Source organism: Artemia franciscana, chromosome 16, assembly GCF_032884065.1.
Source record: "Artemia franciscana chromosome 16, ASM3288406v1, whole genome shotgun sequence".
Taxonomy (NCBI): Eukaryota; Metazoa; Arthropoda; class Branchiopoda; order Anostraca; family Artemiidae; genus Artemia; species Artemia franciscana.
In genome coordinates this window covers 21446459-21555503 of record NC_088878.1, presented here as the reverse complement: position 1 = coordinate 21555503, position 109045 = coordinate 21446459, and the positions used below count along the sequence as shown (strand labels likewise).

General features: G+C 34.9%; 4 protein-coding genes across 6 annotated transcripts; 1 reads left to right on the top strand and 3 right to left on the bottom strand.

The window, feature by feature from the left end:
* The first annotated feature begins 11339 nt into the window (after positions 1-11339).
* LOC136037212 (SH2 domain-containing protein 3A-like) lies at positions 11340-39253 on the top strand. 3 transcript variants are annotated; one of them, XM_065719802.1, is made up of 8 exons: positions 11340-11429; positions 21230-21280; positions 23312-23497; positions 29066-29351; positions 31073-31413; positions 35338-35573; positions 37209-37380; positions 38491-39253. In XM_065719802.1, the coding sequence occupies exons 1-8, from the start codon at positions 11427-11429 to the stop codon at positions 38932-38934; spliced, it is 1719 nt and encodes a 572-aa protein (XP_065575874.1). In that variant the 5' UTR covers positions 11340-11426; the 3' UTR covers positions 38935-39253. The 3 variants fall into 3 exon arrangements, with proteins under 3 accessions (XP_065575874.1, XP_065575872.1, XP_065575871.1); XM_065719800.1 differs by lacking the exon at positions 11340-11429 and adding an exon at positions 16175-16283 and having other exon boundaries at positions 31076-31413; XM_065719799.1 differs by lacking the exon at positions 11340-11429 and adding an exon at positions 16175-16283.
* A 4518-nt stretch (positions 39254-43771) lies between these two features.
* Positions 43772-71541, bottom strand: LOC136037211 (ileal sodium/bile acid cotransporter-like). Its single transcript, XM_065719798.1, has 4 exons — positions 70972-71541; positions 57665-57836; positions 44802-45019; positions 43772-44320 (listed from the first exon to the last, which is right to left on the bottom strand). Exons 1-4 carry the CDS (start codon positions 71512-71514, stop codon positions 43841-43843), a joined length of 1413 nt encoding a protein of 470 aa, XP_065575870.1. The 5' UTR covers positions 71515-71541; the 3' UTR covers positions 43772-43840.
* A 1492-nt stretch (positions 71542-73033) lies between these two features.
* On the bottom strand, positions 73034-73639 carry LOC136036782 (craniofacial development protein 2-like). The gene has a single exon (XM_065719110.1). It carries the CDS (start codon positions 73637-73639, stop codon positions 73034-73036), a length of 606 nt encoding a protein of 201 aa, XP_065575182.1.
* A 1596-nt stretch (positions 73640-75235) lies between these two features.
* On the bottom strand, positions 75236-105319 carry LOC136037210 (leucine carboxyl methyltransferase 1-like). The gene is made up of 5 exons (XM_065719797.1): positions 105065-105319; positions 94351-94534; positions 92380-92621; positions 83554-83663; positions 75236-75516 (listed from the first exon to the last, which is right to left on the bottom strand). Exons 1-5 carry the CDS (start codon positions 105266-105268, stop codon positions 75297-75299), a joined length of 960 nt encoding a protein of 319 aa, XP_065575869.1. The 5' UTR covers positions 105269-105319; the 3' UTR covers positions 75236-75296.
* Positions 105320-109045: the final 3726 nt, after the last annotated feature.

Here is a 109045-nt window from a genome sequence, read left to right as displayed (position 1 = left end):
TTAGATTTTTAGATTTTTTAGTTTTTTTATTAGTTTTTAGTTTTTTTTCTTTTTAGTTTTTTTGTCCCGGTCGTCATTTATATCCCCCTGTTTCCCCCGGTGTCCCCGTTGTAGTTGTGTCCCTGTGTCCCGGTCGTCATTTATATTCCCTGTGTCCCGGTCGTCATTTGTATCCCGGTGTACCGGTCTGTATATACATTCGTTTTTTAGTTTTGTTTTTCTCCTTTATTTTTTTCCTTTTTTTTTCTTTTTTAGTTTATTTAGATTTTTAGATTTTTTAGTTTTTTTAGTTTTTTTAGTTTTTTTAGTTTTTTAGCTTTTTTACTTTTTTTATTAGTTTTTAGTTTTTTTGTAGTTTTTGCCTTTTTTTAGTTTTTTCAGTTTTTTTTTTAGTTTTTTATTGGTTTTTACCTTTATTTTAGCTTATTTTTCAGTTTTTTCCTTTTTTTAGTTTTTTTTAGTTTTTAGTTTTTTTAGTTTTTTACTTTTTTTAGTTTTTTTAGTTTTTTTAGTTTTTTAGCTTTTTTATTTTTTTTATTAGTTTTTAGTTTTTTTGTAGTTTTTGCCTTTTTTTTAGTTTTTTTAGTTTTTTAGCTTTTTTATTAGTTTTTAGTTTTTTTTGTAGTTTTTGCCTTTTTTTAGTTCTTTTAGTTTTTTAGCTTTTTTATTTTTTTTATTAGTTTTTAGTTTTTTTTGTAGTCTTTGCCTTTTTTTAGTTTTTTCAGTTTTGACGTCACCTGATCCAGTTTTTTCAGGTGACGTCACCTGATCCACGATCCACAGATCCACAGACAACTTATTTTTATATATATAGATAGTTTTTTTTTTTTACTTATGTCCTGGTCTTCTTTTAGTTTTTACCTTTTTTAGTTTTTTTTAGTTTTTTAGATGAAAATTTTTTTTAGTTTTTTCCTTTTTTTCTTTTTAGTTTTTTATTGGTTTTTACCTTTATTTTAGCTTATTTTTCAGTTTTTTCCTTTTTTTTATTTTTTTTTTATTTTTTATTTTTTTTTAGTTTTTTACCTTTTTTTAGTTTTTTTAGTTTTTTTAGTTTTTTAGCTTTTTTACTTTTTTTATTAGTTTTTAGTTTTTTTTTTGTAGTTTTTGCCTTTTTTTAGTTTTTTCAGTTTTTTTTTTAGTTTTTTATTGGTTTTTACCTTTATTTTAGCTTATTTTTCAGTTTTTTCCTTTTTTTTTAGTTTTTTTTAGTTTTTAGTTTTTTTAGTTTTTTATCTTTTTTTAGTTTTTTTAGTTTTTTTAGTTTTTTAGCTTTTTATTTTTTTTATTAGTTTTTAGTTTTTTTTGTAGTTTTTGCCTTTTTTTAGTTTTTTTAGTTTTTTAGCTTTTTTATTAGTTTTTAGTTTTTTTTGTAGTTTTTGCCTTTTTTTAGTTTTTTTAGTTTTTTAGCTTTTTTATTTTTTTTATTAGTTTTTAGTTTTTTTTGTAGTTTTTGCCTTTTTTTAGTTTTTTCAGTTTTGACGTCACCTGATCCAGTTTTTTCAGGTGACGTCACCTGACCCATCCACAGACAGACAACTTATTTTTATATATATAGATAGATATATATATATATATATATATATATATATATATATATATATATATATATATATATATACATATATATATATATATATATATATACATATATATATATATATATATATATATATATATATATATATATATATATATATATATATATGTTTTTAACTACGTAAAACTTGCGAATATACAACATTCTTTGCTGTCCCATTGTCTGTGCATATAAATAGATTTTCAGGTTTACCGACTCTTGAACATGCAACATATAATGGTCCATGGGAAAACAATCCGTATTCAGATCTATACCTCATGATTCTAATGATTGCCCTTGAGCTTTGTTGATGGTGATTGCTAATCGACCATTCCCTGAGTCGCCATCGTCATTTATATATCCCCCTGTGCACCCCGGCGTCCCCTTTGTAGTTAAGTCCCTGTGTCCCGGTCGTCATTTATATTCCCTGTGTCCCGGTCGTCATTTGTGTCCCGGTGTTCCAGTCTGTGATTTCTCTTTGAGTGTCCCGGGCGTCATTTATATTCCTTGTGTCCCGGTCGTCATTTATATCCCCCTGTGCCCCCCGGCGTCCCCATTGTAGTTGTGTCCCTGTGTCCCGGTCGTCATTTATATTCCCTGTGTCCCGGTCGTCATTTGTATCCCGGTGTCCCGGTCTGTATATACATTCGTTTTTTAGTTTTGTTTTTCTCCTTTATTTTTTCCTTTTTTCTTTTTTTTTCTTTTTTAGTTTATTTAGATTTTTAGATTTTTTAGTTTTTTTATTAGTTTTTAGTTTTTTTTGTAGTTTTTACCATTTTTTTAGTTTTTTTAGTTTTTTTTTTTTACTTATGTCCTGGTCGTCATTTATACTCCCTGTGTCCCGGTCGTCATTTGTGTCTCGGTGCTTTGTTGATTGCTAATTTATATTATATTTATATTTATATTTTTTATATTTATTAATATTTTTTTAGTTTTCTTTTTCTCTTATTTTTCAGTTTTTTCCTTTTTTTTTTTTTTTCTTTTTTAGTTTTTAGTTTTTGTTTTTTTTTACCTTTTTTTTAGTTTTTTTAGTTTTTTTAGTTTTTTAGCTTTTTTAGTTTTTTTATTAGTTTTTAGTTTTTTTTTTAGTTTTTGCCTTTTTTTAGTTTTTTCAGTTTTTTTTAGTTTTTAGTTTTTTAACCTTTTTTTAGTTTTTTTTAGTTTTTTAGCTTTTTTAGTTTTTTTCTTTTTAGTTTTTTTTTGTAGTTTTTACCTTTTTTAGTTTTTTTTCTTCTTTTGTATTAGTGTGAAATAATTCAGACGTCATATGCGGACAAACACGACGTCACTCGACAGACTGACAGACAGACATAACCCACAAACAACTTATCTATATATATAAAAATAAGTTGTCTGTTGTGTGGATCTGTGGATCAGGTGACGTCACACTAAATTATTTCACACTAATACAAAAGAAGAAAAAAACTAAAAAAGGTAAAAACTACAAAAAAAACTAAAAAGAAAAAAAACTAAAAAAGCTAAAAAACTAAAAAAAACTAAAAAAAGGTAAAAATCTAATAACTAAAAAAATAAAAATAAGTTGTCTGTGTGTGGATCTGTGGATCTGTGGATCAGGTGACGTCACACTAAATTATTTCACACTAATACAAAAGAAGAAAAAAACTAAAAAAGGTAAAAACTACAAAAAAAACTAAAAAGAAAAAAAACTAAAAAAGCTAAAAAACTAAAAAAAACTAAAAAAAGGTAAAAATCTAATAACTAAAAAAAAACTGAAAAAAATAAAAAAAGGCAAAAACTACAAAAAAAAATAAAAACTAATAAAAAAACTAAAAAAGCTAAAAAACTAAAAAAACTAAAAAAAACTAAAAAAAGGTAAAAAACTAAAAAAACTAAAAACTAAAAAAGAAAAAAAACTAAAAAAAAGGAAAAAACTGAAAAATAAAAGAGAAAAAGAAAACTAAAAAAATATGAATAAATATATATAAAAATAAGTTGTTTGTGGGTTATGTCTGTCTGTCTGTCTGTCGAGTGACGTCGTGTTTGTCCGCATATGACGTCTGAATTATTTCACACTAATACAAAAGAAGAAAAAAAACTAAAAAAGGTAAAAACTACAAAAAAAACTAAAAAGAAAAAAAACTAAAAAAAGCTAAAAAACTAAAAAAAAACTAAAAAAGGTTAAAAAACTAAAAACTAAAAAAAACTAAAAAACTAAAAAAAGGCAAAAACTAAAAAAAAACTAAAAACTAATAAAAAAACTAAAAAAGCTAAAAAACTAAAAAAACTAAAAAAACTAAAAAAAGGTAAAAAACAAAAAAAAACTAAAAACTAAAAAAGAAAAAACTAAAAAAAAGGAAAAAACTGAAAAATAAGAGAAAAAGAAAACTAAAAAAATATCAATAAATATAAAAAATATAAATATAAATATAATATAAATTAGCAATCAACAAAGCACCGAGACACAAATGACGACCGGGACACAGGGAGTATAAATGACGACCAGGACATAAGTAAAAAAAAAAACTAAAAAAACTAAAAAAATGGTAAAAACTACAAAAAAACTAAAAACTAATAAAAAAACTAAAAAATCTAAAAATCTAAATAAACTAAAAAAGAAAAAAAAGAAAAAAGGAAAAAAATAAAGGAGAAAAACAAAACTAAAAAACGAATGTATATACGGGACACCGGGATACAAATGACGACCGGGACACAGGGAATATAAATGACGACCGGGACACAGGGACACAACTACAATGGGGACGCCGGGGGGCACAGGGGGATATAAATGACGACCGGGACACCGGGACACAAGGAATATAAATGACGCCCGGGACACTCAAAGAGAAATCACAGACTGGAACACCGGGACACAAATGACGACCGGGACACAGGGAACATAAATGACGACCGGGACACAGGGAATATAAATGACGACCGGGATACAGGGACATAACTACAAAGGGGACGCCGGGGTGCACAGGGGGATATATAAATGACGATGGCGACTCAGGGAATGGTCGATTAGCAATCACCATCAACAAAGCTCAAGGGCAATCATTAGAATCATGAGGTATAGATCTGAATACGGATTGTTTTCCCATGGACCATTATATGTTGCATGTTCAAGAGTCGGTAAACCTGAAAATCTATTTATATGCACAGACAATGGGACAGCAAAGAATGTTGTATATTCGCAAGTTTTACGTAGTTAAAAACATATATATATATATATATATATATATATATATATATATATATATATATATATATATATATATATATATATATATATATATATATATATATATATATATCTATCTATATTCACAGGTGGGACATAGGGACACAACTACAATGGCGCGTAACTAATATGGCGCGTAACGACTTACGCGCGCGGGGGGGCTTGGGGGGGGCGCGAAGCGCCCCCACCAACTAGGTGTTGGGGTGGCGCGAAGCGCCACCCCAACAGCTAGTTTTTATATATATTTATTCATATTTTTTTAGTTTTCTTTTTCTCTTTTATTTTTCAGTTTTTTCCTTTTTTTTAGTTTTTTTCTTTTTTAGTTTTTAGTTTTTTTTAGTTTTTTACCTTTTTTTAGTTTTTTTTAGTTTTTTTAGTTTTTTAGCTTTTTTAGTTTTTTTATTAGTTTTTATTTTTTTTGTAGTTTTTGCCTTTTTTTTATTTTTTTCAGTTTTTTTTTAGTTATTAGATTTTTACCTTTTTTTAGTTTTTTTTTAGTTTTTTAGCTTTTTTAGTTTTTTTTTCTTTTTAGTTTTTTTTGTAGTTTTTACCTTTTTTAGTTTTTTTCTTCTTTTGTATTAGTGTGAAATAATTTAGTGTGACGTCACCTGATCCACAGATCCACACACAGACAACTTATTTTTATATATATAGATTTATTATCAGAGCTCGCGAAATGTGGCTGCCTTGAATGAATGCTAGTTTATCTAATTTTATCCATTTAATCTAATTTTTGTCTAATTAATTTAAGAAAACTTTCTGAAAAAAAAATTGTCAAAGAAAAGTAAAGCCAAAACAAACAGAAATTAAATAAAAAATCTTAGCAAACAAACATACAACAAGCAATAATACAAATGTATAAATTAGAAGAAATTACAATTAAAGAATAAATGAAACCCAAAACGAACAGAAATTAAATAAACAATCATAGCAAACAAACATACAATAGGTACTAATATAAATGAATAAATAAATATTAAAACGAGTGAAACCTAGATTGAATTTGCAGATCAAGCTTAAAACGAACAAAAAATCACTACAAACAAGAGTTTGGGTTTTGCCTCCTTCCCTTCTGTCACTGTAAAAGTCTAAAATTTACTGCGTCATTGGCGCTTTACTTAAAACAAATTATAATAAAAATATTTTCTTTTGCAGTTATTACAACATTTAAATTTTGAAGCAGTGATCTTTAGGTAATTAAAATAATTATATATCAAATATTCGGTTTAATTTTATTAGTTCTTTCCAAGACTATTGAAGACAAATATAGTTTCACCATTAACAAGATTTTGGATTTTGCCCCTTTCCTTAAATGTAAAATGCTGAAGTCTACTCCGTCATTGGCGCTTCACTGAAAACAAATTATATTTATATTACAAATATTTTCTTTTGCAATTATTAAAGCATTGAAAATGGAAATAAAAGTTACAGCGAAATAAAAGCTTGAAATGTTTATCTTTCAACAATTGATATCATTATATACCAAATATTCAGTTTGATTGTATTTGTACTTTCCAAGACTGTTCAAGACACATATAGTTTTCAGTAAAACGCCAATGACGCAATAGGTTTTAGACTTTTACAATGAAAGAAAAAGATGAAACTCAAACTCTAGTTTGTAGAGATTTTTGTTCTTAATAGTTGAAATTACTAAAAACACTTTAGCGTAAAGAGCAGGTATTTAGGAGGAGATGAACCCCTCATATGCTTAATAATTTCCGTTCGTTTTGTTTTAATGCTGCTCCTTACTTTCAGTTGAAAAAACTTTTTCATATTTATCTTTTCATTGTCATTTGTTTTAAATAATATTAGAAAATCCTGCGCTCCCTTCATGGAAATTCTCTCCTCCCATGACAAATTCCTCCATGTAAGGATCCTCCCATGTAACCCCCTACCCTCAACCCCCTCCCTATCCAAGAAAAAAATTCCCCTGAAAACGTCTGTACACTTCCTAATAAACATTACTATATGTAAACACTGGTCAAAGTTTGTAACTTGTAGCCCCTCCGCTGGGGACTGTGAGGGAGTAAGTCGTCCCCACAGACATAGTTATTAGATTTTTCGACTATGCTGAACAAAAGGGCAGACTTTCTGCTCAATTCTGAATCTCAGAATTTTGACCCGTTGACTTTGGGAAAAAATGAGCTAGGGAGGGGTTGTAGGTGCCCTCCAATATTTTTGGTCACTTAAAAAGGGCACTAGAACTTTTAATTTCTAGATCCCTCTCGCATTTTAAGACCACTGGGTCGATACGATCACCCCTGGGGGAAAAAAACAACAAATAAACACACACCCGTGATCGGTCTTCTGGCAAAAAATGCGAAATTCCACATTTTTATACATAGGAGCTTGAAAATTCTACAGTAGGGTTCTCTGATACACTGAATGCGATGGTGTGATTTTCGTTAAGATTCTATGACTTTTAGGGGGTGTTTCACCCTATTTTCCAAAATAAGGCAAATTTTCTCAGGCTCGTAACTTTTGATAAGTAAGACTAAATTTGATGAAACCTATATATTTTAAATCAGCGTAAAAATCGGATTCTTTTGATGTATCTATTAGTATCAAAATTCCATTTTTTAAAGTTTCGTTTACTATTGAGCCGGATCGCTCCTTACTACAGTTCGTTACCACGAACTGTTTGATCAATTTTTTTTAACATCAAACTTTCATCAAAGTACCAAAGAATCAAAGTGAAGAAAGCAGCTAATTAAACAATGTATCAAAGTAAAAAAAAAAGTATCAAAGTAACACTAAGCAAGTTCCGTAACTCAGAGTCATTTCTCCGGGGCTGGGGGGAGGTTTCAAACCAGGAAGCATATTTATTTGGCCTTTGACCCAGTTTGAACAGAATGGGTATATAAAAGTTTCGACCAAATACCCTTTAGGAAAGTGGGGCATGAGCTAATTGCCCATTGATCACTAGTGAAAAAAACAACAACTAATAGTTTCAATTTCCAGTCAAATGAGCCCCCTCCAAAATTAATACGACTACTCATTCTACAAAAAACTTGTATTCTAATAATAGGTAACTTACATAAGCTACAATCTTTTGCCGTACTTCAACAAAGTTCAACCAGGAGTCCTGGTTGAAAACTAGGACTGCTTTAAAAAGTTTTTGAAAACATTTTTAGTTTTAATGTTTGAATTTCAATGTAAGTTTATATATATATGTATATACATATATATATATATATATATATATATATATATATATATATATATATATATATATGTATATGTATATATATATATATATATATATATATATATATATATATATATATATATATATATATATATATATATATATATATATAAGTTATGTTTATTTGATATGGAAGGGCAATGTGGCCTTCCGCAGTGTGGCCTTCTTCGCTGTTTACCTTTTCCTTTTCATAATAACATTTGCTTAGATTTGCCTATAATAAAATTTTCAAGTACAAGTCAAAGTCCCATTGCTCTGCTAGTAGTTTTGCAATAAGTAAACTTTCAAGCTACATCTATTTTTGTCTTCCTGGACTTGGCCATTGAAAGTTAATGGGATTCAAAAAGTATTTAATGTTAAAGCTCTGATTTATAGGATTGGTCAGGGCCAATCTAAGGTCCACCCCTAAACAAAGTTCTTTGTACAGAAGTGGTAATTTTGTTTTAGTTTAGTTTCAGATTTAATAGATGCACGTTCCACGACCCAGGGGGGTTGGAAAACAATTCGTGAGAAATACCCTAATTAGTACATCAATAGGTGGCGTTTACCCTACAAGGAGATAGCTAGAGATATTAGTGGTGACACAGGTGGCTGCACCGTTGGCCTAGAGTTTGGCCCTTTTGATCTTTCGATCACGTTTCCATATCAAATAGCTGGTAGCCTCAAGGTATCCAGTTAAAACACTGGTGGCAGTGACTAAAGGAGCTATCAGGAGCACTTGCAGTAAAAGAATCCATGTTTTCCAAAGAGATGATTAAATTTAGCCTACATAGTAGCCTATTGTGATTACATATAAAAAAAATGCAGGGAAAAGACGGAATCTGTTAAAATGTTATGAAAGTCTTTTCGAATAGCCAGAATGTTAAGAATAGAATGTTAGAATAGCTATAGAGCAGAAAGAGGAGGATGATAGAATAGACGGAGAAAGAAAGAGAGACAAAATTGCCAGACAAAAAGGAGGAGGCTGAAAGAATAGCTAGAGAACGAATTTAGGAGGAAGAAAGAAAAGAAAGAGAATAAAGAGAAAAGATATCCGAAAGAGAGCACCGCAAATACATGGAAAAAATACAGACAGAAAATATAAAGAAGATAGCTAGAGACATTAGTTGTGACACAGATGGTGGCACCCTTGGCCCAGAGTTTGGTTCTTTTGATCGTTCGATCACGTTATCATATCAAATTGCTTGTAGCCTCAAGATATCCAGTCAAAACAATTGCCTTATAACCAAAAAGGTGGAAACGTAAATAAAATATTTCCCAAAAGATGCGTAGCCCGTACAATCCTTTGGGTAAAGACCAAAAATTATGAAGAATTGCTCATTCTGCATAGAAGGATTCAAAAACAAATCTTTGAAGAAAGGAAAGTATATGATAAATAATTGAGCTCAGGAAGGGGTTTATAACCCCTTCCTTTTTGGTTTATAACGAAAAAGGTGGAAACATGAATAAAATATTTCCCAAAAGATGCGTAGCCCGTACAATCCTTTGGGTAAAGACCAAAAATTATGAAGAATTGCTCATTCTGCATAGAAGGATTCAAAAACAAATCTTTGAAGAAAGGAAAGTATATGATAAATAATTGAGCTCAGGACACAGATATCTTGAACAAGAGTGTCTTTAGTTTCTTAAAAGACTTTTCGGTAATTCGAGCCCAATTTTTTCCCTTCCTCCTTATATCAGTCTGAAGCTAAAATCACAAGGATACAGTTATCGGACTAATGGTCCAAAAATACCAGAAGAAAGGAATTTTGGAGTTTTAGTGCTCGCTTTATTAGCTGAAAGTGACTGGAACTGGAAGCTCTTTCTTGCCTTTTTGGCCCAGGGTGCTATTGTGGCTAAACGTAAGGAGAATTGAAACACAACATAGATACTTTTAAGAGAAAAAATTGTAATACAAAAAAATATACTGCAAAAAATCCCCTCCTATTGAGGAAACGTTATTTTTTAATAGGAAATATTAGTTTTCTAATATTGGAGTGGAGTGGAGCTTGATGGGGATAATAGCCTTTATCTTATTTAGAAAATATTCCGTCTTTTATTCAAAAGCAAATAAATCTAAACTACCCCCATTTCCCGGAGCATTGTCAGCCAAAGGTAAAACTTCAGGGGTGGGGGATCACTGTCTCACTCTAATGGATTATCACATATATTAGAAAAAATTCAATATAAGATTCAAATTTGGGCCCTTGTTTATATCACTTGGAAGAGTCTTTAAACAAAAATGGAATATAGCAGCAATAACGAGCATGGAACTAAGGACTAAAGCCAATAACCAAGTCTAACCATGTGTTAGAAATCTGTAACAAAGCATATAGTAAAGTAGAAACTAAAATCGGACATAAATTTATTTTTATGTCCAATACATAAACACGCACGCAATTGGATAAAAATATCATTAAAAACCACAGGAAAAGACTTACCCGATTTTATAAAATATTACTACAAACAGCACACTAGCATGACGGTTGCAACACTAGGTGCATACTAAGCAGGTCAACTTTTAAGGAACAGTTTCCGAAAATTGGAAAAAAATGAGTTTTTTTTTTTTCGTTTCCTCTAGTAATATTATGTATCTTCGGTCCACAGCTTAGATATACAATACAGTTCTGAAAACTCATATCTTGCCCATAAGAAGCTTTTGGTACAGAGCTCTGAACTTGGCGCCTCCTAGATCGTACTACAACACCATAGGCGGGAACGCAATTTTGTTTTATTTGTCCAATTGCTCCGATCTTTTAGATTCAGACTGCCAGTTTCCTGTCTACAGCCGGTAGCATCGCTACGGCACACTGTGTCCCAAAAATAAATCGAGTTTTCATAACTGTATTGTATATCTAAGCTGTGCTTTGGTCTTCCGAAACCATACCTCTTCCAAATTTCAGATTGTGTTTGGGGTTGAAAACTATGGTAATAAGTAACCCCAAAATGAGATACATTATTGATGTAAATTCAGTAGTATTTATGTACCTAGCTTAAGTACTGTTTAATAATCCCTTGATTCGATCGACAACCACAAACAATTTTCAAGCTAGGTTTCTCTCTCTCCCCCTCTCTCTCAATCTTTCTTTTTTCTCTCTCTCTCTCCCTCTCTCTTCTCTCTCTCTCTCTCTCTCTCTCTCTCTCTCTCTCTCTCTCTCTCTCTCTCTCTCTCTCTCTCTCTCTCTGCATCTTTGATTCGCCCTCTCTCGATTTGTCAGAAAGTATATTTCTTTGTACATACGTGTAGCCCCTTAAAAGCTCTTCTATATGCCTATGCGATTAATGAATCTCTAATAACGTTTATAGATATTTAAACAAAAGTATCGACCTAATAGAAAAGTCCCCCCTTGGTCTCACTGGAACAGAGCATGCTCGTCAAGCCAAGATTCTTCTCCTCTTGTGGAAAGGAGAAAGAGAGCAGTCTGTTAAAGAAGCTGTGCGAAAATGCCTGATAAAGGATAATGGTAAGATTATGAAGTGGGGCTGTACCGTCCAAAGGAAATTTAGCATTTAATTAGTAACTTCTTCACAAAAAATTAGAGACTAAGATTCATTTCTAAGCTCAGCAAGTCAAGCGCGAGTATGATCCAAATTCAAATAATAAGAATCGTTATATACATTTTTAGAAGATGTATTTTTCAATTTTTCTATTTAATTTTTTTCTATCAAACAGCATACAAGCTCAAATCTCATGTGCTTCCCTTTTAAGGCGAATTTGATTGCAGAATAGTGTGTCAGGATTAGGCTCATTGATTTTGTGATTCTCAGCACAGCAAGAAAATGTATACACCGGCTATCCGGCTATACCTGACAAAGCATAAAATTAATTAATTATGTTATTCTTGCTTCAAAAAGGGACATATGAACAATATGATATTTAATGTATCTTACTCCTTTGGCTAAATTAAATGTAAAATTCTAGGTGTATACTTACACGAATGTTTAATGCTATACTTTTGCCTTAATTTTCTTTGCTAAATAATATACCAAATAGAGATAGCTTGGTTTTTGCATATGCTATAAGCTTATAATGAGTAGTTTTAAAATTAATACATTTTACAGACTCAGAATTAGAGTGAAATAAACAATGTTCGTAAAACAATTCGTTAACCAATAATACTTTACGAAATAAACAACAAGATTCGTAATGAAAATGCCTTGAGAATGATATTCATTTCTGAAATACTATGCCTATCGAATATTAACTAGATCTACGTTGCGTGGGTAACGTTAGGTGTTGCGGTAGCGTCTGTTCGGCTTCGCCGAGCAAAGTATTAAAAGAGCAACACTTTAGTTTTGTTTCCTCGCTTCGATTAAACGCTGAAGTTGTTAATCTGTAAGGGTCTTAAAGTAAATTAGATAAAAAAAGTTTTTTTTTTAACTGAAAGTAAGGAGCGACATTAAAAGTTAAAACGAACAGAAATTACTCCGTATATGAAAGGGGCTGTTCCCTCCTCAACGCCCCGCTCTTTACGCTAAAGTTCGACTCTCTCTCTCAACTCTACTTTTCAAAAAATTGAACAACTTTAGCGTAAAGAGCGGGGCGTTGAGGAGGGAGCAACCCCTTTCATATACGGAGTAATTTCTGTTCGTTTTAACTTTTAATGTCGCTCCTTACTTTCAGTTAAAAAAACTTGTTTTTTTATTTAATTTCCGAACGTTTTTGAATTAATGCATTTTTTTATTTTGGCTCACCGCACATGAATAATTAAAACGAAATTTGCATATTATTTTTTTTTTGCTAAATGTCTTTCTCGTAGTTTTGAATGGTTGATTTTGACAAAAAAGAGGTGGGGGAGGAGGCCTAGTTACCCTCAAATTTTTGGTTACTTAAAAATGCAACTAGACATTTTTTATTTTTTGTACGAACGTTTTTGTTAGTAATACACATACGTACTATAGGAATTAACTTACGTAACGAACTTCTATATTTGTGTATTTTTATTACGTATATGAGGGGGTTGGCCCCATCGTCAATGCCTCGCTCTTTAAAGTAAAGCTTGAATTTTATCCCAGATCTTTAAGACTGACCCCTCAATCCCAAACACCGTAGAATAAATGGTTGTAATTACTAAAAATACTTTAGCGTAAAGAGCAAGGTATTGTGGAGGAGACGAACCTCCTTATATACGTAATTTTTTAAGTTCGTTTTAGGTTTTGCTACTCATTACTTCCAGATGATTTTTTTTATTTATTTATTTTCACATTGTTTTTTTTTTTGTAACTAATGCTAGAAAATCCTGCGCCACCTTCATGGGAATTCTCTTCCTTCATGATAAATTCCTCTTTGGTAAGATCCTCCCTCGTAACCCCTTGACCAACTCCCACCCCAAGGCGAAAAAGCCCCCCTGAAAACGTCTGTACACTTTATAATAACCATTACCATATGTAAACAATGGTCAAAGTTTGTAACTTGCGGCCCTTCCCCCGGGTACTTTGGGGGATATAGTATTCCCCAAAGACATAGTTATTAGGTTTTCGATTAAGCTGAACAGAATTGCTATCTCAAAATTTTGATCCGGTGACTTTGGGGAAAAATGTGCATGGGAGGGGGCCTAGGTGCCCTCCAATTTTTTCGGTCACTTAAAAAGGGCACTAGAACTTTTAATTTCCGTTAGGATGAGCCCTCTCGCAACGTTCTAGGACCACTGGGTCGATACGATCACCCCTGGGAAAAAAAAAACAAAGAAATAAACACGCATCCGTGATCAGTCTTCTGGCAAAAAATACAAAATTCCACATTTTTGTAGATAGAGGCTTGAAACTTCTACATTAGGGTTCTATTATACGCTGAATCTGATGGTGTGATTTTCGTTGAAATTCTATGACTTTTAGGGGGTTTATTTTCTAAAATATGATAAATTTTCTCAGGCTCGTATTTTTTGATAGGTAAAACTAAACTTGATTAACTTATATATTTAAAATCAGAATTAAAATGTGATTCTTTTGATGTAACTATTGGTGTCAAATATCCGTTTTTTAGAGTTTGGTTACTATTGAGCTGGGTCGCTCCTTTCTACAGTTCGTTACCGCGAACTGTTTGACAAGTCCCCTACATGTCTTACCACAAAAGTTGCGAATCCCTCATTGCCGAAGATGATTATGAGCTAACAGCCGACTGTTGCGTAAGACTCCCCTATATGTCTCACGATTGGTATCAGCCTAGTTTTGGTTTCAGTGTGTACCTTACTACTAAAGTTGTCAACCCCTTTAAATTTCCCAAGTGCGAATAACCGAATGATTAACTCAGCTGAAATCACGAATAGAAATGGGTAGAAACAATAGATGACAGCACTTTCGGACACATGGGAAATGGCACTTTTTTGTTTCTGTATATTTTTCTATTTTTCACTCAAAGGAGATATATTGGCTGTGGGACCGGGTAACTGTCGCATATATTTAACACTTACAGATTTTAGTCCATCTTCAATTTGAAACTGGTGCCTACCTACTTGCCTGCTAGAACGGAGCTTTCCACTTGAAAGCAGAAACAGTTTGATGATTAGAAAGCAAGAAAGAAAATTTAATCTGTTAGTGAAGAGTCCACAAACCTTTGTTAAAATGACAGTTCTTGAGTCAGGCTTACAACATTCTGGAAATCACAGGGCAACTATCCAATCACAACTATTGTGACTATCTTTAAGATTATTGAGCAACCAACAGCCAGCATTCCGGTGATATGCTGGCGAAAAAGGAAGCAATGTCATTCGAGTGAAACGTCATGAACTCTTAACCAAATGACGATAACGACGCACGCCCACATGCGGCAGTGCTAAATCAAGAAACAGTTCAAAACAGATCCAAATGTCCCCTACAGCCCTGACCTCACCCATCAGACTCTGGTTTGTTGACCTCGCTCATTAGAGCCTGACCCCTTAAAGAGGTCATACGGAGAAATATTTTTGATGTAATGAAAAAGATTAAAATCAGATGCAGAAGTGGCATCGAGATCTAACCAAAGAATTTCACACCAGAGGTTTGCACAAAGTACAACAAAGACAGGATAAGTGTCTAAATTTTTGGGGACTGTGTTGAAAAGTAGCTAAAGTTTTAAATTGATTAAATAAATTATTTTTGAGCTATAGCGATTCATAAAGTAACTTATTGAAAGCTCATCGTACATAGTACAAAGTATGCGGTATGGGACCTTATGATTGTGGGAATGAGATAATTTGGATAATTATGCTTTATTTCGAAAACCAAATCTTTTTCTTAAAGCATTCCTTGACAAAGGTTCAATTTTGACTTTAAGAGCTATAATTTAGGGATTAGTAAGCCCTCTTCACTTTTAGAGCACCTCCTGCCATTTTATTAAAAACGAACAAAAATTTTATAGAGAAACTCTTTTTCAGATAAAAGTAAATAGACGACATTATAACTCCAACTGAAAAGGAACTATTCTGTACATGACTTTTGATATTCACTTCCCCCTTCTTTACGGTAAAGTTTGACTTTGTGTCCAAAATCCTTGGGGATTGACTACTAAATCTCTAGGGTCGCTGAACCGGAATAAGAAGTATTTTAAAGGCAAGTTTTATTGTCTCTATTTTTCTAACTTGATGGTTTTTTTTATTATTTATTTATTCTGACGGCTGTCCTTGCTGAGTGGATTAGTGCGCTGGATTTAGGATCCTTTGTCAGAAAGGACGAAGGTTCGAATCCTAGCATTTCCAATTATTTGGTGACTCTGTAAGCTCAGCCAGAGTCGATTCAGCTCTAAATGGGTACCTGGAGAAATCTCAGGAAGGTTGTGCGAAAGAACAGGATGGTTTGCCCCCAACCCCCCATTGCACTTCCTGACTGAAGGTCCAAGAAACGGAGACCAGTAGTGCCAGCAGGGACCCTAAAGTCCAGAGCTGTATTCCTTACTTTTTTTTATTTAATCTATTCGAAAGATTCAGGCAATCGATTAACTATTCCGAAAGGATTTTATGAGTAGCCAATATAATGACTTCAGATAAATAGTCTTCCAATAGAAACCCATTTTCATTACCTATTATTACCTAATTATAATTCAAAATAACTGTTTCTTCGAAAGAATGATACAAATACATACATACATATATATATATATATATATATATATATATATATATATATATATATATATATATATATATATATATATATATATATATGATCATTCGCAATTCTTATCACAATACGTCATTTTATACGTAACGAAAGAAAAAAAATATAGCTTGTCATAATCTAATCTTTGTATTAATATTCAGAAGTTTTAAAAGCCTCAGATAAGCATTGTTCTTTTTTCTAAAAGGAATTATTAAATGTGGTTACGTTTCCGAAGTAGCAAAAAGGTAAAGGCTACTTTAATTTGCATTAGTATCTAAACTTTGTATAGTGCAAGACTTTTAATGTTCGTCTTTAACAATAAAGGACCTGTAAAATCTTTAGTAGGCCTTGGGGATATAATTAAGTCGTGGAACGTCATCTAATGGTCTAATACTCATTTTCTGAAAGTATAAAATAACATATAGAGCAGAATAGTTAAGAGAAAGGGTGTATTTAGCCCATACGTATCCCCAGAATTGTCCAGGCTACTTTTTTATATATTATCTTTATGATTTATCTTTATTGTATGGGCGGGACTGGAAGCATCTGAGCCCCAACACCCTGAAATTTAATTCCTGCCCATATGCGTGGTATGCAGTATCCCACGTCACCCTGACCTTAAGGATTCTTCTTGACAATCCTACAGTGCAGCAGAATAAGGCCCTTGTTACTGCTGAATCGACGTTCTAGTACCAATTAAGAACCAAATAATGAATATAAGGCATCCTGAAAAGTTGATGACAGCGAAAATTTCGATTGGCACTGAGTTGGGCTAAACAACCAGTTTAGCCCAATTCAGCTGAGTTGGCCTCATCACAAATATAAATACAAAATAAAATCCTGAAAAGGTAATAAGGTGAAAAAAGACTAAATATGTTACTAATGCATACTGGTCGGAAACATAGAAGTACAAGTCTGCTGTCTACAGGTCTTTTCCCTTTTTACCCGAGACAAGCCCAAGGGACTTTGAGAAAATTCTTGCATTAATATCTTCGGTTTGAATTTTGAACCCGCCTGTTACAAAAAACTTTCTAAAGTTTTGGCCAAATTTGCCCAATGACAGAGCTTCATTTGTATGAAGCTCTGTGGTAAGCCTGTTTCATGGCAATGATATCCCACGGCAAACTTCACAAGGTTTTAACAGACCTAAGCGACGTATTTCTGAACTTAATTCGAGCAAATGAAGGGGAAGTAATGTCTTTGCAAAAGTAGTACTTTTGTTCCAAAAGGTCATGTCTTTCGTATAATTCAACAGCCTATACAGTACGTATCGTAACTACAGTTCGATATGTTCTATTGCGCGATTCTGTAATAGTAGGTGCTGTATATTCTATTTGCTATAGTGCAGGTACTTCACATCTACACATTTACAGCTGGATTTTTCAGAGATTGTATCATCCAAAGGATCCACATTTCTTCTCTTTTGATTGCGATGAGTACCTTTAAAATCCATCTTTATTTAACGTTAAATGTAGAACAGAGAAACAAAGAAACCCCGACATTAAACATTTAACCATGGTGATGGAAATGTTTTTCTATTGTACTTTAAAGTGTATCCCATCAAAAGTAGTGCAACAGATTTGACCAGGTTTTGAAAGAGCATTAAATCGTCTTTAATCACATCATCTCGGTTTCCATGAAACTGAATGCTCGTTTAACTCAACCCCGTTCAACTTTACCCATTTAACTTAACCCTCATTCAAATCAACCCGCGTTTAATCTATACTTCATAAAACTCATATCATCTTATGCTCAAACCACGTTTGGCTGAACTTCCGCTTAACTCAAACCCTATTCAACTCAAGCCCATTCCACTCAGACTTCCCTGTAACTCATCCATTATTCAACTTATCTCCCACGCTGTTTAACCCTCATTTAGCTCATCCCCAAAGCAGCTTAAACCCCCTGAAATTCAGCCATCGTTTGATTCAATCCTATTGGATTCAATCCCCATGTAACTCAACCCCATTTAACTCCACCCCCTTTCAAATCAACCCCGTTCAGCTCAGTTATGCCCATATTAACAATGTAGCTAGAAAATGTAACTCAGACGGTGTTGTCGGAAGTAATAAAAGTTGCCTTGAATGAAATGGTCTTTATTCATTGGTTAATTTTGATGTGGCAGTTCTTACTTTAATGCTATTTTAATGTAATACTATTCCCTAAAAACAAAAATATCTAAAATACATCCGTGTGTTTTACACATTTGAGATTAGCAAAACTCCATCTCCCGGGCCCAAGCACACTAAAATTTCATGGTTCCTGCAATCTAGTGCACCCTCATATAAAATTTTAAGACTTTTGAAATTGATATCTCAAAATTCTGATCGAATGTCTTGGAATGAGGGTAGCAAAACAAGGTGATGGTAAAGGGTTGGGAGACTATTTTACCTCCAATCAATTATAAATCCTTAAAAGGGGACTCAAAGTTTCGATTTCCAATCAAATATGCCCCTCAGAAGTTTTTACGACCACCGTTCCATACGAAGTGGTCTGGGGAAAAGAAAAAATAATACACAGAAGCCACCTCACCGTGTAATAAGGCAGTGGTACTGTGCTGACTATAGTTCGAAAAACATTTTATCTTGATTTAGTTTTCGTCTCCCCCATATTGCTGATACAAGCGTGTAAGTAAGGAGCGAATCGGTTTAATAGTAGCCGAAACTCTAAAAAACGGAATTTTGATAACAATAGATAGGAATTTTGATAACAATAGATCAAAAGAACTCAATTTTTCTGATTTTAAATATATAAAGGTCATCAATTTTACCGATGCTCACCAAAGTTACGAGCCTAAGAAAATTGTCTGATTTTCGGAAAAAGGGAGACTCCCCCTCCAAATTCAAGCAATCTTAAAGAAAATCGCAACCATTATATTTAGCATATCAGCGAACCCTGCAAGCGTAATCATGCTTCTAGAAGAGAATACGAAATTTAACATTTTCAATGATAGGGGCGTGAAATTTTTACTCCAGAGTTTTCAGGCACGCTGCCCTTAACAATGTAATTTCATCATCTACCTTTTTGATGTCGTTTCTTGCTTTTGACGGATAGTATTAAATTTAATGAACTTTAAATTATGTGGAATCATGAAAGAAATGTATTCCTTTGGTCTTTTTGTTGGTATAATTTTTTCTCGTAGAGTTTCTGTTGCTTTTGGCACAGATCACCAGTAACTCTTTTATTTGCAGAAAACAGGGAAGATTGTTGGAACTCTAATACTACATATGAATAAGTCTTGTCTCAATACGGAATAATACGCTCTTCTTTCTGTTGATGTTTATTTGATATAAAAAGAGCCATTTGCTTAGTGTCCGACATTTCTCAAAAGTTTATTTAAAAACGTAAAATTCTATATGTACAATATTTGTGAAATATTGCTTTAATAGTCTTAATAGGTATTTTCTTCATGAATTATAAATTGAATCTAATGAGTGCTTTTCCATAGCCTTCGGCTCTTTCCCCTGGGAATATTAGCATTAAGGGCATTCATTCCTGTCCATTTTAATAAAAATTTGAACCTTCAGTTTTGCATCATTTTGCCACAATCAGACTCTGGGTCAAAATGGCAAAGAAATGCTAGCTACCCTTAAGACACTCTCAGCTCCCAAAAAGCATATTAGATTCGAATGGAGTAGCCCTTGTGATTGTAATTTAGGAGGATAAGGCAAGAAACGGTGATGGGGCAATGAATTGTTCCAGTACTACAGTTACTGTCAATTATTCAGTTTCACATTTGCCCATATGCTGATTTTTCCCCTAACATCTATCGATAAACACTTGGTGTCAGGAGTATGTTTTTGCATAACTTATTCGTTTGCAGAAAAAAAAGCCAATTGAAATTTTAAGTTCAAAAATATAAAAAGTCATTGATTACTTTTTTACCTGTTTCTCATTAGCAGCTACTTGAAACTTTGTATACAGCCTATGCTATGGCCTTTGGGAGGTTGGGGATAAAATGCTATTAATCTGAAAGTGTCTCTAAAAATCAACTAAATAAATATTTACTGATGCAGTTTATTTACTAGAATTTCACTGAATCCCTGATCATTGCACTGTACGAAAACACACAATGCTGCGTTCGGACCCACGAAGGCAATACAATGTATTTCAGTATCATGTCTGGTGTCAAACAGGGATTTGTCCTCTCCCCCCTGCTTTTTTTCATTGTTGTCGATTAAGTGCTCCGAGATTGTACACGATTTGGGATCCAAATATGTGATAATAAACGACTAGCACATCTTGATTTCGGCGATGACATCACCATGGTTGAGGCAAATAAGGACAGGCTCCAGGAGATTCTCGATGTCATACGGGGGAAAGCAAGTCTTTTGGGACTGAATATTAGTTTGGACAAGACGAAAAGCATGGCAATGAGCGACTCACCACTTGGAGTGAATTGCGGAGACAATTCAGTAGAGCAGGTTGTGGAACTCAGATACCTCGGAAATAAAGTCGAATGAACTGGATCAAGCGAAAAGGATTAATCGACTAAAGCAAGTTTTGCGATCGAAAAAGTATTCCGTGAAACTCAAATTGAGGCTGTCCTCTCTTCCCTCATCTATAGCTGTGAATGCTGGAAACTGAACCAACAGCAAGAAAAGAGGATTCTCGCTTTCGAGAACAACTGCCTTCGCAGGATACTGAACATTAACTGGAGGGAACACATAACTAGCCAGACAGTTCGCTCTATCATGCATCAGCCCCGGTAACATATGTCATACACCAACGAAGATGGCGCTACTTGGGACACGTCTCCGTCTGGTGGAAGATAGACTCCTCAGAACGGTACTCGGGTGGCAACCAGAGGGAACCCAAAGAAGAGGAAAGCCAAAAATGTACTTTGTCGTACGTACTAGGGGGAACTGAAGTTTGTCAATTTGACAGTCAAGCCCCAATGGGAAGAGGTCTGGGCAGCAGATATCTGAAATAAGTTGAAACCTGACAAAACCTAATACAACTTTAGCTTTTTCCCGAGAAGGGCTAAAAATGAAATCAATGGGCTTTGAAACAGTTAAAGTGAAACAATTACTGTGAAAATGTGAAAATCATATTGGAAATATAGTATAATACACACCTAGTTTATTTTTCCAAAAAAATCACACCTAATTCGAGAGTGGGACACGAATTGTTTGGACTTGAGGACAGCCTCAACTTTTTTCTAGTTTAATTGCTCTTTTTTACTTTTTAGGTGAAGGAGAGAAACAAAGAACTGCAATTACTTGCCTGGGAACTGAAAGCTGTAAGTCCTTAAGTTCGATCAAGTTTATTTTCCTCATACTTGTAGATTTTTGAAATATCTATAGGTACGAATTTTGTCAAGTTTTCTTGTTTTGCTTATGTAAGAAAGTTGAAAAGTAAATGGTTTAGTTACTATTCCTAAATAAGCGTTTCTTCAGCAAGAAGTTGAATGATTTACAATACGGCTTGTCCCCGATAAGCAAACCTAATTATAGATTAGGACTTGACAATGTGTAGTTAAAAAGTTGAAAGCATAAACTACAGGTATTACCTCATACCCAAAACCAGGACTGCCATTTTACTTACAGCGAAATTCACTCTCTTACAAAAAGTAGGCCTACTGCTAGAGAAAAAAAAAGCTAGACTTCAGAAATTGTTCGAGTTTGTTGTGCTAAACTGATAAAGAAGCGCTAAGCAAGGCAAATCAATCACTACGATTATTCTTGTTAAACCATTAGAGGATGTAAATAAAAATTTTAGAGAAGAGCCGTGTTGTTTCAGGACGAGGAAAGGATGTGACCAAATTTTCACTCTTAGATTAATGACTGCTCAAGCATCTCAATTATTAAGTTTCTTTAGTCGTCAGTTTTACATATTTTGAACAGGCATTTGAATCAACGAATAGACGAACTTTAGTGAAGGATCCATTATAGTATGGGGGCCTGGTGTTTCCCACTGAAAAACCCCACCGACAAATTCCCTGCCCTGGAATATTCCGCCCAGGAAAAATCTCCCCGAAAGAGTATCCAAAGCAAAATAATTATCCCCAGCAAAACGTCCCCTCCCGTCAAATTTCTCTGTGTACATTCCCCTCGGGAAATCCCCCCCCCCCCTGTGAAAAATTCTCACAGCGGAAAAATAAGAAATCGAGCAGATACAAAAAGGTACGACAAATGCCAATATCGAATAAAATAAGAAATATTGGAAAATATAGGCAGAACATGTGGCTTAGAATATCCCATGGTATTTTATATTTACATTTTTATTTATCTCAATTCCTTTTTCGTGTTTTGGGGAGTTGAATTACCATAGCAAGGTATCATAAAGGTTATAGAAAACAATTTAAAAATAGGAAATTAGCCGCAACTGTTGAAGGGTTTCCTTGTCATGGACGTGTACAGAAATAACAGGCATGGACTAAGAAGTACCAGTAATTACTTCCCTTGGACTTGGTCTGGTGCCGACCTGAGGTGTCACTAACCAAGATGTTTTTGAGGGGGCAGTGGATATTGATGGCTGGGTGTTTTTACCAGCTTACTTGGACAAAACTGTTATTTGAATTACTTCGTTTCTCTTTGCTTTTACCTACGAAAGTGATCTCCTTTCCCTGATTTTACGTCATACATTTCCCGTTACCCTGATAAAAAATATACGAGCCAGTATTTTACCGACTCAAATTTTATCCAACTGCCTGAAAACATTGCTTTTAAAGTTTTGAATTAAATGCATGTCATGATTACCCACAAAAAAGCTCTGTTTTGTTTTTCACAAAAAAAGCTGGACGTCACAAGCCATTAAAGCTCAATTTATTTCTTCTTTTAGTATATCTCCCTAAATAAAAGTATCTCTCCATTTTAATAGATAGATAGTAATATAGCGAAGAAGATTTTCATACAAACTCATTATAATAATGGTTAAATCATGCTAATAAAGTTAAAGGAAAATTTACTTTTCACTTCTCAGACTGTGTATTATCGATACTTCAAATAAATATCACATCTGTATTATAATTTCAAATATACGAGTGCTTTCATAATTGAAAAGGAGGATAATGGTGATCCTCAGTTCTGTATGCATCTTTTTAATATAGTATCTAAAAATAATGCAGTCCCTAAATTAATTTATATTTGCAAATAAATTTCCAAGAAATTATTTTGCAATCGTTTTCATCTTTATGTCCGTTTTCATCTGCGAGATGAAAATAGAAAATGTTTAAAACCTATTAAGATTCAACTATATGATTGCGAAATATAAAGAACTACTTCCATAATTGTCAAAAACATTTTTAAGATGCGTTAATTTTGAACTTCAGTTGCCAAAGGATGATCCCAGATCATGGCCATGGTTTCACGGAAGCTTACCACGGCCCGTAGCAGAAGAACTGCTAAAAAATGACGGAGACTTCTTAGTGAGAGTAACAGGTACATCTTCAGTAGATCCGCATTTTGTCGTGAGCTGTCGATGGAAAAGTCAGAATCTCCATTACATTGTGAGGAAGGTAAGCATAATGTTCTTTCAATTGGTTTATTTTTCAATTTTTTGAATAGTTTCTTAGACGATGCTCTATTTTCATTTACAGTAAAAATAAATATAAGAAAATGGGAGAATAAGAGACATCTTGCTTTATCCCGCCACGTGGTATAATAATTGAATTACTTAATTGGACTATACTTAGATGCTCAAATATTAGGAAAAAATTACTATTACAAAAATCATTTTTTGTCATGTGCAGCGTGCTGTAGTGATTGTCATCCAGTGGACAGAAAAGAAACGAACAGGACAAAAGCAGATATTTTAGCCAGGACTTCCGCTACGCTGTCTTCAGTCCTAAAACTGCATTTTTGAAAGTAAACTCCAACACAGCAGAAGAAACACTGAATCAAACAAACAATGGCCAAGCCAGAATAAATGAAAGACTATTTAAAAATTAGATTGGGGAAGAACTCTCTGCTTAGTGCCCAACATAGCTTGCCTACTGACTTGATTTTTTCTTCAGTTCGTTTTTTAAAGAGAAATTATGTTTCTTTAAAAACTTTTCAAGTTTTTCACTTGTCCTTGTCCTACCTTTTTTAATTTTCTCTATACATTATATTCTCAATAAGTTTAATGGGGTAACCATTACAGAATAGGACATCTTTAACATAATTTAATTCATAGGCTACATGACAATGTAAATAGATACTTAGAACTCGATCGACTAAAGGGATTACAACCCCCTCTTTTTACAGTTTGACAAGAAATTTACATAACGATCGTTGTGGGTGGATTTCCCTTAGATAGAAAATTCAGTATTAGAATCTGAGAAAGGGAGCTTCCCTAAATCTTCCAGCTTTAATATAAATTGGAGATTTGAGTCAAAAGCGTTCAAATGCACCAAAAAAAATTGCTTAGAGAATCATGCCCATGTTCCCAAACAGACAAGACAACGTCAACAAAACAGAAACGAAAAATTATTTCAAGGGAAAGCTGCAGATGCGCAGATGTCGTTACGATTCAAATAGTTTGTTTAGTTTTAATATTATGATCCAAGTAACGTCTCATCTAAAGAAGATCTTATCTAAACACCATGAGTCGCGACGAAACAGATAGAACTTCAAATATTTTAAAAAGGGTATAATAGCCAATTTTTATGGAACATCAATAAAAAAAAAGGTTTAAGCAACATTCTGGAACCTCTATACTCTAATCCCTTCCTGTGTACATGTGTCTCTACTTTTTTTTAAATGATATGCCAAAGGTTTTATTATAGATAAATAAAGGTATATTTATTAAAATAAAAGTGTAGACATATTTCCTGGAAAGGGAATGAAGCTGGACAAGTCAAACATGGATATTCAATGACATTTGCTAGATGTCCACAGGCCAAGCTACCTTCTTGTACTTTACTCGTTTCAGGACTCAAGCATCTCAGCTTTCCCTGGCGTCCAGTGGCTTCGTCATTGTAGTAAGCCAAGAGGCTCGGTCGTTCGTGAGTGGTTCAATCAATTTGAGCCAGGACCTTTCCCATCTTCGGCCATACTTCTTGAAGCCACCGACTGGGTCTAGGTCAGCCTAGATGCAGGTGATTTACGTTTTCTTCTGCCCCCCATGTCGCTTTTTCCATCCCGGAATTGGTGTACATCTGAGGGATTTATTGACGGAGGTCTGGTGTGGGCGGCAAATTGTATGGCCGAACCGTTGGAGTCCTCTTTGTTTAATTAAAGTGGTCAAATCAAACCGCTAATGGTAGATTTTACGAAGTTCGTCATTGCTGACTCGATCATGGAGTTTAATGCCAATGGTTCTCCTTAGACATGAATGGTCAAATTCGTTGAGGGCTTGAATGTCGGATGTGAGCCCACGTCTCACAGCCGTATAGTAAGTTAGACCGAACAAGGGCCTGATATATCCTTGTTCTTGTCTTCAAATGAACATTTTTCTGGTTCCATAGAGAATTTAGCTGGGTGAAGACTCCAGTCGCTGAAGCAATTTTCGACTGAATTTCTGATGTACATCCTCCTATTGGCTCTATCAAAGATTGGGTCTATTAAGTATTTGAGTTCATCAATCTCGTCTATTGGTGACTGTCCTAGTAAAATTGGGGGGGGGGCGTCTTGAGCTGATATACCAGACACCATGACTTTTGTCTTCGAGGAGCTTATCTTCGGGCCGAACAGAAAGGATTCTTCAGCTACCTTCGATAGCATGGATTGGGCTTCTGAACGAGATCCAGCTAATATGAACATATCGTCGGCGAGATCCAGATAGGTGATCACAAAGTTGGGTCTTACTTCAACGCCTGAGAAGATCACCATTGCTCTGGTCATAATCCAGTCGATTACGAAATTCAATAAGACGGGAGACAATATACATCCCTGTCGGACACCAAACTCAATTTGGAATATCGAAGAGAGCTCCCCATGATCTGAATTTGGGCTCGAGTTTGTAGTTTGCTTGGATAAGTCTAACTATCTTGCTTGGTACTCCATCCTCTGTCACGGCCTTCCAGATTCCATCCCTTAGAACAGAATCAAAAGCTGTAATAAAATCTATGAACCGACACTGTCGGTTCCTGGTGTTTTGCCCTGTGTTCAAGGGTTTGTCTTAAGATGAATAGTTGGTCGATTGTTCCCATGCCTGGGGGAAATTCTGCTTGATTGGGCCTTGTCTTTACGTGGTGCTGAATACGAAAACGACTTTGTAGGATTATGGCAAATATTTTGGCAGCAGTGCAGATGAGAGAGATCTGGCCAAATTAAATTACTAAAAAAGGAAAGTAAACGAACATAAGAAAAACAATTTAAATACATAAATTGTACATAATTTGCATAATTTGCAAATACATAATTTGAATACAGGGCAACCTAGAACAGTCAACTCATCAAATTTATGTTTGGGATAAAAGAAACTTCTCTGCCCCTTAGTGAAAGCAGGAAGATTAGAAATATCTTCTACATAATTAGGACATGAGGACCCTTCTCATGAGTTGTATAATCTACATTTTGTTAAATTATTACCATGACCGTCTCTTTTATAAAGAAGAAGATTTTCAAAACGAGCGTTTGTCAGCTGATTGAACCATTTTTAGGTGGAATTTGCAATTTGGTATCGATTTTTGTGAATCTAAGAGCAAATAGTATAGCCTAATTGATATCATGCAGCCTAATTGAAATTTAGGTGATAAATTATTTTTAGAACAAAAAAAATTAAGATCCAAAGTTTCTTATGAATTTCATTGAGTCATTTGCAGTCATGGGCCTCTGTACTTGCCTCAGCAACCTCGACAATTGGGCAGTCCCTGGTTTCGGACATCTATTTTGTAAAAAATATGATAAAAAAAAAGATAGAATAAAATAAAAACTAAAATTTACTATTATTTGGGAGTAAAATCATATTAGTCATTTTTTCTACATTTAAACATAAGAAATGATACCGTAACAACCTTGCATATTTGAATAGCTGTGTTCTTCCACATTCCTTATATCATAAACACGTTATTCTTCATTTATTAATAAAAGTATCGAAAAAAGTAAAAAAGAGGTTTGTAACACTTTGACAGTTTTGATTAACTAAACACTGGATCACAATAGTGGAACATTCAGTCGCTTTCACTGTCATGAAAATTGTTTGCAACAGAATTTGCTGGTAAATTTAGCCCCTCTCTTTCAGACTTGAATTCAGGTGGCCGTGCCTGTTCCTAAGCCCCCCCCCCTAAACAAAAGTCCTGGACACGGCTCTGAGGGTTACGTATTGATTTCTACCTCCACCGTCTCTCCCCTAGAGCTAATTCTGTATTTTTCTGAAGATTCTTTCAGAACAACTGCTGAAACACAAGGGGAGTTAAACTAGAATAAGAATTTTTTTAGACACTGTAGTCAGTAACAAACCATTCGCTAGAAATTGAAAAGCAGGCTAAATCTTAAAAAAAGGCACTGGAACTTTTGATTTCCGATTGACTGAGCCCCCTCTAAAGCTTATTCGACCATCCCTTCCACATGAAGTGCCTCTAAAAAAAAAAGAAATATGAACACAAATTAATACATTGAACCTTTATGGGCCTTCACTATAGGTAATGCAGTACCATTGCGCCTGACTTAAGCAGAAGAGTAGGAATTTCAATTTCCCTTCTAATGAAAATCCGGAATTATTCAAGGGGATATAAGGGGAATTTTCCGCAGGGGAGGCGGGAATATTTTGTGAGAGAAATTTTCCACGAGGAAGGGGAAAATTTTGTGGGGGTATTTTCTAGGGGGGGGGGTAAACGCCGGCTACCGGGGAAAAGACGGCATGAATACAAGATTTCTCTGAGATGTGAAATTCAAAATAAGGATGATGATATTGATTCTGCTTTGGCCCCTAACATTGTTGAAAATCCACATTATGTAGTTTTTTTTGATAAGGTTACTTTAATGTGAAGCAAATGGCTTCCTTACATTCTTTAAGGAATGCAATTGAAATAAAAAAAAATCAATAAATAGATACCTTGCTTTAAGTAGAGATACTGGAGAAGTTCCTATAAACCCAATTTACAATAAATTAAAATTAAAGGGGATCAAATAATATTTTTCTTTAGTTTAAATTAAGATCATCTGACTACACTTTTAATGAAAATTAGGTCAATAGACAAGCTAATTAAATCACTAAACAGAGAATCCTTGCCCAATCTAATTGGTGAATAGTCTTTTATTTATTCCGGCTTGGTTTTTTGGTTTGTTTGGTTCAGAGTTCATTTGCTCAGTTAAGAGTTAATCAAAAAGTTTATTTTTCCTTCTTTCTTTTTAGCACTAATTACAGCTGGGCGAAAGTCCCTGACGATATATCTGCCTTTATCTTTTTCACTTCTTTTTTTTCCGCTGGCTGGCTGACATTACCCTCATTTTTTCTCGGTTATTTAATTTTATTATTATTTTTTCTTGTTTGTCATATGTTGATCCTGCTTATAGCAGTCTTTTTAGCAATTCACACAACTAATGTAATTTTATTTCAGCTAATATTTCACCATTTTAAAATTATAATTACCTTCACTATTATACACTTTATGGTTCTGATTACAAGAGACCTCAGTAAGGCAGATGGCCTTTAAAACTGGGGGAACACAGCTACACACAAAACAAAATCATATTCAATCCTTTTTCTGCCAGCCTCTTCACGCTTTTTTGCTCTGAAAATCGCAAGGCGTCGTAAAATATGTCTATAATATATGTAGGAACCCGGTAAAATACGGAAAATTTGGGGAAAATAGGTAATACGTAAATTACGTAAAATACATAAACTACGTAAACTAGGTAAAATACCAATTTTACGGGGGTCCTTGAAATTACGCTAAAATACGTATAAAGTACCCAATATTACCGTGACCAATTTTACCAGTTATAACACTAATAAGTTGTAATAAAGATATCTACAATTCTAGAGTAATTTGTCATGTATATATTAAGGAGAAATCAATTAAAATTTTGAAGATTCTAGAATATGTTCTTATTAAACTTGTGTATTTTCAGCAATATCTTTCTCGTATGTTACCTCAAATACAGAAGACACTAAATGTTCTTAAATGGCGTGTTGTCGTAAAATCTCTTTTATTCAGGTACTGTTTTATCCTGGCACCATTAACGAAGTTACAAAATACTGTTTAGAGGAAGAATGTTTTGACACAGTATCGGACTTAATCACTGCTTATAAAACTGCATCAAAACCTCTATCTGCGATCAGTCAAGCAGTTATAGCAAGGCCTATTGGCAGAGCTACAGCATTGACAAGGGCAGCTGAAAAAAATCGTAAAAAGAAGAAAAAGAAACATGCGACAACAATTGCCAAAAATAATCACTCAGATTATTCAGAACTCTTAGATCTCCCAGAAGAAGATTCACAAGGTAAGACCACATTTAAATTGCATAAGAAGTTCTTTAACTTATTCTGCCATTTACAGGAAAGACCCTACATTCCTTATTCCAAATTATTTATTCCTTACAAATTCCTCCATTCCAAATTTCTTACAGAAAATACTGAAGAATCAATAGAGAAAGATTTGGTTAAATAATAACTTTGTGAAATTCCGTCATCTTTTTTCCTGCTTCTTCCCCGTAAAATAAGTTGTATGAATCCATGCTCCCTCCTACAAACAAAATCGTCTACACTTTCCTGGTAGCAGTACTAGCTAAAAATCCGAAATCTAGCTCAGCCTTTAGGATTCAGACTAAAGTTGGACCTTTGGTACCCAGGTCGGATTTTAACCTTGAGTAGCAACATACCAGGTTTTTTTTACCCAGAAGCTTCTAGCGTTGATATAGCAGCACCCTGGGAAGCCAGCAAGTGAAATAGATGGTGTTATAATTTTTGCCTCTACATAAGATAAGTCAATGATGGGTACTTTTTGGTAAAAATAAATTTTAATTTTTATAACTTTATATTTTTTATTTCTGAGGGGAGGGCAGGGGGAGTAATGCACAAACACAATTTTCTCCCTGTTCTCTTTGATCTCTACTTTTGAATTCTGTTTTCCTAACTTAATACCTTTGACAATTAATGACCCAACTCTTGCCCTGTACGCGTACTGGTACTATCGTCCCATCTATATACCTCAATTGATTTTTGGGAGCACTGAAATTAGTAATTGGCAACTCTGTTTTATACATAGTTAAATTTCAATTTAATTGATTTAGTTAAATTAAATTTAAGTAACTTTATTTTACTTTTAGTTTATTTAAATTTCATTTTTTTAAATTATAATTTAAAAAAAAAACTTTGGACACCAAAGTTTCTTGGGTACCAAATCTTGTGAGCTGCTGACCAGCCTTTATATCTAAAGAAGCCCGCCCTTGGTACTGAAACACTAAATACTGCTTTACTACGTTATTTTGGTTTTTGTATCTCACACATACTAAAACTGTATCATCATAGAATGTTCATGAAAAACAGCTAAAAATATTGAAAGTCGAACAAAAGAATATTGAGCCAAAATAATCATATTTTATTTAATTATCTCGGTTTCGTAAAATTTTTAGCGCTCATCCAGTACTTACGTTTTGCATTAGCTGATTGTATTTGAGGTTTGGGAAAATATTATATGGCAGCAGTGCTACCAACTGATTAAATATTGGCAGCGTTGCGAGTAAACCATTTTTTGTCTGGTAAGAGAAGTTTATTGCTAATTCTGATTGATTTCCTCTTTTCTATCCATTAGAAATAGGAAATATATTTTCTCGCCAGTATATTTAGCTTGCCAAGAAATTTTCTGTGGAAAACAGTAAACTCTGAAAAAGAATGTCTTCTTGCTCTAGGAAGCTGCATTGATTCAAAAGATTGTTTAGGGGATTTAATCTTAATTTTTTTAAACTGTTAGCCAAATTGGCAAATTCATCTCTGTTTAAGATACCATTTGAGTCAGAAATACCGTTCACCGGTGCTGAGTGTGAGTAACCACCGGTTACCAACAACAAAATGTAGAAGCTACGCTACTAAGAAAACACTAGCACTTTAAAGGAGGTAAAATCTATCATTTTTTTATGCTTCATAATCGGGTTTGGTGGTAAGTCCAGTGTATTTATTAGTTTTAAACATTTTAGCACAACTCGTTTTCTGTCGTTTTTTTTAGAAGATTCTGAAGTTAGTGACAGTGACAGTGAGATACTATCCGAAAGCTTAGAGGATTTGGTGAACAATCTTGTGGGAACAGATAAAGATAGTCTAAGAACCAGCAGTCAATCTGGTGAAGCCGACTTGAGTACATCACTAGAAGACAAGGATAGTCTTATAGCGCCAGGAATCCAATATGAAAGCAATGCTAATGTGTCTACACCGCAAGAGGAAAACCCTAGAATTGATGATTTGCCACCAAAAAGCCGAGTGGTACATAAGTCAGGATCTGCCCGAGATTTAAATATTCATTCAGAAAATATGAACCTATCTTATGACGAGAATCCAACCGTAAATAAAGTAAGATATTTCGCTAATTTTAGAATACTTTTATCGAAAATAGTTCGGTTTTATATATTCAATAATTTGTTAACTCTTATAAACATAACAACAATAGTAACAAAACTGATTTTCTCTCGTGTTTTAAAACACATTGCGACACAGACATTTAGTTGAATAGAGTATTACCACCCTGAAGGCTCTCTTGAAAATGAATCCTTTGCTGCTGGCTAAGTGCCATTCGGATTCAAAATCGGTCATAGGCTCTTTCTAATTACAATGCCCAGTTTTGAAATTTGATCGAATGCTTATGAATAATTTCCAATTTTTAATTCTTTTGGAGGACAGGGGGTGAGGTGTGGTTTCGGAATAGGGTATTTCTAAAAAGCTTTATCTTTGGGGCAGGGTTGCCACCACGGTTAGTTCCTAAAGTGCTACAATATCCCACATTTGTGTGCTACAGAGCAATATTTGGTGCTAGAGTCGAAAATTGACCGTAATAGTACTAACATAGTTCAAAAATGTCACTTTCGTGCTACAGGTGGCGACCCTGAAGCACGTGCTACAATGCTACACGTAATGAAATTGTTCTGAAATAACACAGTCTTGCTACAATTGGTTCCCTGCTGTAGTGTCCCCGTTCCTGACCTAGTTTCTCCTTGCGTACTTGATTTGATAATTAATAAGTCCACTGATAGCAAGGAGACTTGATTGTAGTTTGACCTCTCAATAGGTTTGTAACAGCTCTGAAATTAAATTTTCTTGAATTTTGCGTTTGTTTCACTTTAAATATTTTGTTTCTCTTATTCTATGTTGTTGGAGGAGTAAAATTGAAAATTCGTTGAGGTGATTCAGTAAATCTCCAATTACCTCTAGAAATTATACATTTTTTGCAGCTATGAAATTGACTTTTCCTAAGCTTGTACTTCTTTAACTATATCTAATAAGGAAATTGAGAATTGGAGACCGATTTTGATCCTTCCATTGTTTCTGAAATTATTAGAAAAAAGTTGTTCACAAACGTCTATATATTTTCCTACAGGCTAACGGTTTGCTGAGTGAGACCCAATTCGGATTCCACAAAGGGCACTTGACGACAAAAGCTCAGCGACAACTTATGGAATCAATTAACAGTGGTATAGACAGAGGTGAAACACCACTATCTGTATTTATAGATATTCGCAAAGCATTAGATACAGTTGATTTTCAAACAATACTAAGGTGTCGTTAGGTGTCCGTGGAAAGTGCTTAAAGTAGTTTGAAAGTTATTTTGAAAGGGAAATCCCTCAAAGTAGTGTTGAATGATTTGCTCTCAGCAGCATTTCCAGTGACATGTGGAGTACCACAAGGGTCAGTGTTAAGTCCGCTGCTCTACCTCATCTATGTTGATCTCATGCGTCTTTATTTGAAATTAAATAAAAAAAAAAAGTTTTTTTAACTGAAAGTAAGGAGCGAGATCAGATCTTAAAACAAACAAAAATTACTCCGTATATGAAAGGGACTGTTCCCTCCTCAACGCCCCGCTCTTTACGCAAAAGCTTGACTCTTTCTCTCAACTCTACTTTTTAAAACAGTAAAATAATTTAGCGTAAAGAGCGGGACGTTGAGTAGGGAACAGCCCCTTTCATATACGGAGTAATTTCTGTTCGTTTTAGTTTTGTTCTCGCTCCTTACTTTCAGTTAAAAAAAAATTTTTTATTTAATTTCTGAACGTTTTCGAAATAATGCACGTTCTGATTTTGGCTCACCACACATGAATAATTAAAACAAAATTTGCATATTTATTTTTTTGGCTAAATGGCTTTCTCATAGTTTTGATCCAACGATTTTGAGAAAAAAGGAGCGGGGAAGGAGGCCCAGCTGCCCTCCAATTTTTTGGCTACTTATAAAGGCAACTAGAACTTTTAGTTTTTTGCGAGCGTTTTCATTAGTAAAGAATATACGTAACTTACGTAACCAACTTCTATATTCGTATGTTTTTATTGCGTATATGAGGGGGTTCATCCCTCGTCGATACCTCGCTCTTTAAACTAAAGCTTAAATTTTGTCCCAATTCCTTAAGAATGACCCCTGAATCACAAATGCCGTAGAATAAATAGTTGAAATTAATAAAATTACTTTAACGTAAAGAGCAAGATATTAGGAGGAGGTGAATCCCTCATATGCGTAATAATTTATGTTCGCTTTAAGTTTTAAGGGTTCTCCTTACTTTCAGTTAAAAAAATTTCATATTTAGTTTTTCATTGCTCTTTGAAAAAATCCAAAAAAATCCTTTGCCCCCACCATGGAAATTTTTTTCCCCCGTGACCAATTCCTCCATGGAAAGTTCCCCCCACATAGCCCCGTTCCCTGATTCCCTCCCTCCGGCCAAAAACAATCCCCCTGAAAGCGTCTGTACACTTCCCAGTAATCATTACTATGTGTAAACACTGGTCAAAGTTTGTAACTTACAGCCCCTCCCACTGGGACTGTGAGGGAGTAAGGCGTCCCCAAAAACATATTTTTTAGGTTTTTCGACTATGTTGAATAAAATGGCTATCTCAGAATTCTGATCCGGTGACTTTGAGAAAAAATGAGCTTGGGAGGGGGCCTAGATGTCCTGCAATTGTTTTGGTCATTTAAAAAGGGCACTAGAACTTTTAACTTCCGTTAGAATGAGTCCTCATACGACACTCTAGGACCACTGGATCGATATGAGCGACTCACCACTTGGAGTGAAGTACGGAGACAATTCAGTAGAGCAGGTTGTGGACCTCAGATACCTTGGAAATACAGTCGAATGAACTGGATCAAGCGAAAAGGAGTTGCAGTCTGGGATTGGACAAGCCAGTGAAGCTTTTAATCGACTAAAGCCAGTTTCACGATCGAAAAAGTATTCCCTGAAACTGAAATTGAGGCTGTTCTCTCCTCCCTCATCTATAGCTGTGAATGCTGGAAACTGAACCAACAGCAAGAAAAGAGGATTCTCGCTTTCGAGAACAACTGTCTTCGCAGGATACTGAACTTTAATTGGAGGGAACACATAACTAGCCAGACAGTTCGCTCTATCATGCATCAGCCCCTGGTAACAGATATATTCATACAGGTTATACTTTTTTTGGGGTTTATTTATAATAGTGTTAATTAAATAGTTGAGGTTTAAGTAAATAGTCGAGATAGTAGGTAATAAGTTACGTGGACTTTCGCACGACCACAAATTCTCATAGGTTTTCTCCAGCGCGAAAGTGTTGTTCTATTTATTTATTTGTTTGTGAATTTGCAATAATAAACTTACATAAACTTGAGCACGGTGCTTGTACATACGCTGTAATTATTTTATTGTAATTATGTATATTTTTATACATTATAAGAATAATGCTATATATTTAATAGTGTTAACATTATCAGAGTATGAATCTTACTGGAATCATATATTTTGTTTATACAGGCATAAATAATGTCGTAGATCATTTATTCATCAAGCAAAACTTGGTTTATATAAGATATTATTTACTAGGAGGAAAAATATCCGCACAAGAAATGGATTGAGCTACCGTGAATTTTGTTGTCTTGTGGCCCTTAACACACTATAAAAAATATTCAGAACGACCAATTTAGTTTTAATGGATAATAGAACTAAAAAAGTTATACATATTGAATTACATTCAGTATTGATCATTCTTGATATTACTTGTATTAATATAAATGATATGCAGTTATTTAAATATTTTTGGAAAGAACGTAAGTATTCTTAAACGCATAGCAATTAAGTATTTTTAGATATTAGTAGTTTTGTCCGTGAAAATAACAATCTCAAGCAGAATTAATATTTTATCTTCCACATTTTAGAGCAGTCCAAACGAGGTCTTCCTTCTGCAAGTGCTTACATGATGTGACGTTCTGTTTGTTATTGGCTTCTGTTTCTTCCACTTCCATGATTTTTATAGCTGGTTATTTATTTTTCAGGAAAACGAATTAATTGAAAACGTTTTAACTGAAGCTGAATTCGACTCCATGTTACTTGAAGATGTCTTCCAGTACATTGAGAACCTTAATCCTCGTTTTATTGCTCTTAACCTAACTTTGGTTGACTTCGGTGAGTTTGGATTACTTGAAGAGAGTAAAGAATCTCCTGTATTTGATGGTTTCGAATTGATCCTTCTGCCACAAGGCGGGAAGTATCGACGACATTTAATGTCTAGGTAACTATGAAATTAGCATAAGAATTTAGAAAAACAGGCCTTTATGATGCAAGTGAAAGCAATTCTAAACATTATAAAAGGAAGCTCCACCGGACAACACCAGCACTGTTTCGACGAGGGCTAGTGGTAATGACTCTCTGCCTTTCAGAACGTCACAGTTTATTGAACATCTGCCAAAAATGCTTAAACTATGTAAAATATCAATTAGAACTGGGCAGTATTAAAAAAGCCACACACCCTCAGTTCCCCCAAGATAGTTTCGAGTGTTATCTCCCAGCAAGGAAATAAACCAAAATGGTGTGTAACAGAACGGCAAACTCTATTGTTAGGTTAAAATGCTAAGGGCATCAAAGTGAAAAATCCCTCCCCCTCCCAATCCAGCTTAGTTCTGTTCATACACGAAAATCGCGATTTTCGACAATCTTTCCTTTGGTTGTTACAAAATTATTAAGATTTTTCTTGTTCCGTAAATTCTATTCTTTGTTACCACACTAAATCTTGAAAAGAATCGAGCAGAAACTTTTCTTATTTACAAACAAGCCCTTCCAAATTGTTGAAACACCCAATTTATCATCATCTGACTGTTCATCAATGCAATAATCAATAGGAAGTTGAAACTGTTATGTTGAATAGGGCTATTGAACAAATTTAAGCTAGTGAAAACGTGTAAAAAATAAGTAATTCATGTGATGTTTTTTGAATCACAAGAAATTAAAAATTCCGTAGTATATCAATAGTCAACTAAAAGGATAAATATAACAGAATAACATAGGTAATTGTTCTTTCAAAAAAGATTTAAGTAAGTTGATTAACTAATGATTTGAAATGTTTAACTTTGAATAATTTTGATGATATCCATCTAAACACATAGTTAAATTTATGGGAGTGGCTGTTGTTTACTATAGCAATCATTGCATTTTTTTTCAATCATTTTCTACTGATTTGTATTGTTTTGTATGGGGCTAACGACGCTTCTTGACTACAAAAGTCTTTGTAGTCAAGGACTTATTAGGACTACAAAAATCGGACTACAATGAACTACAAAAATCCTAGTTCGACGAGGTAAAAGAGGGGCAAAGCAGAACGGGAAGAGGAAACTATATGTACGCCAGAGAATAAGGATAACATTAATTATTTATGATTTTAACACAACTGATTTTATTTTTAATAAATTTTAATTTTAGTATTAATATTTTCCAGTAGCTTTGTATAATATTAAATATTTTAATTTTGATTATTTTAAATTGAATTTACTTTTTTTTAACTATAGGTGACTTTTCGTAACTCATATGATAAGAAGTTTCAGATATAGAACTGTCGGCTCTGCAGCGTGTTGCCACAGCTGGGTCCAAGCTCTGGGCTCAGTATTACCAAGTAGAGATCAAACCCACTGTGAAACCACAGAACTTCGGCCGATTTTTCATACACGTTTCTTATTTTCAAACTTGGCACCTGCTAAGTTGCACCTACATAACTGCATATGAAGGTGTTTTTATTTGAAATTTTGTTCCTAGGTTCTCCTAATTTTGAAATTTGTATATGGCTTTGAAAGTTCTTACTTAACCAAATTGAATAATTATATTCCCTTTTTGGCATTCTTGTCACAATAAACACACTCTTATTTTACTCTTTTAGGTTCCAGCTTCTTAGCTCCTTTGTTGCTAGCACGATCAGCTTATGTTCAACCGATGAAGATAAGTTTGTATTTCTAAGGACATGGATTCTGGTGGCTATGGATCTAAAAACATACATTGGAAACATATTTTCATTTCATGCTGTTCTCCAAGGCTTATGTTCATTAAAACCTGTAAGTTTTTTTCGTACTTTTCTTCCTTGATTTTCTTTAATTTTAGTTTCTAAGGAAATCCCGCAGACTCAAGAATCTTATTATTTGTAGACTTTGGCATAATTTAGCTATAAAAGTAAAATACTTTTTCTTCTAGTCCATCAAAATGTAGGATAACGAGGAGGGGAACATTTGTTTTCAGAATCTAGTGGGGGAATTATGTTGATTTGTCAAACTCTAAAAGAAAATGCAAAATAGGTATTATTTTTTTGATAATACCAAATTAATAGATTTTTCAAAATATAGGGAAGAGGGGGCAATTGTGCCCCCCCCCCCTTGGCTTGATACGCCTGTTTGTGGTAAAGACTGTTCAATTGGCTCTCTCTCACTAGTCTATGCCCACTGAATTGACATTATCATCCGTTGGGAAAAAAGAGACACTTCAGTGCAATACGTACAGAATGGGGTTTTTCTTGCCCCTCCAGTTAAATTTAAAGCTTTAGAAGAGGGTTCTTTACAATGGATATTCTAACGGTGAATTTTGATTATAACAGAACATCATTCATAGGGTACCAAAATTACCTCTTGCGATTACAAACACTATTCAGTTGAATTTAATTTAAGTTTGATATTCCAAAAATGGCGTTGACACTTGTCATTTAAAACCTTTTAATTACAAATTTGTTAAATTTTGGCTACTATTGTCTGTTCTTTACTCTTTGCTAGATTGCAACTGCAACCATGGTGACATCCTTTGGTTATTGATTTAATCCTTTTTAGCAGTGCTACGAAATTCAGTGTGACAAAATGAATTTTGTGTTCGATTCTTTTTCTTATCTATATGAGAATAAATTTAAGAATACTTTTTGTGAAGGATTTAAGGTCTAATGCTCACAATAAATTGTTAAGAATGCGTAAAATTACATAGAAGAGAAGTTAAGAAATTATACTAATCGCCTAATTTCATAGACCTGGTTAACCCTTTAACGGTTATTCTAATTAGAACTAATAATTAACTTCAAAAGCTGCTTATTTTTTTGAATATTTGACCAAGTTTTATCATGTCTATATTAAAAGATATTTTTATTTCTAATGTAAAACAACCCTAACATAATTCATATTTTCTTTCAGAACGTCAACTTTAAGAGCATGTGGGAAATGCTGCGAAGACGTGAAACTAATTTAGCCCTCAACTTTGAAACATTACTTATTCCAATATTTAAACGCCTAGAACAAGGAAATGAACCTATCCCACCAAACGCATCTATACCAGATGTTACTCAGATAGTGTCAATAATAGCGCTGGAAGAGACATCTAGTGATAGTTCCAAAAATTTAACCGCTATTTATGAACAAGTTTATGAAGCTAGGTCATGGCAACTGAAAATAGGAATATTTCGACAAAATGTGAATGCGATTATTGGTAGCTTTAAGCCTGACTATAAAGTAGCAAGGTTTTTTGAAACTGAAACTCTTTTACTGTTTTTGAAGCATGTTTATTACCTTGAGAAGAAACAGTGTGAGGCTGATAGTTCTACAAAAACATCAGGAACAGAGCGTGAAACGGAACTTTAATTATTTCTATAAAATAAATCCACTTAGTAACTTATACTGAGGAATAGCTAGTACTGCCACGGTGTTTTCATAATTTAATTCATAATTTAATTGGTGCGCTAGATTTAGGATCCTTTGCCCGAGAGGCCGATGGTTTGAATCCTAGCGTACCCAATTATTCGGTTTTTGGACCTGTTCTTAGTGACCTTTTAAGTGACAGCCCTGAAACAAAGCGCCCGAAGACTGTTGATGGTGAAACATTTGTGACTGATATTTTTGAGAAATTAAGTCTGTTGAATAAATAACGTGAAGAATCAAATAAAATTCTTTTTGGATTCAATGTGAAGATATTTGCCTTTTTTACTTTCATTGAGGCATGTCAAAGAAATATTTCCTACAAAATGTTTTACCAGTTTTACTGGCAAAGAAAATATGAGATAACTAATGCTGCTGTACTTCTCAATACGTATCGTTTGAAAATAATGATCTCTGATTTTAAGAAGTGATTTTCTGATTTAAAAAAATTGACTTTCCCTCATTGGTAACGCAGCTAAGACTGAAGGACAGGCCTCGGTTTACCAATAGGCTCACTAGACCCAGACTAAGGGGTGGAAAATGTCAGGGGGGACAATAAATTATCACTGAGTGACTGTTTTCTCATCAAAGCTGAACAGATGTGATTTACATTAAAAGTGTCCAGTGCACTCCGCCACCGCACTGCCTATCCACATGAAAGTGAAAACAATACCTGAATTCCAGGGCCACTTAAAAACTTTCAGATTGCTCCCAAGAATGCCAGCTGAGAGTTCGGTATCACCTTTCTCTTTCATTACTTTTGGCTCATCAGTTGCTTTCTGTTCAGTGCTTCCACTATCCCTGAATTTTCGGCGGGATTTCCCCAAAAATCTTGCTAAAACGGAGCGGCAATAATGGTTGGGCCTAGATGTGTCAAAGCTTTAAATCCGGCCCTGCTAGTAGATATACCTGACATTTGTATACAGTACCAAGATGAACTCTAGGAAGTGCAAAATGTCAGTTAAAAATTTACTAAATTAGATCCTAATATAAAATTAAATAAAAAAAAAGTTTTTTTAAATGAAAGTAAGGAGCAACATTAAAACTTAAAACGAACAGAAATTACTCCGTATATGAAAGGGGCTTTTCCTCCTCAACGGCCCGCTCTTTACGCTAAAGTTTCTTACTGTTTTAAAAATAGAGTTAAGAGAAATTGTCAAATCAAAGAGAAAAGCCAAGATCAAAAGATGCATTAATTCGAAAACGTCCAGAAATTAAATTAAAAAAACAAGTTTTTTTAAATGAAAGTAAGGAGCAACATTAAAACTTAAAACGAACAGAAATTACTCCGTATATGAAAGGGGCTTTTCCTCCTCAACGGCCCGCTCTTTACGCTAAAGTTTCTTACTGTTTTAAAAATAGAGTTAAGAGAAATTGTCAAACTTTAGCGTAAAGAGCGGGCCGTTGAGGAGGAAAAGCCCCTTTCATATACGGAGTAATTTCTGTTCGTTTTAAGTTTTAATGTTGCTCCTTACTTTCATTTAAAAAAACTTGTTTTTTTAATTTAATTTCTGGACGTTTTCGAATTAATGCATCTTTTGATCTTGGCTCTCCGCACATAAATAATTAAAGCGAATTTTGCATATTAATTAATTGCAATTAATCGGAAAATTTTGAGAAAGAGGAGCGAGGGAGGAGGCCTAGTTGCCCTCCAATTTTTTGATTACTTAAAAAAGCAACTAGAACTTTTAATTTTTTACAAAAGTTTTCATTGGTAAAAAAATATACGTAACTTACGAATTAATTTACGTAACGAACTTCTATATTCGTATGTTTTTATTGCGTGTATGAGGGGGTTCAACCCTCGTCGATACCTCGCTCTTTACTCTAAAGCTTAAATTTTGTCCCAATTCCTTAAGGATGACCTCTGAATCACAAAGGTCGTAGAATAAATAGTTGAAATTACTAAAAATACTTTAGCGTAAAGAGTGATATATAACGATGAGGTGAACCCCTCATATGTGTAATAATCTTTGTTCGTTTTAAGTTTTAATGCTGCTCAAAAACTTTTATATTTATTTTTTTATTGTTTGTTTTTTTCAAACAATGCTAGAAAACCCTGCGCCCCTTCATTGAAGTTCTCTTCCCCCATGACAAGTTTCTCCATGGAAATATCCTCCCATGTAATCCCCCCCTCGAATTTCCCCGTAAACAAAAAAAAAACTGAAAACGTCTGTACACTTCCCAGTAACCATTACTATATGTAAACACAGGTCGAAGTTTGTAGCTTGCAGCCCCTCCCACGGGACTGCTGGGGAGTAAGTCGTCCCTAAAGACATAGTTATTAGGTTTTTCGACTAAGGTGAATAAAATGGCTATCTTAGAATTTTGATCCGGTGACTTTTGGGAAAAATGAGCGTGGGAGGGGGCCTAAGTGCCCTCCAATTTTTTGGGTCACTAAAAAGGACACTAGAACTTTTCATTTCCGTCAGAAAAAGCCCTCTCGCAACATTCTAGGACCACTGGGTCGATACGATCACCGCTGGGAAAAAAAAACAAACAAAAAAACAAATAAACACGCATCCGTGATCTGTCTTCTGGCAAAAAATGTGAAATTCCACATTTTTGTAGATAGGAGCTTGGAACTTCTACAATAAGGTTCTCTAAGGGGGTGTTTTCCCCTATTTTCTGAAATGATGCAAATTTTCTCAGGCTCGTGACTTTTGATGGGTATAATTGATCTTGATGAAACTTGTATATTTAAAATCAGCATTAAAATGCGATTATTTTGATGTAACTATTGGTATCAAAATTCCATTTTTTAGAGTTTCGGTTACTATTGAGCCGGTTCGATCCTTACTGAAGTTCGTTACCACGAACTGTTTGATCTATGTCGCAGACATGACGCATCTCTTTTAGAATCTCTTTTTAAGGCAAGCCTAGTTTTTACCTTCATTATTGCTGGTTAAGTAATGAAAACGATCAATGTATTTCAGGATGATGTTTCATTCAAATAGTCAATATTTCTACATTTCAGTTCTCTATTACATATTATGAAACTCAGCTTATTTAGCTATTTTCCATTTTCCTCTCTCATGGATGATGTATTCTTTGGAAGGCGTTTAAATCCCAGGTTAATTGCCTTTTCAGCTTTTTTTAGGTGGATACACCTAAAATTATGAATAAAAAAATGTATGTGTCACAAGGAGGGGGTTCAGGATTCTATAAATGCCTAGGTGGGGTATGACCCAGAATTGGTTGGAAGTCACTGCTCTAGACTCTACCTAGGCTAGCCAAAAAGATGTTAAATGCAGGAAGAAAACAAAGCTTACTATTTCTGTCAAACTCAAATCAAGAACAAAAACAAAATGAAACAAAAATACACCGAGTCTTGCCTCCCGCGCGGAGGTTTGCGAACTCTGACTTAAAGGCAATGAATGGCTTTTCAAATTCAAGCATAAAACTTACCCTCAGCTTTAGCAAGCAAGGTTTATGCCTTTATGAGTGAAAGGCTGCCTGCATCTCTCAGACACCAACTAATTGGATTCTTTCCAGACGTTTCGTAATAATATCTAGGCCCAGATTTGAAATTGAGATTAAACAAAAATAAAGTTAAGTTAAAAAAAGTCATTTATTTGAGAAACAGGGCCAAGGGCCCAAAAAGATCCTTGAATGAAAATTACACTGAATTCCATGGTTTACTTTTATCCTCAGTGCCTCAAAAATGAAGGAACGAGCAAAATAGAGAAATTGGCATGTTGTACAATTTCAAAGACAGTCCTATGCAATGACAAAATTTAACAATGGACAATGATACACGATTTAAGATTCAAAGTAAAACCAACAAAATAACATTAGGATTGACAAGGGAATAACCTCATATCCAAATCCTGGCTTCTTGACTCCGTTTCTAAGATCTCACTACATTGTGTGGCCATATTAGTGATATTTTTGTGCATTTTTGGCTTACTAATTTTGAACTAACAGGGATGCCATATTCCCATCAAGCCAGCGAAGAATCGACCGATATATGTTTCCTATTCGGATGTAGCCTCTATCGTGGTGTGAACCTAGTATTTTATTCCTTGACCAAGGACGTTTTCAGGGTGGAGTATGTACAAAAAAAAAACAACTTTAAAGGACACATCAAAAATTTGTTCGTATGTATTTTTGTTACATTTTTTACAAGTCAGGCATAAATTTCGAGATGGAAGGGGGGAGGGTTAAAACCCTATAGAACATCCCTTAGATACGGCATTGTCCGTAGCACATAGCAGAGTCTCTCTTTTTTTCTGTTTGATTGCATTTTCTCACAATACTCATGCGAGGCCAGATTTGTGGTTCCGAAGGGTATAGCCCACCTCCGGATCTCAGTGTTTGATTTCAACACGCAAGAGAGCAAATAATAAGGATAGTCAGATGAAGAGGAGACAATTTTCGTAAACAAAATCTATTCTCTGTTATGAAGATGTGAGTAAAATTACTAATGAGATAGCTGAAACAAATCTTCAGATATATTTCATCGAACTCTGAATGAAAAGCTGAACCTGTCTCCCGTATAAAGTTATATGCGCGTAAAGCCCGTTTACAACGAGATTTTACTAATACCAAGATTTAACCGAGCTAATTTTTTTGTAAATGATGAAAGTAAATATAATATTACCGAAGAAAATCTAATCTAAAAAGCACTTATCTTTGGTTGGTCGATGGCTTTTTTTTTCTTTTGGGCGATTTCTTAATATAGTAAGTTGTATCATTTAATTACAAGCTTTATTCCCACTTAAACTAAGGTTTAGCTTCTCACTATAGAAGAAATAAAAGATTTCAGCTAGACCGTAAACTATTTCGTGGTATAATATCATTTAATTTTTAAGAATATAAACAAATACAAAATTAACTAGCGTTTACAAGCTTACGGAAACATTTCAGGAGGTGATATGTCACCAGGAAGAGGCATCCCTCCTGGAATTCCTACTGGTCCGCTGAGGAAAGCTGCTTTTAGAGGAAGTCGCAGATTTTCTTCAGGTTTATCTAGCCTTATCTTATTCCTAGCCCTTTTCCTGTCACAGCAGTCTCTAATTCTTTTAAGGGCAAAATAAAAACCATAAGCAAAGTACAGAGTAAATCCAGTCATAAATAAGGCCGATATTGCAGGCATAGCAGCCATGTCTGAGTATGGGGAAGGTAGGGAAGCTTTCAAGACAAGGTAGCCTATGCTTCCATTTTGTAAAGCTGTTTCCAGAGAGATGGCGATGACTTGCTGCTTATCAAGACGCATTATCCATGCAAAGAATGCTCCAAAGATAAAGCCTGCCCATGCAAGAAATAATCCACCTAATGCTATTTGCCATGTCCAGATCTTGAATAGGTACATACCGTTTAAAAGTCCACCCTAAAAGAGAAATATGATATTAATTATTATTTGTAATTTCCTTCTTTCCCTTTTTTCGAAAAGACATTCCAAATATTATTGAAATTTAAAATTCAAGAATGAGGCAACTTTACGGACGAAAACTATCCTCTGGAAATAACTAAGAAATACATTCTGCGCTTCCTTAAAATTTATGGTACAGCCCATATTCAAACCGTAGTCTATAGAACTCGGGGCTATGCTTAAGGCTTTAAAAGTAAAAGTCTTTAACTGTCGAAATGTAGCTAGATTTAAAATCGACTTCGAGAGGTGAGGGGAGACCATTCAAGTTATCTGTCAAACATGTCATGGTCATTATTATTCTAATTAGTTAAATATTTAAGTCAACTCTAAGCGTTTCATACTCACCCAAAACTTAGATTTGTGCTTAACTGAGAATTTCGAGTACTTTCCCGGGTGCTATAAAAACCTACCCAATAAAAAGAAAATCTTCTAAACATACCGATATTACAAAAACAATAATCACAAATGAGGTTGGCTTGACAAGTTTTTTCGCTGCGAAGTCCGCCCAACTTCTTTTGTACCTCCTTGTTAGAAGACCAATTCCCAAAGGAATGGTAAGAGCCACCACTGAAATGACTAGATTTAAGTAGGGGATACGTACTCCATTCTCCAATTCCATGGCCGGTGTAACAAGATACACCCACAATGGCATCATACCTTGAAAGATAAAAAAGAGTTAAATAGAAATATAGTATTTTGTGAATAATAGAATAAATAAAATACTAATTGCACTTTATGCTAATTGCAGGTATGAAACATTTATCGATCTTACAGCAGTGGGTTTAAAGCTAAGGTATACAAAAGCTTTTACAATATTAGTCAAATAAAGAAAGATCGCAAATTCAGGAGCTGATTATAAAAAAAACACAGTATAGTCAAATTCAGCTTATCAATAAGCTCACTGACGAAAATTTCAACCAACAGCAAAACAAAGAAGAAGATTGTGTCTTAACTTCGAGAGAGCGTTATTTTTTTTATTACTCTGTAGGTAACTGTACCAAAATAATATTAGAAGAAAACTGACAGAGGAGTGATTCAAACGTATGTCTATTTTGAGCTAAAGTTCCACTTTTGGAAACGAAAGCATGTGATAAAAGGGCCTATAGCAAGACAATTAAATTTTCCCAAACATCCTCATAAAGTATCATAAAGTCTCACATATCGCTGGGCTTACCCCCTTTTTGTGCCTCTAATTCTTAAGAATGCAACAACCCTATGAATATGAATTGTTTACATGCACTTCCGTTTCAAAGAATCATCTAACAATGGCCAAAATTCAAATCATAAAGAAATATAGCGGTTTAAGGAGGACAAATGATTGAGGGGAGGTAAAGGATCAAATCGATCAAGCTAATTGTAAATTTAATCGGTCATTTATGGACAAACCATGCGTTTGGTCTCTGTAACCAAGTTTGTTGATTTTTCTATTTTACCCGTACGAGGTCAAGCCTACGAGGTCGAGGCCGAGGTATGAGGTCGATCGTTCCACTAAAAAACAAAATATGAACATTTCTTCTGGAAAATCTAATCATGCATTCTCCAGAGTCTGTTTCGTAACGAGGCTCACGTAGGAAAAGTACAAAGGAGCCTACTTGAGGAGGAAATGGTGTTTTTCAATTGGGCAAGAAAATTACTAATGAAGAATAGACGCATTATGGAAAAGAAGCTTTTAAAGAGGCCTAAAAAAATCACATCCCTCTAAGCCACTAAGCCCATTTATTTACAATCCGTTTGAAAGCCGTTTATTTTTAGATACAGTGGTAAGCAAGTCGAGACTCAGTTAATGTACAAAAAGAACGTTTTCTTCGTTAATATACGAAGGTACATTAATGTTTTCTAATTTTCTGCGAAAAATTATGCCTCAGGAAATATTGTATACAGTAGGAAATAAAAGATTTCAGCTATGATATCCACAAATTATAGGAAGCAACTTAATTATGGTAAAATTTCAACCAAAAAAAAAGAAATTCTATTTTAGTAGTAAAATGATTATTATACTATGCGTAAAAAACATAGAAAACCGACTGTTTAACAAGGCGACTTTTTTGTCCCACCAGTGCTGATAACGGCAACAAATAAAATAAAATTTTACACCTCAGAAATACCCCCTATTATTTCTCGAAATCAAGTAATAGTAAGCCATTATTCAAGCTCCAGAAATCTAGTTATTTTTGTCTAAAGTACAGAGAATTTCAAGTCACGATGCAAATTTTCGAACTTTGTCAATTTTGCCACGGCTATAAAGACAGTTTCACTGTATCCGTCTACAGAATTATAATAAAATATTATCCATTTTAAAACTAAAAAAAGAGCCTTCAATTGGATAGGGCTCATTTTGCAGAAGTAATACAAATTTAAGCGAGTTCAACCCAACCAATAAATCCTTTATTTATTTTTTACTTTAAAATATCTAATGCGCTTTATGCGTCTACTGCACAAAATCTCATGCTGTCTTGTGCTTTCAGTAAAATACTGGTTCCAAATAATCCTATAAATGTATAGAAATATCAGAAGTCGTGCATATTTCAACTATTCTTATAGCTGCAAGTTGCACAGACAAGGACGCAATAATTTTTGTTCGTATCAATGTAAATTTAACTCTTTACTTTCATCAGAAAGCATTTTTATAGCCAAAATATTAAGCACATATCAGCGACTATTAAGAGAAAATAACGAGCTTTGACCAACAATTACCTAACAAGTATTTCAACGTTGGTTTCCCCATATTTCCGAGTTGGGCCGCAGCTGTGCCTTTATTTCCTGATCAATAAAATGGATTTTAGAAAAAAATTGCTATCTCACTGGAGGGTGGTCATTTACAATAGTCTAGGAGAGGGAGGGGGGTTCATCTATTCCCCGTAGTGCAAGCATAAATGTAGTTTTAACCCTAAAAGTTGGGTACAACCTAATCTTTTCCCGGGAAGTACAGGAATAAGATTACTTTGAAAGCACCAAGGACAATGAAAACAAATCTGAGTGCTTGAATTGGTTAAGTGGAAGCCTTAACAACCAAATATGTTTTAAAAATAGAAAAAATTGGGAGTTAATTTTTGAGGATGAAGTAGATCTCTATATGCAGTTTATGCAGTTTTTGATAGTAGAGGAAACCAAGTTAGAAAAAAAGCCTCTTGTGGGAAAACTCAGCAAAAAAATAAGTGTAATTAAGTTAGTACGATAATGAAAGTGAATACTTTTCAATAGCCTTATGAACAAAGATATCAAATCCCATTGTCTTTGATCAGTTTTATTGCACTCAGTGACATGAAAGAATCATCACACATGTTTCACCAGGGTACTTGCAGTTGAATACTGGCATTACAAAGTAGTAACATAAGGTCAGAGACTAATTGTAAAAAAAAACTAATTGCCTACTTCTCAAAAATTCCCTTTTTAAGAACTGATGCACACTGCAGCTGTGTTTGACCTCAGGTGGATAGGTGCTGCAGTAAGTTGTTAGTATTAGTAGTAGTGATTTCTGTAATATAAATTATCAAAAATATCGACATTAGTAGCAAATTTAGTTTATAGCTGGCTTGGCCAACTGTTTTGGTTGAGTCGGGGAAGACCATATGAAGATGAAACTTCCGGGGTATCATGAAGGGGATGTTCCACTGAAAAGGCAACATTTACATGCTACTATTGTCATTAATACTACTGCTACTACTGTTAATTCTACTACTACTGCTACTACTGTTACTTCTACTACTACTGCTACTACTAGCTTTATAAACCAAATATGTCTTAAAAGTAGAACAAATTGGGAATTAATTTTTGAATAAGTTCTCTATATGCAGTTTAAGCAGTTTTTCATAGTAGCGGAAGTCAAATTAGAAAAAAAGCCTCTTGTGAGAAAACTCAGCAAAAAAACAAATTTAAAGGTTAAAAATGTTAAAAGCCAAAAACGTTAAAAACGTTAAAAATGTCAAAAAAGTTAAAAGTATATGGCACCAAATAGTTTCAAAAGGTTTTGCTTACCTTTGAATTTATACGTGTCTTTAGTAATCCGCAGTTAGTTTAATTTCCTAAATTTTATGTACGAAAAGTGTTGTCAAAGTTAATTAATTACTCTTACTTATTTAGTTTTACGATTCAACATTACAACGTCGAAGGAAAATGCGATACCGTACTAAATACTGCATAGTTTTGAAAAAAGGATATTTTAGAAAATCACGGTTCCGAGACAAGACCGGACCACAGAAAAGATAAGGTTGAATTACAAAGATTGGAGAATTCGGAAAAATTTATATACGAAATTTTTTTTGTCTTATTTTCTCCATGCTAACCCAACTTTAGATGTGAAGATGTTAAAAGGAATTATCCGTGGGAAATTTTCAACGGAGTTGGAATTCTCTGAGAGATTTTTACGTGGGGGGAACTTCAACGGGACAAACTCTCCATGGGGGAATTCTCACCAGAAGAAATTCTCCATGGGGATCTATAGGAGAAACTTTCCATTAGGGGAGGGAGATTTCCGGGAAAAGTTTTCCACATATGGGGGTGGGGTTCTGCCATAAAAACTATATTTTTTTCAAATGAAAGCCTGCTATTGAGTATTTTTCAGACGGTAACGTCCGCAAGAAAGTTTCTGAAAGAAATTTGAAGCGAGGATGGAAAAGTCCGGGGGTCATTAACCTAGGGGAAGGATTTTACGTAGGAGGAAATTTTCATGGAAGAATTTCCGTGGATTGGGGGAATCTCCACAGAGGGGTGGGTTGAATTTCCTAGGATTGTTTCGAAAATGATCCGAAACTAAAAAAAAACAAGGTTTTTCTAGTGGAAGTAAGGAGCAACATTAAAATTTAAAACGAACAGAAAGTATTCCTTATATAAAGGAGGTTTCCCCCTCCTCAAAACCCAGCTCTTCAATCGTAAGTGCCTACCTTTTGCGCCAATTCTTTGAGAACGCCTACTGAAACACAACGGTCATTTGGTTGGAATCAGAACCTTTCATAAAAGCATTAAAAACTTTAACGCGAAGAGAGAAAGGGTTACTGAGGAGGGGGTAGACCCCACATAAATGGAGTAATTACTATTTGTTTTAACTTCTAGCGTTAATCTTTACTTTTATTAGAAACACAATTGTTTTTAATTTAATTATGGCAAGAACCGTACGAATGTCAGTTTTGATTTCTCCTTCTTTTATTTTGACCAACGGAGCTGAATCACGACTTTCAAATTTTTGTGTTTGATTTCAGGACAAGATTTGATTTCAGGACTGAGGATTTGCAGGATTGTAAGTTCATTAGTTTTCAAGCTTTACAAAAACAGAAAAGTTTTTATTTTCAAAAACATGGCAAGGTACAATTTTTTTTTCTGATAAGTGCACGTTTCCTTCATTAATGATAGATTCTTGCACACATTCTTGTTTGTTTTGTGATGATGATATTTTGAAAATTAACTATAGTTAATGACAGTAACCAAAGCATTTTCGTGATAGATTCAAGATTCTTATTCCACATAAAACAAACAAACACAAATAATTAAATAGAGCCAACAGGGAGCTGAGCTCGAAAAGGGAGCTGGTAACGATTCACGATGTTGACTTTCCCAAATTGTAACATATTTACTATAGAAACTGCTGAATGGTAAATCAGTAGACTAATATCAAATGAGTTAAAAACCTATAGTAAGAATTCAATCCCTTCTTTCAGTTAACCCATCACAAAATCATAGCCTTTATAGGATTTCTAATAATCTGGGAGGTGATCGACAATGTCGACATTAGTTTTACTTCCTTCATTTGATTACTTTCGAACGGAGGTGCAGAAGCTGATGTTGGAGCTCGAATAGAAAAGGCATGGGGTGTCTTCATAAGCAGGAAGAAGTCACTTTGGAATTGACATGAAATTGGCATCAAATCAAAGATTAACGTCTACAAGACAACTGTTCGATCGATCCTGCTGTACACCTGTGAAACTTGGCCTTTAAAGGCCGAAGAAACACGTTCACTAGAAGTATTCAACCACCGCTGCATGAGACACATACTACGGGTCAGCCGATGGTCTCATATCTCAAACGCTGAGGTTCGAAGGCGTTTTGCCCAGAAGGCACCCCTCTCGGTAATCACAAAACAACGACGACTGATATTCCTGGAACAAACACTACAACTGCCAGCTTGAACCATGTCTTGCGACGTCTTCACCTGTGATCCCCTTCCAACTTGGAAACAGAGACCAGGCAGCCAAAGAAAGAATCTCTGGCTGACATTCAAGAATGACCTGGATCCATGGAGTGGCTTCCGCCGACACGGACGTCGTTAGGATAAGGGCTGGATGAAGATTGCAGAAGAGGCTGCTACTGACTGATCGTATCGGACTACGTCAGTCATCCCATAGTCCATTGGAGCCGGGCAGGATGGATCATCATCTGGTCCCCGCCGAAAGTAAAAAAGTAAAGTAATTTGATTACTTTGCGAATACTTCCTATTCGAATAGTCATGCTCATTGTCGCATGCCTTCTAACTGCATTTTCGTTTCATATCAATTTCGTTTTGTAATTGTTTGTGATACTTGCTGCCACAAGTCTTCTAACCGAATATTTCCTTGTGTATTATTTTGTTTGTGATCCGCTGTTGATTCTTATCCAAACACTGGTTTTGTTGTGCAGTATTTTCGTTTGAGATTCGGTGTGATTCTCACTGTCACTTGGTTTTTACCCAAAAACTCCGTTGTGAAATTTTGTTATGCATAATTTTCTTTTGCGATTCGATGTGACTCTTTTTTTGTATCCCTTCTAACCACATATTTCTTTTAACTGGATATTTCTTTGTTCTTCACTTTAAGATTTGACTCGTTGTAACTGTTGGTATTTTATTTTTAGCTAAGTTTCTTGTATAACTCTGCCTGCATCATAGACACTAAAACCGATACAACTACTAGTGAACAAAGTACGATGTCTGTATGCTCTTGAAATGTGCTTATAAAATGACACCACCCAGGAGATTTTCTTTTCCAAAATTAAGGTTATTAACGAATTTTCTGAGAGTCGTCATCTATATAGCTCTTTTTTTAGGCTAAAAAATCCTAGGATGCCAATTTTCACCCCAAAAAATATGAAGTTGTTTTCGAAACAAAATACATATGTACATAGTACAGGGAGCACGGCTGCTTTGCCACCAGACCTTGACACGCTACGCGGCAGGCTTCTATGCACGGATTCTCACTGTCGCAAGCCTTTTAACCGCAGACAATGTGAGCCTCTTCTTAATGCCATGACGTCACCATAGGTTCGAAACAACCACCTTAGAAAAAACACGAATTTTGCCTTAAAGTTATGACCTATTTAGATCGTTTTTGTGGCTAGAAATGTCAATGTGTCAGTTTCAAGAGTAGTATCCCCTCCATTCTTATCCTTACTTTTAAACGCATCCCTATCCCACCATTCCATGACACCCATATCCCGTCGTTCCGACGAAAACCATCAGGTGCATGTTATCTAATAGGGAATATTTTCTAAGAGATGCAAGTGCTTGTTATGTCATAGCTGGTTACTTAATAGTTTCTTTGATTCTTTAAAAAACTATGAGGGGTACCATCAAACAAGAATTTCTTTGGTTGTTCTATCAAAGGGAATGATTTCAAAGTGATGAAGGTGCAATTTACGTCATAGGATTGTTTCCTAAACGATGCATGTGTTATTTACTATATAGTTTCATTGATTCTTCAAAATTTTTTAGGGCTTCCTCATTCCAGGATTTCTTTGGTTGGTACGTTGTAGGATATGTTTGTTACATAATAGGACTTGTTAGAGTCCGTTAGTGAATTGGAGAAGTCCCGGTTGTAAATAAAAATTGATCTGGGTCCAATATTTACATGCGAGGGTAAAAATATGCAAAGCTTATATTGCGGTGAAAATATATTGTTTGTCTAAAAGCGGTTGTGAGAGTGTCAGGATTAAAAATGAATGGATTGGAGAATAAATCATAGAAAATCTAGTTACTTTGGAAAAACGTTTGATTCTAGATAATATTTTTCTAAAGTTATTTCTTAAAAGGAAAAGATTTCCCCAAAGAATACTTAACGCGATATAACGAGAAATGAGTCTCCATCTTTGGACTATTGTATGAAACTTTTATGCGGTCATCCAGATGCATTTACTCAATTTATAGATACATTAATCAAAACAAAACAAAATTATATTGTGGTTTCGCTTTTAACCACTAACTAGACGGCTATTTTGCAAGGCAAAAACGAATAAGTCGAAAATCTTGTCTAAACAAGTTTTGTGACGTCACTCGATTGCTCCTCCTCCTAGAAGACATTCATTTTCCCTAGTCAGTTTCTTTGTTGAAGTGAGACAGTCAACATTGAAAATATTTTATGTATGTCCATTATGTTTGTATACATTTAGCAGCTGGTCATCCTGTGAGCATTGTACTATTATTGATGACTACAATGAAAAATGTAGATTAAAAAATCCATGTAAATTGCATTGAGGATACGCAGTGTATATTAAAAGACTGTAATTCCTTCTTGAAGAGATTTGTGACTCTCATACATGAGGTTTCCTATGCTCTAATTGTCACTATGAGAAATGGAATTAACGGGAAAATATTTACCCTGGTATGATTACAAAAACCCTAAACATAAATCCATGAGACTGGTAACTTTGCGGTTTCAAATTGCTTTGGGAGGAAGAACCTGGTCTACGTTTCAATTGCTGGAATAATAAGAGAGCCTGGTTTTTATGAAATAGCTGTGAAGATACTGGCTACTATGGTTTTGGACCTACTGACTTTATTTGGCTGTTACAGAAAGTGATTCTTCATATGAGAATTGCGTGTGTGACATTGCTTAAAATAAACAAATTCAAACAAATGAAATTTTATAATATGAATTAGAACAATATTATTGACTTTACGAAAAAATATAATGAAAATGAAGCTACACTATATTGAAGAAAATGTAACCCCGACTATGCGGGCCAAGATAAATAAAATTTGCTTCCCGATGATCATCCGCCACTTATCGTTTCCGATGGTTACCAATACGTGGAAGAAGAAATCTAAAAGACAAAGAGTTTTGCACATACAAGTTTTATTAATAAACAAATTTACAGACATTTTCAAAGCATTTCACTCTTAGGGTACTGAAATTTATATTATACAGGTAGGAAAGAGTATTTTCATCTAGAAAGTAGTTCAATCGAGAATTGTCGCCATAAATGCTAAGAAATTCACTGTAAGTACATCTGTGACTCCGGAAAATAAAATATATTAGCGCATGAAAACAACAGCGTTTTTGCAGGTGATTGGCTACAATTAACAAGGATAAGAGTATTGTTAACGCTTTGAATATGATCTTGGAAATCTGAGAGTATGCAATAATATTTGATTTGGACATGTAGGAATCCAAATTGAATGCATTGATCATTTGATTTATGTTCATCGTGCCAAGTCTAATAGAACACTGCCATCAGGGGTAACGTCCCAAAAGACTAAAATTTGATTTAGTGAGGGTAACACAATACTCACCTTCAATGACTCGGCAAAGGTACACTCTATACGTACTGCGCCCGTTTGGACAATAGTCATATCTTGAGTACCGGGCAAATTCAATACAGTGATACCATGAGTTTTCACAAACAATTCTTTGGTTATATCATTTTCAAATAATTATGAATATCCATCTAGGGATTCCATTGTCAATTCATATAGGGTCATGTAGGACTTATCAAAGGATAAATTATAGAATGGAATTCCATTTACTTTGCACACAAGAGACGAAAGTCCAAACTTTTCAAATTTATTTGGAGACTTTGTCCATGTTCCAACGGCACAAGCAGTTTTTACAAAAGCCAAAGCAAGTTTTGAAGGAATTTCACCATTAATAAATAGAGAGTCGATGTAGGTACATGTACCTGTATCAATATGTCGTGGATTCGTGATTGTATGAGGAACAAGCAACTTTATATTATTTCCACTAGCTCTTAATTTTTCAATTGCTAAAGCAACAGAACTCACTATCAGTTGTTTTCGTACATGAACTATTGCCGAGATGGAGAGACTGCCTCATCGGGTGCAGTGCGAACTACTTTTCGCAAAAAAATTGGACGGAGCAAGTTGTAGCTTTATAATAATCTTGATATTGGGGGGGGGGAGGGAGCAACCATCGAGGTATATTAAATATTTCATGATTTATCTTCCCAACCAAGTGTAAATCTTTAGTTCTCGCATCTCTAAGTATACTGGTAGTGTAGGTGTCAGTTTTACATTCATATACAATAGCCATACCTCTCATTTTCTTATATTACATTGGAGTCATCAACATGATTTGTATATAACTTGCATACTTTGAAAAAATCTTGCTTGTGCTCACCAATGTCCCATTTATGTACACACTGATTTGTCTAAACAAATTGTATAGTACACTATTTTCATAGGATAAACCCTTGGATTTGTTAGATTTTTTTATAATGACATGCAAATCTATAAATGTGGAAGTCAAATCTATGATATAAGTTTCACTGGATTAAATTTGAAAATATACGTTTCAGAGGACGGTTTTTGTGGATAAAGTTGTTCATAGTAACCATGTTTTCCACTCACATCAAAATTTTCCACATTGAAAAGATTTAGAGATGCGTTGACTAAAGGATGAGATTTTGGTTTCTTTGTCTTCTTTGACAAGAACGATGTTTTGTGGTTCCAAACTAAGTTGAGACTGATGAGTGATGTGGTGTTTCTTGCCGTTTTTAAACCTTTTCCCCTTTGTTGTGATTTTATTCGCTCTCCAAAGGATCTTCCACCAGACCTAAGATTTCGTGAAACACTTTCTTTAGAATCCTTCCCATACCCCTCATAGTATAGTGTACAGGACGCAAAATCTGCGGCAGCCGGTGTATTTTAGCAAGCAGCAGAGCAAAGTGAGACAGCTTAGCAAACCAATTGCCGAGACCGTCATGGGACATTGAAGAATGACCCCTGTAATAGTCGATTCCATAGCCCAATTGTCGTAATCCAAGAGTAAAAACATAACAATCAATATCAGGACTAACAATGGTAATTTTCTGTTAGCCATCCCACTGAATAGGTCAAAATGACATGCCATTACAGCCAAACCTTTTGCTACTGCTAAGGGATCGCCCAATTTGCTTCTTAATGTTAACTGACAGAGTTCCAAATACGAAGCGTTGACTGGAATATATTGAAGGTACTTTACATTGTAATGGTGAATGTGTTCATTAGTGGTTTTTGGTTCAAGAACACGCAGGGGGGGGGGGAACATTGGTATTACCAGCTTTCGGTGTCTCGACAAAGGATGCGTAAAGAAATATACAATTGTCAGATGAGAAGCCGGGGGGATAGTGTGCAAAATACCGCGTTCCATACCACTAAAGCATCCGACACTTTTACCCATGATTTTATTCCATTTAAAACCAAGAACATCTATCAGATTATCGTTTAGATACATCATCTCATTATCGATTGGAGAGCTAATGTACATTCTCATCTGTTCCATTGAATACTTGAATGTGAATCCACCACTTTTATGAGCAGAGTTTTACTATTTATAGCACAACACAAATCAGTCATACTACGATATTCTTTGTATTTTAAGGTCAGATGCGGGTATATATCAGAGTTAAGTGATTTTATCCATTCCTCTTCCTGACCATACGCCGGCCAATCGTTTGGTCTTACTTATGTAACATATGTACGATACTTTCTCATGGTATTTTATATATTTTTAAGATTACAATCAACAAGGGCAACTTCATACCTTTCCTTAAGTTTAATGGCTGGGAAGAGTCTTGTCTGAAAATCACTTTTTTTTTAAATCATCACAGAGTGGGTCAGAGACATTGAATATGAATATCAAGCACCAGCATCTCTTAGAAACATTCCCTATTACATAACATGCACCTGCTGGCTGTCGTTAGAATGACGGGATATGGTTGTCATGAAGTGGTGGGATAGGGGTGCGTTTAAAAGCAGGGATAGGGGTGTCATGAAAACCATGGAGGGGATACTACTTTCAAGAAAAACAAATTATGTAGTTGATTTCGATGCCGGGCCACAGTATGGCTACGTAGCAAGTTTGTATGTATTAATTCACTTCGTCACTCGTCTTATAACCGCAGACAATGTAAGTATCTTTTTGATGTCGTGACATCACCATTGGTTCAGTGCAACCAACCTGTGAAAAATACAAATTCATCTTTAAAGCTCTGAATTTTTGATCATTTGTGCAGCCAGAAGCGTCAATATATCAGTTTTAAGAAAAAAATATTTAGTCGATTTTGAGGCCGGATCCGGGCGGTCGGCATGTGGCAGGCTTGTATATATTGATTCTCGTTATAATTAGCAACCTCCAAATGAACCATCTTTGTTTGCTACTTTTTCCTCGAGAAAATGAAGAGCTCCCAAGGGAATACATATAATGTTGAAGGGTCCCAATGATTTATAATCACCAGTTGTGTAGTTTATGGCATCTTTGTAGGTTTGAACTGGATTTTGCGCAACATTTGGTTGGCACCGAATATTGTGATGGTGTTTTTCTTCTAAAGTAATGTTTCTTTCTTCTTCACTTTCATCTTTTACTGCCGCTTACCCTCTAACCACATATTTCTTTTTTTTACGCTGTGGCATATCTTTTAACTGCATATTTTTTGTTCTTCATTTTTGTTTTTGACTCGTTCTTATTCGTGCTGCCGTTTATCTTCTAACCAGATGTTTTTTTTCTTCAATTTTGTTTTTGAGTCGTTGTAATTGCCGCTAACGTAAGTATTATAACTGTAAATCATTACTGATCCTTACTTTAGACATTACTTTTAGACATTTTTAAATACCCTTTACCTTACCTGCTCGGATTGGTCTTGTCCTATTTTATGGTCTAGGTTCTTCATTTGTCCTCCGGGCATTGTGAAACTCCTTAAAACGCCTTTTGTAAATAGACTAATTAAACTTGGTATTATATATGTAGCAATGTTCCTTTTGTAATATTGCATACGTCATAGATATTCATAGATATAAAAACCCAACGTTTCCTCCTGGGGGAGGGGGAGAGGGAATGATATAATTTATTCTCTAGAAATGTCCCCATAATATGACGGCACTCACGAGAGATTTTTTCCAAAATTAAGGCTCTTATAGAATTTTCTCAAACTCGTTGCCTGTTTAGATAGTTTTTTTTTTATGCTAGAAAATCCCAGGATGCCCATTTTCTCAAAAAAAACATGGAGCCATTTTTGGGAAAAAAAATACACAATTACTGCTCTTTTAAATAGAATAATAAAAAAATTATTGCTCGTTAAATCACATAATGTAATATATAAAAAAAAGAAAAGAAAGTCGAAGCTTACCAATCGCAGCTATTGATGAGACAAACGTCATAGTTATGCTTAAATTTACATCACCGTCAAACAAAATAGTCCAAAAATTGGAAGAAGAGCCACCTGGCGAGCAGCCAATGATAAAAAGTCCTAGTCGTAATAAATTACTGTCATAGAATGCATAGCCAAGGCCAAGTGAAATCTAAAAGAAGAATGTGAGTTATAAAAACGAGTTAAATATATTAAATTTTATAAGACTATTTAGGTACATTTCGTAATCATAGGTAAGGTATTAGTATTACATCATAAACTGTTTACCTAAGTCAGCCAGAAGACAATTCTTGGATGCTACTAAAACTATTCAAACCACATGTGTTCATATTAAGTAAGACACAACAATCGAAGGCTTTTCATTTAAAACGCCAGAATAATATTTATTGCGTCAAATACAACTGCGTCGTTACTACCGTCCTGTATTATGCTTGGAATAACAGTTCATCATCTACACCCTCCTGTTTGAATGATTGTGCAGTTTTATGAACTGAATTTAAAAAATATATTTGAATTCTCCTTCACTCGCAATTGGTAAGCAACAATTCTTTCAGCGTCTTGGTTGGGTTGAAACAGGTAGACAAAAGCAGACAAGGCACAATCATCCTAGTGTTTTCAAATGTGATAAGTTCTTTCTTTTTTTCATTTCTTTTTTTTTGTTCTTTTTGTAGTGCTACATGGAAAACTCAAATGTATAGGAAGCAAAAACAAGTGGTTTTCTGTCAGTGTCTTAGTGGATATACTGATACAGTAATAAGTAATGCTGAAGGATAAAAGGATACACTGAGTAATACTGAAATAATAAGTAAAAGTGAACAGTAAAAGAATAAAAGGATATAAGAAGGACAAAAAAGGATATACTGAATAGTAATAATGATAAGGTTAAGATAGCTTGTATCTAGTCTGTTAAAAATATTGGGTGAAATAATGTGAGGTTCCCTCACTTGGCCGACTGTAGATTCGCTATTAATTTGAAGTTTGGACGACTTGGGGCTAGATTTCAGTAAGAGAAGTTTGTTTTCCCTTTGCTTTCGTTTTCTTAACCATCGTTAAAGTTAGTTTAGTAGCCTTATTCAGTTTTGTGGTAATATGTGTCTTTTTCTGAATTAATCTTTCCTGATTATAAATAAGAAAAAAAGGTTGTTCCAACTGAAGGTACAGAACAACAATTAAAACCTAAAATGAACACAAAGTATTACGTGTATGACGGGGACTGCCCCTCCTCAACCCCCTGCTCTTTACGCTAAAGTTGTATCGTGCTTTAAAAACACTTCGCATTTAAATTCAACTGCTCTTCCGTTTGAGCAGTCATTCTTAAAGAATTGGTACAACAAGTCAAACTTCAGCGTAAGGAACGAGGGGTTGAGGAGGGGTAGCCACCCTCATATACGGAATAATTTTGTCCGTTTTGAGTATTGATGTTGCTCCATACTTTCTGCTGATATTTTTGATAAAATTTATGGTTCTTTTCCAAATCATGGCATGATGGCCGTGCCTAACCAAAATAGGATATGGGGTACCGGCCTCGGAAGTCCTCGATTTCTTACTGTATAACTGTATATATCATTACCTGTAAATTAATTGGTAATGTCCCGCTTTTTCAGTATTTCAGCTTAAAAACTAAAGTGTTGGATTTTAACTAAGACTTTGGATGACATTTGAAGATTTGGTCAAAAATGTCGATGAACAGTAGTTTTGGTAAATAAGTTCTCAAAATATTTTTATTACAGAGTTTTCGCGTGGACTGAGAGATTCGTTGTTTTTTTTTCATACAAGTGAAAATTCTGCTTGACTTTTCTATCTTCTACCACACTGAAGCCATCATGGCCTCTAAAATAGGGCTCTGTGATGTTGAAATAAATTGTAGACGATGTTTAGGTTTTAAATACAACGATTAAAAATTACTGAAATCAAAGCTCCTAATTAAAAAGGGTCTAATTAAAATCTAATAAGTTTTCACATACTTCTCTCTTTTTTACTCTTACCCATTTTTTAGGTGTGGTGTATAGTGGATTAAAATATGACTTGCATATTCCAATGATATACATAAAATGAAGAAGAGGTTCGATAGATGATACTGCAAAATTGAAAAAGAAATACTAGCAGAATTGTGTAAAAGAATGGGAAAACGAAAAAAAAAACCTAATGAAGAACTAGGACGGTGCTATGTGTAATTAGGGTGTGTATAATGGATTCAAAATAAGATTTGCAGATTCGAATGATACACATAAAATAAGAAGAAGAGGTTCGATAGATGACACTGCGAAAAGGAAAAAGAAATACTAACAGAATTATGTAAAAGAATGGGAAAACGAGAAAGAAACAAACAAAACTTAGGAAAGATTAGGACGGTGCTCGGTATACTCGGTCCCACTGCCATACTGAATAGGAAAGATAGCTCTGAGAAAACATTCCGAGTCTGAGAAGCACAAGAAGAACCTGGAAGCTTCAAATTCAGCTCCCAAGCCAGTACGTGTATATTAAGACGGTGCTCGGTATACTCGGTCCCGCTGCCATACTGAATAGGAAAGATAGCTCTGAGAAAACATTCCGAGTCTGAGAAGCACAAGAAGAACCTGGAAGCTTCAAATTCAGCTCCCAAGCCAGTGCGTGTATATTAAGACGGTGTCTGACATTCCGAGTCTGAGAAGCACAAGAAGAACCTGGAAGCTTCAAATTCAGCTCCCAAGCCAGTACGTGTATATTAAGACGGTGCTCGGTATACTCGGTCCCGCTGCCATACTGAATAGGAAAGATAGCTCTGAGAAAACATTTCGAGTCTGAGAAGCACAAGAAGAACCTGGAAGCTTCAAATTCAGCTTCCAAGCCAGTACGTGTATATTAAGACGGTGCTCGGTATACTCGGTCCCGCTGCCATACTGAATAGGAAAGATAGCTCTGAGAAAACATTCCGAGTCTGAGAAGCACAAGAAGAACCTGGAAGCTTCAAATTCAGCTCCCAAGCCAGTACTTCAGTTTCTGGGGTGTGCATCAAATGATGCAGTACAAGCGACAGAGGGGAAAATTGCAAAACTTTTATTGAAAACAACTTGCCATTTGCGGTGGTTGATCAGTTTGTTCCATTCCTAAAACAAATGCCTCGTAAGAATGTTACAGATCTAGTAAAATTGATAAGGGAGAAATTGACAAACCTAGTACGCCACCAAAATCTTGAAATATTACAAGAACGTGCTGGTGGAGTATATGCAAGCAAAGTCTTTTTCAATAATAATTGACAAGACGAGTGAAGTTGCAACTGCCAAACAGTTGACCATCTTTGATATTCTCTAACAAGAATCTGGAAACAAAGGTGGATTTAATCATTATGGTTTCTGCACCGACACTGCATGTGTCATGATAGGGGCCCATGACCCTATTTCTTCACTTAAAAGGAAGATACCCCATGAATTACTATTTTAAACTGAAGTTGTCATCAGATCCGTCCTGTGCCACTTTATGCATGTAAAAAGCTTCCAAAATATGGAAGATTTAATTGGAGAGTTTCAGGATTTATGCAATATAAACCGGCTGAAAATCCTTGCACCTGGACAAGCAAGATGGTTTTCTGTTCACGCGTGTATAGGCGAATTCTTACGTTATGGGAACCCCTGAAGCTTTATTTCAGGAATTTGGAATTTGAGGACACTACGCATAGAAATGAGTTTGTTTTGAATAAATTACAAGATCCGCTTGTTAAAGCAGTGGAGTTATTGACGGACTACATTCTTGGGGAATTAACAGAGTTTAACACGACATTCCAAGCATAAACTCACTATTCTATCTTATGAAAGAATAGACGGTGAAACTTGTAAACAGTGAGACTTTTTCGCGAAATTTAACGACTGCCAAGTATTTAAAAAAAAGGGAATGATAGTTGATCTCGAAAATAGCTCGAAGTACCCCCATCTGAAAAGTATTTATCTTGGTCTAGATAAAATAGAAGATATTACCGTGTTTATCAGTGACGCACAAATTACCGATCAGCCAGACGACAAAAAGGAGGAACTAAAAGCTGAGACTGAAAAAAAAAACTATTTGCAAAGCTCATGAGTTTTATACACATAAAAAATGATGGGAAATAAAAAAACGATTCAGTTTTGACGATGAAATATATAAGGTATTAAGTTTTGCTCAGCCCTAAAATGCTCGGTCACTAGACCCACCCAACCTAATACCTAAGATGTACTCGTTGTCAGGGCGGTCAAGAAGTACCATTGACAAAGAGTGACGGGAACTATAAGAGTGTCAGTGACAATGTGACTCTGACAGCCCTGGATTGCTGGAAATCGGCTTTTGAGTGCGAGAAACCACTTGGGAAACAAACAGCTTCTAAGCTTAGTAAATTTGTGCAATACTTCTTCTCCTTGCCATTTTCGAACGTACCTTCTGAACTGTTTAGACTTTTCAAGGAAGTTAAGGCAGACGCAAAGAATAGATTGGCAGCAGTAACTCTGGCTTCCACGATTCAATCAAAAATTGAAACGAAACGAGCTGGAGTTACAGCAGACACACTGACAGTTGACCAATGCCTTGAAAGAGGCAAAAGGAGTTGTAGTGTTACCACTAGAGCTGAGTTACAGCGTAATCGAATCGGAATGTGTGGAGAAAAAGCTGTGTGACAAAAACTAGCTAGCTGCATTAGTTTTCGCCATTTGTGTTACGGTTGTTAATTGTTACCCTCCCTTCCCTACCTAACAACCTTTCTAAATGCTACCAAATCTATTAACATTTTTTCAACATTTGTTCTATGAGAAATTTTCTTTGTTGCATGTTTAAAATGTCAAGAATTAAAAGCCTTTGCCTAAAAAAAAAAACACATCTAAGTTTCCTTAATTACTATATTTTTGAAAACTATCGCGCTAGAGTGATCCTTTTAAAAGGAGAAATTAGAAATACTTGCTCTTATAAGCAATGAAACGTTGGACCTTAAGAAATTCATGCCCCGCCCATCTACTATTCCTTATGTATATTTTGACACCAGAACCTAAAAAGCAGCCATTATTCATTTATATATCCATATAAATGTAAAACTTTATGCTTTGTCCCATTTCTTTTTCAAAATAAGGCTTCTATTGTTTTGTTTTTTTTTTAGCAAAGATCGTAAATGTCTTTTAGAAAGGGACATTTTCAGACAAGTTTTCGAAAATTCTGTTAGCCTCAATATTAGTCTGATTAATGTATATACAATGATAGTTGACCAGCCCATTAAAAAGAGGTGTTGCAGCGTCCGCCAGTAAAGCTGAGTTACAGCATTATCAAAATGGAATGTGTTCAGAAAAACCATGAGATAAAACAAATCAGTTGCATTCATTTTTGCCATCTATGTCATGGCTAATCTCCTTCGCATGTAGTCTTTCCTTTTAATTTCTCAGAGCAAAATGTTTAAGCCCTTCGTATCTGTTGTATTCTTCTCCTGGTGTTTACCAAATTAGCAAAACGACGAAGAGAGGGTGAAGCTTTGTTTGGCTTTCCGCCAGTCTTTGGAGTACAATTTTACCGTTTTCATTGATTGATTTTAAACAATTTTTTAGGGTTTTAAACAACATTAGGAGAGGATGGCAGGTATTCCTTCCTTGATTTGCTATGTGAGATGAAGTGTAAGTGTTTGTCAATTGCGTAAATTGTTATGTTCTTCTGTGGTTATACGTAAATTAATGAGCTAATAATTATTTTTACTTTATTGTTCGTTAATAACTGAATGAAGATGGCATTACAAAAAAGCGTAGTGCTGTAACTAAAAATCAATGGTTGAAGACCTGGTCCCAGGAATTCGTTTGGATTTTTCTATTAACATCCCAGACTCAGGCTAATGTTATGTGAAGCCTGAAAGGGTGGGCGAAAGAAATATTAAATGAAACAAAATTTCTTAAGTTAAAATAGCTTTAAAATGCCAAGGAAATACAACTGCTTATAATCTCAACATTGAGGTCATTTTATTAATCTTCAAAATTATAGTTGCTTTCGAAGTTCCCTTAGAAACTTTGATAAAAATCAATCGACAAAAGCCTGCTTTCTTTCCAAGTCATATCTTGCTCATGTAGATCTGCTCTCTAAACTTTGAGAATGTTGTACTTTACTCACAAATTGCTCCAAAAACAAAGCGTAAAATGGAAAACAGTTCTACCGAAAATTCTTCCAGATTTCAAAACTAATCTACCAGAAAATTGCCGATATTACAGACTTATTGAAAAAAGTGGAAACGCTGGTTACTTGCACAATTGTGCATTGGTGAACTGAGCACAGAGAATCGATGAATGCAATAAAAATGTGCATATCTATCCTCATTACTCAGATACAAGAGGCATATTCAAGTTATGTAAATTTTTTTATGTGCACACACAACAGTCATAAAATGCTATAATTACATCACCTGTGGAAATTACAAAAAATGCAATTTTATTATGACAGCCGAGCTGATGGGAGATATGACGGCAAGTTACTTCGTGATATTTCTCTTAACTCTGGCCTGTTTTACATCAATTACTGCATTGTTAATTCCGGGGCCCCTCATATTTGGATTTATGAAGAAAGGGGCCCATGCCTGTAACTTTCTTTGATATGTCAGTTTGATGAGTTGAGGAAAGAAGCGAGCGTACTGTATATTTAGCAATATATTAATTACCGATATAATATAATTATCGATGTCTGTCTCGAAAAAGTATTTCGATGAGCGTATTGACGACTTGAAGCAATTGATTGAAATTATTCGTAGGGAGAATGCAGCGTTAAAAAAAAGAAAACACTGACTTGAAATCTGCACTTGTTGCAGTTAAAGACCAGTGTTTAAGAACCAAATTGTACGCCAAGTGCAAGAATCTTCTTATCCATGGGATACCCAACAAGGAAAATGAAAAAATTGAAGAAACTGTTAATGATTTTTTATCAGAAATGTCGATACGGAACTACAGGGATATTAAGTTTACGACCATCTATAGACTTAGAAGTAAGGCTAAACGTCCCATCAGACAAAACTCGCGCCCGGCATCGGACCCTATTCTTGTATCTGTTTTAAATCTTCGACATAAGGATAATATTATGGCTAGTGTTGGTAATCTAAGAAATACGGGAAAAAGAGTCAGTATTGACCTTCCATTCGAATTGGCTAAACGTCGGAAAGAGCTTCTGAGTACGGCTTATAATTTAAGAAATTGTAAAGCTCCCTCCGATAAAGTGTTTCACACCAAGGTGGTTCAAAGGGGGACTAGATTATGGCTAGAATCCAAAAAGACTCCTAGTTCCAACTGGATCAAGGTTGATGACGCATGCTACGACCCGTTTACCCTAGTTTCCCCCTCGGCCAATACTGATGATGATTCTGACGCATGATCATTAGCGAGTGCTCGCTTCCACTCTATATATTATATATCAAAAAAATGTGCTGTTCTTTATTGTTGTTTGTCTAATTGTATTTTTCCCTTTTATTTTTCATTCTTTTCCCTCAGTGTTTACACCTTCCTGTGCTATTTTACTTGTCATTTTTTTTTTGTTTCAGATCAAAATAATCAAGTTCGTGTCTTAGCCTTTTTACTTGGGAATGTTAAGCAGTTGACGTCACTGGTGTTCACGCGACTACAGCATGACTCTCGATCACCTGTATCGGTAAGTAATTATGGTTAATTTTGATTCTCCGTTGGGGATTAACGCCAACATAACATTAGAGAGATTAAATGATGAAATTATTGAAGAGATTATTAAGAGATTAATTAATGAAATTAAGAGAGTTAATTTTAATGAAATTATAAATAATCCGGTTGGTAAAGCCCCCAATACGAGTTTCGATGAAAATTTTGTGAATATTATTGATAGCGTGTTTGTGGAGGAGCTGAGATTTTGGGGCTCTGGAGCTCGGTGGGGCGATGTTTTCCCTGTTGTGCATCGTAACATTCAGGGCCTACATTCTTCATTCGACGATATTCAATTATTATGTAGGGATTCGTGCCCAGCAATTATAGGTCTCTGTGAAACATTTTTGAATGAGAATAATCAGGTACGGTTATATGTCGATTTTTCTTAACCGTAAGATGGGCAAAAAAGGTGGACTCGGATTTTACATCCAAAATAATTTTCAGGCTGTACTAAGACATGATTTATGCATAAATAATGAAAAAATATTTGTGTCACTTTTTATTGAAATCCCAATTAACGCTAAGAAAAGGGTAATAATTGGCGAAGTATATCGTTCTCCAAGCGGATCTGTGACTGAATTTCTTGAAACATTAGATGACGTTCTTAGGAAAGTTCTTGTTGAAAAATATGAAGTTATATTGATGGGTGACTTTAACCTTGACCTTACGAAATCGTCGTCTAAACAGGCTTCTAATCTCTTGTCTTTACTAATTTCGTACGGATTGGCTCCTTGTATAAACATACCGACAAGGATTTCAAACCAGTCAGCAACATTAATTGACAATATTTTTTCATCGGTACACTCCATTAGGAATGAAGTACTGCTTTCTGACATTTCCGACCATTTGCCAGTTTCAGCCCTGTTTCAAGTCCTCCAAAATCCACAAAGATTAGTCCCCCAGGATAAACCGAGATTTTGCTGCTCACCAGTGGAGCTGGATAGACTGAAAGAAGATCTTGGTAAATATAAATGGGACTTTTCTCTACCAGAAAAAATTATTTTAGGCAATTATAATGACATATTTGGCCGGTTTTATGACACTGTTAAGGAAAAATTCACGTCTTATTGTCTAAAAGCTCCTTTAAAAAATCCTCGATCAAAAAGATCAACACCTGTAGCCCCATGGTTAACATCTGGAGTCCTAAAATCAATAAAAAGGAAGCAGAACCTTTGGAAGGAGTACAAAAAAGACCAAATAAGGCCAAGTTAGAAGCATTTAAGTTGTACCGTAATTTTCTGAAATCAATTATTCGCAGAGCTAAAACAGTATATTTTACAAAAAGATTTGTTGATTGCGGTAAAAATATAAAAAAGACGTGGGACGTGATTAAGGAAGTTAGTCGGCCGTCCATGAAACCAGAAGGTCTCCCTAAGTCTCTCATTGTAGAAGATCAACTTGTAACAGAAAAAGGCCAAATTCGACATCATATGAATAGATTCTTTGCGGATATAGGGGAAAAAACTGCTAATAGCGTTTCTTATTCCTCTGTGTCACAGTCTTGGAAGCAGTTCTTAGGTCCCTCGTGCTTGAAATCAATGGTTCTTGGGGAGGTTACGGTGCAGGAAATTAGAAATATTGTTCTGTCTTTAAAAAATTCTTCAGCAGGTTTCGACCAAATTTCTGCTAAAGTAATTAAACATATTCTTCCATCGATTATCATCCCAATTTACCACTTGATTAATAGGTCATTTGAACTAGGAGTATTTCCCCAACGTCTTAAACTTGCTCGTGTTATAGCTCTCTTTAAAGGAGGTGACAGAAAGGATCCTGGGAACTACAGACCGATCTCTCTTCTGTCAGTGTTCTCTAAGATATTTGAAAGAGCAATGCTCAAACGTCTGGTGAGATTTCTTGAAGCTAAATTTTTTTTCCATCAGCATCAGTTTGGGTTTTCGCGCAAAGTATTCTACAGAACATGCTTGTAATAGACTTCTTCAGTTTATACGACGATCTTTAGACTCTAATCTTATTCCTGCAGCCATTTTTCTTGATGTAAAGAAAGCTTTTGACAGCCTTACACATAAGATTCTCATTGGTAAACTTTGTCATTTTGGTGTCCGTGGGGAAGCATTGTCTTGGTTCTCGTCATACCTAACTGACAGATCTATCGCCACAGAAGTTACAGACGAAAAAGTTCCAATTGAATACGGAGTACCCCAAGGTTCTATTCTTGGGCCAACCCTCTTCCTCATATATGTGAACGATCTCTACCGACTTTTTAACACCCCGATTAACAATGTTTGCTGTGGGTTGTGTCACAAATCTTACTCTCAGAGTACGTTGGTGTTCACACCTAATAGTCAAGAAGAATTAATAGCATTTGCAGATGACACTACTTTAGGTGCTGCAGCTCCGGATAAATCATCCCTTATTCTAAAGCTTCAAGCAATGACTGAGAAAATACTCTTTTGGTTTGACATAAATCAACTAACTTTAAATGTAAAAAAGTCCTACCTTCTTATTTTTTCTCGTAAAGGTGTGAGCTGCCCCACAATTACTGAGCTTCATACACCTCTTCATAAGCAAGAGGCTCCATAAGTCGTCCCCCGGATCGATATGTGCGATTCCTGGGAGTTCTTTTGGATGAAAATTTATCATTTAAGCGGCATGTTCAAATAATAAGAGTGAAAATTTCCCGTGGACTTGGGATCATCCGAAAATTAAAGCGTTTATTCCCTTTCCCTATCCTCCGTCTTTTATACTTTTCTCTGATTTACCCTTATATATGTTACTGTTCGTCTGTGTGGATGTCCACATTTCCCTCGGTACTTGCTCCTATTCACAATCTTTATGAGAAAGCGGCAAGAATTCTCCAGTCGGCTACACACACTCCTCTTGACCTCCTCAAAATTAAAGATATTTATGTTTTATCTCTATCTTCGTTGGCATATCAATATTTCCAGGGAGATCTCCCATGTTGTTTTTCGGGACTGCTTAAACTAGTAGGGGAAGTAAATTTATATATCGTTCGTAACCGGGAGGATGTGATGATTCCAGCTAGTCCCTCGGTTCGTTCAGACTTCGGCCTGGCTGTGACTGTGGGACGTGCTTGGAACTTGGTTCCCGCTGAGATCCGGCAGTCACGAACACTTGGCTCCTTTAAGAGACAGATGAAAAGTTTCTTATTAAAGGCTTCTTATTAAATGTTTCTTATGGTTTATTTATTATTTTTTTTCCTTTTTTTGGGTTGTTGTTTTGTTGGTGTTGTATCCTCGATGACGCGAGAATTTTAATTTGTATTTTATTATCGGGTGATGTGAGGGTTGCTGTTTCGTGGGGACTACCGGTGAGTTGATTTCTTTTCCTTACATATTTATATTTAGATGTTGTTTAGTATGTTTATGACAAGTTTTTATGATTCTTTATTTTTTGTATGCCGTTTCCCAAATAACGGGCCATTGACCCCTTTGGGATATTGTTTTTGTTATTGTTATTTTATGAAAATAAATAGAACTTGAACTTGAACTTTAAAATTTTCAATCAATTTAGTGATGTTCCCTCAGAATAAGATGCCCAGCATTACAGCTGTAGTCATTTTGAGATATTTTTCCTTTTGGGCCAACTAAATATTAATAATCTATGGTTTATAAACTTTTCACTTATTTTCTGTGTTTTACAAATAGGGGAAAAGATTACCCCCTATTGCTCCAGGAAATTTAAATTAGCTACAACTGCGGATTTTCCCGTAAGAAATGAGCCTTGCATAGATCATTGTACATATTTTAACTACGAAGTCTAATATTACTGTTTTTGGGCACTATTATCAGCATTTCAGGCGATATTATCAGCATCGAAGCAGTGTTTTTCAAAAATTAAGCAGCTAAGAAAGCGGGATCAGCAGTGTTTTTCAAAAACACTGATAGTATCTCCATAAGGGAGATACTATAATATATAGAGCTATTATAGTATCCATAAGATACTATAATAGCAGTGTTTTTCCAAAATTACAAAAACCGTATTCTACGGATTTTGTGATTCAGGGGTAATTCTTAATGGATTGGGACAAAATTTACGCTTTGGTGTAAAGAGCGAGGTACTGACGAGGGGGTGAATCCCCTCATATATGTAATAGAAACATCAGAATACAACAGTTCGTTACGTAGGCTAATTTATAAGTTTGTATATCTTTTACTAATAAAAACATTCGTAAAAAATTAAAAGTTCTATTTGCCTTTTTAAGTAATCAAAAAATCGGAGGGCAACTAAGCTTCCTCCCCCGCTCTTTTTTTTCTCAAAATCATTCGATCAAAGCTATGAGAAAGCCATTTAGCCAAAAAAAAATATACAAATTTCGTTTTAATTATTCTTCTGCGGAGAGCCAAAATCAGAACATGCATTGATTCAAAAATGTTCAGAAATTAAATAAAAAAACATTTTTTTTTAAACTGAAAGGAAGGAGCGATATTAAAACTTAAAACGAACAGAAATTACTTCGTATATGAAAGGGGCTGCTTCCTCATCAACGCCCCGCTCTTTACGCTAAATTTTTTTTACTGTTTTAAAAAGAAGAGTTGAGAGAAAGTGTCAAACTTTAGCGTAAAGAGCGGGGCGTTGATGAGGAAGCAGCCCCTTTCATATACGAAGTAATTTCTGTTCGTTTTAAGTTTTAATGTCGCTCTTTACTTTCAGTTAAAAAGAATTTGATTTTTATTAATAAACACAAGGATTCATGAAGCCAATATACAGAATTTAAAGGTCAGTACTCCTCTGGCACGTACGCAGGGGGGGAGGCCTTTGGGCCCCCCCCACATTTTGGGAAATGTTTAATTTCCCCATGTTTTCTTGGGATTTCTGGCAAAAGTAGGACATTTATTAAGGATCTAGATACATATGTGAAGCCTTTTTTGGGAGATTTTACAACATGCAATTATCCGGTCAAGTCACTGCTCAATTATTAACCCATTTTCTGTCTAACTTTTTACCCTCTTTGAAGTAATTAGCAATTGTACTGTTACTATTTTTTTTTGTAAGGAGAGTTTGCTTTCCACAACAAAATAGAATTATCCTTGATATTAGGGCGTTTATCCCCCCTTTTCAGGACAAAGTACAGCTTTTAATGGATCAATTTTGGAAACTATCATTTTTCATTAAAATCTACGTTTTTGCAATAGAAGAACTACCCCCCACAGCACCCATATTGCACTGTTAACCCTAAAATTTCCCTTTCAGTGGGAAATAATAGATTAATCACTGGTTCTAAATCGCTATGAACATAACCTGAGCCTAAAACGTACTTTTCAGGCTTCAGTCTTCTTCCCCCCATCCACTACAATACTACAGATTAAAGCTAATTTGTATTTTCTGATATACGTGCTTTTTGCATTACTAAATAAAAAAGTGCTACTTTATATCTGCAGTTTCTCAGGTTTTGCCCCCCCCCCGAAAAAAATCCTGCGTACGTGCCTGGTACTCCTTTTAATTTATTCAGCTACGATTACTATCAAAGCTTCCCATTGGACTTGACTAGTACCGACACGAGTCTACCTAAATTCGGGCCTATGAACTTTTTATTTTGGACCGCTGATATAAACCTGTGAAGATTAGAAGAATGTAAACCTAAATTTATATATCATAGTTGATCCATAGTTGTGTCCATGTATTTTGTCGAAGAATTTCTCGCTGATACTAAGATATAATAAGAAATAAACTGAATCTTACCAATGGCATAAACAGGAATTGGCAGATAAAGCCAACAGCAGGTCCCAAAGGGCGGATTAAATTTGATTTGACAATCTTCAGCTCAAGCCCACAACCCATAAATGTGGTTGCGATGAAAATTAAAAGAGCTAGAATAGATGTAAATGCAACATCTATTGTAACACTTTTTCTCACCACAGTTATCAGCAAAGACTCTTTTGCTAAGACCAGGGAATCTTCATTTAGCAAGATAAACTCTGTATCTGATATACCTATCACACTCGTTGCAACTTTAACTAATTTAGAATATTCGTATTTAACATCATTGTGGTCGTACTCAATTGTTTCATTTAAAACCTTGAACACGATTGGATTACTACTACTTATGTTTAAAGTGAACTTCGACGGGACAGGCAGCAATCCAGTGTCGTTAACTGAAACAGATATATTAACAAATGACTCGGATTCATCATAAAAATTGTCATTCAAGTTTGAAACATTTATCAAGTATTGACAGTGGACCAATCGGATGTACCACACAAGTATAAATGAAACCTTTGTCATGTTAGTGAGATTTAAAACTAATTCTGCATCTCTAAATCAAATTATTTTTCTTCTTATCTTCTTTTGTTTACTATTAAAGTCTTAAGATTAAAGCAAGTACCTGAATATCTTATCTCTTGTTTAGGAACATCAGTACTTGCTCCTAATGTTCAGAGAAATACTTCTTATCATGGGTCTTTACGCACCTCAACAACATAAAGCTTATATTACATTTAAAACCCGGGAAAAATAATTCACAGATTGATTTTTCGCACCCGATTTAAAACAGCCAAATATAAGCCTACTTTAACTGAAACATTGTTGCAAAGACGAATTTTTACCCCCACTAAAAATACTTTCACCCTCATTAAACAGGTCTTGATTTTCCAAAAAGTTGGAAAACCCCTAACCGGAGAAATGCAGTCCACCATCCTAAAGAGCAAAGAAGGTCGGATTTTATCCGTTTGATAGTACTGATGTCTCCTGTATCTTATTTTGCTTCTTCTTTTTTCCCCCAACCGCCCATGAGTCACTGGATAGTCGTAGAGAGACGATTGAGGGCTCTTTGAAAAATTTCCGTTTACAGTTAGTGCCTGTTTTGTAAATTGAGATCAATAGCGCCAGTTCAAAGCGCTTTTACAACCTTCCGCCACGCCAAATACCAGACTTGTTCTTTTAGTGAACTCATTCTTCCTACTTTTAGAGTCAGAATCACATCTCAGAACTCACAGCATATGCTCTCGATCATCTCGCGGTCCCTGGCACGAGTATGAACAGGCGTTTAGTGTGGCTGACTACTTTGTTTGCAAGATATATGCGAGTAAAACTGACAGAACCCTTTAAACAAGATTTTTTCTAAGTGACAAGTTCAAAGTTCGAACTAGGTACTTAGGAAAAAGTTTGAACCTCAAAACTGGTTGGATATAAAATGTATTGCTCAATACAGGATGGAAGTTAGTAGTGAATCATAGTGCAAATTGTCCTCCATTTGATTTGAAGCTGCTGGGCTTTTGTATTGGAAAAAAAAATTCGTTGCTTTACCTTATACTCTTTTGTTCAACATCTTTAGGTAGCAAGAACAAAGTCGTGATGTGCCCAGGTCCTCTAATAGGTTTTAGAATCACCTGTGCAGTCAGGGTCGAATCGTATACAGACGTGGTCGATTAAACAAGAGATCAATAAGTAGATTTGGGAGGATTTCAAGGCGGTTTCTTTACACTAGCTTGGGAATTACAGCGTATAATTTTGCCTAGTATAGATGCCAGAATGCCTTAAAAAAGATGAAGATAAGCAAAAACAAAACTGAAACAAAACTTTCTTTTTTTTTTATCTATTTTTCCCTATTTCTGAAAAACTGAAATAGTGCCGAGGTTAAGTCTTTCGAGGTCCTACATCAGTCTTTAGGAGAGGAGGCGGGGAATAACTCTTATTCAAGCTTCTAGTTTGAGGGCTAGGATAGACTTCACTAGTGCATGGTCGGACCCAATTTTGGAGCCAATGTCAGCGCCTCTAAAAGCTCTACGATTCAGCAACGCCTGAACTAGAGCTTCTGCAACGCCCATGTTTTAAAATATCTTAGAATGAAGTCAATATCAGACCGTGTTCTTTCACCTCTGGATCTCCAGGCATTCCTGTGCAATAGTTTTGAACGAACAGAGTATTGACTATTACTAGGTTGCGCAGTTGAGCAAACTCCTTTGAGTCTTCTCCCTGGCTCAAATCTATTATTGAATCCAAATTTGCTTACAGGTCCTCCCCTTTTAGCTTCATGGCTGTCGATGTAGGCGTTGAAAACGCCTACAACGATCAGAAGGTCACACCTTGGTATGGATGCAAATACATCTGTTGGCTTATCAAAGAGCTCGTCTATTACGAATTCTCCAGTGATTGTCGTGGGAGCATATGCGACAATAATAGTGATGTTGAATAAGTGGCTCTTAAAACAGGTTACACCCAATCTCGAGGAGATGGTTTGCCATTCCAGGAGCCTGATTTGGACTCTGCTATATTGTAGCAGTCTTACACAAAGTTGACCAACACCATCGTCTGAACCAGGTACTAAAAAAGTGAAAGAGATTCTGTCCATCAGGAGTAAAGACAAGTTCATTTGTGACGGTTTCGTATACTTTCTTTTCTGACAGGCCATATGTCGTAGCGTTTGGATTCTCCAGCAATAAATGTTGTTTCCGATCACTTCATTGAGCAAACATTCTAGCATCCTCTAATGAGGGATTGTTGGCGTTCAAATAGAGGGTTGGCTTGCTGACCGTTCACCGAACTCAACCTCCGGTGCATCGCTTGGAACGGATGACGTAAATGTAAGACTTCCATTAGTATTGTCATCCATGTTAATATGGTTCACGGGAATATGTTTTCCCGTGTACCTTCTGGTCCCCAATCCCAGACGGTACCTCTTCTGCGAGTTAGGTAGCATCTGTCAAAGGATAGGTTGACAGAGTGGCTGTCACCCTTCTGCCACGCAGCCATAATTCTCACCCAGGGGCTGTTAAGGGCTGGATCACCTGTGGCTCACGCTCGCCAGCTGGACACCAGGGATCCACCAGTGAGCTTCCACACCGAACGGACACGGAAGCACGACTCCCAACTTAATTTAATGTTTGTTTATAGTTTATTGTGTACTCTGTAAAATTTGTTTTTAACTAGCCTGTAAGCAACTAGCCTAAGCAACTAGCCTAGCAACTTTGCTAAAAAGTAGCTTTTCTTCGTTACCACTTGAAGAAAAATATGCTATTAAAAACTTAAGGCCGGGCCATACCCCCTTTACTTTTTACTGCGCGGTGTTCGGTACCTCTTATGAAATAATTTCACTAAACAAGTTTCCAGACAACAGGCTTGTGTTTTTTAAAAAGTTTCCTGGGGACATTCCCCGAAAATTCTCTTCTACTGAGGGGTTTCCCAGACCCCCCTAGACATGGACCCCCTCTTAATCCCCCGCCACCCAATTGAAATACAGAAATTACCCCCCTATTTGAAGCCAAACTATTCTAAAAACCCTCCAGAATTATTCAGATTTTTACATAATGATTAAATTGAATTTAAAGAACCATAAAAAAAGATATTGTTTTCCTTTCAACATCCAAAACATAAACTTAACTTGGGAAAGTACTATATTAAGATTAAAATATTTTGTGAGAAAAAAGCATCACTAGAATGCAGTCATAAATTAATAAAAGTATTAATACCTAACATTTGCTGCCAAAGATAAAAGATTAATAAAAGTGTAAAAAAGGCATTATATAACAAACGCAAAGTTAAAAAACTATTACGTTTTTGGATTAAGCTAGGAAAACAAAGACTTTTTAAACGACTGCGAGCAAACCTATTAGATAAGACAGTCGTTTATGTAGACTATAAAAATAAAATAAAATATGCGTATCTGCCTGAATAAACAAGGGCAATTGTGGTACCGGTTGGTAAGATACCATTTCCAAAAAACCGGCACTGGCATTACACCCCTTGTTCTGTCATTCCAATGACTATATTACATCAAGGAGCAAAGAGGCTTTCTAAAGCAAACACTTAGGCATAGTCAAGATCAGAGTGAGTTTCATACCAGGAGAACCGGGGGGGGGGGTCAAAAACACCAACAACAGTATTTTTAACCCATAATTTTCAGAAAACTAACTTTTATCCGAAGGATTTAACTCCATACCCCTCCTCATATGAGCATATATGACGCATATATGAGCAGTATAAAGACCATAAAACGAACAATTAAATGTTTAAAACATATAACGGAGTCTATTCAGAAACGGAGAAAGAATAAAATGGAAACCAAAACATTACATTGGTGTACAGAACTGAACTAAATTTTCCAGTCCGATATTTTTGGGATCTTTCCAAGCAATTGTAATGCAATAATGCTCAAGCAATTGAGTCAGGAGTTCAATTTCATCAAAAAACTCGATATTTTCCATTTCTCGGCGTTCAGAAGCGGCGAATAAATGGTACACCTCATTCATTGTCCATACATTGGCTTTATCCCATCCAGCTTCTTCAAACCTAAAAATATTTCAATTTAAATCTAGATATCAGCCTAGTGGTGTGTCCCTCTACTAATAATTGTTCAAAAAATAATATAGAACTAAGATTAGTGCAGTATTTGATACTGTAAAAGGTAAAATTCTCAGAAATGTGAGCAGTGATTAATAAATAATTCACCATTAGGCGTAATTCTAGTTAAGACATACGTATTAAGGACAAGTGAAAATTTTCGAAAACTTAATTGTCCCTACGTAAAAACGATGCCATTTATTCCGTGTATAAGCTACCGATACAAAAAAAAGTTGGAGTAAAGAGGTGATTCAATATAGTCGTTACTTCTTATTCTTTTCCAGTAATTGTGCAACTCGTACCAACAGGGTTACTCCTATGTTATTTTTGCGACCAAAATCCATCCATTTGAGTTTTGGCTAGTGACTACCACTTAACCACAAAATAACCACAATTCCGAAAAATGGCTGGATGAGTCACGCGGTGATGAAAAAGAAATCACTATTGCAGAGTAAATAAGCTCACCTCGGAGTCTTCACTGCTTCATAGCCCAAGTTTGGGTTGTAATAATTGTGATTTTTTCATAATTCGAATTCGTCAGTTTATAACACAAAGTAAATTTTGGACTCGAATAGAGGTCAGGTTCATAAAGAGGATTAACTTTACTGCCTTATTTATACATTTAGCGACAAGAAGAAGAACCAAATAGACCGAGTTCAACCCGTCATTTCTTGTGAATTTTGTAAAATTTGTTTTAGAGATGATGCTATTATCGTAATATTTTTGACATAAGGGAAGTTAATTAGTGTTTAGCTATTGAATGTGCACGTTCAGTCTGAGTAAGATTCCCAGTTACAAGACTTCTTGCAGTTTTTTTTTTTATTAAACTTCAGGTTATACCATGTATTAAGAAGTTGGAGGGGGCAATAGCATTGCTAATGCTTGGACTCCACTCCTAATGTGAAATAGTATCGATTACGACTTGTAAGCTATTTCCTTATAGCCTAAAGAAAACTTTCCTGGCAAAAACCTCACCCATGGATCTCCCCGAGCCGATGTTACTCAATAGCCACCTCAGACTGCCACACATGGCGCTGGGTTGGGGAGGGGATACCCTATATCTACAGCCAAATGGGAATTTCTGTCTATACTAAAAAACCGGCTTAATCTATAAAGCTGTACTTCGGAGATATCTCCACTTAATAAGATATAACTGTCTCAATTTAGGAGATTGATCCTTCCACAACAGAGTCCCAACTAAAACTCTCATAACCTGGGCCTAGGCTAGGAAAAATGTATGGACCCAATAAATCTGGAAAGACCTATTATTTCTTCAGAAGTACAAAATGAACTGAAAAAAGAACAAAAACTCTTGCTAACCTCTAAGATAGCTGTGACCTTTGTCATTCTGAACAAGCCAGGGCCCGTCACGATACGCGGTAAATAGCTGACTTTACTAAATGAATCGGCCAATTACAAAATCATCCAAAAGACAGGAAAAGCTGTCTGGACTAACGGATGACTCAAAGTCTGGGTGTGAATTCTTTTCAACTTAATTAACTAGCTTATTCAAACAAAGAAGTCAAAAGGTTCTCGCGGAAAAAAGGAACAAGGAAAGAAATGGTCTTAAATAGCATTTATCAACATTTTTAAAAACATTATGTCATGCATCTTTGGGTCCAGGGGCCCAACATGATGATTCTAAGTTTTTATCTTCAATTGGTATTTTTGTTTAAGCTGCTATTTTACTTAGGGATGGAACAAGGAATCTTACTATTATAGTTAATCGTAGCTAGAGTCTGCTTTAAAGCTTAAAAACAAATACCTTTACTTACAGCTGTCAAGAAATCTGAAAACATCATAAATCTGTTCTTCATTAAATTTAAACTGATTTATTTTCAAATTTTTAATAAATAGTTTAGTTTTTCTTGGACAAAGCTTGTACCATAAATTCTTAGTATTTTTGTTAGTTTTATGGCTGTTTAACCTTTAGTTTTCTAAAATTTCTATATATTTTCATGTGGGACAGTATTTCATAAACAACGGTATCTTTTGTATTGAACTTCTCATAGATACTGAGAATAAAATGCCCCTAGGACTTGACAAAATTCCAAATTTTTTAAGGAAAAATTGAAAAGAGGCTCGAAGTAATTAGTCTTCAATTTTTTCAATTTAATTTTTTGAATAGATCCTGAGGTATATAGATATATTTGAGACACTAATATCTTCCACGTTATCCATTCTGGATAAATGACCGCAAATATCCCCCACGATTTAACGAAATTAAAGACATGATTTTATTATTTCTGTTTCCTTCTTTTGGACACATGCGTTCCCCATTCATTGCATTTCCCGTTCATCCTAAGTCTTGAATTGTAAATTTCTTCTTTAATATTGCCTAAATGTAAGTTGAAATTTCCTGAATGTACCTTATTTGTTATAGTTATTGTTATTTATTGTTATCGTTGTATAACCTTACTTGTTATTGTTGTCAGATATTAACAAATAAGACTGCGACTACTCGAGACAGTGACTGCAATTATTTTGACTATGATTACTTTTACTTACGATTACCTTCAGGAATTCCTGAGGGGAGTATTGAACAAAATCAAAGCACACTAGGGGTAAAATCAAAACTCAAAATTTTCGACTATTTTTAGAAATGTCGAGAGGGATTTTAAACAAAATCAAAACACACTATTTGCACACTGGTTGTCAAAAGGGAGCATCAGCAACATCTCAGGGATAGGTTAGTGTATTAAGCCAAAATTTCAAGACATGCTTAGGAGGATATTCAAAAAGTGGTCAGAGTATAGTAGCCCCCTCCCCCATTTCCCATATTTAGATGTCTCCTTCCCAGCACTAGTCGGAATTTTGAAAAAATATTTATTCAAAATAGTCAAAAGTCTACTGACTATACTTCTGTAGATACCACTGCCTTCGACGCACGGATTGTAAATTAGGCAATTTGCCCATTGTTAAAAAACAAGATTTATAATTACGAAAAGGGGAAGATTTGATAGTGGGTTTGTCCAAAAAAGCTAAGGGTGTCAAGGTGAAACTTCGATAAATGTTAGGGGATGCAAAACTAAATCAAAAGACACTACGTATACACTGCGGCTGCAAGCGCGACTGGTTACGACTCCAATTGTGACTACTTTCGACTGCGACAACTTACAACTGCATCCAACTGCTACTACATCTCCATTTTCATCACTATTTTCAGGGAATGTTGAGCAAAATCAAAACACACTATGTGCACGCCAACTGTTAGAAGGGCGCATTAACAATATTTCAGGAATGACTGAGGGAATTAAGTTTAAACTTGCAGGACATGTTCAAAAGGGCACATCTGGACGTATCTATGTTAATCTCAGGAACGGCTACGGGTACTAGGTTGAACTTCCATGAAATGCCAGGGGGATGTTAAATAAAATCAAAAGATACAATACGCACCCAAATTTTCAAAACAGCACATCTGCAATATCTCAAGAAGCGTAAAGGGCATTAAGTTGAAACTTTCGGAAAACATTAAGGAAAATATTGAACTTAATCAATATACAACTATGTGCACCCCGTTGCTCAATAGGGCGTAGGTGCAATATATCAGAATCGGCTAACAGTATTAGTTAAGACTTTCAGGGGATGCTGAACTAGATCAAAAGATACTATGTCTTCCATCTATATAAAATAGTGTGTGAAATAGGTAGAATATCTTAGGAGCAGATAGGGTATTAAGCTGAAACTTTCAGGGATTATTGAGGTGGATGTTACTCCATTAAAAGACAAAATGTGCCTCTTGGTTATCCAAAGATCGTATCTACAATATCTCAGGAACAGCTAATGGCATTTATTTGAAAATTTCAGAGAATGTTAAGGAGGATGTTGAAATAGATCAAAAGACACTAATTAGAACTAATAAATTAGAACTGAATATTTTAACTCTTAAGCCCAAAACGTGAAAACTGAGAGATATTCAGTATATTAACCAATAAAAAATTCTAGCAATAAAAAACGAACAGAAATTAACTTCTAACTTTGACTAGGATATACTTTAAAATGTATTTATTCATTTATATCAGTATCAGTTATCTTTATGTTTGATACGACCATTGATTTCTGTTCGTTTTTAATTTGAATTGCTATAGGGCTTCATGTCTACTGTTCTCAAGTTTATTATGACTCTTTACTTTTGCTTGAAAAATGAAAAAAAAAATTAAACCAAAAAGATCCGACGTCTAGTTATTAAGAATTGGTCGACGCGAACCTTGGTTACATGTATTAACGTGCGATAGATGGAGACCATCGGCAAAACTTCATGTGAAAGCAAAAAAGGCATAGCTAGATCTTTATTCCCTAAAAACAGGATTTTAGGAATCATCTAAACATTGACCGAATTTCACAAATTATGGCCGTGAGCGCCTATAATCGCAGCTAACAGCACACAGAAGGCAATCTCCAACGCTTATTTTTTAGGCATATCTGAGCCGTTAGGAGACCAGTATTACCTTATCAATGAAGAAAAAGTAAGAAAAAAACAAGAAAACACGTTAGTGCGTCGTAAAGTGGACTTCGACTTTCACAAGATTAGGTCGTGTTTGATAGCCACAACAATCTTGTCATTTTTGGCACTATTTCATAGTTTAGGGAGTATTCGTAGATTAATTTCCTATATAGATACAAGATAAAATAGAAAAAGCATTGCAATACGGAGGCAGGTAAACACCCACCGGGCATCGGTGGCGATCCACCGGTAGCGACCGGAACCGTAGCGATTAAGTAAGTAATAAAAAAACGAACTTAAGCCCCATTAACAACAACTGCTTTGAACAACTAAAGGCCAATTCACAATGAAATTTTACTAGCACCGGAGTTTAGCTAGGGCTAATCTAAAGCAATCAGAACTTTCTGATTGGTTTAAATTAGCGCTAGCTGAATCTCAGTATTAGTAAAATGTAATTGTGAATGGGGCATTAGAAAACCTTTCCTGGTTATAGGAAAGAAAAAGTCCGAGGAGCTCGTCAAAACACAAACTGTTTCTAATCTATCACAGATCAATAAGTCAAAGGGAGCATCCTTGTGACAATACAAAGCTAAAAGCATGGCAAAAAAAAGTATTTTACCCCATATATTGAGATAGTAGCTAATACCAGCGGTCATTCAATTACTAAAGAATATTTTTAGTCTGTACCGTTCCTGTTTGGTACAGCTTCTTTTTTTTTATTAAACAGAACTATCCAGAGTTCTTTTCAAGTTCATTTTTTTTTATTAACGAATGATGCAGTACAACAGTACTTAAAGCCATGCATCGTTAAACGTGACTTCGTCGACCAATACCGAATGAGCTTTTGAAAATTTCAACTAATTTTCAAAGCACTGTTTCAAATTTCAAGAGATTCTAGAAACACAATGAACCAAATCGGTAACACATTAATGGTAACTATTAAATAAATATTAGAAGAACCTTAAACCTGCAAACATTCATAGCTCGGTGATCTTTTAGACAAACAAATTTATTAGACCCATTATTTTCCAAAATGCTGACAGAAATTGAGAATTAATACAATACCAATGATGTAGTAGGCTTACAGTTGGTGAACTACACTAGTTTGACCATATCATGTCTTGATAACATTTGAGGGAATGATCCAAACTAAATTATTTTCATGAGTACCTCGAAAAGCATTTTTATATGTCATACAAATCGAGAGTTCGTAACATTTTTACGATCGATATTTTATAGGTGTGAAGGGTCTAAAATAAAGCTTTCCATTGGTCTTCAAGATCACGTGGTTTACCACCATCAGATTATTTTCTTACTATTTGAAAAAAAAAAAGGTAAAGGATACGGCATTAGACTTTACAGTCCGTACCGGCGGTGCCGATCTCCGTTTCTTGGCCCTTCAGCCAGGAAGTGCAATGGGGGGTTGGGGGCCAGCCATCCTGTGCTTTCGCACACCCTTCCTGTTTACCTTCCCCAGATTTCTCCAGGTACCCATTTAGAGCTGGGTCAACTCTGGCTAAGCTTACAGAGTCACGCCACTGACCCCCGTCCCAAACTGAAGAATTGGGTACACTGGGATTCGAACCCGCGTCCTCTCAGACAAGGGATCCCGAATCCAGCGCACCAACTCACTCGGCCAGGACGGCTAAAAGAGTAAAATGATGAATAGGCTAAAAGATGATACTCAACTCAGGCTAACGATGAATCAAAATTTACAGAAAACTTTGCAATTTGAATTGATGCTTGTCAATAGAATCATCGAGAATATTCGAATGATGTTAAATAGTTTGAAAAATACTGAAAGAAAAGTAAAGAACAACAGTATTATTTTCAATTTTCTTCTGCATGGTCCACCTCAGCTAAGAAATTACCAATATAACTTTCGAGCTAAGCGAAGAAACTAAATCTATAGTCCCATTTGGGGCAATCCCTTTCCCCAAAATATAAAATCTGTAGTCACTATTCCACCTCTCCTCCCAACAATTTGAAAGTTCCAGTTCGATCCCATTGGTTGTTCAGAGACGCTAGAGATATGCTATTTTGAGAACCTGTACACATCTGTATTTTATTTTCTCTGCTACCTCCTAAGTGTCGAATTTCGAGGTCCACTTGGCTCATAAACGCTCCCTGAAAACTCCAAATTAACTCCCTAAGTTGTTCTCAAGATATTGCAGGTATTCTATTTTGATAACTCTCTTTCAAATCACCTCACTACTTCACTCTGAATATATTTTAAGTTCCACTAGGGCTAATACTGTAAAAACTTTTAAGCAAATTGGAGACAAAATTCTCTTTGACCTCAATCGCTCAAGCCGTTCCTGAAATATTTTGGTTACAATCCTTTGATAACTTTAGAAAACATAGCGTCTTTCGATTTACCTCACTACAAAATCGCGAATAAGTTCTCAGTCCAAAACAAATATATAGGGCAAAGAGGTTCAGACGGATCGGGGACAAATTTTTTTAAACAAATCCACTCCCCCAGTACAAAATTCGACAACTCTCCACCGTCCAACACTCCCTGAAAGAGTCTCCAAAACCATTCCATAGACATTCAGATACACTATTTTGATAACACGGATACATACAACGTCTTTCAATTTATATAACCATCTTCTCAAAGTCAAATTTCGAGGTTTGCTTGGTCCCCATTAAAGATTTAAAAGTTCAACTCTATCCCCGAGTCATTCTTTAAAGAGTGCTGTTCAGGTAACCAAGAGGAAAACGTCCGCCTCTACTAAAACCTATCTGTGAAGTATTATTAAGTTACATAATTCAGGGCCAGTGTCACTAGGGCTGCAGAGGGTCATATTGACCCTGAAAACATATTTATTAGGCTTCTCGCCAATTCTGAACGAAATGGCTATCTCAAATTTTGATTCAATATTATGGGCGTCACGGAAGTTATCGCAGTAAAAAAAAGGGACTAGAAGGGAGGCTGGTCACCCTCCAACTATCTTCAGCCCGTAGAAAGGCCACTTGAAATTGTAGTTTCTGCGATCTAGGCTTACATAGAAGTGGTCACAAAATGAAATGATAATATACGGGAGGCACATGGTTCTTGATGTCACACAAAAATTTACATAGAGCACGGCTGACTTGACTTTCTCAACCAAAAGTACAATAAACATTTAACTCATTAAAATAATTAACAAAAACGAAATTGGTACAAAGGAGAAAGAGAGGTAAATCGTACGTCTCCTTTAGTAATAAAAGGAAAAAAAACTACGCTTCATTAACTCTCACGGAGCACAGAGGAAGAAAGAAAGAAAGAAAGAAAGGAAGAAAGAAAGAAAAATAGAAAGAGAAGAATAAAAACAAAGAAAACATTGACTCATGGAGATAGGGAATGGATTTACTTTACACAACGAAAAAACTAACTTTAAAAGATTCAGTATCGGTTTTTTTTTATAACAATTAACATCTTGCAGCAGAGCTCTTTGATGACTATAAATAAAACTCTGCTAGATAGCATCATTAAATTTGAGAGTTCTAGATTAACTTAGATAAGACAATCGAGAGGAAAATAGAACGAAATTTACCTTCTTTCGTGGGTTTCTTTTGTCATGCATACTTCTACTCCAGCAAGTGGACATCCCCTTACCTCTAAATTTTCAAGCATAATTTGGCCGAATCGATCGCCCATATTAATCTAAGAAAAAAGAAGATTAAAATATAGTCAGATTTCTAATAAGACAACAGCTATTATATTAAGTCATTGTTGTCTTTGTTCGAAAATTGTTCGTTCAATATATCATTTTAAACGTTGATATAAAAGTTAGCTGCGACTATAATGCAACTACTGAAGACCCATATTTTCTTCAACGATTAGTTTACATAGGAAACGACTTCCCAGCCGAGTTTATTCCAAGAAAGTTATTTTGACACCTCTCTACGATTGTTTGCAATCCTTTTCTAAAAAAAAAAAAACAATTATGACTGACAAAAATAGCTGCATATGATCCGAGCAAACAGTTTCTAAGACCATATTTAATATAGAAAATGACGAATTCTTTCCCTATTTTAATCTTTTTGTTTTTCAGTGGTCAATAGATTTTATTAGCATTTGCTTTAGGGTTAATGGTTCTTTCTTTCTTTTTATGTTATTTATTATAATAGTTTTTTAAGTGTGTATCTTAAAAACAATTAGAATTTTATTACCACAAAGGTGATTTCAAATCTGAATATTTCGAGTCCAATTCAGAGCTTAAATCCTTTTTCACCAAATATACAGCAAAAAAGGATTTTTATAAAACAGGTTTGAAAGAGAAAGGGGAAATAGAGAGAGACAGAGAGAGGTAGAGGGGATAGAGACATAGATGAGACAGATGAATACGAATATATATTCACGAAATTAGTTTTTTGAAGTTTAGTATGAATGAAATGATTGATTGAGCTATTGTAAGCCTCTCGCATACTATTTTGAAGATTTAAGGTAAAATTATTGTAAAAATCGAGTTTTCTTTAATTGGAGAATTAAAAGACTTGCCTTTTATCCATTCATAGCATATTGGCATAAAGTCAAATTTTCTTACTTCTATCATCTGGGTCTCAACAAATATTATAGCTTGACAAAAAAAAGAACTTTATTTTTTAACAAATAAACATTGCATTTGCTTCTTAATTATTCCGTTATGAAGAGATTTATTTATAACAGAACAAGATGAACGCAAATTTAAAGATGCAACCTGCAATAAGAAAAGGGGAAGAAAACTTTTTCTTTGGTCATTCAACATAGAATTAACAACATAGAATTCTTGGGCATGAACTGATTAATTTGAACATGGTAAATCTATATAATAAAAAATGAAAACCATATTTGAACAGAATAAATCTAAACAATAAAAAAAATTAAAACCTATATTTGAACATAATAAATACAAATAATAAAAAATCAAAACCTATATTTAAACATAATAAATCTAAATAATATAAAATCAAAACCTATATTTGAACATAATAAATCTAAATAATATAAAATATATAATCAAAACCTACATTTGAACATAATAAATCTAAATAATAACAAATTAAAACCTATATTTAAACGTAATAAATATAAATAATATAAAATCAAAACCTATATTTGAACATAATAAATCTCAATAATGTAAAATCAAAACCTATAATTGAACATAATAAATCTAAATAATAAAAAAATCAAAACCTATATTTAAACATAATAAATCTAAATAATAAAAAATCTAAACTTATAATTGAACATAATAAATCTAAATTATAAAAAATCAAAACCTATATTTGAATAGAATAAATCTAAATAATGAAAAATTAAAACCTATATTTGAACATAATAATTCTACATAATATAAAATCAAAACCTATATATGAACATAATAAATAAAAATATTAAAAATTAAAACCTATATTTGAACATAATAAATCTAAATAGTGAAAAATTAAAACATATATTTGAACATAATAAATGTAAATAATAAAAATCAAATCCTATATTTGAACATAATAAACGTAAATAATATAAAATCAAAACCTATATTTTATTATAACAAATCTAAATAATGAAAAGTCAAAACCTATATTTTCACATAATAAATCTAAATAATGAAAAGTGAAAACCTATATTTGAACGTAATAAATTTAAAAAATGAACAATTAAAACCTTTCAGGAAAAATCTGAGCAACAATCTATTATACACCCTAATTAGCATGTACATGCAGCCAAACTCTCTTCATCAGAATAATTTCAATGCGAGAACACTTTGGTTACAGGGCGAGTTGAAACCCAAAACTAGGCAGTTAAAAACAAACATTTTCTGAATTTTTCGGTAATGCCTAAGCCTCCTCCTATGTCAAAGTATGATACTTTATTTATAGTCAAATTGAATTAAAACTTACTGGTGGTATAATATAAACCAGCAAAGTAGCGTTAAATTCTTAACTTGCTACAACATAATCAGCCTGCTATCCTATTAAAAATTCAGACCCAAAACAATGCAAAATTTTTAAGAAATTATTTTAAAAGTTAAAATTTAACTCGTTAGGCCCGTGGTTTGCCAGATCAAGTGTTGAGAGGATATTTAAATATCATTTTGTGAGCCTCAACGTCAGTTGACTATCTCAAAGGCTGGACCATCTGCCTCCTATGGGAAGCAAATTCTCCTATGGGATTACTTGTTATTGAAACTATTGAGAATTTATGATCAAACAGTTCGTGGTAACGAACTGTAGTAAGGAGCGATCCGGCTCAATAGTAACCAAAACTCTAAAAAATTGAATTTTGATATCAATAGCTACATCAAAAGAATCGCATTTTAATGCTGATTTTGAATATATAAGTTTCATCAAGTTTAGTCTTAGCCATCAAAATTTACGAGCCTGAGAAAATTTAGGAAAATAGGGGGAAACACCCCCTAAAAGTCGTAGGATCTTGACGAAAATGAAACCATCAGATTCAGCGTATCAGAGAACCCTACTGTAGAAGTTTCAAGCTCCTATCTACAAAAATGTGGAATTTTGCATTTTTTGCCCGAAGACAAATCACGGGTGCGTGTTTATTTGTTTGTTTGTTTTTTTTTTTTTTTTTTTTTTTCCCAGGGGTCATCGTATCGACCAAGTGGTCCTAGAATGTCGCAAGAGGGCTCATTCTAACGGAAATGAAAAGTTCTAGTGCCCTTTTTAAGTGACCAAAAAAATTGGAGGGCATCTAGGCCCCCTCCCACGCTCATTTTTTTCCCAAAGTCAACGGATCAAAATTTTGAGATAGCCATTTTGTTTAGCATAGTCGAAAATCATAATAACTATGTTTTTGGGGATGACTTACTCCCCCACAGTCCCTGGGGGAGGGGTTGCAAGTTACAAACTTCAACCAGTCTTTACATATAATAATGGTTATTGGAAAGTGTACAGACGTTTTCAGGGGGATTTTTTTGGTTTTGGGGGTAGGGTTGAGGGAGGGGGCTATGTGGGAGGATCTTTCCTTGGAGAAATATGCCATGGGGGAAAAAATTCAATGAAAAGGGCGCAGGACGAATCTGGTCACGTTAGAAAAAAAACGTCAAATTAAGAGCTTAATATACAATGCTGGGTGTTCGGAGCCTCTCTATTATGGAGTATAATTTGAAAATAACACAACTATACGAGCGATAAAACATATATACCACAACCATAACTACTGCTAAGAGATAACACAACTATAAAGCGAAAACAGGTGAAAACTAACGGGAAAATAAACGAACTAAGAGGTGGAAGGGGCCCAGAGAAAAACTATAATCCTTTTTCAATTTTGAGCCTAACTTCCGCAAAGGAGTAATAATGTCAGAAGCCCCGAAATACCGAATTATTTTCTTTTCAAACAGTTCGTGGTAAGGAACTGTAGTAAGGGGCGACCCGGCTCAATAGTAAACGAAACTCTAAAAAACGGAATTTTGATACTAAAAGATACATCAAAAGATTCGAATTTTTACGCTGATTCTAAATATTAAGTTTCAATCAATTTAGTCTTTGTCATCAAAAGTTACGAGCCTGAGAAAATTTGCCCTATTTTGGAAAAAAGGGGGAAACATCCATTAAAAGTCATAGAATCTTAACGAAAATCACACTATCGCATTCGGTATATCAGAGAACTCTATAGCAAAAATTTCAAGCTCCAATCTAAAAAATGTGGAATTTTGTATTTTTTGCCAGAAGACAAATCACGGGTGCGTGTTTATTTATTTGTTTGTTTGTTTTTTTTGTTTTTTCCCAGGGGTCATCTTATCGACCAAGTGGTCCTAGGATGTCGCGAGAGGGCTCATTCTAACGGAAAGGAAAAGTTCTAGTGCCCTTTTTAAGTGACCGAAAAAATGGAGGGCAAATAGGCCCCCTCCCATGCTCATTTTTTTCCAAAAGTCAACAGATTAAAATTTTAAGATAGCCATTTTGTTCAGCATAGTCGAAAACCATAATAACTATGTCTTTGGGAATGACTTACTCCCCCACAATCCCTGAGGGAGGGGCTGCAAGTTACAAACTTTGACCAGTGTTTACATATAGTAATGGTTATTGGGAAGTGTACAGACGTTTTCATGGGGATTTTTTGGTTTGGGGGGTGGGGTTGATGGGAGAGGGCTTTGTGGGAGGATCTTTCCTTTGAGGAATATGTCACGGGGGAAGAAAAATTCAATGAAAAGGGCGCAGGATTTTCTAGCATTACTATAAAAAAAAAAAACAGTGAAAAAATAAACATGAAAACGTTTTTTCAAATGAAAGTAAGGAATAGCATTGAAATTTAAAACGAACAGAGATTATTACGCATATGAGGGGTTCTAAAAATACTTTAGAATAAAGAGCGAGGTATTTAGGAGGAGATAGATACCTCGCTCTTGATGCTAAAATATTTTTAGTGATTTCAACTATTTATTCTACGGCCTTTTTGATTCAGGGGTCATTCTTAAAGAATTGGGACAAAACTTACGATTTAGTGTAAAGAGCGAGGTATTAACGAGGGTACAAACCCCCTCGTACACATAATAAAAATATAAGAATATAAAAGTTTGTTACGTAAGTTAATTCTTAAGTTACGTATATTTTTTACTAATAAAAACGTTCGTTGAATATTAAAAGTTCTAGTAGCCTTTTTAAGTAACCGAAAAATTGGAGGGCAGCAAGGCCTCCTTCCCCACCCCTTATTTCTCAAAATCGTCTGATCAAAACTAAGAGAAAGCCATTTAGCCAAAAAAAATTAATATACTAATTTCATTTCAATAATTTATGTGCGGAGAGCCAAAATCAAACATGCATTAATTCAAAAACGTTCAGAAATTAAATAAAAAAAAACTAGTTTTTTTAACTGAAAGTAAGGAGCGACATTAAAACTTAAAACGAACAGAAATTACTCCGTATATGAAATGGGTTGTCCCCTCCGCAGTCCCACGCTCTTTACGCTAAAGTTTTTCATTGTTTTAAAAAGTAGAATTGTGGCAAAGAGTCAAACTTTAGCGTAAAGAGCGTGGGACTGCGGAGGGGACAACCCATTTCATATACGGAGTAATTTCTGTTCGTTTTAAGTTTTAATGTCGCTCCTTACTTTCAGTTAAAAAAACTAGTTTTTTTTTTATTTAATTTGATTGAAAAGACAATTAAATTCTGTTGGCAAAGTTTTCAATAAAAGCGGGTTGGACCACAGAAAATTCGAAGAGCTGTCAAACTGATCAAATGACATTTCTTTTCGGCTGGTTTTGGGCATTTTCCTAGCAGGTATATCAATCAATCAATCAGTTTATTTCTGACCCATCAACAAAACAAAGGAGGAACAAAAAGAGAAAATAAACAACAACGAAAAAGAGATATTACAATCATCAAACACAAACATAACTACATACTATACGAAGAGGGAAGACCAGTGGTGGTTGAGTTTTCTAGCGGAGGATTTGAAATCTTCCATTCTTTTATCAATAATATTTGCAGGCAGAATCAATTTAAGTTTTTGTAACAGGGGCGAATTACTGGTCCAAGGAGGCAGATGCAGCAGATACTTGGCGAACTTAAAGTCGATTTGGTTAATATTTTTTCGTTTGAAGCAGAACAAAGTGCAAATGGGGGATATAGCAAAAAGATAAAACACAGTTAGACTGTTATAAAGTTTGGAAAGGTGAAACCGACTAAGATTTATGATATTAGATGAAAGAGAAGCATGTGCGATCCGAATCTTTTTAGCGAAGTTTTGAATTACAAGCATAATGGTTTCTTTAATACTTCTTCCAATGGGCATACTAAGATAAACAAAGCTATCATAAAGTGAAATAGATGTTTCAGAAAGTTTAAGTTGTTTGTGAGAATTACTCTCAAGATTGAAAGCGATTGCTATGGTTTTATCGACATAAAAATTCAGACCGATTTGCTAGTATTGATGCTGGAGTTTTTGGAAAAGTTCTCTTGCTTCCCAAAAAGGCGCAACTTAGATTCAAAATATCATCAGTGTAGGTAAATAAAAAAACATCGATTCCACCATAAATACACGTGCACTCGACAGAGTATCGAGCAGCAGAAACTGAGTTGTCAAAAAGAGCAGGGGAAATATTAGAATATTAGAAGATTCTAAGGGCAACCCTTTCCTGAATTTTAAAAAGAAAATTCTGCTCTGTTTGATAGAAAAAAAATTATGCTTCCTAATGATATGTGGTTTCCCTAAAACTAGATATGCTTATCTACAGCACAAAACGAGAGAAGTTACAAGGTTTTCTAAGTTTTCAGGAAAAGTAGATGTTGGTTTTTTGTTTTCTGCCGTTTATTCAGACCGCTTATCCAAGCTCCACATGTTATAGCAAGACCACCCAATCAATTATAAATAGTTTGGTCACACAAACTAATAAAGTTTACAATGGACATGATAGGCTGATTATTTATGGTATTGTATCCCCTTAATATTCTGAGAATGATAAATGTTTCCGTTATCCCATGAAGGCATCGTGATTTTACAGAATAATATGTTGGGTATAGTGAAAAATACATTAAGAAGTTTGGAAACGCTGTCTTATATATATATATATATATATATATATATATATATATATATATATATATATATATATATATATATATATATATATATATATATATATACAACACCTAGACCTATACACCAACACCTATACACCACCACCAACACCTATATATACACACACACCAACACCTAGTTGGAGGGGGCGCTTCGCCCCCCCCCCAAGCCCCCCGCGCGCGTAAGTCGTTACGGGCCATATTAGTTACGCGCCATTGTAGTTGTGTCCCTGTATCCCACCTGTGAATATAGATATATATATATATATATATATATATATATATATATATATATATATATATATATATATATATATATATATATATATATATGTTTTTAACTACGTAAAACTTGCGAATATATAATATTCTTCGCTGTCCCATTGTCTGTGCATATAAATAGATTGTCAGGTTTACCGACTCTTGAACATGCAACATATAATTGTCCATGGGAAAACAATCCGTATACCGCAATTTTCTAATGATTGCCCTTGGGCTTTGTTGATAGTAATTGCTAATCGAATATTCCCTGTGTCCCCGTCGTCATTTATATATCCCCCATGTGCCCTTCGGCGTCCCCGTTGTAGTGGTGTCCCTCTGTCCCGTGTCGTCATTTATATTCCCTGTGTCCCGGTCGTCATTTGTGTCCCGGTGTCTCGGTCTGTAATTTCTCTTTGAGGGTCCCGGTCGTCATTTATATTCCCTGTGTCCCGCTTGTCATTTGTGTCCCGGTGTCCCAGTCTGTAATTTCTCTTTGAGTGTCCCTGTCGTCATTTATATTCCTTGTGTCCCGGTGTTCCGGTCTGTAACATACGACAATAGATCAATTGTATTGTAACTTTGTTCACGATCCAATTCTACACATGTAGAAATAGAAGCAGTACGATTAGGTGAAGGCATTCCCAAATGCTTGAGAAGTTTGTTTGCAATAGATAAGCACAAATCGTAAATCATAACTGATGTGCAATTATAAATTTCTATTGTAAAGTCCAAGGTCATATCTGACCTTTCTAGCCGTATTCGGTGGAGTATATTCTCGGCCATTTGCGATTTGTACTTTTCCCATAACTCTATAGGAAATGAAGGAGAGGAACTTTTGCCGGAAGACACGGGCCGTAATGTCATCTCTATGAACCGGCGATTGTCCAGGATGTAAAAGCTGCTGTATCTAATCCCAAAATGGATTATATGTAAATGTAATAAATGACGAATCATTAATCTATAGGCATAATATTTCATTGCGCAGCATTTCTTATCCATTTCTTTGTTAGTGGCTGGATTTATTAATTTAATATTAAAGTGACAGCCATCGGCTCCATCCCAAAAAATGATAGGATATTGTAGGGCATCGTAGCATCGATGAGTTTAAGCAATTCATTGTTTCGCCTATAAAGAATATTATCTCGAGGTAAGAACTGATCACCGACCATAACGATTGCCACTTCGTTGATAGTTGTGTATCAGTAGACATCAATTCGATTGCTGTTTTGAATAGAAGCGCTAAATTATTATTTTTGTGGAAAAGATGTTGCAACTGGGAACCGATAGTCCTTTCAACGTCGTTTTTTTTATTTCGTCACTATGAAATACATATCGCCGAACCTTTGTTTTTTAACTAAAATTTGGTAGACATTGATGACCTTATCCAAGTCAAAATCCCAAACCCAATCATCATCACTATCATTTTCAGTTTTGATACGTTTTGACTCTCGCTGTCCAGGTTGATTTTCATCTAACTGCGCGGTTTTGCGTTCTTTGGCCGCAAGCCTTTTGGCATTAACTCTTACAAAACACTATGGTACCAAACCTCTTATGTTAATACGTTTACACCAATGCAAAGAGCAGTGTTTACTTACTTGTTCATAGTTTAGAAATATACATGTTTCAAACATTCCTGCCAAAAATTTCAGCAAAGGAAGAGATTCGGCAGGTTTTAAATAGACTAGAACACATTCAGCGATGAAAAGTGTTGGCAGTGAGCTGGAAAGTTTGCACCCAGCCATCTCTCTTGAGACTTGATCCACTTGTCGCAGATCGGCAGCTACTAGATGATATAAACCTGAATGGAGCGATTTGCCATCTGAACATATTTCATCATCTAAAGATAAAATTATGTCTATGGGCATTTAAGAACTCAGAACAGGAAAAATACAAATAACAATTAACAAGTCATATACAGGAGAGTTTTTTGGAACTACCCATATGCATTCCAAAATCCAGAGGTGGATGCATCATTGTAAGACTCCGAATTTAACAGAAAAATATTGATAGTTGAGGCAAGTTTACTTGTGCTAGTGCATATAGAATTACCAACTCTTAAACCAACAGCAATGCTCAAGATCAGTGTAAGCAAAAAAGGGGGGGGGGCAATATTGGCACAGCATCTGTCCTAATCAGAAAATTTCGCCTGAGGGTGAGTCTTTTTCCTGCTTTGTTTAGAAAGTCTCTTTCATATTTCTAAATAAACTGATATTCTGGAAAATGTTTTAAACTTGAAAGCTGCTTTCATTAGAAGATGCAATTTCTAATCAAACAGATATCCTGGAAAATGTTTTAAACTTGAAAGCTACTTTCATTTGAAGACACAGTTTCTAAATAAACTAATATTCTGGAAAATGTATTAAGCTTGAAAGCTGCTTTCATTTGAAGATACAATTTCTAATCAAACTGATATTCTGGAAAATGTTTTAAAACTGAAAGCTGCTTTCATTTGAAGATACAATTTCTAATCAAACAGATATTCTGGAAAATGTATTAAACTTGAAAGCTGCTTTCACTTGAAGATACAATTTCTAATCAAACTGATATTCTGGAAAATGTTTTAAAACTGAAAGCTGCTTTCATTTGAAGATACAATTTCTAATCCAACAGATATTCTGGAAAATGGTTTAAACTTGAAAGCTACTTTCATTTGAAAGCTACAATTTCTAATCAAACAGATGTACTGGAAAATGTTTTAAACTTGAAAGCTATTTTCATTTGAAGATACAATGTCTAATCAAACAGATATTCTGAAAAACATTTGAAACTTAAAAGCTGGTTTCATTTGAAGATACAAAGCATGGCTCAGCTAGAATTTGTTGCACAGGACAAGTAATACTGTACATGATGTTCTTTGCATTCCAGTGCCATAACTGTTATGTTCCACAAGTTATTTCCATCAAAGGTTATATTGTATAAGGTAAAGGTAAAGGATACGGCATTAGACTTTACAGTCCGTACCGGCGGTGCTGATCTCCGTTTCTTGGCCCTTCAGCCAGGAAGTGCAATGGGGGGTTGGGGGCCAGCCATACTGTGCTTTCGCACACCCTTACTGTTTACCTTCCCCAGATTTCTCCAGGTACCCATTTAGAGCTCTATATATATGTTTTAAAAGGATATATGTTTTTAAAACATATATATATGTTTTAAAATATATGTCTTCTCTATATATGTTTTAAAAGGTATTTTGTTAGTACCAATAACACATTGCCATGGTTAAAGAGTTATATTGTATGGTTTCTCTATATATGTTTTAAAAGGTATTTTGTTAGTACCAATAACACATTGTCATGGTTAAAGAGTTTAGTTTATCAAGATATTTCCTAGAAATCATGAAGATTGCATGATATTAGGAATGAAAACAGTTTTGCATCATAGTTCTTGAAATTTTTAACCTTACCTGAGAGAGACTAGAATGACAAGCATAGCCATCTGCAATATATGATTGAGTAGTCAATTAAGCTACAAGGCCTGCAGTACAAGCACAAAAGTTTAACAATATATAAAGCTCAAGTGGATTTATACAAGACACTAAATATTTGAATACGTAAATAAAAATGAGGTACCTGAGGCCACAAGCGGTGACATTAACATTGGACACTTCTTAAGCACTGAAATCTTTTTCCTTACAATGTCAATAAAATCAACTTCAACATAGCTTTTTGGTTCCCATCCTTCACTCTTCAGCCTCCAAAAAAGTGTGTCAAAGCCACAGCCAATACTGACAATTTGGCATTCCTTTTCAAATTTCTGAAATGGTTTAAAAAAAAATTAAATAAAATCAAAAAGACAGATAAGGGACCTATCTTAGTTGTGGGATCACATGAAATTTATAAAGTACCAATATGATTCACCCATTTTTTTAACAAAAAAATAGCAAGCCCAAGAATTTTAAAATTCTATCCATGAACCACATATTGTGATAACAGATGAAAGATACAGTTTTGTAGACATGACCACAAACAAGGTCTGAACAGAATTTACCTCATTTTCATGCCAAACTCTTCCAGTGTCAACAGATTTTATGGATGAATTCATCTTTATCCCCTGTGTATGATATGAAGATATGTTTGGGTTATTTGATTGGAGATCACAAGTTTTACAGCCATTTTTAAAAGTCAGAAGTGATTGAAGGCAGACAGTCCCTCACACGCCCTTTTTATCCACCATCCCCAAAAAGACATCTTATAAGAATTTTGAGATACCTAGCCATTTTGTTCAAAATAGTTAAAAGGACTGATAACTACACCTTTGAAGGCAATATGACCCCTCACAACCCTAGGAGTAAATTCTGCAAGTTGCCCATTGCTTATGTAAAGGTTTTATTATTAGGAAAGGGGGACATGTTTCATACTATGTCTCCAAAATGCTAAGGGTATAAAGTTGAAACTTTCAGGGCATGATGAGGGCAATGTTGAAATAATTAAAATACACTATGTGCATACTACTACTCCTACTATTATGAGTACTACCATTAGTAATACTACTACTGCCATGACCAGTACAACTACTAACGCTATGACTAGTACTATTACAACTACCACTACAACAACTATTACTATGACGTCTACTACAAAGATACCCAGATACCTGGCAATCTCAACCTTATTGCATTAATGTGTAATTTGTAACACAAATTTTCATCAAGAGGAATTCCAAGGAGTCAGACATAACAACTTTTAGATCTAAGGAGAGTAACAAATGATATATATACCAAAAAATCTGAAGAGATTCTGGAAAAAAACTTGGACTTGAAAATAGATAGGGTCAAATAGTTCACATTAAAATGCAAAGAAAAACTCTACAACAAAGCAAAAATATTTTTCTCCAGTAAAGCAGGACAAAAGACTCCCTTCCTAAAATTTTGTCTTAGCTAGTCATTAGGAAAACAAAATGTGCTATATCACTAAGTTTTTATGGCACTTGGTATTAACCAAGTGACATATAGCAGTCGCCAATTCTGTTGGTCTGTCTGTCGGTCCCGGTTTTGCTACTTTAGGCACTTCCAGGTAAGCTAGGACGATGAAATTTGGCGAGCGTATCAGGGACCGGACCAGATTAAATTAGAAATAGCCGTTTTCCCGATTTGACCATCTGAGGGGGAGTAGGGGCCCGGTTAATTCGCAAAAAATAGAAAAAATGAAGTATTTTTAACTTATCAGCGGGTGATTGGATCTTAATTAAATTTGATGTTTGGAATGATATTGTGTCTCAGAGCTCTTATTTTAAATCCCGACCGGATTTGATGACATTGGGGGGAGTTGGAGGGGGAAAACCTAAAGTCCCGGTTTTGCTACTTTAGGCACTTCCAGGTAAGCTAGGACGACGAAATTTGGCAAGCGTATCAGGGACCGGACCAGATTAAATTCGAAATAGTCGTTTTCCCGATTTGACCATCTGGGGGGGGGGGTAGGGGCCGGTTAATTCGGAAAAAATAAAAAAATGAAGTATTTTTAACTTATGAGCGGGTGATTGGATCTTAATGAAATTTGATATTTGGAATGATATTGTGTCTCAGAGCTCTTATTTTAAATCCCGACTGGGTCTGATGACATTGGGGGGAGTTGGAGGGGGGAAACCTAAAATCTTGGAAAACACTTAGAGTAGAGGGATCGGGATGAAACTTGATGGGAAAAATAAGCGCAAGTCCCAGATACATGATTGACATAATCGGAACTGATTTGCTCTCTTTGGGGTAGTTGGGGGGGGAGTAATTCTTAAAAATTAAAAAAATGAGGTATTTTCAACTTACGAACGGGTGATGGGATCTCAATGAAATTTGATGTTTAGAAGGATATCGTGTCTTAGAGCTCTTATTTTAAATCCCGACCGGATCTGGTGATGGGGGCGGGGAGTTGGGAGGGGGAAACCTAAAACTTGGAAAACACTTAGAGTGGAGGGATCGGGATGAAACGTGATGGGAAAAATAAACACAAGTCCTAGATAGATGATTGACATAAACGGAACGGATCTGCTCTCTTTTGGGTAGTTGGGGGGGGGGGGGGGGTATTTCTGAAAAAATAAAAAAATGAGGTATTTTTAACTTACGAACGGGTGATCGGATCTCAATGAAATTTGATATTTAGAAGGATATCGTGGCTCAGAGCTCTTATTTTAAAACCGACCGGATCTGGTGAAATTGGGGGGGGGGAGGGAGAAACCTAAAAATTGGAAAACACTTAGAGTGGAGGGATCGGGATGAAACTTGGTGGAAAAAAAACACGAGTCCTAGATACATGATTGACATAAACAGAACGGATCCGCTCTCTTTGGGGTAGTTGGGGGGGGGGTTAATTCTGAAAAATTAGAAAAAATGAGGTATTTTTAACTTACGAACGGGTGATTGGATCTCCACGAAATTTGATTTTTAGAAGGATATCATGTCTCAAAGCTCTTATTTTAAATCCTGACTGGATCTGGTGACATTGGGGGAAGTTTGGGGTGGGGAGACCTAAAATGATGGGAAACGCTTAGATTGGAGGGATTGGGATGAAACTTGGCTGGAAAAATAAGCAGAAGTCTTGCATACGTGATTTACATAATTGGAACGTATCCGCTCAATTGCGGGGGGGGGGTTAATTCTGAAAAATAAGAAAAATGACGTATTTTTAACTTACGAAGGAGTGATCGGATCTTCATGAAACTTCATATTTAGAAGGACCTCGTAACTCCGATATCTTATTTTAAATCTCAACCGGATAAAGCGTAATTGGGGGGGGCAGTTGAGGGGACCGGAAATCTTAGATTATATGTAGAGCGGTGAGATCAGGATGAAACTGGATGGGAAGAATAGAAACCTGTCTAAGATACGTGACTGACATAACTGGACCGGATCTGCTCTCTTTGGTGGAATTGGGGGGGGGGGGGGGGTAATTTTGAAAATTGAGGTATTTGTAACTTACGAAAGGGTGACCAGATCTTAATGAAATTTGATATTTAGAAGGATCTTGTGCTTTAAAGTTCTAATTTCAAATTCCGACCAGATCCTGTGACATTCGGGGGAGTTGGAGGGGGGGAACCGGAATTCTTGGAAAACATGAAAATTGGAGTATTTATATCTTACGAATAGATGATCGGATCGTAATGAAATTTGATTTTTAGAAGGAATTCATGTCTCAGAGCTCTTATTTCAAATCCCGACCAGATCTTTTGACCTTGTGGGGATTTGGAGGGGGAAATCTTGGAAAAACACTTGGAGTGTAGGAATTGGGATGAAGCTTGGTGGATAGAATAAACAAATGTCCTTGATACGTGATTGACAGAATCGTACTGGATTCGCTCTCTTTGGGGGATTTTGGGGGAGGGGTTTAGTGATTTGGCGAGTTCGGTGCTTCTGGACGTGCTAGGGCGATGAAAATTGGTAGGCGTGTCAGGAAGCTGCACAATTTGACTTGATAAAGTCGTTTTCCCAGATTCGACCATCTGGGGGGGCAAAAAGGAGAGGAAAAATTAGAAATAATTAGGTGTTTATAACTTACGAGTGGGTGATCGGATCTTAATGAATTTTGATATTTAGAAGGACTTTGTGACTCAGAGCTCTTATTTTAAATCTTGACCAGAATTAAGCCTCTTATTTTCCTTTTTAAATCAATCTATTGATTCATAGAATTTTGTTAGAGCTCATACCATATGATCTCTTGGCTCTTCTCGCCTCGTCACAAGTGCCATATGAGCTCTTAGCTCTTGTTTTTAAAGAAAAAGAAAAAAGACTGCCTGCAAATAATCTTTACTATGCCTTTGTTGCAAATGATGAGATAAACAATTAAAAGACTGGAAGTTGCCCTATGTTACCACAATATTCAAAATGGGTGGCAATACTAAAGCCACAACTACATACCCATCAGCCTAACCTTGATTGTGGTAAAAACCACTGAGTTGATTATGAATGCTGAACTCCTGACTCATCTCCTTACTGTCTCTGGACCAACACAGCTTTCAGCCAGGTAGATCAGTAGAGACCAGGTTTGCCATGTAGGTTACATTTTTAAGATTTTTATTGCATTTTAAGAATAACTTAAATACATTTTAAGAATGAGGATAGTTTTTATGTTACAGTCCTAAAAAATTTACATTTTAGTTACTTTTTCAATTTATGTTACAGTTATGTTAAGCTTTTGAATAATGAACAAGTTGCCCAACTTCTGAGAAATCTATTTATTTTCCATGAAAAACTTCTGTTGTTCCTGGCATAATTGCACTAACATGAGCATCAACATTCTTTCACAAGGTGATTGTTGAATATTATCACACAATTAGGAGTTATTAGTTATTAGGATGAGAAAATACCCGTTTTGCTTACTCACATAAAAAGTTAGGGTAACATTTTCTTTTGTGAGATTATCTTCTACAATGAAGTAAGAAAGTAAACAGATTTTGCACTATTTTGTCTACAGTCAACAACTGGTACAAGTAGAATCTTGTTCAGTCAAATGTTGTATTAAAATTATGTAGAAAAGAAGCAAGCCGAAGTCAGGAAAAAAAAATACAGTAAAAGCATAGGTAAATAATAATAGAAGCTATTTTCTTTCCAATTAATTTTTAAACATATGATTATAAGATGATAAATGTATTGTTCTTTGGGTAAAAACCCCACACACTTCTAAATCATTAGACATAATATCATGTTATAAGCAAAACTTATTGTGGTACCTGTCCATTATTCAGAAAATACTCAAGTTGATTCAATTTACAGGTACATCTGTTAAAACAACAGATGTTTGGGAGATAGATAGGATACATATAACTTGGGCTGTATATTTGCAAATTAGGGGAAGTTGGGGGTTAAGTGAAGCAGGCCTGAATACAAAATGTCACCTAACCAAAATACCAACTAAATTTTTAATTAAAATATAGCTCCAGTGTAGCTTCCCGCTAAGCCGAAGCTAATTTTCTCCAAGTACCAACAGGAATAAACTGGACATTGCATAGTATTGCAAATCAAATTTTTGGTGTTTTCTGAACCATGAGCAAGTACCCTTGTTTTTTATAAGGGATTACAAACAGATGATAGTCACAAAATAAGAGCTAATTTTTGGTATAACTAAGGCTATGCCCAAGCATTGAGGAGGAGGGAAGATTAGTTAAGCTGTAATTTCCAATTTTATTCTAGGCTATTTCCAGCATCATGGTCACTTTTTTAACACTGTAGCCCTCCTTCCCTTCTGAGGTCCAGCATACAACTGTATAAATACATTTCATTGTTATATTGAATGACATTCTTTCTTGTTAATATGAGTTTCTACTATTTCAAATCCAATGAAATTTAGCTTTATTTGAGTAATAACAATAAAATTGTGAATATAAATATTATTAGAAAAGTCAATAGAAATTATATTAGAAAGATTGATAGACTCAATCAGTAAACTTTTTCTGACTGAAAACTGTGCATGACAGAAGAGTGATTCCTGATCCAAGTTATTGGGAAATCACAGATACCCTTGTAATGAAATCAAGATGGCAGAAAGAGTCAACTCTCCAGTTAGCCATGTTCTGAAATTGATTATGTCTGCTTTGCTGTATGAGTATTTAATATGTGGTGACTTATATCTGGATAAAAAGTAAGTTATAAATTAAGTCCAGAGACAATATCTCTTTGTCCTGTTTATCTAGGTTTTGCAAAAAAAAAGTATTAATTACTTTTTTTCTCCAAGGTATTCTAAATTACATCCAAACCAATGACAGACATAAATCAAGCTTAGGCACACCTTAGTAGAACTTGATCAGATGAACCCATTGTATTATATGCACATGATTGTTTCATTCTTCTACATTCTCTGTGGTTCTGCTTACAAAAGGTGAATATAGATCAATTTAATCATTTATTTTCTTGGGTGAAAGCAAAGTGTCATTCAAAATTCCTTGATAGAAAAGATCAAATTCCACCCAAATCAACTCAATTTTTTTGAATGCCTGGCTTTTTATACTATAAAAGCAAAAAAGCATTCCTATTCATTAAAACTTAGAAAGGAGGAGTTGGTTTTCAAATTTTTGATTAAGGTACAAAAAAGGTGCCTAATAGAAACTGGAGGGGTAAATTTTAACAAGATTACATAAAAAGATATTTTTCAAAATATACGGGCAAAAACTGCCCCCTCCCCCTTCCAAGTACTGCTCTTGATATCCAAATAAAGGCACCCTGCCTTTAAAAGGACCTTTCCTATCAAAAGTTACAAGAAAGTTATGTTTTTAAGAGTTTGAACATTATAAATTATAGGCTTTCAATAAGGAACTACACCATTACTATATATTACACTACACTATATGTGAAGGCTTTCAACAAGGTCCCACGGAACCAGCCCAGACTTAAAATTTCCACAGTAGGTATTCATGTAAATGTGATTACCTGGTTCATGGATTTTGAGACTGGTCAGAGTCAGTAGGTTCAACTCTTTCCAGCAAATGGCAACAAGATTTTCTCTGAGCCATGTGTTGTTGCAAGCAGAGTCCCCCAAGGCACAGTTTTAGGTTGTATCCTATTTATTGTATATGGTGAACAAAACAGAAAATCATATCAATCTGTTTGCCAAAAATTCTAAGGTATTTGGGCCTGCAAATCAACAAAAGTCTACTGAGTGACCTTCACAAGATCCAAACATCTGCACAGGATTGGCTGCTTGAATATAACACATTGCAGTGCAGTATCCTTACCCTGGAGAGCAACAATCCCTGTCACCAATTTACCATGTTCAATCCTAATTCACTGTCAGACTCAGTACTAAAGGCAAATCCTAAAGATAGAGATCCACTAATCAATGAACAATTAAAGTTCTATAGGAACTGTCAACAAGTAATTTCGAAAGCAACTTCAAGCCTTAGTCTCCTCAAACAGTGCTTAAATAGCTACTCCTGTAGCTATTTATGCCAACATGCTATAGTTGGACCTGTTTTAGATTTTGGAACTTGTCTTGCCTCCCTTTCTTTTAAGAAGGGTCCTAGGCTAATTGGAGAAGTTCAGAGGCATGAAAAAAACTGTATAGCTGGCCTACAAGATCTTTCACACAAAAAGAGACTGGTATACATGCAGCTGCCAACCCTCATCTTTAGACACTGCCATGGAGACATGATGCTAACCTAAAAGTGCAACCAACAACAAAATGACCCCCTCTACTAACAATTCAGGTCACAGGCTGATCAAACATCCTTTTAATACAGACTCTAATCTGAAGATATGAGTTTATCCACAATTGCATCTTTCAAGTCCAGACTTGACAATAAATCAAACAAAAATTTATGGAATTATGACCCATTGAACCATCTACTGATATTAACCCCACCTAAATTTTGGCATCATTGAAATGGAGTACAATACATCCAATTTGGACCTTAATTTTGCACCAAAGTGCAAATTAAGGTCATACAAATCAGTTTGTCAGAGAGAAAAAGTGAACAACATAATTCAAAAGGCATTTCTAGACTATGCTTAAGAATGTGGATCCATTTCTGAATGTAGCATTACCTTAAGTCAACTAATTTCTAAGACAGTAAAATTCTATCATCCTGAAATCTTAGAAAATAAACAGACTGAGTGAATTTGAAGTTTTTTACATTACATAGCTAGGCAGAAGGTAAATTTGACAAAAAATGCATCTAATCTTCCTCAATCCTAATATGCTGATTGCTATCTTTGCAAATTTTACTTTGAGCCATTTAAGGAACTCTTAAAGGTAAACTCTATTAAAACCTAGCTATTATGAATTTTAAAAACCACCTTAAAACGTAATACCTATTTATCTCATTCCTCAACGTATTTTACTTTACTCTATACTCTTCATTCTAATGGATAAATATACAGACCAGTCTTTGTATTCAACTTTATTTTTCACTGCTATACTTTACAATTTTCAAGACTGGACATGCTACTGTTTTTTCTTTATTATTTCACTATGAATGCTAATAATTTGATAATATGAAGAAAAGTCATGCTATTTAAGCAATATGAATACTTATAGTGGGCAGTATGTTTATGCATTAGGGGGAAGAAATTTTGTTAAGCAAAGTAATGCACTTTTATTGGTAAATAGTGAGCAGTCCACATCTCTAACCTACAAATAAAGTGAAAATGCCAACTGATGCCTTTTTTATGCTCTTCTGGAGTATAATAATTTCTGTTGATGCAAATTCAATTTTATATATAGCCCATATTATACATTCCCTGTGTGTTTTTTGATTCTTGACCATCTTTTTGAGTTTGTAAAGGGCTTAAAATTGAATTTGTACCAAAAGCAATTATTACATTCAGACAAAATAAAAAAACAGCATCAAGTGGTATGTTCACTTTATTTGTATGTTGGACTCTCAATATTTACTGTTTTATTATGTTTAACAAGTATTTGTGATTTTTTCAAAAAATTTATCAGGGTTTTTGGTAACCATTTCCTACTAACCAATGAACAAGGTGTCTCTTTAAGGACTCAAAATAAAATTTAAAAATGAGGCAAATAAAATGGGCTATTTGTGAAGGGCATAAATATATGAATAGGTTCATAAGACAAAAGTAATGAAAAGTATTGAAAAAAAAACTGATATTTACAAGAAACTTTTATAGACAGCCAAGGGCAATATCAAGCTTTATTAGCAAGTGAGTGGAGATAGAATAGAACTATAATGGTAGGATAGTGGCAATTATGTAGTCAAAGGAAAGAGCATTTAATGAGTTGACAAAAGATTTATTTTGTTGTTTTATTGAATTTCTACCTCATGACCTAAATTTACCTATTGCTCTAACTTGTAAAAGGTTAGTGCCATTTGAAGGAAAAGGGAGTGGAGGTAGCTAGTTACTTCAAAGACCTTCTGTGACATCACTGACACTCTGGACTCATTCCTGTAAGTTTTACTAACTGGTAAAATTCTAGTTCTGCAACTTTTTGGTATCTTGAAAAGGGGTTAGGTTAGGAAAATGAAACTTTCAGTAATGGGTCTATAGATTAAGTATGCTCTGGGAAGGTATTTTGAAGTACCCATCTCTATTTTTTCTCTCTCTAGAGGGCCCTGACCTTTGATAGCATTTAAAATTGTTGTGTTACAAAAGTGAAACCATGAAAAATAGCCAAGATCTTCTGCTTAAACAAAGTTGCCTACAACAAAACTGTTTTCAGTTTTGAAACTTTGTTCAAACCCAATTTATGAGGTTTCAAAGATCTGCAAATATATTTGCTAGGTTTAGGAAAACCCATCAATATGGCTTAAAATCTACTCAAATAGCATAAAAGGAATTGTATTTTAAGAACTAAAACCAGAGAAAAAAACTGACACCTGAAAAATATGGTAAGATGTTGTTTTGTCAAAATTTGAATAGGCATAGACCCATGAAGTAGACAAGTTTCTAAGACTTAGAAATCAGAAGAGGGTTACCATGGAAGCTTGACAATACCTTCCCTGAGCATGTTTTGGTAAAATTCTAGTTTAGTGACTTCTTGCTATCTCAGAAAGGGGTTATGTTAGGAAAATGAAACTTTCATGGATGGGTCTACAGGCTAAGTATATCCCAAGAAGGTATTTTAAAGTACCCACCTCTACTCCTTCTTCCTCTAGAGGGCCCTGAAACTTGCCTACATGACAGGTCTATACCTATTGATATTTTGACAAAACAACATTTTACCTTCATTTTCAGTTACAAGTTGCTTTTTCTCTGCTTTTAGTTCTGAAAATGCAATTCCTGTTATTTGAGTATAATTTTCAACCATATCAATGTTTTTTTTTCAAAATTTAGAAAATGTATTTGTATATCTTTAAAACCTTATAAATTGGGATTGAGAAAAGTTGTGAAGCTGAAAACAATTTTGTTGTACTTTATTCAAGCAGATGATCTATTTTGCAAGGTTTCACTTTTAGGCTATAACACACATATTTTTAAAGATCATCAAAGGTCAGGACCCTTTAGAGGGAGAGGGATAAGGTAGGTACTTCAAAATACCTTTCCAGGACATAATTTAGCCTGTAGACCCATCCCTGAAAGTTTCATTTTTCCTAACCTAACTCCTTTCCAAGATAGCAAGAAGTTGCTAAACTAGAAATTTACCTATGTTTTAGGCCCTGGATTTATTACTGAAAGTTTCATTTTCCTAACTTGACCCCTTTCCAAGGTAGCAAAAAGTCATTAAACTAGAATTTTACCTATGTTTTTGGCCCTGGATTTATCACTGAAAGTTTCATTTTCCTAACTTGACACCTTTCCAAGGTAGCAAAAAGTGGCTAAACTAGAATTTTACCTATTACCCTAATTCAGCTCCTTTTTAAGACAGAAAGAAGCCTTTCATCCCAGAGTTCTACACCTAATTTCACCTTCACAAACTGCTTTGCAGCAAGGTACACTGCTCTGACTCTTGCATAGTAGCCTCGATTTATCTCTGGACTTTTACGGCTAACTTTTCCTTTGATAAAATATTGAAGAAAATCATCTTTCCAATAGCCAAGGTTCACAGCACAGGCTTTACATATTGTAGCATCGTCATTTGTTGCTTGTATTGCCAAATCTTTCACAGACATTTCCAATATTGAAAAGTCATGCGACAAGATTTTAAAATGTGCTTTCTTTTAGTCATAACTACCCTGCCAACAACAACAGACACAACCTGCGTAGACGGAAATACGAACAACAACTACGGAATATGGTAGTTGACTACAGTTGACATGACTAATGTCAAACAGTCAACTGAATACAGGGTTTGAACGGACTTGAAATATACAGGACCAGTATTAGACTGAAAACGTTCCTTCACTCTGTGAAAAAAACAACTTTTTCAAGCTAATCCACTGTTCAAACTAATATGAGAATCACAGTAATTAGTTTGACCTGGGTAATTGTAAAGTTTTTTTTGTTGACTTGAGGATTGTTGTTAGCTGACTAATTGACTACTGTGCATCATTTTAAATGTTTATATTAACAGCACATTAAAGTTGTCTTAGATACAACCCCTCTCAGTAACTGACTGAACATCTGACAAAACATCAGTTTTGAAAGAAACTTTCCAACAAATTCTGAGAAAAAAAGGGTAGCATCAAAGACTAAAATGAGCAGAAGTAAAGTCATAGCAAAAGTAAAACCTAAGATTGCTTGAAATCATTATCAATATTTTGCATCAGTTAGAGTTTTGTTAAGATTTAACCAGACAATAAATAGCTTAAGAGACATAACGTGATGCTACAAATACTAACCAGAGATTATATCAGCCAGAATTTTGATAAGCTAGAATTTAAATTTTACCTTGGACTTCGATCTAGGGTATGCTTGCGTGATTTTCTGGTCATGGCAAGTTATCGATTTTCTTTGTTATTTAGTGGTCATGAACGTTGGATAGCGCCGCATTTGTGCGTTAAAGCGCGTCTCCATTTGGTAGATTCTGTAAATATGCCAGAATGCCGACCTGCAATCATATTTGATCTCCGTTTCCCGTCATTTGGCTTAATATTTAAAGAAGAAATCCGTGGAATTAATTTTTTTTTTCTTTTAGTATTTACCAGAAGATTCGAAATACATTCTTAAGAAAATCATTTTTTTGGTAAGATTTAAAAGTTCAGGAGAAAAGATAAAAGCAAATTATTGAATATGGATTTTAGACACTTTAAAGTTGTCCAATTCAATCGCCGCAGAGTTAAAAAGGACAAACTAGAGTTGTAGTGTGGAAGGAGATAAAATAACGTTAGTTTGGAAAGATTTAAAGAATATATTTTGCAAGAAGAGGAAAGTGGACAATAATGGATCAATCTGGGGCTCCAGTCAAAATTCCCAATGACTTCCAAAATACACCAGGATTAACAACAGTGCCTGTAGCTAACCAGTATAGGCAAATGTTTACACCAATCCAACTTCTAATAGCCCTAATAAAATGTGCTTGCCCCAGTGTTTCAACTTATGTACCAATGGTATCAATGCAAAATAGATATAGCCAACAACTAGATCAGGAGCATCCACCCTTACCAAGAAGCGGAGAAGCATATAGTGAACAGGAAATAGACGTGTTTGATCGTGTTAACCCCTATATTGCAGAAAGTATGAATACTGAAGTAGACAACAAAAATAGCTACAGATATGGAGTGTCAAAAACCTCTAATGAAAAAGCATAATTTACTGAATAATGGTGGACTCTCTTCCCAAGTTCCAAAAGATGAAAGAAAAGGATAAATATAAAGCCAAACTAGGGGCAGTGGGTATCAACAAAATTAAATATCAATGAGGATTTGAGATACCAGAAGAAGAACTTTTCAAGATTGGAATGGTCATTTAAGTAAAGGAGGAAGAGGAAATAAAAAGATTCCCAGAAGATTTCACACTCTCAAAAGTGCATGAAAGAACTATTAGAGGAAAACAAGTTTGAGTTCAAAGTTTTTGCTGAAAGAAGGAAAATGGATATTTTTATGAAAAATGAGGAGACAGCTGAGAAAATCTGGAAGCAAAGCCAAATGTGTAGTTTGGTAATAGAGGCCAAGAGAAGAAGTGGGACAGTAAGAGGGATAATAAAGAAACTACCCCTTGAAGTTTCAGAGGATGATATTTTAGATAGTTTAGATGTCCCAATTGCAATAATTAGGACCAAAAGGCAAAAAAAGATTTAACAGAGAGACTAGGAATATAGAAGACAGTCTAGCAATATTGATAACATGTGAAAATAATTTCCTTCCTCCAGTGGTCTGGATGGGGGGGAGGAGGAGGTGGATTGTACACATATAAGGGAAAGTTGCTACAATGTCCTAAGTGCCAAAGATATGGACATGTAAAGAGATATTGTTCAGCTGAAGAAGAAATTTGGCTACAATGTGCTGGAAAGCATGCATCTGGACTGTGTCAAATGAAGAGCAACAATCTGCAAAATAAAATATGATAATACAAATGCATCAATTGTTATGGTAACCACCCATCAATTTCAATTCAATGTAGTGTCAGACAAAGGAATTCTGAAATTCTAAAAGTTGCAGAAAGACATGAATGAGTTTTAGAAAAGCTGAAATAGTTTATAGGTTGTATGCTGAAGTCACTAACAAACATGCATATAAAGAACAAACAAAAATCATTGTGTCTTTTTGGGATAAATAAAATAGTCAGATGCAGCAAACGATAGTGAGTAATACAATTAATAAGATTGTTATTAGTCTAGAGTTTTCACCAGAAACTTTAAGCATAGAGAGCTTGCCTATCAGGAAAAAAAGTAGGTAAACTGTGTAAGTAATATAGAAAATAGGGGCTCTGGAGTACCTAACTCATCCATTCAATTTATATCATTTTCAGTCCATTTTACATTATTTTATGATCAATTATTAGACGGGTAATAGTAATTAGACAGGATTATGCCTCAATGTATGTACGAATGTATCAACTTAATGCCCATCATAAATAGAATATTACATTGATGGAGTATAAAGAAAGAAAAGGAAAAGAAACAAATAAATTCTGACAAATACATAAGAGAACAGAACAAAGAAGAACTGACAGGAAAAAAAAGAAAAAGAAAAAAAATACAAATAAGGGCAATTATATGTAAGACCAGACACATTACCAACGAACAAAGGTACTTTCACCAATGATCTTCCTCCGATATCTCTCGTTTCTTTTCTGCACTGTGGACTGTGGAGCAGCAACTCCATACAACGAAGAGAGAGGTGCTTTCACCAATAATCTGCCTCCCATATCTCTCGTTTCTTTGCCGCACCGTGGACACTGGACCACTCCATACCCCGAGGTTTTTTAACCTTAATTAACAAATATTTTGCATACTTGTAGAAACACCTCTGTATATTCCTAATATTTGAAGCGGTAAGAAGAGACCAAAATGATGCAAAGGTCAGTAGATGTGGAACAGCAAGTGGATTATAAACGCTAGCTAAGATACGACAGTTAGTAAACCGTACGCATTCCTAGATTTTCTGGCAAAAAAATCTTTCAAAAATTGACTCGTCAATTTTTGGCGTGGCTCGTCAATTTTGAAACATTGAACTATGTTGCAACATTGAACTGTGACAATAAATAAGCAAAACGAATTAATTGAGTTTTACAACGATTGTCTCCGCTGTAATTCAAAAGTAACAATGTGTTCCCACTAAACGTCCAAAAGATCACAAGTTTTTAAATTGTTTCTGCCAATATTCATCAGGTGACTATTTGCAGGTATCGCCCCTACGTTTCTTTTTTAAATTTTGCACCCGCTACAATAAAAAAATTTACAACTGTCTTTTTTCTTCGAAACTGAATTCCCCATTTTGGTAAATTATATATATTTATATATACTGCTGTGTAGTTTGAAAACCCTTTATTTTCCACTTGGTTACAAA

What these genes read in the sequence shown, in the direction of transcription:
- LOC136036782 (XM_065719110.1), bottom strand. Translation starts at nt 73,639, where the DNA reads ATGGCCTGTCAGAAAAGAAAGTATACGAAACCGTCACAAATGAACTTG.
- LOC136037212 (XM_065719799.1), top strand. Translation starts at nt 16,254, where the DNA reads ATGTGGTTACGTTTCCGAAGTAGCAAAAAG. An exon ending in TTGCCTGGGAACTGAAAGCT is followed by an intron (nt 21,281 to 23,311) that starts GTAAGTCCTTAA and finishes TTTGAACTTCAG; the next exon opens with TTGCCAAAGGATGATCCCAG. An exon ending in AGAATCCAACCGTAAATAAA is followed by an intron (nt 31,414 to 35,337) that starts GTAAGATATTTC and finishes TTTATTTTTCAG; the next exon opens with GAAAACGAATTAATTGAAAA.
- LOC136037211 (XM_065719798.1), bottom strand. Translation starts at nt 71,514, where the DNA reads ATGACAAAGGTTTCATTTATACTTGTGTGGTACATCCGATTGGTCCAC. An exon ending in AATTCCTGTTTATGCCATTG is followed by an intron (nt 57,837 to 70,971) that starts GTAAGATTCAGT and finishes TTCTTCTTTTAG; the next exon opens with ATTTCACTTGGCCTTGGCTA. An exon ending in TTATTGTTTTTGTAATATCG is followed by an intron (nt 44,321 to 44,801) that starts GTATGTTTAGAA and finishes TTTCTCTTTTAG; the next exon opens with GGTGGACTTTTAAACGGTAT.
- LOC136037210 (XM_065719797.1), bottom strand. Translation starts at nt 105,268, where the DNA reads ATGTCTGTGAAAGATTTGGCAATACAAGCAACAAATGACGATGCTACA. An exon ending in GTCACCGCTTGTGGCCTCAG is followed by an intron (nt 92,622 to 94,350) that starts GTACCTCATTTT and finishes TTTTATCTTTAG; the next exon opens with ATGATGAAATATGTTCAGAT. An exon ending in AAAGAAACCCACGAAAGAAG is followed by an intron (nt 75,517 to 83,553) that starts GTAAATTTCGTT and finishes AAATATTTTTAG; the next exon opens with GTTTGAAGAAGCTGGATGGG.